Here is a 144,179-nt window from a genome sequence, read left to right on the forward strand (position 1 = left end):
GAAAATGCGACGATGCGACGGTCCGGTTCCTGGTAAAGGACTGCCGCTATGCCCCTTCCGCTTGCGTCTGTTTGTAGCACGAACGGCTTCCCAAGATCGGGCCGGTATAGTTGTAAGTCTTTGTTAAGGATGTTCTTGATGTCGTTGAAGGCCTTCTCGGCTGCATCATTCCACCGGAATGGCCGACGTCCACGTAGGAAATCAATTAAGGGAGACAGGACTTCTGCGCAACGAGGGATAAACGCCCTCATCCAATTGGCGAGCCCCAGGAAGGATTGTAGTTGCCTCTTTGTTCTCGGCGGCTGTGCTCGTAACATCCCATCGATATACGTTGGGAGCGGTTTAATCCCTTCCGGGGTTATTCTATGCCCCAAGTAATCTATGCTCGTGGCACCAAACAAGCATTTTTCTGGCGAAAGTCGCAAGTGATGTTGTTGCAGCCTTTCGAAGACCAAGCCGAGGTGCAGCAAGTGCTCTTCCCATTCCTTGCTGAAGATAATAACGTCGTCGAGATAGACCAGAGCGAATCTTCTCAGGTACCCGGGCAGGACTTCCTGGGTCATAAGCCATTGAAACGTTGCCGGGGCGTTCTTCAAGTCGAACGGCATGACCCGGAATTGGTAGGTGGCTCCATCGGGGGTGGAGAAGGCAGTTAGGTGTTTCGCTTCTTCGGACATGGGAATTTGCCAGTACCCGGAGCGCAAATCCAATGTTGAGAAAACCTTGGCGTGGCTGAGGTCCCTCAAGGTTTCGTGAATTATGGGTAAGGCAGAGGATTCGTCGCAGGTCTGACTGTTCAGGCGCCAATAGTCTACGCACAGGCGGATGCTCCCATTCTTTTTAGATACCAGCACAATCGGTGACGAGTACTCGGAGCGACTTGCTTCTATCACACCCACGCTGAGCATTTTCTCCACCTCCCTCGTTATTGTTTCAGTGGTTGAGTCTGCGACGCTGGAAAACAGGTTGCTGAACTTGCTCGCTAGCTGGTCGAAAGCTTCACGGTGCTTCTCCGGGAATCGTTGGTGGAGGCTTTTCGTGTCGTAGGCTGCTGGACAGGTTATGCCATGGCGCTTCCAGAAGATGGTGGCCCTTTTCTTCATACCGAAGTGGACACAGCCGAGCTGGTAATCCATAACGGCTCCGTGACGGGACAGCCACTTCTCACCAAGGATCATGGGGTGCGATAATCGTGGTACCACGAGGAATTCATCGACTAATGGGATCCCCTGAACGGTGAATCGGAGGCGAGTTTTGCCCAGGATAGGGAGCGTGATTTCAGGGTCTGCTTGGGTGGCGCAAGTGTCCCGCAGCGGTTGGTAAGACGAGATGTGATCCGCATGGACAAAATTACTTGTCGAGCCGGAATCGAGGAGGGCCAGGTAGCGTTTATCGGCAATTGTGACGGTGGGCCGGTTGAAACGGCCGGGTTCCTCCAGCGATGAAATTACTGCGGCCGTCCGGTCTGCGTTGTGTGAACGGTCGCCTTCTCGTTTCCCGGAATATCGCTTCTTTGTAGGGGACAGTCGCGATTCCAATGGTACCCGGGACGGTACCAACATCGGGGAACCTTCTTCCTGGGGTCCTCGGTGCCTGCTTCAGGCGTCTTCTTCCCCTTTGGAGGTGGTGTTGTTGTGGATTGTTTGAGGAAGCCAGACTTCTTCAGAAGTGCCTCCGTGTGAATTGCTTTATGTCGCAACTCGTGTATGTTAGCCGGCGTAGGGGATATGTGCAGCTGTAGCTGGGGTAACAGCAGGGCAACCATCATCCCTATGTCGTCGTCTGGTTTTCGATGGAGACGCCGGGCTTGCAGGTGCTTGCGTTTCAAAAACGCCTGCACTGATTTATCAGCCCGCTGCTGGCGGCTGAAATATTGGCCGTTGATTTGGGCCAATATTTGCGGACTGTTGAATCTTTCCAACAGCGCCTGGTGAAATTCCGCAAAAGACATCTCCAGATCGTCGAATGCATTCCACCGCCCGACAAAGTCTGCAGGGTCCTCCAAGGAATCGCCGGTGAAGCACGGGGGCTCCGTTTTTGCGATGCACACGTGTTCGGCCAATAACGTTGCCAGGGCACAAACCTGTGGATGAGCGGTCGCATTGTCTTTTTTTGGTTCTTCATCCGTCTTCTCCATCTTCTGCGTTTTCATCGGTTGAGTGGGCCCCTCTTCGTCCGAAAAGATTGCCAAGTCTTCCTTGCTGAGGTAGGGCCGTCCGGCCGTTGAACGGCTTCTCGTCGTAGCAGCCTTCGGCATTCCAGAGCCCCACGTTGTTGGGCGCCAATTGTTACCGTGGTATTTTTTTGTTAAAAGCAGACGGTTGGTTTGAATATGTTTATTTACAGTTATATACTAGGGATATTTACAAGTGTTATATATCGACGGAGAGCGTCGAAGGCAGGCGTCGTTTGAATATGAGACTTGTTGGACGTGTTGGATCTTCTTGACGTTCTACTGTTGTCGCTGTTCGGTTGGAACTGTCTTCTTTTTGCCCTCACCCTTCTTTTAACCCCAAGGGTGGCTAGGGTGAACAAAAGCGACCAATCGCTGAGCGGCACCGCTGTCCGAACTGCTGGACCAATGGCGTGGGCCGAACAGCACCCTAGTGGGGGTTGCGGGGGTAACATTTTCTTTATTTTGTTTTCCGTACGTGTACTGATGTAAAAACGTTTTTACGCCACACCCTTATCATATGTTACCTTCCAAGATTTAACTAAATTATTGAATATTTTGTTTTTGTAAAAAAATTTTTTGTATGTAAATTAAGTTGAAAGAAATTTAGATCCATTCCTAAACCCCACCTAACAAAATATTTTTCCATTATTTTGTATAATATTCTAAGTAAGTTCACCTTTTCAAATTCCGATTTCTTCTTACCGTTATTAATACGTTCCGGTTAGCTTTTGTTAATTTGTTTCTTGTTTCCTAAATTTAGATAGTGAAGATGAAATTTTAGTGTTTCTCAAAAAGTTTTTACTTTTACCTACAGTGGGTCACTTAAGTATTTGTACACCTAATATTTTCAATAGAAATTGCAAAGGAGGTAAACAAAGTCAAATTTTAAACTATATTTTATTTACACAAATGAAAACAATAACAGAACTCTTAATAACATTTTTTAAAAAAATAAACAGTTTATGAATTTTTAAAGATAATGAAATTTTTGACATCGCAAAAGTATTTGTACACATTACCAAATTAAATCAGATGCCTCTTAAACCAACTATCTAATACTTGGTATGCATTCCGTTAGCATTTATAACGGCTTGTAATCGTTTTGGCATGGACATTACCAATTAGGCTGTTATTTCTTGGGAAATTTTCTTCCATTCTGACTTCAGGTGTGTTTTTAAATCATTTCGATTGTGTATTTGATGTTTTCTAATATTAATGTTTAAAATATGCCACAAATTTTCAATTGGGTTAAGGTCTGGACTTTGGGGTGGGTGTGGAAGCGTTTTAAGCCCTGTATATAAAAACCTTTCCTTAAGGATCCTTGCTGTATGCTTAGGGTCGTTGTCTTGCTGGAACATAAAGCTGTCCTCTAGACCCATTTTACGTGCTCTACTCAATAAATTATCTTGCACAATCTTAAGGTAGGTTTTAGCATCCATAATGTTATCAATAAAGTGTAAATTTCCCACTCCATTGTACGACATGCAACCCCAAACGAGAACGTGCCCTCCCCCATGCTTTACCGTTGGAATTAAATTTTTCGTTTGAAGATCTGCGTTTGCTTTTCGCCAAATCGTTTGTCGGCCGTCAGATGAAATAGTTGATGAAAATAAGTTATATTTTGACTCGTCGCTAAAAATAATATTCTTCCAAAACTTTAGAGGTTTATTCACATATTCATTTGCAAACTGTAGTCGCTTAAGTCGATTTCGCTCACTTATGAACGGCTTTTTACGTGCTACTCTTCCATGGTAGCCGGCTTTACGGAGAACTCTTCTTACGGTTTCAGGATGAACAGTTGTTCCTTTCCTCTCTGCGATATGTACAGCCAAATTTTGAGCGCTAGTTTTGGGATTATCTTGGACTTCTTTCAGAATAGCCCGTTGTTCACGATCGCTTAGTATTGTCGGTCGTCCAGAGCGATGCATGTTTTCTACACTTTTGCTGGTGTTAAACTTGGTAATTATATAGCGAACAGTAGAGTGTGGCCGTTTAATAATTTTAGCAATTTCTCGCAAACTTTTCTTCTCTTTAAACAAGCCTATAATTTGTACTTTCTCCGAAATAGACAATTCTTTAGTTTTCGGCATTTTGACTCAAACACTGATACGATACGATAGGTTATTTATTAGCACGCGTCTGTAGGGATGTTATCTTAACAACAACTGATGTACAACTAACGCTTCGGTCTCTGTGCGTGTCTAGACTTGTCCGAAATACTAGTGTACAAATACTTTTGTGACATCGTATTTCAGATTTTACTCAATATTCCATTCGGAAAATACTTATTAATTATTTCAAATGTATAAAATGTAAAAAAAATAATGCTTCATATGCTGTTTAGCTTTTTTTTTAGTAAATTGGTCCTGTGCAAATACTTAAGTGACCCACTGTACATCATATTTTATTATATTAGAGAAATATGGAGAATTTCATCCTATTTATTGATCACTAGTAACACTGGTAGGTGGCGAAGAGTGATATTTTAATGCAATTTTTTGCAAGGTAGGGTACGGGCTGAAATCCCAATATGAGTATATATCGGCATTCCGCTGAAGTCTTGGTTCCAAAAGATAGCATTTAAGGGTTTTCTCCAGTATATCTTCTGGTGATTGCATTGTATTTTCACAATTTTCTGTTTCGATTTTTGCGTCGTGAATGTCGTGATCAGGTGTGTTGTCATGCGTTTCCCATAAACTGCCTTCCTTTCCTGGGTGACTAGTGCAGAGTTTAGGATATAAATCAAGCTCTTCATTCGGTGTTTTTTCCTTTATGTGGTTCAAAAAGTTTGGCAATATCTACATCTGCAGAAGTCAGGTATTTGGATTTAAATCTTGGGTCGAGTAACGTAGATGTTATAAGAAAAGAATTTCCTTTCGCATAATCAAATCGTTTATTTAAAAATTCATATAGTTTTCTTTTTACTTCAGTAATGTCTTCATTTTCGTTTTCGTCTTGAAGTTGTAGGTTATTGTTTAGTACAGCTAATAATGGTATAATAATCGAAATACAGGCACTGTCAGAGGATATGTTATTAAATTTTCAATATGTTTCCAGTCAGTGCAGGAAAGTGTAGGTATACCTCCATGCTCAACGGCATAGAGATTTATTGTTCTTTTTTGCTCTACAACTTTCTATGTCTTGCAGCAAACAATGAATCAGAAGAATTTTTCTACAGTTATGTACTAAAATTTTGTTCCGCTCATTTTCAAACAAACATCTTTTATGATTAATTGCAGAGTATGCGCCACACAGCCTAGGGATTGATATTGCGTTCTCATAGCACATACCATATTGGCTGCATTATCACGTATAATTAGGAACAGCTTCTTGCTAATATTCCAGTCATTCACCATTTCAGTTATTTTTTGTTCAATATAAGCGCCGGTATGGTCCTGATCTAGTACTGTTGCGCCCAATATCACTTTCAATCTTTGTGAACCTATAATAAAATGTGCTGTAAAGCTTAATAAAGAGCAGGTTTTACTTGGATTTGACCATATATCTGTAGTGGCACTTATCCATGCACATTTATCAACCAAATTCATGACCTTGGTCTTTACTTTGTCATACGTTTTTGGCATTACCGTTCTAAAATATTTTTCACTTTTTAAATTATATTTGTGAATAGCGCTAAAGGTTGCTAATAACTGTAAGGTAAGATTTACATTTATTTTATTGTACTTACTTGGTATAATTACTGTATAAGCCTACATCTATAGTTAATAAAATTACGATTGAAATATCTTCTATTTCCTGTCTTCTTATTTCCATAGACTGTAGTAAATAATTCGTTGAGAGAAGTAGTAGATTCAGAAATTAATTCCTGATTGTTAGGTAAAATATCGGGGGAATTTACATGAGTAGACAGAAATGATGTTTCGGAAGCAGATCGTGAATAATGGATAGGTTCTCAATCAGATGAATTTGAAAGTAGCTGTTGAGGTTTGGGCAGATATGTACTATTGGATAGATTATCAATTAATTGTAACACCTGTCTCTTAAATGTTCTAAAGCTATGCTCAAGCATTTCTTCTATTTCCGGTAGAAGACTATCTAAAAACTGTTTTCGTGGATTGTTTTTGTTATTAGTAGCATTAGTTTGTTTATTTTGAAAAAAATCTATGAAAGCCTTGTCAACAGATGACAATTTTTCTTTTCTTCTTTTTGGTTTTGTTGTATCGATCACAATACTTTCTGTGGTCGTAGGTTGCGTTTCTTGAGTTGTACAATTTTCCGGTTCATCAGTAACGTTTTCTACTGTTTCTACAGCTGGTGGCGGTGATAGGAAATTCCCTACCTCGATGATTTGGCCTTTTATAAAAGGAATAACAAAATCCATATACTGGTTTAAATAGTAGGGCTTTTTCCTTCCAGATCCACTCGCAGGTAATTTTCTCTTGCGCACGTACACTGCGCGAATATTCTTCCACTTTTCTTTTGCAGACGAAACTAAAAAAGCAGGTATTAATGTCATTGTTTATTTTTAGGTATTTGGCTACAGGTGCAACATTTAAATCGCTTTCATTTTATTTCGCTAGAGACGATAGTACGATTTCTAATATTGTTGATGAAACGACTCATCAAATATGGGATCTATTGCAGCCTGAATATATGCCTTTACCAAGTACGGAACAATGGAACAGAATATCCGAACGATTTTATGAAGTTTAGAATTTTCCAAATTGCTTAGGAGCTCTGGATGGTAAACATATAAGAATTCAAAAGCTTCCTAATACACAGGCTCGGCGAATTTCAATTATAAGGGGTACCATTCCATTGTATTGATGGCTTGTTCAGATGCGGGTGGACTATTTACAACAATTGAAACGGGATTTGCTGGTAGAAATAGTGATGGCGGAATTTTCCAAGCTTCAAGAATAGGTCGGTGGTTGGAAAGAGAGGGATTGAATTTGCCACAAGATAAGTGTCTACCACATGATGTGCCCAAACAAAAAATTCCCTATTATTTTGTCGGGGATGGAGCATTCCCTTTGAAACGTTATTTAATGCGACCATTTCCCCAAAGAACATTAAATAATAAAAAAAGAGTTTTCAATTATTATTATAGATTAAGCAGAGGGCGGAAATGCGTAGAATGTGCTTTTGGAATGATGACACAAAAATTTCAAGTGTTAAAAAATTCAATAGTTTGCACAAATATTCAAACTATAACAAATATTGTACAGTGTTGTTGCGTGCTCCATAATTTCATTCGTAAACGAGACGGTGTAATGTACGAAACGCCTAATATCAATACCGACAACATTCATTCTGAAAGACCAACCAGTATTAGTAGTAGTACCTTAAGGCAGCTTACACACTACTGCAACGCAACTCACACGACCGACTCAACCAACTAGTTGCAAGAGATCGATGTTTTCACATTGTTGTACAATCGATCCGACTATAATCTAGTCAAAATGGAGTCGTCAGAAGATGAGGATGTTATTATTTCTTGGTATTTTCGTAGGAGAAAGAAAAGACGATTCTGGGTGCACCCGTATTTTGTAGAAAATTTTGAACGAAGAATGTTTGTAGCTGCAAGGGAAGTCCATGACCCGGTTAAATTTAAATCTATGTATATGATGAGTCCAACAACCTTCTTAGAACTACTTGAGCTAATTACTCCTGTCATACAAAAAAAAGGGATACCAGTTTTAGGAGGTGCATTACAGCAGATGAAAAACTTCTAATAACGCAGAGGTAAGTTTATTAAAATATATTTTTTTCACATTTAAATCTAGAAGATATTACAATGTTTGATACAAAACAATTTACAAATTAGTTAAATTTTGATAATAATCTGCTAATGTGTCCCCTCGGTCAGATGGAGTAGAAGTGTACACATGAGTACCGTATGGTTGAGATGGGGTAGGAGGAGCATTGTGCTGGACATACGATGTGGGAGTGGGTGTATCATCTAATAATGAGTCCAAGACTTCCAAAACTTGTCTTCGAAATTGACGCATTTTTTGTTCGCTTAATTTTTGGACGTCAGGAAGCAAACTCAACAAAAACATTCTTCGAGGATTCTCTTCTTTGGGCTGCCTGCGTTTCTCTTCCAGGTATTTAACAAAAGCATCATCAACTCTGTTCGTTTGCTGCTTGGGTCTTTTGAAAGATGTTCCTGGAACTTCTAGATCTCCTTGTTCACTAGGATTATTTGAAGAGCCATCTTCATTGGTAAGTTGTTCAGACAACTCATATTCTGGTTCGGTACTTGATAGGCTTTCTGGGGGGGATGGAACATTTCCAGAAACTAATACTACTAGTACTAAAATAACTAGTACTAATACTAAATAGTATTTTTTCTGTCTCCCAGATCCACTCTTCGGATTTTTCAATTTTCTTGTAAACACAGTTCGAATGTTTCGCCACTTCTCCTTACAATTGGCAGCTGGAAAAAAATTATGTTAATTTTAAATTAAATTTATTGTTTTTAATAAATTTTAATCGGTCGATTATTATAATATTTTGTTTTAGGTATCTGGCAACAGGCAGTACATTTTCAGACTTATCACTATATTTTATGAGAGGGGTCAGCACAATCAGTGAAATAATTGGAACCACTACCAAGGCAATTTGGGACGTACTCCAACCAATTTATATGAAACTACCGAATGAGGATGAATGGTTAGCTATTTCTGATCGATTTTATCAATTATGGAATGTTGGAAATTGCTTAGGAGCCTTGGATGGAAAGCATATTAGAATTCAAAAACTTCCGAATACAGCTTCATCAAATTTTAATTATAAAGGTTATCATTCTGTCGTATTAATGGCTTGTTCGGATGGAGATGGTTGCTTTACAATGATTCAAGTTGGATTCCAAGGAAGAAATAGCGACGGCGGTATCTTTAAAATGTCGAAAATGGGACAATGGATAAAACAGGGTGATATGCAATTTCCCACTTCCAGACAACTTCCACAAGATATAAATGGAATTAAATTCCCATTCTACTTTATTGGTGATGAAGCTTTCCCACTGCAAGTTCGTTTAATGCGACCTTTCCGAAGAAGAACTCTAGACAATAAAAAACGTATTTACAACTACCGGATCAGCAGAGCCAGGAAGATTGTAGAGTGCACGTTTGGAATGATGTGCAAAAAATTTCGTGTTCTATCAAATCCAATAATTTGTGCAGATAAAAATAAAATCAACAATATCGTACGCAGTGTTTGTGCACTTCATAATTTTATTAGGAAAAAAGAAGGCGTACTATATGAATTTCGAGAATCAGAAAATGAAGAACCGGAGTTAAACATTGTCAATGACATAGATATGGATAAAGTTGGTAATGAGAATGTACCCGAGGCAAGGAATCCAACACCATCAAATTTGAGACATTATCTTTCAAATTATTTTGTCCGAATCAATCCTTTGCCATGGCAGTGGAAATATTGTGTAGATGGCGAAAATTCATAATTACTAGTGTAAGCTAATTGCATATAAGCTCACGTTGTACTAATTTTTTTAAAAATAAATAAAGTAAATAAAAAAACACTTTCTTACCTGTATCATTCATTCTCTTCCCCACATTCTCCCACGCCAAATCAACTACATCCCTCTTGCTATAATCATTAAGATTATAATTGTACAATACCGGATATTTCTCTATTTCTTGCACTAATTTAACGCTGAATGCTTCAGCATCCATTTTGCTTAAAATAAAGAAAATAATGACGATACATATAAAAACCAATGCAACTGATCGCGGTGCGACCGACATGTCCAGTCGCATACAACCAGTCGTATGGCTGCATCAGTCGGATTGCGCTAGTGTGAATGCTTCTACGAAATCCTTATGGATCAGACTGATGCAACTAGTTGGTTGAGTCGGTCGTGTGAGTTGCGTTGCAGTAGTGTGTAAGCTGCCTCACAGTTGCAACTTTCTAATGTGTCAAGAAGTCATCTTCATTTTGCTCTAAATGTTCTACGTTCGTATTTGAACTTTTTTCTATGAGCTCTTTGTACCAAGCCAGTTTTTCAACAATCTTCCAAGTTACCTTTTCATTGGTATTACTGTCTATTTTTCTGTAGGCTTTATCTAACAAGTTGTCAATATCCTTAATTTCCAATCGCCAAGCTCAAAAGTAATCCACCTATGGCCAGACATCGACACATTGTCGGAAACTGTCCAATTGTGGACTGAACTTGAGATAACCATGGAGGCTAGAGTGATATCGATAATCGATTGACCTCTGGCAGTTACAAAGGTTGGTTCTGTGCCTCGATTTAGTATATCTAAGTTGCTGCTATAAATAAAATCTAAAAGGGCCTTACCTCTAGAATTGTCGATCGCACAACCCCAAGCCGTTGAGTGCGCGTCTGAATCGCAGCCGACAACAAGATTCCATTTACCTACCCTGGCGGCTTCGACCAGTCGCATCAATCCATCTGATGGAGGCATGTCCTCGATGGGCAGGTAAGCGGATACCAGCAGAATATCTGTATCCTTCCGGTTTACAGTTGACCATATCCTGATGGTAGTGACGTCCTTGCCAGAAAGATGGGGCAGCAAATGGTACACCACATGTTTAGGAACGTAAATAGCAGTCCGAACCTTCTCTGCCCTAGGACGGCTGAAAATAGAACCGCTTAAACTACTGAGTCCACAAACCCTGGATTTAATAACCCAAGGGTTCTAAAGGGTTCTTGGATCAGTGCAATAACATTATTAAACATATCAAGGTGGCGACAGAGGGTGGTGGTTGCAGCCCTGCTATGATGCAGGTTGCACTGTACCACCCTCAGAATGTCATCCACCCCGGTTACATCACCTATCATTTGTTGCGTCATTTCGGCGTCGAGGTGTGGATATCAGCTTCTATCACTGTAGGTGGCGAATCCAGCATGGATTCGTCGAGCACCTCAGATAGTTCTGGAGAGGCAGGCGTTTTAGCAGTCGGGTTTACGGCCGTGATGTCGGCATCAACCTTCATGACGGATGGCACTTTTGCTACATCCATCTCCTTCTCCGCTTCATAAGTCCCAGTTGCGATTGGGTCATCAGCCATCGGATCCTTGAGTTTACTAACTCGGGCCGTTAGCATGTTAAAAAGGTAGCAAATTCTACCTTTGTTAGCCCTTAGCCAATCGGCGTCCTTTTGTCCGACTCCGAAGACGAGGAGGCGGGCTTCACGGTCGTCCATCACCTAGAATCGGAAAAGGTAAGAATTGAGAATGTCAAGGTGCTTATTTTGTCCTGCAAGGATATATAAATGACGTGTCTCCAGGGGCAATTCATCCAACATATTATCGAGCTTGTTTTGTAGAATGTGAAGATAACGATGCCCGTTTAATGTATCATAAAAAATGAATTGTTGAAGAAATGACACCGCACCAAACATTAAATCCAAACTTAACTTGAGGTCTCCTCTGTTGAACATGATGTGGATTTTCTTGCTGTTTGTAAATCGTGTTTCATCCGTCCACAAAACTTTAAATCTAAACTGTGGACCAGCTTCACACATATTAATAAACCACGTACAATATTCTACACGCTTATTGTAGTCATGTGGGTGTAGTGTTTGTGAAACTGCCATTTTGTATGGATGAAACCTATGTTTTTGAAACCGATGGATCTTGATAGCTTCGTGCTAATATGTTTACTTCTGTCTCTTCATTAACGCCTCTTGCATCTTTAGTTGGTTTACAGAAAGAACCATACTCGCCCAAATTATCATAGAGCCTCTTAAACGTAGGTAAAGACGGCTGGTGACGAACAAAATATTGTTCAAAATACTGTTCTGCAGGTTGTACTGCGTTTTTACGGCATGCAATGTAACACTCAATAATATCACGCTTTTCTTGATTAGAAAAATTCATATTAATTATAATTTACACAACCTCAATCAACGTTAATTAGCAACTAATCGAAGCCTTAAGCTGTCATAACCAAACGTATCAATTGCTTCCATTATTCCTGAACAGTTTGCAAATTAAAAGAATAAATGGCTATAGTTTATTTATTAATAAAAATATCCATGTCAAGTGGTATATCATTAGAATCGTTGAGAAAAGGCCTTTTTTATAAAGTCATTGCCAACTATGGTTTCCACTAGAAAAATTACAAGCTTATGTCATAACTCAAAAATTATTGCTTAAATAAAAAAATCAGTTACACTGCTTTATTAAACATGTAATATCCTACAAATTTTTCCTAAAATCAATAATAGCGGAGCCATAGGAATCGAACGATATAACAAAAAAACGGTTTTTTCGAGATATCTAGTTAGCCATGCATTTTATCCAAAAAACAAATAGCTTATTAAATTGAGTTCATGAAACTGCAATTCTTTCCCTATTTCATCGTCTCTCCATCTCCGCTAGTTTTCGGGATATCCATACTAAACATGGAAAAAAACTCACCCTGTATATATACAATATACAGTGCTAGCGTAAAGTAAGCGTAAAGTCGGAAGTTAAACGGGGGGGGGGACTGTTTATAGCAGCAGACGACATCATGCGCATTAACTACTTCTGTTAATATCTGACGACCACTTCTTTTGCGGTCTTCGACGTTTCCAGTTTCCAAAAACTTATTCACAAGTTCTCTTAACTATTTTCGACTAACTGGATGTTCAGGAAATCGTTCCTTAAATTGTCGCTCTGTTTCATGTAGATTTCTGTCAGCACGAGCGAATATTAAAATTGATTCGATTTTGTGCTCTAAATTCCTTCTAGCCATTTTGATCTCGTCTTTCTTTGGTTATACTTGGTCGGGTAGAATTGAAAAATAGAAATGAAGGAAAATATTTGCATGCTGCCTTAAATACAAAATTTCAAAGTACCTACAAACTTTAAAATTGTTGTTATTACAATTTTTTCTTAGAATCTCATTGTATCTCGACAGGTAGTTAACGTTGGTTTTTCCGGCAAAATTCCGCATTTTGTTTAATTTTTATGTAAAAAACTAATAAACCGATATTTGATTGTGAGGTATCGTTGAATTCGTATTGTTTTATTCTTTCGAAAGATACCATAATATACTGGGTGTTCCATTTAAAAAACAAAGCTAATCCATTTTCCGGAAAAAGTAAAAGTGATAGCAAAATTTCCCATAAGAAAATATTTGTGCTGATAAAATATAGAAACTGACGTTTTTTTGTTCATATTGATATCTCAATCTGGTCAGAAGTTAAACAAGGGGGGGGGTTACTGTTACAGTCTAATTTATTCCAATGTTTTGTATTTTTGTTACTTGTAAATTTTTTTATATTGTAATTTTTTTTAAGCGACAAAATCTGGAGATCCTTTTTTCCCTTCCTATTATTGCTTCATTTGTACGGAATTATCATTATAAATTTTCTTTTCTTTCTATTCTTTTCTTATATTTCGCCTTCTCTTTAATAGATGTCATTTTCTTAATTCTTTACTTATTTTAAATTTCATTTGGTCATAATTTGATTTAACGCATCCGAATTAATCGAGATCATCACATCGACAATTTATTTGAGAGCAAGTTTAAGTTCTTTCTTACGGTTAACCCGGCTATTTTGCGTTTTGAGTCGATTTACTTTTCACACGTGCGAGGCCTTTAACATCTGAGGTATGTGATGGTAATTTAATAGAAATTTAATCATTCAATCATTTATTCAGACACAATCAATACTTATAATATTTGATAATTCAAAAAAAAAAGAAATTAGTTTAACTTAATAATTTAAAAATTTTTTTTTCTTTCTCTCTTTCTCCTTCTTTTCAAATTTTTTGTATCGTCCTTTTACTAATTTTTAGGCCTCCTATTTTGGGATATTATTATTCCGGGAATAGTTTCTTTGGATTTTTACATTGGGATTTTTCCATTCCAAAAAAAAAAAAATCAAATAATATAATTGTATGGTGGAGTGCCTCCCCTCTGCCGACTCCGAATACTTTCCCTCACCAGAGGAATCGCTGCATGAAGAAGAATCTTACCCGTATCAAGGTCAGAACGTATATGTAAAGTTATTTTGTGTTCATTAATGTGTTGAATCGCTATAAAAAAAAAAACTTAATAATAATTATATTTGAGAATTTAGAATAAACATTTAAAAATTTTACTTAACTTGCAAATAAACTATTTCACATTGTAAGGGTAAAATCTAAATTTTGGGGTGATTTTTTTTTATTTATTTTTTTTCTCGTCGAAATTTTTTTTTGGTTTTACTACGTTTCAAAAGACAAGCTTGTACTTTAAACAAAACGTATCGGGATCAATTTGTTTCAGTTTCTTTTGTTGAATTTTTTTAGCAAATTACCCAGCACAAACCACCAGCGTATTTAGAAGCCTTTCCGAATTTAGTATTGAGAATTTAAATTAAAAATAAAATGAAAGCTGACTTAAGCAAAATAATTATACAAAACGCAATTTAATATACAGGGCGGTTTGTTACATCACCCCCTTCCTCAGAAAAGAATGTGTGCCCTGAGGTGCCATTCCTTTTGCGTTAATCCTTTACAACGTAGAAGAACGTACAACGCTTAAAATAAACCCTTTTAAAATCTTAAAATTAACACCATTAAATTCTTCAACGACACCCACTTCCAAAGTTCCTAAAGATCACTTTCATACTACAATCCCTTTCACTTTCCAGTAGGTAGGTACGTTGAGTCTACAAAATAAGATAAAAATATTACCAGTAACAGTTTATAATGAAAATTTAAAAGATAATAAAAATTAATTACTAAACATTTAACACCAATCCCTAAAACTTGTCCCATTTAATTTGTTTAATTCATAAAAGTCAATAGAAAAATGGTACTTAGCTTTTTTTTTTTGAATACAATGAGGAAGTCCTTCCGTAATTGTTTATACTGTTTCCCTGGATACTCCTCTTCTTACCACACGTCGTTTTATGTGTCGTGTGTAAGCTTTGAATACTTTTATTATGAAGCTGATAACCATCATGACAAACAGGATATAGAACATAACGGTGAGATCATTTGATACGGATAGATGGGACTCTTGGACCACAAAGTTCGCATTAACGGCTCCATTTTCGATGAGTTCCTGATTAGGGTGAACCTCTTTTGACTGCGTTTTTCCCATAGTTGTTTTCGGCTCGGTCGTTGCGATATTATTACCAAACTGATACTGCTTATAGACAGCGGTGTGTTTATATATTATTATTTGTTGTTTATTTATTATTATTATATGTGTTAATAAATTGTGCCAAGCTGACAATGCACAACATTTAGTTTGTTATTTCCAAATCACTTTATAACAGCCGTTTTATGATGTTGCGCTGACCTCTATTTATTGACGGGTTTCCCGATTTGGTTGGAGGATACAATAATTATAGATATATCTATATCTAAGAAATAATGTCTTTTGACGACCATACCTCATTGAACGTATCAGCTCTCGTGAGGATTGACCCATTATTGGAGCAGGGTATAAGTCACACACTCTTCTATCTCTAAACTCTAAACCTTTTTCATATTTTTCGGATTTAGAAGGAGGGTCCGACCCTCATCTATTCGCCGAGGTCAAACAGTATCAGGCGCCGTTATTATTTGGATGGAGCAGTTCCAATATTACAGAAGGAGCGGGTCCATTAATATAGTAAGAGTAATTCCAACATCATTCTTCCCTCCATTACTGCTGATGGGGTAGCCCCAAAGTGTCGATGTTATCTGGAAACAGTGTACGAGCATCAGAGTTCTTCGAGACATAATTATATCAAAATACATTTTAAAAAAAATAAGTAGATTGATAGACAGAACGTTTTCAAAGACAATTCAAAATACCTTTTATAACATTATTAAACCTTATTATCATTATTTATCAAAGTTCCCAAAAGGGATACAATATTTATTATGATTCTTTACTTACTTTAACAATAAAATGGAAAGAAAAAAAATTCACAAAACATAAAATAAATTTTTACGAGAACATTTAATGTTGGGAGAAGAGAAAGAAGAAAACAAACAAATCATATTAGTGGATAAATCTTCTCCCGTATTCATCCACTAATCCTCTCCACCCTGGTTTAAACCGCACTGGTGTTAAACCACTTAAAATACCAGCGGTTGGCCCTAGCTCTGTTCAAAGAGACGACAGCCTGACTAGAGCTGGTAAGTCGGCATCACCCATAGGCCACAATACGTAAAAAAAAATTTTGCTACGGGAGATTATCAAATAATTCCACCCCGTAGTTGAGTGATGCCCCACGTGTGTCAGAAAAGAATTTTCAAAAAGAACTACGCCATAATGGCACGGCCTCCTTTTCTTTAGCCTCCCGATACCCTAGGAGGGGGGGGGGGATGTTGAGATTATTTTTGTTAAATAGCCTCAAATCTGGTTGGGGGTTTTCTCATTCTATGAGATCTTCTCAGGAAGTCAGTATCATCGGTTTGGGTTAAATCGATGAAATCTGTAATTACTTCCTTAGGAGCAGTTGACGAATTACCATGTAGTAAAATATTAAAAGGGTTCTTTACTTCGTTATCCTCCTTATCGCCCTCAGACAATGTTACCCTACTTAAAGTTGGTTCAACCTGAGTATTAATAATTTCTTTTTCATTTTTGAGATATTGTTGTTCAATTTTGTCCTCTACTTTATCATTGTACGTTGGTTGTTCAAGATACTTTTTTAATTTATCTACATCTACTACTAGATCTGTTCTCTTACCCAATTTCCTAATTTTATAATTTGCTGGGCTCTTTTGTTCTAAAATTCTAAAAGGTCCTTCCCACGGTTTTGATAATTTTTTGCTGATACCTTGTTTCACTATTGGGTTATACAAGTATACCAGATCACCAATTTTAAAACTTTTTTCTTTAGAGTTTTTATTAAATTGTTTATGAACTTTATCTGTTTTCTTCTAAATGATTTCGAACTTGATTGAAAACAATACTTAATTTTGAAATTAATTCTGAAGCATAATTTTGGTCTGAATCATAAAATATCTTGTGTGGTTTGATGAAGTCATCTAAGGGTAAAATAGGATCTCTACCGTGCAATATAAAGTAAGGGCTGAACCCAGTAGCACTATGAGTATGCGTGCGATAAGGCATTAGAACTAATGGTATCCACTCATCCCAATCTCTTTGATACTTGTCAATGTAATGAGATAGAATATCTTTGAATACTCTATGACTTCGTTTAATTAAACCGTTTGACTGGGGTCGATAAGGAGTAGTATGAATTCTCTCTATATTCAAAATTTTACAAACATCTTTCATTATATTCGATAAAAAATTCGCACCTTTATCGGAAATCAAGATTTTCGGGGTTCCGTGTCTAGTTATCACGTGATCTATTAGTGCTCTAGCTATTGTTTCGGACTTTTGATCCGGTAAGGGGATAGCCTCGGGATATTTCGAAAAGTGGTCTTGGAAAGTAAGCAAATAACGATTACCTTTATAAGTTGAAACTAAGGGCCCTACTATATCCATTGAAGTTCTTTCGAATGGTTCAAAGACAGTTGGAAATTTTTGAAGAGGAGAAACTCCTAAATGCGGACTACTTTTCCTTTGATTACATGAATGACAACTTTTAACATAATTTTCTATTTCCGTATTCATTTTAGGCCAAAAAAATCTAGATGAAATTAATTGTATAGTTTTTTGAATTCCCATGTGACCAACAAACGGCAAGTCATGATAAGTCTTTAAAGTTTTGAAAATGAAGCTGTTTGGAATTACTAACTGATCGACTAACAATTTTATGTCTTTTCTGTATAAAATATTATCTTTATCCAAAAAATAGGTTTCACAAACTTCCGGTTTACTCTTGTTTGTTAACGTTTTCACAATCTCTTTACAAAATGGATCTCTCTGCTGAGCTGATCTGATTGAATCTCGATCCCAAACACGAGTAATTATCGGTTCTGAATCATTATTGATATTGAAAACAGAGTTATTTTCGGGTAAATCAAATACCGTAATTAAAATATTGTATTTCTCAAAAGTTTTTTCTAATAATAATCTTACAGCATTCCAATTTAATTTGTTAAGACCACATGCAATTTTTGGCATAGCTAGTTTTCTAATTTTTCTTTTAAAGCAAAATACAGCTAGTTTTTCTAGACATAATTGTAATGATTCTAAAGTAGGTTTTTCATAAAATTTCCTTTTAGTAATTAGATAAAATAAGTAATGTGGACCATTTCTTAAATAACAAAATTCACCAACTTTCCTATTTTGATTTACTAAATAAGTTACATTTCCGAATTTTTCTTTGAAGATTTTCGCTATCCCCTTTCCCATCCTTAAATCCTCAGAAACACAATGTGCTAAAGAACATAAATTTTCTACACTAAACAAATCGCCAATTTTCTCTTGAATTTTTGTATTTAACGGATTTTTATTTATTGCATTAACACTATCATCCCTAATAACCTTATTATCAATATTTTGATACATTCGACTCAGAGCATCAACATTACCATGTTTTTTCCCATCGCGGTGAATTACTTCAAAATCGTATTCTGACAATTGTAATGCCCAACGCATCAATCTCGAATTGTTATTATTTTTCAGAGTTAACAGCCATTTCAACGGCCGATGATCAGTTATTATTTGAAATTTTCTACCGTACAAAAAATATCTATATTGTTTGATACCCCAGACTACAGCTAAACATTCTAATTCCGTAGCAGAATAATTCCTTTCAGCTTTATTTAATTTCCTACTGGCAAAAGCAATCGGTTTTTCGAAATTATCACGCTTTTGACTTAAAACTGCACCTAGACCTATTCCACTGGCATCCGTGGCCAAAATGAACGGTTCGTTGAAATTTGGATAAATTAAAACACTATCTAAAGTTAATGAACTTTTTAAATTTTGAATTGAATTTTGAATTTCGGGGGTAATTTTAAAAGGTATATCTTTTTTCGTTAATTCAATAAGAGGGTTTGCCAACTCTGTATGGCGCGGTATAAATTTTCTGTACCAACCAACTAGACCCAAAAATCCTCTAACTTCCCTAATATTTTGTGGAATGGGGTAATCGATTATAGCTTGAATTTTTGTGGGGTCGGGCTTGATTCCTTGATCTGAAACTAAATGGCCAAGATATTTAACCTCTTTTAGCAAAAATTGTCATTTTGACGCTTTTAATTTGATATTAGTCTCTCGTAGTTTATCAAAGATGAATTTAATTTTTTCTAGATGATCTTTAACACCTGAGGAATTGTAAATTACTATATCGTCCAGGTAAACTAAACAAGAATTACCAATTAAACCAGAAAGAGTAAAATTCATGAATCTTTGAAATGTGGAAGGAGCATTACTTAAACCAAAGGGCATTTTGTTAAACTCGTAATGACCATCCGGAACAGAGAAAGCTGTTTTCTCTCTATCGCTCTCTTCAACGTCAATTTGATGATACGCCAAGTAAACAATAGTAATTAATTATGCTTACTTATTCTACGCCACGACGACGCTCTTCCACCAGGATTCGGACGCTTCAGGAACTGGCTTCAAGGCACAATTTCAATCTGAGGATTCGATTTCTCTAGCAAATTACCCAGCACAAACCACCAGCGTATTTAGAAGCCTTTCCGAATTTAGTATTGAGAATTTAAATTAAAAATAAAATGAAATGGAGCGAACTCAAGTGGAAGACTGTAGCTTCTATCTACCTTGGTAGTTGGTACTCGACTCCCCGAGTCGAACTCAGTGGCGCATCAACGCCACACGCGATAAAGCTGACTTAAGCAAAATAATTATACAAAACGCAATTTAATATACAGGGCGGTTTGTTACAAGAGCATTTTTGTCCTTTGCAGTAATTTTAAGTTGCGATTGAAGCAAACATATTTTTATAGAATAGATCGCTCTCGCCATCCATCGCGCTTGATGCAAAGCTCCGGGGGGCCTGAGTTTTAGTTTATTCTCTGTATCTCCTCCTAAGAACACAACGCATAGTTCAACCAATTCGCGGTAATCGTCTCTAATAAAAGGTTTTTCCAGTTCAGTCTTATAAAAAGTTAACAAATATGTGATCTTTGTCTCAGCAATATGTGATTTAACGAAATTCAGAGGTGGCTCAATGTTATCGGTGTTAATATTTTTCCAATTATCTCTTAACTTTTTGAAAATAGGAATATCTGGGCTACTTGTAATATGCTTTACCTTGGTTTCAAAAACAGCTTTAAGGACCAACTCATAAATATGATGACGACATGCAAAAAGCAGCAATTCCCTTTCTAAAGTCTGCTCCAAAATAGCACAAGCTCCTCTGAAACGGCCAGTATTTGAAGCTGTTGTATCGCAGCACATTATCTGTACTTTATCATGAAGGTTTCAGTCAAAGAGTGCAGTTGAAATGGCTTTAGCTTGATGTTTTCCAGAAGAACTCTCGTCAAATCGTCAAATGAAGCAATAATTGGCAAGCGTTCTTCTTTTGAACTTCGTACATCCAATCCAGGTAATAGTTTTCCATCCCAATGGACTGTGACTACGTCAGGCAAATTATTCTGGAAGTCAGTTTTTATTGCTTCTGCCCTGGATTTTCTCGCCTGAGTACGAATTCGCTGAATCGAGGATTTGTTAATAGGGAAATCATCGCTGTTCAGACCAAGCGCTTCTACAACCGCATGGAGAATGTAAACTGAGTCCCTTATGCTTAATTGGCATCGATCTAAAGTTGCTACCAGTTTAGGAGTTATGAAACTTTTCGTGCCTCTTTTATAACTTTTTTCAGAGCAAGGAATCTGAGTACTAAGTTCAGAGTTCGAAATCTGTTCCTCATTCGAATTCTCAAGACATTCCAAGCTATCTATCGAAGAAGTAGATGCAACAGCCAATAACTTTCTTTGTTTTACCTTTCTTTCCTCTTCTTTCAATTGTCTTTGCCTAACTTGTTCTTCTCTCTCCGCCAATTTTTTGTCAATTCCACCTAAGCATCCCGGCCGACCTGGCTCTCTCTGTTTCCTTAAAAATTCTTTGTCTTCCTTTATTTTCATTCTGTCGAAGGCATCAGCATGTGCAATATCAAATAAGTTATCAAGGTCTTTTACAAATAAATTAATGAATTTTTCCATTGTCTTCAGGTGAATTACAGTAATCGGTGAAAATAATACAGAATGTATTTCTGAAGATTAAATTTTATTTAAAAAATTTTTTTGTTCTCAACGACCGGTTTCGATTATTCTATAATCGTCTTCAGGTTGTTCGCTACGAATTAAAAACATGTATTGAAAATTTCACAAAAACACATTAAATCAATTAACAAGTATTTACCAACAAGTCTTTTACAAAATTATTTTCACGGTTTTTGAACGTTACCTGAGTTTTCTTACAGTTTTTTTGCAGCTCTCTTCAAACATGATATAAATCAACAAGTTTCTTCACGCAGTTAGGAAATGCCTTCGTAAGAATTCTGGCTTTTTCCCAAAATATAATGCACTCTCTTATAACAAGATTCGCACTTTCACTAACAGTCAGCTTGACTTCACGAGTATTGTAAAATAAAACGGTGAGAACTTGTCGATTAGATGGTAATTTTGCACCATTTATCTGGTGGCTTGGCAGTCCGATAAGGTAAATATTTTGTTTATCACTTCGTAATTCCACAGACATCTTCACACAATAAACAACAACGCACTAATAATGTTAGAAATTACGTATAAAATGACAATTGAAACTCGCAGTAACAGGTCGCAGCGCTGCACCTGCGCAACATGTATGGACAAGTTAAAAACTCAAGTCGGCACGGGTTATCGTTTATAAATCGGGCTAATATTTATTTCTAGACTATATTAGGTCAATACGAAAGTTTTTACACACAGCACGCTACAGAAGGTATGCGTAAAAATATATAGAAATTGAAATTTAAGGGACACCCTAATATATATACACCAAAAAAAATACATATATACACAAATATATATATACACACAAAAAATATTAAACTTAAAACTAATCAATACAAATATACATAACAACTTATATACAATTATATACACAATTCAATATACAATTATTACAATATTTGTCACATTTTTTTTTCTTGATGCTTGTTTCTTTTGGCATTAGAAGGCAGCTATTTTTTTAATGTCATCATTGATTAACGCCGGCCTTGACTCTTTGCCATTTAAAATACTATTCACATTTTTCAACCACATCACAAGGTAATATCTTACAAAGATACGCACAAATAATTTATGTTTTTCACACATAAATTGTGTAATAATATTCAACTTGCTCAGTTGGAATACTAAAAACTGTTGAATACCAGATTTGGTGCAATTTGCAACTAAAATCTGATGGATGATACCTATGGAAGCTCCAAATACTTTAATAAAAGCTGTATTAGGTCGCAATAAGACATCCCGACAATACGCCCTCGCTTCACCACCCTAACACCACCTCCGACAATAGGTCTTTTTTGCATACCTTGCAATCCATGGTTTTCAACATTTTTTTACCATGATACTGGCAATATATGTGTGTTGAAGGGCAGCCAATGGGGTTGGTAAAGTTCTTCGTGGGTAAACGCCAGTATCTACAATGATTGGCCCACTCTTCTTTCAATGTTATCTGACGACAACAACCGCTCTAAACGCTCCAACACAGGATCACAATCATCCAATTCACAATTGGCTTCTGGCGATTGTGCGGAGGAATAATTGTTGATGACTAATGTTTTGTAACTGTGGCGAAAGGATGCAGGTGTTGGATTTGTGTTTTGGAAACCATGCATCCTAACATTCCCAAAGAAATTCTCGAGTGAGCCTTGGTTAAAATTTCTTGGTACAAGATGTTGCATCCCACTGACTTTAACCTTTTTTCCACAGCGTTTCAAACCCTTCAATAGTTACTAACCAATTTCTAACGGTTGGAGGATCAAAAACTCTATTGTCGGCTTTCTTAAAGAGAATACTTTTCAAGATAACCTTCGCCTCCATCCAAAACTCGTCGTGTGGTGAAGTTTCGGACAGAACGGATCTCAATTGTTTCTCGTTTTGAACCGAAACTGTTGATCCATTAACCGAATCGAACAGTTTATCCGCAAACAAAATAAATTTAGACGTCCCCTACGCTTCGGGTGGCATCTTGTCAGGTGCTGAAAGAAAATAAATATTAAATTAATTATTATTGAAATAGGAACAAAAATGGTAAATTAAAAATAGAGTAAGAAATAATTACCATTTCTGGCTATCCATCCCATAATGGAACCAACACGGCGTGATAAAACTTGTGCCGCAAGTTTCACAGACATTTTTTTTCTGTTATGGGGAAAAATGTGTTCTGTTGTTAAATTATTTAACATTCTGGTATCATGGTCCCCATCATCTACTTCATATAACTTGATAATATGTTTATATGATGCCGTGTACTTCACACCACCGCTTTCAAACATGAACTTCATTAAATTATTTCTCAGTCCCTTTAAGAGATGAGGGGGATCGTACAAGATGACTATGTCCTGTTCATTAACCACAAAACCAGAACCTTTATATTCCTCCTCTAGCCGTAAAAATGTGGCACGCGTTTCTTCGGTCAACATTTTTAATGCCACGCTGTTGGTGGAGAGTTGGTCACAAACAGTTGCTATGATCTTTAAGCCTATACTATTGCATATAACAACGATTTCCCTTATATTGTTTCGTAGGTCTATGGCTGACATGCCATGTTCAGTAAAGTAGAATGCAATGGGTTGTTTCCATTTCCCCGTTAATGCCTTTTACCATGAATACCATGGCATGGTCTGCAAATTGAGGAGATCGTCCTCGTCCGCAATCCAACCAACCCTCAATCATGTCTAATGTTGAGTCACACATCAACCCAGATTGTAAAGATATCTCATCAAAGAGAAGACAACAATATCTATCTTTAGGTTTCATGTTGTTCACTTCCTCACGTAGAGCTTCCATTAAATGTAGGTGTTTAGGTTTTTAATAAATTTCTTATTAAAAATTTGATGGGCCGTTGGTTCCAAAACACCATTTTTGGTAATATTTTTCTTTATTAATAATTTGTAATATTATAAAGAATTAGTTGTTAAAACAAAAACGACCTTTCCATTAAATGAAAAACTTTCGGTCGAGAGAGCGAATTTGTGCGCGTGCCGTCCTTATATAATGTCCCAAAAATACAAACAAAAACTTGATTTGTATAAAATTTGAAATACAATAAATTTAAATATATGCCAGTATGCAACCAAAATTACACAAAAAAACTAAATGAAACAATAAAACAAAGTTTTCTTAAGTAGGTTTATTCCTACTCCAATTGGCGCCTGACTCAACAAATTCATAAGAGTCCTCTTAGTTGGCAAAGCAAACATCGTTCGCAGTAGGTGGTATGCTCTTGAACTACTTTTGAAAATTGTTAAGCCAAATATTTTGTTTTGCAACGTAAAGCGTCGCCCTTGGGTCTTTTTTGGTTGTTCTCGTAACTGTCTAATAATAAAATTGAATGTTGCAGCATTCACTGTATTTTTTAATACATTTTCGACGATTTCTATTCTTTTTGTTTTCGTCAATTTCGATTTATTCAATTGTTTTTTATATCTGCCTGCTGTTCGCTTGTACTTCACTGCCAGCTTGTACACTCTCCTTGTATCCATACCTAAATGGGCTGTTCTTATGTTGACCGGTTTCAAAAGGCAATCTAAACAGAAATAAAAGATTCACCATTAGTTTTTAATTATTTTAATTGTATACATATACTATATAGTAAAATTACATCATCTCTGTTACAAGTGTTGTAATGTAGACAGATCCACGATGATCCTTAAACTCAAGGTTCGTTGAGTAAACATACTGTATAAGGTTATCCAACTTCCTATGAACGTATCCCCTCCGCAATGGCCCACAGACAAAGGCCTTGTTGTGACGTCATTGGAAGAATTATCATTTCTGTTTTCATTTATATACGTAAACCAACAGAAACTCTTTATTTCTTGAGTTTAATAACACTTGTTTAATTTTTAAATAATTATTAACATAAATATTATATTATATTAAATTTATATTATATCATATTATATTATATTTTTCCTCCAATGACGTCACGTTTCCCATCTCACCCCGCCAACGTCAAGTTGTTCGAGTTGGATAACCTTATAACCAATACTCAACGGACCTTGCCTTAAACTGAAATAAACAAATAAAGTGGTGAACCCAGTCACAGTATAAAGTAAAGCAGTAGTCTCACTTCGTGTCGGCACCTTTGACGTCGTGTCCGTAAATTTTTTACTGCGCATCCGCTGCGCGCACCATTTAAAAATAATTGTCACAACAAACTTTTATGTCGATGATAAAGATCACTCATACGGTAGCAAACGTGGCATGAATGCGCGCAGCGTATGCGCTGTAGCAAAACTCAGGACGCCATATAAGGCAAGTGAGACTAAGGTAAGTGATTTACTTTATACTGTGACCCAGTCGACCACGCCACAGAATACAGAAGTGAAGCTCCACCCCTTTCTTTTGTTTACGAGTTTGTGAATTAGAATGACCTCGGTTTAAGTTCCGCCACCTTGAAAACGGGTTCATTCCTAACCGCTAAATTTGAATTAAATTCGATATAGATTGTAGGCTGAGTAACCACTTCTATACAATTTTTCTATATTGTAACGTTATAAATTCTACTTTGGAGCCCAAATAAAATGATATGTACGGTTTTTTGATGAAAAAGAATAAATTAGTGATTATTTTGATATCAGGATTATTAAATAAAAAAACTGTTTTTTTTTTAATACAACTGTTTAATATAAAAATTATTTAATACAATAATTTAAAATAGTACAATTTATTTATTTCTACATAAACATATAAGTAGATGCAAAAATGGGACAAACCCTTAGCGGTGCATCACTGAAGTACTAAATAGAAAACAAAAATTGTACCGAATTACATATAAACCGGAAAAACAAAAAAAAAATGTACTTCTCTTTTTCGACATTACATTACAATAGTAATTTATTACTTATTATACATATACCAACATAATATAATTTTATTTTTTGTGAATTTAACTTGTATTGTTATATTTTTGTTGTACGCCAGTGAAGATAAGTTAATTTTATTTGATATAAGATTTATTTGATATTGTATTTCTGTAAATTTTGGAGGAAAACGAGGTTTTATCAGCGCACAATATTGGAATTAATAATTACTTAACATCTTGTTTAAAAACTTAGTGTGCAATACGTGGATGCAGAAGATTAATGCTAAAATATATTTTTTTTAATTCGAATAAAAGGTTTGGTTTTGTAGATATAACTTCAAAATTATTTTTAAATGTTTCTTCTAATTTAGAAATGTATGAAACAAAATGTGGTTGTGGCACAACCACATTGCCAATATTATCGGGTGTTGCCGAGTCGGTACCTCTCATATAAGAAAATAGATTACCATCGTTCAAGTCCTTAGTTGTAAAATGTTCTATGCAATTATTGCAATTGTGGATATTTAACGTTTTCTTCAATAAATACCCGCTAACATAAGTAAGGGTATTTTCCATAATCTCCATGGATTGATATTCAATTCCCTTAATACTTATTTTATCTGTTGTTTGCAACAACAATTGATGTTGATTCACTTGCTTAGGCAAGTCGGAGACTGCCAAAAAAACCTGGTCTCCATCTGCCTCACAATTTTCGGTGCCAGAATGCATAATGTCGATGCAGAGTAATTTTCTGAAAGACCTTTTAAATTGGGTTGGTGTTGGATTTATGCAATTGCCATGTTGCCTCATGGCACCGAAAAAGTTTTCTAGGCAGTCCTGATTGAACCTCCTAGTATATAGCTGCGGGATTTTCAGTTCCTCCCACATTAATAAGAGCGCGGATATCGTAATCTGAAAGCAAATATTATAATTTTATTGTATAATTTATATGATTATTAAGATTATAATAAATGAATAAATTATATTATTCTGCGTGGCCAATCTAAGATACTTCCTATATGAATTAATGAGTAATATTATCCGAACTTTTTTTAAATTTTAGTTAATAATAATTCACAAATTTTTACACAACATAAATCATTAAATTCATATACAAAGTATCTCGTATACCTTAATGGGCACCCTCTGTATATTATATGTAAGTAATATGTTATATTTACCCTCCAGCCTTTAAAACATTTTATTAGATTTGTGCAGTCTCTTCCGTCTTTATTAATCGCTTTTAATTCACTAAATAATGTGAGAGAGTCCTTTAAGTGATTGATTTGGTAGTCTGTGCCAATAAATGGTCGTCTATATTTTTTATCATTATCATAATTTGAATTAAATAAATCAATTAATTTGTCAATTTTTTCTATGAATTCGGTTGTGCCATGCGCAGAGGTAGGGAGTTGTCCAAATCGAATATACACATTCATACCGATTGCCACTGCTTCACTAAGAAGCTGTGTAGCCAATTTCACCTTCATTTTAGTGAACGCAATTGGTTCCATATGTAAGTCAGATAGCTTTGGAGCTGCCCTAGTTTGGTATTTTTTATCAGAATCATAAAATTTTTGTATGTCGTCCCCTGACGCTGTTTTGTCGCGAAATTGAAAATTATACTTTAATAAATTATTCCTCACAGATTTTATTAGGTGAGGAGCATAAAACATAAAGAATATTTTTCTTTGTTAACCAAAAAAAATTGAGTTTCTTCAGACACACCCAGCTGTTGTGACATTACCATGTTGTTGCTTCCCATGTCAGAAATTAAAGCAGTCACTGTAATTGTTATTTCATCAAGTTTTTTTTTGCAGTTAATAAGAATGTCCTTTAATTTGTCGCCGGGATAATTGCTTTTACTCCAGAAATACATTAGCGGCTCCTTCCAATTGTCAGTTATCCCTCTTGCCATGATTACAGTGGCATTTAAAGCTAGTGCAAATGATTTTTTTGTCACCATCATCTTCAAAACCAATAATTTCATCCACGCCAATATCATAATACAGATGACCTTTGATTGTTAATGATTTATATAATGAATTATTATTAATGAATTATATTACCTTTAATTGCCATTTCATCAACACATAGAATACAACGCCTTTGATCCTCCTTTAAATTTTGTATTTTATATTGTAAGCAATCAAAAACTGCGGGATTTATGCCAGGTTTTATATTTATATGTTCTATTTGTTTCTGTAGTATGTTTGTAGGTGTTCGTATCAATTTTTTTAATGAAATTATGTAGTATACATGTTGTAAGTATTACGTAATCAACATTTTCTGCTTTAGCCTGAATTCGTCTGTTATAAATTCGGAATTTTTGTATCAAAATGCCAAATGCGTTTTCAACAATCCTTCTGGCACGACATAAACGATAATTGAAAATGCGTTTAAGACCATCTAAATCGTTTCCGGGATATGGTCGCATTAAATAAGTTTTCAGGGGAAAGGCCTCGTCCCCTACTGGCCAAGCAGCATTTTGTGGAATTGACAAACTGTTTTGTTGAAGTGCTTTTCCTAGACTGGAATTTGCAAAAATCCCCCCGTTGCTATTTTTTCCGTATGAAATTGTAGTTTGCATCAACAAGTGTCAACAAAACAACAGAGAACGTCTTCTTATAATTGAAGCGTATAAATGCAAAACCAGACATTTGACATTCGAATAGTTTTGAGTAAAGCGCGAAAAACCTCTCATCGTCGTTTAAGTAGCTCAATCGACTTGGTATTTTAACCAAAAGTAGATAATACATTGACACGTCTGTATGTGCTTTAAAGCGCAAGTCAGGCTTATAGTAAAAAAGTTATTTTGATAAAAAGAATGAGAATGTCTTGTTTTGCATCTAAGGCTTGGAAATCTCTGCTTCGTGAACTGCAAAGTTCTGGATTTGGCGTTTCTGTAAAAAGACTAGCAGTATCTGCACTAATAAAATTTGGAATTGCGATAAAAGAGATTTTAAAGAAGCTGATTTTATTGAAAAAAAGTACAAAATTAGTTTCTTAGGTACAAATTTAAATTCGTAAGTCAATATCTTCTTCATTATCAGAAAACACTAGTGTGTCATTCAGATCCAGCTGAGTTTCCGAAGTGTTGGCTGGATTGTCTTGAGATTCGTTTTTGAAGAACTCCAGACGTTCATCGTTTTCCCATTCTGCACCATAGTGTTTGGCTAGCAAAGAGGAAATGCTTCTTATCTTGTCCGGTTTAAGGCTTCTGCCGGTATTCAGTGGTTGTAACTTGAAGTGGTTAACTGTTTGAAATTTCTTACAGATGCTCTTAGCTATAGAAATATCGTTTTTGTAAAATGGTTCACCCCTGACAAGAACGGAACCATCGGTGGCCTTTGTAAAAATTATGCGTTTAGACGGTTGAAAGCGGAAATGCCAAGATCCAGGGCTCTTCTGAACTTTTTTCACGTCACTTTTCTAGTCGAAGATTGGGTATCTTCGCCCATTCTAAGTACTGTAGCATACTCTTTAATTATCTTCAGGTACATCTCTGGGTTAATTATGGTGGCACATTTTTTAATCTTCCTCTCGATTTGGCCAAAGACTCGATCTGGGGGGAGGAAAGAATGACCGACTACTGGATAAACGAGTTCTATGAGTTGTATCTGAGGTGGAGAACAGCGCTTCAGCCAGTATTGGACCATACCGATCATCGAACTATTTTTATTTCGTCCTGCACACCCATCGCACACCAAACGCACTTGCTGTACCTCTTCATCAAAATTAAAGTTCTGCAATGAGTAAAAAACTGCAGAAACTATTTCATTTGAGCTTCTTTGGCGGTCCTTTTCTGTCCAAATAAATGATTTTACGTTTTCAGGAGTGAGTTTCGACTTTTCCCACTTACTACCGTCAAATTATATAAATTGACCTGCATACTAAAATAACAGGCTTGATCTGGAATTTTTGGCAGTGGTAAGTTTTTCTGACAGTCAAAGGAAAAAATTGCAGTTTTGGGATCATTTTCTCTTAGCAAGTCATAAAATGCATTACTGCATAGTTTGTGTACACGCTGTTCTGTCATTGCCGTTATTTTTTCTTGAGGGTCGGTAATTTTTCTTAGTTTTTCTGAAAACTGCAGGCATTTTGAACATGCATCAACCTTCGGAGATTCAAAGCCAATATTTTTTCCATCGTTTCATCCATTCGGTCATTGTTATCTTCCATAATTTGACAATATTCAGCTCACATGGTAAGTATCGCCTAATAATTGTTTTATTACGTGCGTAATGGGTGTCGCAGCAATTTAATCCCTCGATGAAATTCTTTATAGCTTGTCTTTTAGCAGCCGTTTTGTGTGATATTTGATCACCTCCTCTGTTTTCTGCTGGTAAACCTCCGGTCTGGTGATATCTGCTAAGTATTCTTTCAAGTCGGTTTTTTCCAATACCTAGTATAGCCACTAATATTTTTTTTGCACACAGGAATTGTCCCTTTGGAAGTTTTAATGTTGTACTTGACACTGATCGCTTTTGGTTTATTATGAACATTTTCTTTAATTTTGGTACCCGGCCTTTTCGGCTTACTTGTGACGCAATGCTTCAATACAAACATATCTTGAAACAATTTGTTTTTCTTCTGGTAAAAACCCTCATTGAATTTCCTTATTTCAGTCATAGTTAATAAACAACATTGCATTGTTTTTGTTCTATGCCTACAAGTGGGGAATTCAGGTAGATGTTGCCGAGAATACCTACAAAAGTAAAAGAACTACTTTTCGAGGTTGCTAATCCCGAATTTGCAAAACAAACATACCTCTTTGTCTTGGCTTTTTCACGCTTCCACTCTTGCTTATTTGCTATTCTCTTTCGCCCTTTGCCACGAGGACTTGGCTCAATGGTAATGTTGTTATCCATTTATTTTGTCACAGATAGTCAAAACTCTGTCCACTGACCAAAAAATATTAACACGGAACGTATGTATTATATTCACGGACGTGTGTAGATATGCGTCACTGAGAAGCCACGGATGTTACTGATACTGAAGTGATACGGAACTGACACGTTACTGAAATGTGTAAATGAACCTTAAGGGAAGACATTGTTGCAGAGCCAAGGTGCTACTTGCTTTGGTTCTCTCGTTCATTTGCCTTTTGTTTTGTATTGTGTTGTTATTTGTTATTGTGTTTTTCGTAATTTTGTTTTTCCTTTCTTTATATATGCAATCGTTTATCTTTCTTTTTCGTTTTTTTCTCTTTTGCACTCCCATGTCTTGTGATTTCCGTCACAGAATTGTACAAACATCATTTTTATAGTTCGGTTTGTACGTTCTACTGGATTCGCTAACATATTTTGAAAGGTTTGTCCAGTAAATTGGGTTTCGTTGTCGGTGATCTGAACTTTTGGACATCCAAATTTTGTAATTACGTCCTCATATAATGCCTGAGATACGGTTTTCGCGGTGGCGTTTCGGAGAGGACTGCAAACAATCCATTTGGTAAAACGATCGAGGAAAATTGCCAAATAACAATGTCCTTTCTTAGATTTCGGTAATGGTCCCACCAAATCGGTGCTCACAATTTCCCAGGGTCTATTATTCGGATATGGTTGCATCTTCCCCGGAGTCTGTTGTTGAAATGTCTTATATTTCTGACAGGATTCACAACTTCTTACGTAACTAGCAATGTCGCGGAATATTCCCGGCCAATAATAGTGTCGGGCAATCTTCATCAAGATCAAGATTTTCGGCTATACTAGCATTACCGCTTACATCCAGTATTAATCGTTTGAGGCGCATATTAATCCCGGCAGGGGGTCTCATCTAGCAAACCCTGCTGTCTAAAAGTCAAATTCGGCGTAAGTAAGCTGATTATCGGCATATGGGGTTCAAAATACTGGTCCTCGTTTACCTCTTCATTCTGTACATTCGAATCTGAGCATTTACGCTCCTTAAGAGTTGCTTCTTCGAGCTATGTCTTTTAAGAACACTAACTTTCCCAGATGAAATTCTCTATGCTTACTTTTTTTGTTATAATACCGAGCTTGTCTTAAGGTGGGCTTAGACTACGCACAACATACTCGCGCAACAGTTTCGCGAGAAACCGATGGTGGCGTATTTAAACATACAACACTTTACCAGAAATTAGAGAACCGAAGTTTGAATATTCCCAACTCAAAAGCCTTGCAAATACCATATTGCGTGGAAGTGCCTTATATGATATTAGGAGACAAGGCATTTATTTTGAATAACTACACAATGAAACCATTTGATGGAGATCCAGGTATTGGAACACCTGAACGAATATTTAATTACCGTCATTCTAGAGCTCGCCGAGTAGTAGAGAATGCTTTCGGTATATTGAGTGCCGTATTTCGTGTATTAAGAAAACCAATGCTACTACAACCGGAGACAGCATCAAAAGTAACATTAACTACTGTATACCTCCACAATTTTTTATGCAAACGTTCTTCACGTGAAATTTATCCGCCACCCGGTATGATCGACACTGACAGGACTGGAGAAATAATTGATGGAACATGGAGATCTGATCAACCAACGACATCATTCTTGCCTGTTCGCAATATTCCACGAAGAACATCTGAACAAGCCAAAAATATTCGTCGCCATTTAGCAAATTACTTTATTTTAAATTGCCCCTTCCCATGGCAGAACAGATGTTAATTAAATAATTACTAACTTAGAGTAACATTGGACACTCTAACGGTGTCCAATGTTGCAACTGGATTATCTTTGTCCTTTAAAAATTGTAAATATTTGTATGCAAACCATTTTGATTCATACACATCTTCACTACCTACAAACAAGATTTGATATTCGTAATAAAAACCTTATAAATAATACACGTTGTGTGAAATAAAAAAATACCTGATCCAGTAATTCTACTTTTGTTTTCCCTTGACTTTTCACTTCTGTAAGATCCCATCAAAGACTTTATTTTTGATTTGAGGGCTGTAACGGGCTTCTGAAGGCTGTGACTCATTTCCTTCCATGCGTCCTTCCTCTTTGCTCGATTATGGTGTGCCTTGTTCTTTGGGTCCCATAAAAATGGATAATTTTTATACATTTCTATTAACCGGATGCTTTCCTCTTGCTCTTCGTTCATTGCTCTTGGTTCACGTTCAATTGGAATTTAAAAGCGTTATAAAAAACACGTGATTTCCTAAAATTTACAAGACAAATTTAAAGTACACACGATATTTATAGAAAACACCATCATAACCTTTCATCCGATTTCGACAAAAGCCAAAACGGAATTGGTTTATTCTGTTAAATTAAACTCACCTTAGCACAAGAGTGTTTACACGTCGTGAAACAAGTACTGCGAAACACTTTGATCCGCGCCCAAAAACCGACTACCATCTGGCTCACTGCGAGACTGCCGCGCGCGAAACGTTGCGGGCTGAAGAGTACGTGTACACTATGCGAGTCTTGCCTCGCGAAACAGTTGCGCGAGTATGTTTCGCTTAGTCTAAACCCACCTTTAGAGCGGCAAGATGCAACCTTTCGAAAACAATTTCATATACATGGTTCATCCGCGCTACCAATTCCGTCACATAGTTCTCGTTATAATCGTATTTACATTTGGATGGTCGAAGGAAAACATCCATAGGAAATTCCATTTCCCTGCCGTACAACAAGAAGTGAGGGGTATAACCCGTACTGCTATGCACTGTTGATCTATACGCTAAAAGGATGTAGGGCAACCATTTATCCCAAGTTCTTTGGTTCTTTTCGATATAATGAGGTAGTATATCCTTAATTACCCGATTATTTCTTTCGATAAGACCTTTGCAGTCGGGATGGTAGGGCGTGGTTTGTATTTTATCAACGTTCAATAGCTTACACGTTTCTTTCATGAGTGACGACACGAAATTTGTTCCTTGATTGTGAGTAAGTAAAGAGGTGTACCGTGACGACTTACTATCAGCGTCACAAAAGCTCGAGCCACGGTATCAGCTATCAGGTAAGGCTACTGCCTCCAAATACTTGGTGAAATAATCCTGAAATGTAAGGATGTTCTTGTTTCCTTTATAACTTGTTATTAACGGACCAACTATGTCTATTGAACTTCTTTCAAATGGTTTCTGAACAGTTTCAAATTTTTGCAAAGGTGCCCTAGACATATGGGAAGAAGTTTTGCATCTATTGCACAACTCACAATTCAAACGGTAATTTTTAATATCACGTATCATAGACGGCCAAAATACTCTATCCTTAAGTACGGTTAATGTTTTTTCCTGACCGCCATGACCTACAAATGGTAAATCGTGGTAATCATGAAGGGCCTTCTGAACAAATGATTTTTGTAAAAGTAGTAATTCTTTTACTAATCCATTAATTTTAAATAAGAGGTTATCATCATCCACAAAGTAACTATCCCTGAATTCCTTGTCTGTTGAAAGTGAATCCCGTATTTGTAAACAAAACTCGTCTTTATCCTGTTCCTTTAAAATACCAGTTTTATCCCAAATCGGCGTTGTTACATTTTCTTGTATTTCACATAGGGTTTTATGTTTAACAAAAGGTAATTTAAACACCATTATGGTGATATTCGTTCCCTCAAACCGTTCTTTCAATTCTTCTTTAACTAGATTCCATTTTAGCTTATCGAGCCCATACCGTATTCTAGGTATTGTCAAATATCTCTAAAAGAATTCTAAAAAACTTAAATCACTGGATAAATTTAAGCACATTTCTATCTCTTCTGATAGGACACCGATGCAGAATGCCCTTTATCGAACAGTAAGGTCCGATCTGAATAGGAGGATAGCTGACGGTGAATCTAATTTGTTTATAAAATACGTCAAAGGAATTCCAACTATTGTCAACCGTAATAACGCTGCTGATTCGTCTGCTTTAAACTAAAATTGCCCAACAGCGTCCGAACTAAATTATCTTTACAGTTATATTATCAAAACGTTAGAGGACTACGTACCAAAACTCTGAAGGTTCTTTTGACTTACTATTTTTTACTGAAACATGGTTGAACGCTTCTATTTCTGATGGCGAATTATTTGATCACCGCTACCAGGTTTTCCGTTGTGATAGAAATATTGCGCAGGCCTCCCTAGGTGGGGGTACTTTACTTGCTATTTCTAAAGAGTACACCGCTGTTAGCGTAGACACAACGTTCATCGAGAGACTTTGTCCGTTTATTCAGACATCTATAGCCAAGTTATATCTTGGTGATTTTTGCTTATTAATTGGAGTTGTCTATGTACCGCCTGCCATTTCACATGATGAACTTGATAGATATTTTGATGCTTTGACTACACTGATGATTAATCATAACATACTTTTGATGAGGGATTTCAATGTTTTTGAATATGCTGACAATTATAACTGCCCAAGAGCACTGAGTGTGCGAAACTTTATTGATTTTTTAAATTTGAATCAAATCAACACAATCCGAAATGCCTATGGTAGAATTCTTGATTTAATTTTCACTAACTTGGATAGTCAAATTTGTATTGAGAAGGAGCTCTATCCTTTCGTTCCTGAGGATAAGCATCATCCGGCGTTGTCGACTGCTCTATCAATTGAAATTACAAAATTTCCGACTGTTTTTCCAAACGCTGTTGTCTCTCGATTTAACTTTCGAAGAGCGAATTTTCCGACTTTATATGATGACATTGATCTCATGGATTGGTCATTTTTAGAAGATGTAAACGACGTGGACGAAATGTTGGATTTGTTTTATACTTCTCTTTATAATTTAATAGAGAAATCGGTGCCTTGCACTCAACAGAAGCAAAACAATTATCCTCAGTGGTTCTCTAAGGAAATAATTAAAAACCTTAAAACTAAAGAGTACTATAGACACAAGTACAGAACTCCCAAACAAACGTTCTATCTCGATCACTTCATTAGAATGAGATCACTAGTAAAAGAACAAATCGACGATGCTTACAATTCCTTTTGGCAACATGCCTCTGATAATTTAAAGCACGATCCTAGTGATTTCTGGAATTTCGTTCGACTAAAGCAAGGTACTAGCAGAATACCGTCGATCGTTAGAGATGATGTAGATGAATATACTATTCCGATTGATATAGTCAATGCTTTCGATTCCTATTTTTCATCTGTTTATTCTGACAATTCCAGGGATTTTACTGACGCAGTTCCCACGTTGCCAATGTTTAATATCCATCAGGTAACCGAGGAGGAGATAATTGCTGTAATGAGGGGTTTTAGCTCCAAACTCACAGCGGGTGAAGACCAAATACCTAGTTTTCTGGTACGTGATGTACGATTTGCGTTGGCTAAACCGTTGATGTACATTATTAATCGCTCTATAACTGCTTCGATTTTCCCTCAGAGATGGAAGTCAGCTAGAATCACGCCCGTATTTAAGAAAGGTGACAAGTCCTTGGTAAACCAACTATAGACCAATTGCTATTCTATCTAATTTTGCAAAGGTATATGAGCAGATAATTTTTAATACAATTTATCGTCACACACAATCATATGTATCGCCTCACCAACATGGTTTTGTGCCTAAACGCTCGACAATAACTAATTTATGTTGTCTTACCCAGTACGTCGCAGAGGTAATGGATGTTGGTGGACAAGTCGACGTAGTTTATACCGATTTTGAGAAGGCCTTTGATCGCATTGATCACAGTATGTTGCTACAGAAATTGAGCTATTTTGGTATGTCTTCTAATTCATTAAATTTGATGAAATCGTACCTTGCTGATAGAGTATGTCGTGTTTTTTACAATGGATTTTATTCCGACGGCTACTCGCCTACATCTGGAGTTCCTCAAGGATCCAATCTGGGACCGCTGCTATTTGTTCTATATATAAACGATTTATTAGACTCGCTTACCTGTCCAGTGCTCGCTTATGCTGATGATTTGAAAATTTTTGTGGAGGTCAGATCATTGGATGACTCTAGGATGCTACAGAACAACCTGGACATTATTCAGAAGTGGTGCAATTTCAATGCCCTTTCTTTAAGTGTCAGTAAATGTACTTATATATCATTTACAAAGAAGTTAAATAAAATCGACACAGTTTATATTGCGGCTTCCAACCTCTAACAAGGGTCTCTACGGTGAAGGATCTGGGAGTGCTGTTTGACTCAGAACTTTCTTTCTTGCCCTATATTGAGGAGATGTGCTCTCAGGCTTGGAGAACTTTGGGTTTCATACTGAGGATCATGGGTCGATTTGCTGATTTTGGTACCCAGAAAACGCTATTTATGGCTCTGGTGATCTCTCGCCTCCAGTATGCCTCTGTAATATGGTACCCTATTTACACGTCACAACAGCTAATGGTTGAGAAAGTCCAGCGTCGATTTCTCAAATTTTTGTCATATCGTATGGATGGTCAATATCCGCCTAAAGGAGTGAACTACTTAGATCTACTGCATCGCCACAAGCTTCCTTCTCTGCAGGATAGAAGAATGGTCCAAAGTGCCTCGTTCTTGCAAAAGTTGATGTGTGGTGAGATCGACTGTGCGTGGTTGTTGTCGCGAGTGAATATAGTGGTGCCGCGCATAAATTCTCGGTCCCATTTGTATTTTTATCCACCTTTATGCAGAACAAATGTCAAAAAAAGGGCGCCGATAACACATATGATCACGAACATGAACGATAGTTGTAAGCTAGAATAAACATTGCATTTTATGTCTCTTTTCTTGCCTCTTTTATTTGATTGTATTATTATTTAGGTATGTATTATATGCATTTTGATTTCACTTGTAATTATATTGATGTACAATTTGTAATAATTTGTATATTTTTTGTATTTTGCCCTTAATATGGTGCGCTGTTGGGCAATAAAGTTTATTATTATTATTATTATTAAAATTATCAAAATTAGTAAAATGTGAATTGGGTTGCATAAACGGGCGGTGATAAAGAGATAAGATATCTTTTTCGAAATTTCTACAAATCGGGTGGAAACTGTAACGTATCGAGGTAGTGTGGGAAGTATACTCGGATATATTTAATTTTCGGTAATTTTTCGGAATATTCGGTTTTTGAAAAATAAAAATAATGTAACTTCTTTACAGGTTTGCTGCACAAAGCGCGTGAAGCCCTCTTTTGCAAATAGTGCAAATTAGATGTGATCTCCTTACTCTTCCATCCTGTTTTTTGCTACACTCTACACATCGCCTTAAATTTTCCCCTCGTAGCTTTTCAAAAGCAAATTTGTTGCTTGGACTAGATTCTATAAGTGCTCTTGCATTATTTCTGTACCTTAACCATTCCTTTTCAATGTCATCAATAATGCTCGACATGAACTGAAACCTAGTCAGCTTTCGAGCCATACAATTTTCGGAATATAAAATATATGAATTCAAAATCATTCTTCCAATGATACTAAATGGTACTTTTTTCCAATATTTCAATGTTTTCCGTTCATCCAGGTATGCATACAACATTTTATCAGACTCGTCTACTCCAGCCATGAATCTATTGTAATTATGCATTATAGAGGGTTTCACTTTTTCCAGTTCCAAAATTCCTTTTTTCTTTTTGACAACTACGTTGTCTGTTGTGCAGTTTGTTGAAAGCAATACTACAGGTTTTCTTTGGGATTTTTTTTCTCTATATGAGCACATCAGAATATAGTTATTTTTAAAATATTTAGCTTGGCCAACATTTGCAAATGTAGCATGCTTTGAAACATATTTCCTATTCTTTCTAATAGTACGAGTTATATAAGTGTGATTTTTTATTAGAACATTTGCCAGTGGTACGCTTGTAAAATAATTATCAGTGTACACATGATATAATTTGTCCACAACAACATAGCGCAGTCCATTCGTTTCTATTTCTTTTTTACTTTCGGTTGACTTTGCGCCTTTGTAACAAAAAAATCCTAGACAATATTTTGACACAGAATCACAAAGCATCCAGAATTTGATGCCCCATTTGTGATGTTTCTTATTTGGCAGATACTGTTTTATGATAGATTATTAATGAGTGCCAACTAAGGACTAATCTATGCTCAATTGTCGATGGGGTGTATATTGCTCGCGAAATATTTTATTAGCATGATTTACCAAGAATTCAAACTTACTACAGGGATCGTAATCTGGGTGCCCTGTTGGTGCTAAAGTACTATTGTCAATCAGATGAAAAAACTTTAGAATTAAAAAAAACCTATCCCTAGGAAACATTTTTCGAAACCAAAGTATGTTTCTTGATCCCCTTGTCCAATAAGATTCCATTGATGGACGTTTAGTTATACCCATTTCTAATATAACGGCGATAAAAGCCTTCATTTCGATAATGGTTACAGGTTCCCACTCTTTTGCACGAGAATTCCGTTTTCTTTGAATTCAAAAACTCATTTCAATTACCATTGTAGTAGAAAGAGAAGGTGGAAAAAAATAGGGAAAAATATTCAATGGATTTTACATAATGATCAGGAGGGTTTTTCGGACCAGGAAATTCTGTAAACTAGTTACTTTCATCACAAAATCTTGAATTCAAAATCTGAAATGCATCAATAGAGTTCTGTTCGGAGTCATTTTTATATTATTCATCATTACTGCTCTCACTAATAACTAGCCGTAGTAATTTTTTGCTTGAAATAACAATATCACTACCGTTATAACTGTCATAGGCACTGTTATGCACCCTCTCATCACTACTCAAATCTGAGTCAGCTTCAGACAACATGTTTTTAGAAAATATTCTAACTGAAGAATAAATGGGGATTGTAAAATAAAGGAACAAATCTCTAAAAAAAACTCTAACCAGTTTAGACACTTTTACGGCGCGTTTTCCTCCACGGTCGCTAGTCGCCGGCGACTACGACCGAGTAGTTACGACTCATGATGCTATGAATCATGATGCTTTGTTTTCCTAGCGACGACTCGGTCGTAACTACCAAAACTCATTCGCAAGCGAATTGACAACCAGTAGCATGACTGCTTCGAGAGCAGACAAGTGACCCTTTCGCAGCGAATTAAAAAAAATTACTGTAGTGTTTTTTTGAAAAATTACAACATGGACGGAGTTCGGTTTGTGCCTTCGGAGAGTGAACACGTGTTCGTTGGTGCTCTGCTCTTAGGTGCTATACTTGTGCGTTTCTTTTCGTTTGTTTATTATCAGGGGTATCCTGAGTAACTTTGGGGTTGTTTTTCACTTTTTCTTTGGTATGATTTTTGTTTTGGATTGAATTTTGATTTCTCTTTATTAATTTATTGTATTATTTTCGTATTGGTGTCCTTGAAATCCTGACCGGTCTGACTTCGATCAGACCGGGGGTGGGGTTATCGCCCCCGCTCTTAAGAGCGTGCTTACTTTCTCGTGCGGTAGTGCGGCTCATTGAAGAGTAACGCTATCGACCTTGCGGAAACAATTTCTCCGAATACTTTCGTTGTAGAAGGTACTTCGGCTTCTGCTAGAAACGATTTAGATAAGTCAATCTCTACTGTTAATGATACTACTAGTAATAATAAGATGTCCTTCGCCAATGTAGTTAAAGATAAAGGGTATATCTTTCCATCTAGAGATCAAGCCGTATTGTTCGATGCTATTGATGATATCACTAAGAATGATTATATTATTGGTTTAGGTGAACTCATTGGACCAAAAAAAATCTCTTTCGCCTCTAGAGTATCTAACAATCGCATTTGCATCTATTTATCATCTAAAGAGGACGTTGAATGTTTTATGACATCACATGGAGGAATCACCATCAACAGTAAATTTCTCTCTGCCAGACGTTTAGTCTCTCCTGCAAAACGGGTTATAATATCAAATGTTTCTCCCTCATTGCCTCATGATATTATTCAAGAGAAATTAAAATCTATTGGTCTCCAACTTGTGTCGCCAATCAGTTTTATTGGTGCTGGTATTAACAGACCTGAGTATCGGCATATTCAGAGTTTTCGCCGACAAGTTTACATTGGTTTAGAAAATGATACTCCTCTACCTAGTTCAGTTTTAATAGAACATCAAGAAAATACCTTTAGACTTTTCTTAGCAACTGATGAAATCAGATGTTTTGTTTGTAAAAAAGTGGGACATATTGCCAATAAGTGTCCTAATAAAATGGATGAGCAACATTCTATTATTACTACAGCTGATGTTCATAATGCAATGGAACAGCTTGAAAATACACTAGTTGAACCCATAAAAAACATATCCTCTAATATTCCACAGTCGTATAGTACTACTGAAGATAATGTTGTAGTACATAAAATGGATATAGTAACCTCAGCAGAGGACAGGAAAAGAAAAGTATCTTCGTCTACTAGTTCGGTTTTATCTATGGGTGAAGTATCTAGAGTTTCTCCGGAGAAAAAAATAGAATTTCTAAAACCGCTTCCGAAAAAACATAAGACAATCATAAATGACAAGCTAACTGATGACAATGAGATGTTTTTGGAATTCAAAGATTTATTTAGGGATGATATGTTTATTTCCTATGATAATTTTTGTCAATTCATAAGGAACTGTACCCTTACAGTTCCTTATGAAGACAGGATATTTCTAATATTGTCAATCATTACTGTCAAGATCCGGCATCTCTACATGATTTGTTAATTATGGTTATCCGATCTGTGAAAACTAATGTATTGAAAGGTCGCTTGAAACGTTTGATCAAAAAGGTTAGAGCATGTGGTTTAACACCTAACGTTGACCTCTCAGACTGTTCCCAAGAGGGTTCTTCTTCGGAAGCTTCAACTTACTAACTAATCGTTTTCTATTATCCTGTATTATCTAATTTTTTATTTTCTTATCAATGGCAAACATAATTCAATGGAACTGTAATGGCCTTATCCATCATTACTGTGATTTGAAGTTGTTGTTAAATCGATATTCCCCTGTATGCATTTGCTTGCAAGAAACCCATCTTCATCCTGGGCAGCCCTATTCCATCAAAGGATACTCTAGTTATAGGAAAGATTTTCCAAAAATTCTAAGAGCTAGTGGTGGTGTTGCTATCCTAGTTAATGAATCCATGAAGGCTGTTTCCATCAATTTATCAAGTAATATACAAGCGGTTGCAGTTCGTTTAGTAGTACCTTTTAACATTACTATATGTAATGTATACTTGCCTGAATTTGATTGGCAATTGCATGACTTACGTAACCTTATACAACAACTGCCACCTCCATTCTGTATTGTGGGTGATTTTAATGCTCATAGTCCCCTATGGGGATCTAATCGTACAGACGCCCGTGGTGCTATTATAGAAAGACTACTTGAGGATGACAATTTGGTTATTTTGAACACTGGTTCAATGACGCACCTCTCCGCGCGGTCTAGTTCCTTCTCAGCTATAGATTTGTCAATTGTCTCTCCCCAGATTGCTACACTTTTTACGTGGGAGGTAATAAATGATTTGCATAACAGTGATCACTTTCCAATAAGACTATTCACTACTGACTTTCCATATACTGATGCATGTTTTCAGCGTAAATGGTGTACTAAAAAAGCTAATTGGAAGTTATATCAGATGTCCATTAGAACGTCATCTGCTTCGGAAGCAATCGATAATGATATTGAATCCTTTTGTGCAATGATACTAGAGGCAGCCGAAAGATCAATTCCACGCTCATCAGGTATTCCTTTAAAGAAAGCTGTTCCCTGGTGGAATAAGGATGTAGCAATAGCAATTCGTAATAAAAAATCCGCCTTTAATTTGTTCCGTAGACATCCCACAGAAGAAAATCTTATCCACTTTAAAAAGCTAAGAGCGGTTGCTAGACGACAGATACTTGAAAGTAAAAGAAATTCATGGAATAACTATGTATCTTCCATAACTTCCAATACTCCAAGCTCACAGATATGGAAAATGGTAAAAAGTATTAATAATAGTGCATCCTTTTTTTCTATTAAATATCTCATGGAAGACAATGTTCTTGTATCATCTGTTGACAACATAACAGAATTACTCGCTAACACTTTTGCTGCTACTAGTTCTACTAATAATTATGATCCTAAATTCCTAACAACCAAAAGACAGAAAGAGACTCCTCTTGATTTCTGTACCAATGAACATTTCGATTATAATTCGCCATTCAATATGTGTGAGCTAAACCGTGTCCTGAATAAACCGAAACGATCATCTGCCGGACCTGATAATATTCCATATGAATTCCTTACCAATTTAACATGCGATGCAAAAACGTTCTTGTTAAATCTATATAATCGTATTAATAATAATAGTAATAAATCGTATTTAGAGTAGTGGTACTTATCCTAATAACTGGAAAAAGGCCATAGTAGTTCCGTTGCTTAAAGAAAATAAAGACCCCACATTATCTAACAGTTACCGTCCTATAAGCTTAACGTGTTGCATTGGTAAAATACTAGAGAAAATGGTGAGCTATAGGTTGATGCATATAGTAGAACAGGAAAACCTACTTTCTAACTTCCAATTTGGATACAGACAAGGTCGCTCCACAATTGATAGTATTGTTTTGCTTGAGAATGCTATTCAGGAAGCCTTTCTACAAAAACAGGTTTTGGTAGCGGTGTTTTTTGACTTAGAAAAAGCATATGACATGACATGGCGCCATGGAATAATGATTCAATTGCACAGCTGGGGTTTACGTGGCATTTTGCCTATGTTTATTCAATCATTTCTTTCGGACCGTTCCTTTTGTGTCAGAGTGGGGAATGGGATCTCATCGGAGCATTTGTTGGAAAATGGCGTTCCTCAGGGTTCTACTTTAAGCGTGGCCCTTTTTCTCATTGCTATGAATGGTGTAATATCCAATCTTAACCCAGAAATAGGAAGATCTCTATACGTGGATGACCTTTGTATATATTTGAAAGGATCCACAGTACAACAACTTAATAATTCACTTCAGCCTGCCATCAACACTATATTAGAGAACACTATATCGATTGGTTATAAGGTATCTGTGCAAAAAACAAAGTGTGTTCTATTCTCTAGACGATATCGTCATCAAGAAAATCCTTCTTTGCATTTACAAAGTATCCGTATTGGTGTTGTTCCTGAAATTAAATTCTTAGGGATGATATTCGATGCCAAGTTACGATGGCAGAGCCATATTCAGTACATTATTTCGCGTTGTCGGAAATCATTAAATCTACTGCGCGTTTTATCTGGTACAAGGTGGGGGGCTGATACTACAGTGCTGAAGATGTTGTATAAAAGTGTGATATTGCCTGTTATTGATTATGGTAGTGTGGTGTATTCCTCTGCAAGAATAACCGTACTCAAAAAACTTAATATAATACACAATCTTGCAATACGGTACATACTTGGGGCTTTTCCCACTAGTCCGGTTCATAGTTTGTATTGTGAGTCTGGTATTGCTCCTCTTCACCATCGGCGTAATTGGCAAATTCTTAATTATTTTGTAAAAAAACGCATACAACCTGAGCACCCAATCTCTATATTGTTTTCCCAACAGCCACCTGTCTACAGATTAACAGCCACAAGACCGGCAATAGTAAGAGCCAAAGAACTGCTGGGAACTTTAGATTTTACGATGCCCCCCTTACTTTCTTTATGCAGTATCGAATTTACTCCTTGGCAGTTAAATAAACCCGTTTTCAATTTAAATCTTACATGTTATGCTAAAGAGAGTACACCACGGGAATTACTTAGAGCTAAATTTAGAAATATAATCAATGCCTATGATGATGCTGTTTTTATTTATACTGATGGTTCCAAAAAGGAGAGTGGGGTTGGTTGCGCGTTTGTGGTTGGGGATAGTGATTATTCATGGAGCTTACAGAGTTTTGCGTCTATCTTCTTTGCGGAGTTGTATGCCATCTTCCAAGCTCTGTTATTCATCCGTATGAGTCATAATGGAAATAACTTTGTCATAGTTACAGACTCGTTGAGTGCTCTTAAATCATTACAAGCAATGTGTCCAAATGAACCGATGGTACGGATGGTTGGAGAATTGTTACATGTTATCTTGCTTTCTGGAAAACAGATCGTATTTATATGGGTGCCCGGTCATATCGGCATTGAGGGTAATGAAAGGGCAGATAAAGCAGCAGGACACGGGGTTGACGGTAATAGTGTTGACGTCAGTGTATGTCGTCATAAGGATGTCATAAGGCATCTTAAATCGCTGGTATATAACAAGTGGCAGAATGACTGGCAACACAATGAAAGTTTTCTACGCCGTATCAAACCCTTAATAAAACCTTGGAATCAGCCCATTATCTTCAATAGATTAGAACAGGTGAAACTAGCGAGATTACATATAGGACATACACAACTAACTTCCGGTTATTTGTTAAAACGAGAACCAAGACCTGTATGTTTGGGCTGCGAAGTTCATCTCACGGTAATGCATATCCTGCTAGACTGTGAATTATATGCCAACGAGAGACAATTACATAATATCTCATGTCTGGATGATGCATACGCGAATCCTGTTAATTTGATTGAATTTTTTAAGTGCATTGATTTGTTCCATCAATTATAAATACGGTGAGCGCTAAAGATCTTCGCTATCGAAGCGCTTCTAATATCAATAATAATAATACAACATGGACGATTTTTCAAGTGTTGAAGACGAACAATTTGTTCATTTAGTATCTCAGCATGCTGAGATATTTGATGCGAAGAATAAAAATTATATTAATACGACTAAAAAAGAATTTATTTGGCAGGAAATTGCGAAACAATTAAATAAAAGTGGTAGGTATTTTAAAAGTAATATATTTTTTGCTATTGAAATGTCGAGTATTACAAATTATAAAAATTATCTGTCCTGCCAGCTTACAGCACCTTCTCCTGTAAAGTAATCTGTAAATCTACTTCGTACTTGAAACCCCTCTGCACAAGCAAATCCCCCTGTTCCTTTCAGAGGAATCATATTTTCGGTCGGAAGAGAAAAAAGGTTTTCTTCTAAATTTGTTTTTTTCGGATTATTTAGTAGAGATGGACCGAAGCGGGTTTTGGCCGAATAACCGAATACCGAATATTCGGCTTGTAATTTGGCCGGAGCACCGAATATTCGGCCGAAGCATCAATCAAAATTTCAAATTCGAAAAAATGCATTATTAAAACGTAAAACGTTATTCTTATAAGTAGGTGTTGCAATTATTTTAAACTCACAAAAGTCCAGTGTTTTTCATGAAGTTGTTATTAAGTAAATGCATGAATGTTGTTAAATGTTTAAAATTAAATAAAATATGTAGATACTTATTAGTACTGAAGTAATTTAAATTATAAATAATAATTAAATAAAACATAAAACATATATTGAAAAAATGAAATATAACATATAAGTATAATATACATATATGTATGTAAGTAATAAGTAAAAATGTATAAGAAAGCATATTATGTAGGGGGCTGAGGCTTCCGTCATAACTCACGTTCCTCTACACCTGAAACGAATTATTTTTTTTTTAATTTTAAGTTAAAATTTTTAACACAATGAATGAATTGCAAGAAACAAGGTTTTTTGGTTTAGGAATAATGCTTTACGAGCTAACTAAGTGATGTTAAACTGACAGATGATGAAATTAGGTATTTACTAGCTTCATACTAAATTAATAATTAATAACAATTACATACCTGCAAAGTTATAGGCACTAATATTCAAAATTAACTTTGTGCAGATTGTGGTGGATAAACAATAATTTTTCTGCATTTCTTGGCAGTAATCTGCTTCTAGTTTGGTCATAAATATTACCGGCTTCAGAAAAAACTCTTTCACTGTATACGCTAGCAGCAGGGGCCGATAAAAATTTTCTTGCAATTTCTGTTAATATAGGAAAAGTGGTTTTCCATGCTTTCCACCAAACAAGAGGATCGTCCGTTCTAATTAGCTTATCCATATTTAAATATAAGTTTAATTCTTCGTCAATGCTCTTTACTTTTATATTTTCAGATGGCTTTGGTAAAGAATCTCTTGAAGAGACAATCTCATCAAAACACTGCCATAGTTTACTTTTATTTGTTTCATTACTAATAGTGTCATCGAGTCTTCTAATTTTTGTCTCAGGAGTATAATTTTCGTTAATTATTGGTTCAGACTCAGATTGAGAATATTCACTGGTCAATATATATTTAAAATAATCTATTTTGTTCGATTCAAAAAACGTCATTTTAAATCGTGGGTCCAATATTGTAGCAATAATATAAAATTTATTATTTAACAAACTATCAAATCTTCTGTTTATTTCATCATAAATACAATTTTTCATTGTTCCAACTCCGTGAAACAGATTTTCGTCTTCTTTAGATAAATAAACTTTCAACGTTGTTATTGTTGGAATAACTTCCGAAATAAAAGCTACATTTGAACTCATAACCTTTGTAATCTCCTCAAATGGTTCCAATAAATCTAACAACGGTTGAATTAAGGACCATTGATTTGTATTTAACGTCACAATATCATTATCTGCTGCATAGATATTCAATACCCTCTTTTGCTCTAGTATTCGTTGCAGCATGTAGAAACTAGAATTCCACCTAGTAGTAACATCTTGCACTAATTTTTTATGATCAACATTTAATTCGGTTTGAATATCTTTCAATTTGGAGCATGCGGCTGGGGAATGATTAAAATGTCCAACAATTTTTCGACACACTGCTATTAAATCCACTATAGATCGTTGTGTTTTAATAGCATGTATTATCACTAATTGTAGAGTATGTATGAAACAAGGCACTCCAACGAGTTTGGCGTCATTACAGGCTTTAACAATGTTGGCGCCATTGTCTCGAACAATGACATGGACCTGTGAAATGTCTAAATTCCACATTTGCAACATATCGAGAAACATTTGTTTAATATTTTCAGCAGTATGACTCTCAGGAAAATGTTTACAGTTTAAAAGTACATGATTAAAACCAAAATTTGTATTAAGCCAATGAGCCGTAAAACTAATAAAAGATTCATTTGTATGAGAGCAAGTCCAGATATCAGATGTCACGGACAGATATTGAACACCATCAATCTTTTTTTTAATAGCTTCTACTAATCTGTCATAAATATCTGGGATGATGGTTTCTGAAAAATATTTTCTTCTGGGCACCTTGTACTGCGGGCAAATTTTATTCATTAATCTAGTAAATCCTGTATTTTCTACACATAAATAAGGCATATTATCTAATGCAATCATTTCACCTATAGCATAATGCATTTTTTTTGACCGTTTGTCATTTATGTCCCACTGTTTAGATTTGTTAATAAATTCTGTTAATGTTTCTTGTTTCTTTTGAACAATATTTAAATCATTCTCTGGATTAGTTTTGTTTTGTTCTGATTCTGATAATAGACGCTTTCTTTTTTCAAATTCTTCAGCGTGCTTTCGTTTTACATGATTAATCATTGATGTTGTACTAGCATATTTTCCAGTGCCACCCCGTGATATTTCTTGTTGACACAATTTACACTTTGCAAATTTCAAGTCTTCACATTTATCAAAAAATGTCCAAACGTCACTTTTTTTGTTTATGTCACTCATGATTCACGTCACGAGGTCGTTTACCCGAAACAAACGGTTTATGAACAATTTTGGGCGTTTGGACGCCGCCTTGGCGTGTTTAGCGTTTAAATCTGAACGGACCCTGGAAACGCACCTTTAAAGTTTATTCTTCTATAACCAAATTCGAAATGAGAGGTCAAAGTAAAATACCATAATCGGTTTAAAATATAAAACGAAAAGAACGCAATACAACAATCAACACGTCAGTTACCGACACGTTACCGCACACTTTAAACTTCTAACCGTTCTAACGCTTATAACCGCCCATGCTCTTACTGGTCTTAACACGTTTTCATTGGCATGCGCGAGCTGGAAAAGCGCGCCTATGCTACCTTTATACCGCTTCGGCCGGCCGAATACCGAATACAATGGCTGCTTCGGCCGAAGGCCGAATATTTTATAAAGAGGCCGAATCGGCCGAATACCGAAGCAAGACCGAAGCTTCGGAACATCCCTATTATTTAGTATGTATTCGGTACGCAACATGTTATGTAGAAAACAACAGGTAAGAACAATCAGATCAACAGTAGTGGGTTTCCCATTTATAGGAGAAAAGAATATTCTAAATACATGACAAAGTATACCAAAAGCATTTTCTGTGACCCTTCTAGCCCGAGACAGTCGGTAATTAAAAACTGTTTTCTTTGGATCCTCGAAAATTTGCTTTTTTGGGTAAGGTTTCATTACATGTTTATCTAACTTAAATGCATCATATCCAAGAATCACATACGGTAGAATAGTGTTTTTGGAACGGGGAAGTAACGCAGGTAGGGGGAAATTGAATTTATCGCCCTAAATTTGTTTCCCAATCTTAGATTTGGCAAAAATTCCTGCGTCACCTTCTTTTCCGTATGATCCAATGTCTACGTATAGGAACTTGTAATTAGCATCAACAAGAGCCAACAGCACTATGGAAAAATAGTTTTTATAATAAAAAAAAAGTGAGTCGCTGTTATCTGGAGCCATAACTCGCACGTGTTTTCCGTCAGTGCCAGCTATAACGTTGGGAAAGTTCCAACGATTCCAAAACTCTTCTGCCTTTTGTTTCAAATCCATTTCTGAAGGTGGTGGAAGTAAAATTGGCATTAGTTTCTTACATATAGTTTGTAACACGATTGGTATAAACACGCTAATGTAGCTGTGGGATATTCGATATGCAAATGATAAGGATCTGTAAGATTCCCCTGTTGCAAGAAACCTGTAAAAAACAAAATTGTTAAATTGTAATAAAATATTAATTTCGTTTAAGTTGCGTATTGTAAGAAGAGATGGAAGAATCTTCGAGATAATTATTTCAAACACAAAAAAAAATACAAAAATGCCAACAGGAAGTGCTGCTTCTAAAAGCAATAAACGAAAGCCAATTTTGGAACAACTATCATTTTTAGATAGTGTCAAACGCCAAAGAAGGTAACCATATGTCGTACTGAACAAATATTCAAAAAGATCAATACTAAACTCTCACATACTGTGCATCACGTACACTTACATTACACACTTTTATATTGTATAGCTTTTACTTTTGACTGATATAGATTATGAAAACAAAATAATTAATCTTTACTGTTGTAGGGCGTTAACAAATAACAGTATGCAAACATCAAATAACGACATGCAAAGTGGTGGCACCGAAGAAACTGTTATGGTATTAAATACAACAGAAAATGATAAGGATAAAGATGAAGTAGATATAGAAAATTTGTGTGACGAAAGGCCTACGCCAGCTTTAAACGAAACAATATCGTCAGGATGCAGTGAGTCTAAGCAACAAAAAAGAAAGCCAACTTTTGCAGGCGAGGTTTTATCAGCATTAAAAAAAACCGGTTGGAAAGAGCCGCAATAATATCGCAGATGAATATGGCTCAAGCTACACCTGACGATGAAACTGACACCTTCTTTAAAAGCTTGGTCTTGACTGTAAAACAATTTCCGCCTCTGTTAAGAGCACAAATAAAAAGAAAACTATATCAAATAGTATCGGACGCAGAAGTGAATTTACTGCGCTCAGTACCACCACAGCTGAGCTATGATAGCCCATATGTGTACTCTAGCACCAGTACAACACCGTTGCCGTCTCCTTCAAATTGGGAGCAGCAAAATGTACATAATGTAGACCAGTGTCAGGATACACAGCCCAATGCTGACATAGCAAATTTGTTTAATTCTTTTTCACATAGTTAATAAAATATTTTGTTCTGTAATAAAGAAAATTTATTTTACCTTAGTGTTAATGCTAATTTTTCCCCTGGTGTTATGGGATGCTTGACGCGGTTCTAAGGTTTAATTGTAATATCGTCTTGGATGAGCTCCAATATATAACTAAATTGATTACGAGTTATACGAAAAAATTCTTTAAACTTTATTTCGTTGTCTATTAAATGATTTTTCACTAATATTAATTGATATCCTTCTAATCTTCGGTTTTAAACATGGGTAATATCTTTTTCCTTTTCTTTCCACTTTCCAAAACTAAAGAAAGGAGTAAATTTTCCTCTTCTTCTTGATAATTTAACAACATTTTTATTACATTTCTTTGACATACGTTCATTTTTATACGTCTTGTCGTGAGTCTAGGAAAACACACAATAAACACAAATTCGTCAGCGAATAAGTCGTAGCTACTCAATCGTCGCCGGCGACTAGCGACCGAGTCGTCGCTAGGAAAACAAACATATTGATAAGCATTGTATGAGTAATAGCGAATGAGTTGTAGCTACTCAGTCGTAGTCGAGCGACTAGCGACCGTGGAGGAAAACGCGCCTTTACCTGTAATCCAAGAAATCGTATGTCTCGCTAGTGCAACCAACTTTACACCAAACTGAGAAAACTAATAGGAGCGCAGTTACTCTCTCGTAAAACAAGACGAGTGCTATCACGCTTCCCGCTGTTTTGGCATATAACCTCCGCACTCAAACGGTTAATATTGGTGCTGAATATTTTACTTATGTTCTTTCTATAAACCCTTTCGGCAATTTGACAAATTGTAATAACATCTTTTGAGGGATAAATTAGTTTTCCCTCATTTTTTAAATTAATTAATAAACAATTTTTTTCACTGGATACTAAATAATTTTTACAGAAAGTGCACATATTTAACGATAAAATTTTTTTAACAACAAATGCGCTGATGTATTCTATAACATTTTCTACGTAGTAATTAAATTTCCACATTGTATTTATACAGGCTGTCCTGCAACGATTGTACAATACTGCATCAGCATATTCTCTGATCGAAAACAGACAAGAAAAGTCTAATAAACATAGGTCCGAAAATGGACCAATTTCGAGATATTCAAAGTTTTAGTTTCATAAGCTGACCTATTGTAAACATCATTAATTCTAACGATTTAGATGCAGTAATTATATGATTACCATGGTTACGATGGTTAAGATAAAGTTTAATAAATAATAAGATAATATTAAGATAACTAATACTAATATATAAAAATGTATGTAGGCATCGGCTGTCAATCTCTTTGGAAGAAAAAATGGACCTAATAACTGATCACCTATAACTCCAGCCCATACATTAACACTGAATCGCCACTGATGATGAGTTTCTAGTATTGCATGGGGATTTTCATCGCTCCAAACGTGCGCATTATGAATATTAAAATTTTCGCTTTGAGTAAATGTTGCTTCATCCGTAAATACAATGTTTATGGGAAAGTCGACGTTTACTAGCTCTTCCTGTATGGCCCACCTATAAAAAATCTCTCTTTTTTCGCCATCATTTTCTGTTAGAGCTTGAACGGTGTTGTAATGATAAGAATAAAGCAACTGCTCCCTTAAAATGCGGTGAACGGTTGTTTTGTTAATGTTTTCTTGTGCAGAAATTCTTCTAATGCTAGTTGAAGCATTTTCATCGACTCTTCTCAAAACTGCTTCTTCTAATTCCACTGGCCTTGTGTAATGTCTCTCCGTGGAATAGCTGTGGGTTACGCTTCCCGTTTCTTTTAATCTGAGAAATAGTCTGCTAAAGGTGTGACTATTAGGCAATCGTCTGTTCGCGAAACTTTGCGCGTAATGACGAGCTGCTAACGACGCATTTCCATCAGATAGTCCGTAACAATACACCATATCCGCCATCTCTTCCTTGGAGTAATTAATAGGAGCCATACTTAATAGTTTTATTATGTAACAAACCGCCCTGTATATTAAATTGCATTTTGTATAATTATTTTGCTTAAGTCAGCGTTGTCGGGTGAGGCGTTGATGCGCCACCGAGTTCGACTCGGGGAGTCGAGTACCAACTACCAAGGTAGATAGAAGCTACAGTCTTCCCCTTGAGTTCGCTCCATTTCATTTTATTTTTAATTTAAATTCTCAATACTAAATTCGGAAAGGCTTCTAAATACGCTGGTGGTTTGTGCTGGGTAATTTGCTAGAGAAATCGAATCCTCAGATCAAAATTGTGCCTTGAAGCCAGTTCCTGAAGCGTTCGAATCCTGGTGGAAGAGCGTCGTCGTGGCGTAGAATAAGTAAGCATAATTAATTACTATTGTTCTTGAAACTCATAATCATCGCTAGTGTTTGTATCCATAGTTAACGTTCCGTTATCTAAAATTTGTTCAATTAGTTTTCGTTTTTCTTCTTTAATATTTTAACTTAATTTTTGTTGGTTAATTTATTTTTCTATTTTTTTTTATATGTTTTAATTTCCTTAATTTAATATATTAATATTTTTTTTATATAAATTCTTGTTCGTATTATTTCAATTTCAACACAAGGGCTACGATCCTCCCTCCTTTTACTCATTAACTTCTTAAACCGTTCGGCCAAGTACGTAACTTGCCTGGTGGCAGCATCTTAAAAATCTTCTATAATTTTTTTCTCTTTTTCTGCAAGTACACGCTACCGTACTTCTATCTTTTCCCGTCCGCATAACGTTGGTGGCGGGTACCCCTTTCTTCCTCTAATATTACGTTGGTGGCGGTGGTGTTCATCCCCATCAAGATTACAATTAAATTAAATAGTAAAATAATAATTTCGTGAAGTATTCTTATTTTTTTTGATTAGACAACTTATCGTAATCATAGTAACGACTTAATTATTATAAAAACAAATTTAAATTCATGATGTTAACAATATCAACTTATGAAACTAAATCTTTGAATATCTCGAAAATGGTCCATTTTCGGACCTATGTTTATTAGGCTTTTTTTGTTCATTTTTGATCATAGAATACGCTGATGCAGTTTTGTACAATCGTTGCGGGACACCCTGTATAATCGTGATCGAACACATCAGCGGATATGTTTTCACAACTTTCTTGTGATGGACATATATATATGTTATATATTCTTGTAACACAACACTGGATATTTAATAAATATTTTATTAAGTGTAAATCAACGTACATTCTTAGCTTAAACTTATTCTAAGATTTTAGTTACCGCCATTTACAGACATGACCTGACAAGTTCTTTTTTGGTTAATGTTCGGTAAGAGCGTAGCGCCCTCTTTTAGTTGTTATTACAAACATTATGTCTACTATACTACATTCTCTCCCTACCTAACTAAGATTACAAATTTAGTCTTATATCGGAGGTTTCGATATACGACCTGAACGAGTAGATACTGCTTTATTTGAATCAGGTGTACGTCGTGTATTTAAACTTGTAGTTTGCGTTTCAAGTTCTCTACTATTACCTTCAGTCGATTGCACATTTGTTGGTTGAACAATATCTTCGGACGGATTGTCAACAATTGCACTACTTTTACTACAATCATTACTAGGTGGTACAGATTCTGGTGTTACAACAGAATTCCTAATCAAATCACTATTACTAGAGTTACTTATGCTATCGTTAACAATATCCTTAGATTCCTTATTAGTCTTATCCTGTTTAATATCATTAGCATGAACAAACTTAATACTATCATTAATCTGAACTAAATAAGTTGCGTAACTAATTATTTTTACAATTTTACCTTTTTGCCAAATTTTTAATTCTTTGTTTTTTATATAAACAGGTTCGTTCACTGAATATAGTCTAACATTTCTAGTGTATTCAAAATCTGGTTTTACTCTAACAGAGTGCTGATCATTAGGTTTTAATAAGTCAAAACGAGTTCGAGGTTTTAATTTAAATACATGCTCTGCTGGACTTACTCCTGTTACTGATGAAGGTGTATTTCTATATGTAAACAAATAGTTTAACAATTTAGACAAAATCATTATTTTTGTTATTTCCCTTTCTCTTTCAAAATGTAACGCTCTCTCTAAACCTTTTTTTATAGTTTGTACAGCTCGTTCCGCTATTCCATTACTCTGTGGATGGTACGGTGGGGATTTAACAGGTTTGATTCCATTTATTTGACAAAACTTTGTAAACTCTTCTGAGTTAAAAGGTGGACCATTATCAGAAACTAATTCTACCGGAATACCAAAAATTGAAAAAAACTCCTTTAATTTTATAATAAGTTGCCTGGTACTAGTTCCTCCGTCCATAAGTTTGACTTCTATCCATTTTGATTTATTATCAACTATTATCAAAAAAGTGTATGAATATTTATGAAAAAAATCTATATTGACTCTTTGAAAGTTGTTCGTGGTTTTTGGCCATGGTATCAAGCATCCCGTACAAAAATTTTGCGTTTCTTCACAAACAGTACAAGTACTTATATGATTTTCTACGTCATTGTTCATATTAGGCCACCAACAATACCCTCGTATTAACATTTCTGATCTCACAATTCCCAAATGCTGTTCATGAAATAGGTTTAGAATATCTCTCTGTAAATTTTTTGGTATGATCGTTTTGTTTCCTACCAATAAACAATTTTTCTCAACGGACATCTCATGTTTTCTTTTAAAATATGGTTTTAAATTTTCATCGGTTATAGAGTTTGGCCATCCTGATAAAGTATAATCTATTGCTTTAAGAAGTATTGGATCTCTTTTTGTAGCTTTCGCAATATCTGCCGCTTCTATTGGTATATTATCTACTAAACTAAAAGAATATATAGACTCTGGAATTTCCGTTATACTTGTTATTGGATTACGTGACAAACCATCAGCATTTGATATAGATGATCCTTTTTTGTATTGAATATTATAATTATAAGCTGACAATGTTACTGCCCAACGTGTTATTCTGGCTGATGCTGTTGCTGGAATACCCTTATTTTTGCCAAATATAAATTCTAAAGGTTTGTGATCCGTTATTAGTGTAAAACTTCTTCCATAAATGTACTTATGAAATTTCTTCAAGGCAAAAATGATTGCTAAAGCCTCTCGTTCTAAATTACTGTAGCGTTGTTCTGCTGGAGATAATGTACATGATTGAAATAGAATTGGTTTATCCTCCCCTTTTACTTTGTGACTGAGAACCGCTCCAAGTCCGTATCCACTAGCATCACACGTTACATAAATTGGTAAGTTTGGGTTAAAATACGTCAAAACATTATTTGATAGTAATAATTTTTTACTTTTTCGAAATGCACTTTCGTGTTTTTCTGTCCATTTAAATTGAACTTCAATTTTACAAAGGTCATACAACATTTTTAACTCTGTTGATAACATTGAAATAAACTTTCCATAGTAATTTAATAATCCCAAAAAAGATTTCAATTGTGTCAAATTTGTTGGCGAAGGTGCGTCCTCAATTGCCTTTGTTTTTTCCTTTGTTAGATGGACACCTTCTCGATCAATCAAATGACCCAAAAACTCAACCTGGTTTTCATAAAATTTACATTTAGATGGATTCACTTTCACGTGATATTCACTCAAACGACTTATAACTGTTAGTACATTTCGGTGACACTCCTCCAAGTCAGCTCCATAAACTAGTATATCATCTAAGTAACATTTAGTTTTATTAATATTTATCAAAATTGCCTCCATAATAGTTTGAAAAATACCTGGTGCTGAGCTAACGCCGTAGGTTAATCTGTTAAATCTAAATAATCCCTTATGGGTGTTTATTGTAAATAACTCTTTTGATCTTTCACCAATTTCTAACTGCTAGTAAGCTCCTTTTAAATCAATTACCGTAAAAACCTTGTTTCCACTCAGGCTAGAAAATATATCTTCAGGTTTAGGCAAAACACAATGATCACATTCAATATACTTATTGATTGTTTTTTTTAAATCTACACAAATACGCGGATTTATAGAATTTTTCTTTGGAACTGCTATTATAGGACTTGCGCATGAACTTGTATTTACTTTCGTTAGTATGCCCTGTTGAACCATTTCCTCTAGTTCGTTTTCTACTCTTTCTTTTAGTGCATAAGGCATATCATAAGCTCTGTGAAAAATAGGATTGAAATTCTCTTTAAGAGCAATTTCTGCTTTAAAGTCTTTAATTGCACTTTTTGAGTTTTCATCAAATACTTCTGGAAATTTATTTTTTATTTCAAGAATATACTGACTGCGCAATGAATCAGATTCACACTCATTTCGTTTAATGTGATTTAGAATATTTTTCCAAGTAGGGTTAAACACATTTAACCAATTTCGACCTAGCAATGGTGTAAATTTATTTTTACTTTCTAATACTATGAGGTCTAAGTTAAAATTTTTGTTATTAAAGCTGATATTGACATTTAATTTACCACTGATAGACATACTATCACCTGTTACGACACGTAATTTGAAAAAGACTGGTTTTAATGAAATCTTACTAAATAGTTCCTTATAATCTAATGTGGCACTTCTTTTTAAACAAGCAAAAGGGCAAACAAAACACCAGACGATGTCAAGGTTACGTAAAGGTTTACTTACCTCAGCCAGCCTTTGTGGAGACGGCGTGGATTTAAAGTAATATTCAAAGATGTTAATGGGCGCCACGGACTTATATAAAACCTTTACGAACGTACTTGACCACACCCTAATCAAGTCCGAACTTAGAGTTACAGAAAGGAATGAGAACAAATAACCAACAACCACATTTGGAACTGAAGAAAGAGTATCTATATTATATGTAATCGTAAAAGAACATTCATGTATACACATGTAAATATACGTGGGTATATGAAAAATATGTAATGACAATTGGAACAAAGTTCTCAAATTATAAGAATAAAGTTTATACAACTTAACCAAAATGTTGCTGTAATCGCATACAAAAAAAGAAAATATAGCACCCCCCTGTATCGTAAGTTACACAATTACGATCCTAACTTTATTTAGAATAAATGAACAAAAAAACATTATCGCGAAAACTTTTCAGATTGGCCAATTTGAACAGTAAGGGGATATCAAAAATAATCGATAAAAAAAAGAATTATAACCCCAAATGCAATTACCCTTACAAAAATGTAAATAATAAAAAAAATACTTTGAATTGTCAAGACAACAAAAAAGTTAACAATTAATATATATCAGATTTTAGAAGTTGAGTAACTCTAACTTCTCTGATCAAAATTCAGATTTTATACAAAAAAATAATAAAGTTGATGTTCACATAAAACGAAAAAATACAACTTAGCCTTAATCTTCTACGGGCCCAAACAGCATCCCACGGTTCCAATTCCAATCCAATTCAGAATAATCTTCTCCAAACAGATAACAAAGGTACCAAAATATTGAGGTTATGGATGACCCAAATCTGTCATCAACAGATTTCAAATGACTTTCAAACGACTTTCGATGGCGCAGTTTCAAGATGACGTTCTAAAAATTCTTCCACTAAAATTCTTTACCAAGGGGAAGATGATCTCGTCGATTGGTGGGTTGATAATCGTTCAACACGATTAAGACATTCCACGGAGGACCAAAACTACCGTAAACGCCTCCAATAAAATAACCTTCGTTGAAACGATGATGGCGTCGCTGTTAACGCACGTGATCCAGTTTTATATCCGCAAATGCGACGTCGAAATTTATCGACTAATAATAGATACGGAAGTCCACAAATCCCATCAAATGGTCGAAGAACAATCCCAGTAACAACCAAACTCAATGATTGATTCTTCAAAAGGACTAAACCATTCTGAAACTTAACTGAACCACTAACGACAGTGAGACAAGATCTTCTCGAGACCACGACTCTTTCTCGTCTCTCCCAAATCGCGACCGGAAATTTAATGTTCCGCATTCATCCGACCAATCAAAAAGAAGCACGCAACAACTCCACTAAAAAAGGCGCGAACTATTAGAATATGAATACGGAAAATAACGATTTAAAGAACGAAATCTAAGAAATTGAATAACCCCAAACGGAACCGTTACACTAATACATGTATAACTGAATAACATGCACCCGAATCTACTTCCATTTTTACATATTTATTTTCTATCTTTACTAATACTCTAAGACTTTCATTACTTTTATTTTGTAAATTATTTATCTCACCCACTATGTCTATTTTTTCTAACTTCCCTATCTCTACATTATCATCTTGAGAATCTGCTTCTACTTCTTGCTCTTCATTTTCTTTGATGTTATAGACTTTATTTTTGCACATTGGAGACCTTGCAGTGTGTCCCATTTGTTGGCATGAATAATATTTCCATCCTATTGCTGGACACTTGCGGTTATCTTGGTGGACACGCAGACATCGTTTACACTGCGGTTTCTTCTCCGGTTGTTTATGCTCATTTTTTTTTATTAACAAACTTTGAATCCTTCCATACTTTTTTTGGCCGTATTTTATTTATTGTTTCAGCTCCCATGACTCTCATTTGTACTTGTGCTGACTCCATGCTGACAGCAAACTGAAAAGCTTTATCGAATGTCAAATTCTCTTCCGTTAGTAACTTCCGTTTAATATTTTCAGACCGCAGACGAAACGATCTCTCAATGCTTCTTTCAAAAATCCTCCGAAAGAGCAATGTTTTGCAAAATTTTTCAATTTAACACAAAATGACCTTACATCTTCTTCACAAGATTGCGATGCGGAATAAAATTTATATCTTTCGGCTATAACTAACCTTTTTGGACTATAGTGTGTAATTAAAACTTCTTTTAAGTCTTCGTACATGTTGTATGTTTAATCAAACTATTGCGTAGGTTCAAACGCCTTTATTCGATCGTGTTCTTACAACGACTCCCACTTGCATGTGGCTCTCATACATGTTACAACTAAACTGTCACTAGAGGTCGCCACTAACATTAAGATTTATAATATACATCTCCCTTTTTTTTCTATCTGGAGAAATCTGCAACGAAATACCACCTATTGGAAATCTGTAATTATCGGCCGTTGAGTCGATAAAGCAGTGAACACGATTGGATGACAGCAAGAAAAGAAGAAGTCCAGAAGAAGTCGTTGAGAACAGTAGTGAAAAAAGATTGTTTTATTTTAAAGTATAATAGAAAGAATGTGATGATGTTTTAAAATGAATAAAGGTTAATAAAGAAATATAAACATAAATGGTCCTTCGAGAAGCCGGATATATCGGTAAACTGATCGAAAAAACTGAAAATTAAGAAAAAATCCACGTTGGGCGTGACACGGCTGAATCCACCATTTTGACGACAAGAATTTTTAAAAACGAGTAAGTGAGTGCTGAATCCTCTTTGTTTTTATCTGATCCCTGTTCCTAACCTTTTGATTACGATTTACGATGGCTGATTTGAACGGTTTAATTAGAACTCGCTCGGTCACAAAATCTGCATTGACTAGATTTGAGAACTATGTAGCAAAATTCATAGAAAATAATGGTTCTATGGGTGAATTAAAAGCAAGACAAGCAAGAGCTCAACTATTGCTGAATGAGTTTGAGGAAGTACAGTTGAAGATTGAATTGATTGATGGTGACTCGAATTACGAACAAGATCGTGTAGCATTCGAAGAAAGGTTTTATCGAATAATGTCCGAATGTGAAAGGCTCTTGGAAAGGGAGAATATTACTACTGAATTGGATACCAGGATTTCGGAGTCTGCAACAAATGCCATTACTGATGATTTTATACGACTACCAACCTTGAATTTGCAAACGTATGATGGTTCATATGAAAACTGGCAAAGTTTTAAGGACACATTTGAGGCCACGGTAGGGCAAAATCCAAAATTGAGCAAGGTTCAAAGGTTTAGATATTTACAAGGGTGTTTAATTGGTAAGGCTGCTAAAACTATCCAGTCAATCCAAGTGTCGAATGATGGGTTTGATGTTGCTTGGCAGATTCTGTGTGATCGCTTTGATAATAAAAAACTTTCTATTCTCGCACATGTAAAATCAATTGTCGATATACCAACACTGCATAAAGAAGATAGTATTCTGTTGAGGAGGTTGTATGACACATATCTGAAACATTTCCGAGCTCTTAAAGCACTTGGTGAACCTGTGGATTCCTGGGGAACATTGTTGATATACTTAATTATATCTAAATTTGATAACGTAACACGAAAATGTTGGGAAACTGAGACAAATTCTAGAAGTGTACCTATCTTATCTGAATTGGATAACTTTTTGAAACAAAGATGTTTGTTGCTAGAGACCATAACGAGCAAATCAGATCAACAGAATAAAAATATTAACAATAAAAATTATAAAACTGCTACTACGCATCTATCGAATGCGAGAAAGTTGTGCTGTTACTACTGTGAAAGGGATCATACTATTTTCAAATGTAAAGATTTTCTGGCATTTAACATATATAAAAGAAGAGATGAGGCAAGGAGGTTAAATTTGTGTTGAAAAAGATAGACATTTTATTGGGTGCACAGATATTTTATGAGTTAATTCTGGACGGGCAGATTAAATTAGATACGATTACATTGAGAGAATCTCACTTCGGATGGTTAGTCACCGGAACACTGCCCACGGTGAACCATGTAACATGTCACCAAACGTTTCACAATGTCAACAACATAGAGATTTCTGTCGAGAAATGGTGGGAGATGGATGATGCAGGGGAAGAAACGGATTTTAGTTTGGAGGAGTTGGAGTGCGAAAAGAGTTTTAAAGATTCAACACGAAGAAACAAGGATGGTAGATTTATTGTTAAATACCCAACTGATCATGATTTTGTTTTGGGAGACAGTCTTAGCATGGCAATAAAAAGATTTCGTAATTTGGAACGAAGGTTAGAGGAAAATCCTACTCTGAAGACTGAATATTGTCAATTTTTGCAAGAATATGAAGACGCTGATCACATGTCAAGAGTTGATGAACTGCGTGAGGAAACACTGATGCCAATTAAAGATGATTTGAAAGGAGAGGCTTACTATATACCACATCATGCAGTACATAAGATGGACAGTTCTACCACCAAGATAAGGGTAGTATTTGATGCTAGTGCTAAGAGCAGTAACGGATTGTCACTAAATGACATCTTAATGAATGGTCCAGTGATTCAAAGCGAATTATTTGCTTTACTATTAAGATTTAGAGAATATAATATTGTGTTGTCTGCGGATGTGAAGCAGATGTTTCGACAAGTATTAGTAAGTGAAGAGCAACGAGAGTGGCAAAGGATTCTGTGGAGAAAAAATATGAATGACAAAATAGGAATATTTAAATTGAATACTGTTACTTATGGCTTGAAGCCTGCCACTTATCTGACTACTAGATGCATTAATGCTATCGCTTCTGAATTCAAAGAAGTCAATCCAATGGCTTCTGATCTAATACTGAAAAATATGTATGTCGATGATATCACCTTTGGAGCTAACAACATGCCTGAAGCTTTAAAACTCAAAACTGAAATCAGTGATATTCTAGAGAATCGTTGTTTCGAGCTGAGAAAGTGGCGAAGTAATTGTTCCCAGCTATTGAATGATTCTGGACACAGCAAATTGAACGATAAACATTTCATTAAAGATAGTTCTGAAATAAAGACTTTGGGTTTGGTTTGGGATTCGCAAGAAGACGTATTGAAGTTCTCAATCAACTTACATCTGAACTCGAATAATAAACTAACTAAAAGAATGGCACTATCATTGATTTCTAGAATCTTTGACCCCTTGGGCATAGTTGGTCCGATAACTGTTAAGGCTAAACTTTTTATGCAGGGTTTGTGGTCGTTGAGCTTGGCTTGGGATGATCCTTTACCGGGAACAATGCAAAACGCATTTGCTGAACTCACTGAAGATTTAAAACAAATCAGCAGCATTGCTATTCCTCGCAACACGATTGCTCAAAATTGTACTCTTTTGGAGATTCATGGATTTTGTGATGCTAGTTTAAAGGCGTATGGTGCTGCGATTTATTTACGTTCTAAGGATCACTCAGATAACGTCAAAATGGAGTTACTCTGTTCAAAATCAAGAGTTGCACCTTTAAAAAAATGTACGCTTCCCAGACTTGAGTTGTGTGGGGCTGTGTTACTTGCTACTTTGGTCAAGGTCGTTTCTGAAGAATTGTCTTCTCGAGTTGCTAGAATATGCTTGTGGACTGATTCCTCAATTGTTGTCTATTGGATAAGATCTGATTATAAGAAATTCAAACCTTTTGTTGCAAATAGAATTCAAAGAATTCAATCACTTACAAAGTGTGAAATGTGGAATCATATTGCAGGTACTGATAACCCTGCTGATATTCTTTCTCGAGGTGCCTCAGCATCAAATTTAAAGCTTTCTACCTGGTTTACTGGTCCTCACTGGTTTAAAATGAATGAGCTAAATTGGCCAAATACTGCAGTGAAGATATCTGATGACAATGAGTTGTGTGAAGTGAAAAGGATATCGATGATATCGCTTTTATGTTCCGACAGTAGGTTTGATGTTTTGGAAAAATTTTCGAATTTAAGAACGTTGATACGAGTGATTGCATGGTGCAGGAGATTTGTGAATAAGTGCAATAAATCAATAAAGGTAAACGCACCTTCTTTAACTGCTGATGAGGTTACTGATGCATTTGATGTTGTTTTGAAGTTGATCCAGTGGGGCGATTTTCGCCAGGAGATAGAGTGTTTAACGAAATACGGTACGATTAATAAAGGAAGTAAGATTTTGGGACTGGATCCATTTTTGGACAGGCATGGACTTTTAAGAGTTGGGGGACGCTTAAGAAACTCAAGGTACACTTTTGACAAAAGACATCCAATCATTTTGCCGAAGAGTCATTTTGTGACAAGGCTGATAATAAAGGCTGAACATCTTTATATTTTTGAGGTTTTCGTACCATTCTTTTCGGTCTTTCACTTATATTATTTTCCAATATATTCGAACTTTGTTTAACGTCATTATCATGGTTACCATTGTCATTACTAGGTTTAACTTTATGATTGTCATTATGTATTCCATAATCAGTCAAATAAAAATCCAGGACATCGTTAAACTGTTTGTCAAATTTATCTACATCATACTTACGAAGGAATCTTCGATTCCTAAGATAACATTTATCATTTTCATTTAATTTTACTATGTATGACTTTGGATGCTGTTCTGCAATCTTCACGATAACTCCTGGCTTCCATTTCTCTCCTTTTTCCAACTGCACTATTACTTTGTCATTAATATTTAATTCTTTTAAGTCGTTTGTCTTATTATTATATGCTTCCTTGGATCTTTCTTTTTCCATTCTCATTGTGTTTCTATATTCTTTTGTATTATAATGTGGTGTTAATTTTGATTGTGACGTGGGAATGTATCCTTTTATAACTCTACCAAATAATAGATGTGAAGGCGAAGGTAAATTATGGTTCAAAGGTGAATTTCTGTATTCTAGCAAAGCTAAGTAAAAATCTTTATTATCAAAATGTGCTTTTTTCATTAAATTTTTGCAACAATTTGCCATGGTCTGTTGGGAATCTCACGATCAGTCATTTTTTCTTTACTGTTAGCATTTTGAAATGTCAAACACGTTGGACAATTTTTAATAACGTCCATAATTTCTTTATTTATGTGTGGCCAGTAGACCAATTCAACTGCTTTTAGTTGAGTTTTAATTATGCCAGGATGATTATAATGTAATCTTTTTAGTATTTCGGCTCTTAGTTCTTTTGGTACAATGATTCTTTGATTTCGAAATAAAACATTTTTAATTTCAACTATTTCATGTCGATGTTTAAAATACGGTTTAACTATTTCGTTCACTTCTTTCTTTGAATTTGGCCACCCATCCTTGACTAATTTTCTTAACTCTTTTAATTCCTGGTCTATTTTAGTGATTTCTTGAATTTTTTTAAATAAACTATTTGAAATGCTCATATATTCCACTAAATTAACTTGTGCCTCTCTTTCTGTTTCATTTATTTCGAAGTTGTCTTCTTGACTAGCCCTTGATAGTGTATCAGCTATGTATAGCTGAGAACCTGGTTTATAGACTACTTTAAAGTCGTACATTTTTAAATTTAACAGTAATCTTTGTACTCTTAACGGACTTTCGTTTAACCCTTTTTTGAACGGTTTGTGGTCTGTTTCCACGGTAAATTGTCTTCCATATAGGTACTGATGGAATCTTTGACACCCATACACTATTGCTAGCAGCTCTTTTTCTATCTGAGCGTAATTTATTTGAGTCTTCGTTAGGGTTATGCATACACAATTGGTTTATTGTTCTGTAACAATATTGCTCCTAGTCCGTTTTTTGAACTGTCTACTGATAATGTTATGGGCAATTCTGGATCATAGTAACTCAAAACAGGGGGTTTATATAACATTTTCTTTAATTTATTAAATTGTTCCTGATGAGTTTTTGTAAAAAGCCATTCTGTGTTTTTCTTTGTTAATTGTCTTAACTCATAGGTTAATTTGGCTAAGTTGGGAATAAATTTACCAACATAATTGACCATACCAAGAAATCTAGATAATTCTTTCGCATTTTCTAGGTCTTTAATATTTTGGATAGCTAGTGTTTTATCTTGATCTGGTAACATACCATCCTCAGACAATATATGCCCTAAATATTTGATTTTTGTTTGTTTAAATTTAGATTTATTTCTATTGAACCTTACACCATACTTTTCAGCTGTTTCTAGTACTTCTTTGAGAATTTCATTGTGTTCTTCTTCAGTTTTTGCATATATTATTAAATCGTCTATATAAATTTTAACATTTTGAATATTTTTAAATATATTCTTGAATGTTTTATAAAATATTTCCGGTGCGCATGATAACCCAAAAGGTAATCTTAAAAATTTGTACCTGCCAAATGGAGTTGCAAACGTGGTATACTCTGATGCCTTTTTACTAAGTTCTATCTGCCAAAAACCTTTGTTTGCATCTAGAACTGTGAAAAATTTCATGCCTTTAAGGTCTTTTATAATTTCTTCAAATGTGGGTATTTGTTCGTACTCTCTCACTATGGCTTTATTTAATATGAATGGATCTAAACATAGACGAATTTTCCCGTCTGGTTTATTCCCAATTACTATGGGGTTTACAAATTCCGTGGGTTCAATAACCTCGGTTATAATTTCATCTTTAACCATTCGCTCTAATTTAGTTTTAAATATATTTGTTTGCTGATATGGAACCCTTCTACAAGGTATTATAGCAGATTCATAGTTATCTTTTAGTTTAAATTCACAAGGTTTTGTTTTGATTTTACCTATTCCTTCAAACAATGTTTGATGAACGTTTAATAATTTCTCTAAATTATTACTTTTAATTTCTAAAATACCGTTTACATTACATTCAATTAGATTCAGCGATTTAATTGTATTAATACCTAACAACGGCTCTGTTTTATTATTGGTCTCTATAACTATAAATTTAATCTTATACCTTTTACTATTTAATTCAACATTTAAAATGCATGAACCTTTTACTTTTAATGTTGCCCCACCATAATTTTTAACAATAAATTTACAATCCTCTAAATATTGATCAATTTTAAACATCTTAAACATGTATTCGGGTATTACATTGATGTGAGCTCCGGTATCTAATTTAAACTTTATAGTTTTATTTATATTGATTAAATATAATTCCTGATACCAATCATTACCAGTTAAACTATTACCCGTTAGTGAATATAAAACGACTTCGTTACCATCATCCTTTTCTTTGTTGTCTTCATCCACTTTCTGTTCAATCCCATGGATGGATTTATCGTTGGAACGGCAACATCTGGCAAAATGGTTTGGTTTTTCGCATTTTTTACATATTTGCCCATACACTGGACATTTTTTCTCATGTTTGTAACCACACCTTTTACATGTCTTCTCTTCTTTGTTTTGCTTCCAATCACCAGTTGACCTTGATCCTTGTTTTCGATTGTCATTTTTATTGTTGTTTTTGCCCCTCGTATTCGTATCTGACGAGCTGTTTCTTGACGATTGATGAATTTTCTTAATTTCTCCCACTTGAGTACTATTTTCTTCTAAATTCTTGATATGTACTTCCGTCAATTCCGCTGCTTTGCATATTTCTATTGCTGTTTTTAAGGTTAGATCAGTTTCCCTTAACAATCTGTCTTTTACCCTTTTATAAACTATTACACAAACTATTCTGTCTGCAATTAGGTCGTCTTTTAAGTTTCCATAATCGCAATTAACAACTAATTTTCTTAGATCCGCCAAAAATGAATCAAATGACTCACCCATTATTTGAATTCTACTGTTGAATTTGTGTCTTTCAACCGTTTTATTCCTTTGTGGTATGAAATATGCATCTAGTTTCTTTATTATTTTCTCCTTATCTTTCTTATCTTCAGTAGAAACTTCTAGTGTTTTCAAGACATCTCTTGCTTCTTGTCCCATACAGTGTAGAAACGCCGCTGCGCACACCGCTTTTTCTTTGTTCGCACACCCAGTTGCTAGTGCATACGTCTCAAAATTATCTTTAAAGCTGTTCCAATTTACAGCTATAGCGCCATCCATTTTCATAGGATGCGGCTGACTCAAAAACTCCATGGTTTTTCTTTAGTTTTCTTATTATTTTCTAACTTCTTTTTAAGCGTCCCTTGACTGCGCCATGTTGTATGTTTAATCAAACTATTGCGTTGGTTCAAACGTCTTTATTCGATCGTGTTCTTACAACGACTCCCGCTTGCATGTGGCTCTCATACATGTTACAACTAAACTGTCACTAGAGGTCGCCACTAACATTAAGATTTATAATATACAACAGTACACCTTTGTGTTTGGTAAATCTGGTGCGAGAAGGTCTTTTAAGACACCATATGCCTCCCCTCCAATTTAAGTTAAAAAAAGTGGAACTTTCTTGTCAACAATGTTATTACACTCAAACAATTGTTCTATACGTTCGATATACGAGGTAATATCAGACAATTTTGGGTTAAAATGCTCCCTCTTTTAGTTGTTATTACAAACATTATGTCTACTATACTACAATATATACCCAGTAAACAAATTTGCGTTTCAGAAACATTTCTGATACATATTATTGAAACATGAAACGTTTCTTCGACATATTTTTGAAACATAGATGAAACGTATCTGAAACTGCTTATGTCCGACCCTTTTTATGTTTTATTGAAACGTTTGTATTGCAACGTTTCTGCAACATACAGCTGACAATTACGGTACACTACTAAAATGTTTCATTAATGGTTTTGAATTATTTCTGTAATGTTTTGTTTACGTTTACATTACATTAATAGTATATATCATAAACATTTAAAAACAATTTCTGAAAGGTTTCGTATGTAAAGATATAATTTCGTTGACGTGTAGCGTCTGCATCCTGGACAAGATGCTCATACATACTTCCTCAAAAGATATGCATATGCTGAGAAAGCATTTCTGAGCATACCACCCACGGCGCAGACGGTGGACGCTGCAACAAAAATCATACCTTAAGGTAGGAAAAATAATAATAGAAGTACAATACTTGTTACTTACCGCCTACTGTACCAAATTTCAAAATTATCAATCAATAATTTCTACTATTCTGCTTTCTCATTGATTAGGACATATAAAGTAAGTATAAGAGTAGGTATCTATTAAATATATTTAGTAAATATATATAAAAAATAACAATATTCTTTATTATCATCGTATCTAATCTGCGGTTTCCTTATTTTGCCTATTGTACCGTAAATTCGCTTGTCGTAACCAATTGCTTACTACCACTTCGTATTCTTTGTCAGTTAAATGGAAGCGCTTCCTAACTGCCGCTAAAATGTATGTTTAAATTAGAATTCGGTCATGGAAAAAGTTTTAAACTCTTCCTTATCCAACGCGATTTATTCGCTGTAACGGCGATTGTTTCGCATGACGTTGTCGCCAGGTCAATATGGAGCGGCGGCAAATGAACATACCCAGACCGACGCGAAAGTATCGCTACTCTCACAGTTGTTGCCGTTGTCACCTGACAGTTGAAAAAGTTGGTTTGGGCAATGTCAATCGCCGTCGCAGCGAATACATCGCGTTGGTTAAGGAGTAACTTTATGTCAATATAATATTCTTCCGTTCAATAGGGCCGTTAAGTATTTTTTTTTATTGGCTCATTCGAAATATATTATATATATATATATTTGATTCTGATTCTTCTCCATATTTTTAATTTTTGATTCTGAGGCTTAGTTTTTCCAAAAAAAAATAATAAAGTTAGAAATTACAGGCCGCGAATTCAGTAGCGCGTCACTCAGATTTGAGCGTACGATTGGTGCGTATAAAAATCAATAAAATTCCTGGAGAGAGACAATGCTACGAATCTTATGCGCTAGAAGAAAACAGAAGAAAACGGGAGAGAAATCACGTCTGTGATTTCTTTCTTCTTACTTAAAACGTCACAATGAATCAGGGGTGGGGAATTTTAAAGTTTTACATTAATTATTGCAAAAATTAAACAATTTTCGAACGTGAAAACGTTACTAATCCGTCTAATTTAATTTACATTATCGATTTTTTGAAAGACGGTCTTTCTAATCGATTGACCTTAACGGCCCTATTCAATCACAAGATTTAAGTCACCATTTTAAACAAGAATGTTTTTAGATAAATTTAAAAATAACTTGTAACAATATTATGCTAGTCGTGTTACTTTTAAATTAAACTGTTATTTCAGTCTTAAGTATCTTCATCCAAGAGAAATACAAACAGCTTAAAAGAAAAATATCTTTCTAACACAATAGAAACTCTACTAACGCAAACTATGATTGTTCTATTAAATGCTTAAAATGAAATTCTTACGTGAAAATTTTATATTTCAGTAATAATGAAATCATAACTTTAAAATTTCTTACTGTATAGTTTCCGATATTTCTGGTGGTTTTTATGACCCTCAGAAACAGTAGTGGCAGTAATTATCACCCCGAAAAGTACCTGGACGTGATTTATGATAGGCCCTCATAGCGAACCTGTACCTGTTTACAACACCGTGTTTGTTCAATTTCCTCTGCAATTAAGTCATAAAAAACACCAGAAATATCGGAAACGTACCTGTAGATGTTTTAGTATCGAGTTGGTACACTTTTAATTTTCAATGTGACTGATAGCCATAACGGCTCAAGACCGACAAGCAATTGTCACATTAAAATAAAATTTTTGAGATACTCGATAAAGTTAGATTGTTGAGCATACCTTTTAACAATGCAATACAGCGCATCTTGCCAATTTCATAATTGCCTTTTCGGCCTAACAAGGAACATTTCCGAGCCAGTTTATCCGAAATCAATCGCTTCAATCCTCTCACTATAGCTTCTTTTGACGTAGTCCCACCTGACATACTAAAAACTGTTGCCTGTAATTAAAATGAACATTTACAATTGTATGTGTAATACAGTAGGTAGAAATAACAATGTTGCAAGTGCCCGAAATGTAAAGCAAAATAGGAATACAAAACTTACCAACTGATTCTGCATTGTTTGATTTTCTGAAATCATTTTGTCGTATTGTAACAGAGACTTAAATTTCACAAATTGGTCTGCAGGTACTGTTTCAAAGGTATTTGTTGTTTCCAACACACTATTACGATTCAATCTTTCATTTGTAAAATGATTGATTATTCTTTCTAAGATTATTCTGTTTTCAACATTTTGTTTTATTATAATATCAAGTTTTGCTAAAATTTAATAAGTTTTTACATTTTTAAATAACAAAAATATTAGACATAAGAAAATAAAATTTTGACTTAAGTAAAAATATATTACTAAGTAATGATCTTACCTTCTATATCCCCATTTTCACTACTCTGTTCTTGCATGGAACCTAAATCAAATATATTAATGATATAATATTTACTAATAGCAAAATGTAATTTTTACCAAATTTGTTCTCACTATTTTCTTCGTTTACGTTATCTAAAATTATAATCTCCTTATTGATATTGTTCAGCGAAGATTTTATTTCACCTGAAAATTTGCTCGGAATGAGATATTATTTTTAAATCGCTCGGTTAAAATTATATGATTACCAGATGCATTTATTTCATCCATTTTTTCTCCTTTACTTGAGGTTTGTTCTGGAGTAATAAGAGGCGATGCCATTCGTATAGTGGAAGATGATGAGACTGCAAAAGAAACAGCAATAGTTCCATTTTGTAGATATATATTAATGGCAAACTAACTAGTGTCGACATCTGAAATATCCGTATTTTGTTGAATGTGTTGAGTATTAAGAGTAATTTTTGGCACTTTTGGGAAGCATTGAAGATTTAGATTCGCGTAAAAATTGTTTTCTCCTGAACTGCCGTATGCATACCCCGGATCAAGCTTCTGTTTTTTTTTTCGATGTGGCCGTTTCGATGATTTTCCGGTATCTAATAAAACTGCTGCATTATCAGACGTTTCACCGTCGGTCTGCCCTTTCTTTTTTTCGTATCTTAATGCTTCTACATATGTCACTGAAATAGATCAAAATGTTAAGTTTAGTGGTTACAACTTTTAAAAATTGAATGTAAAAGTCCTATGGACAATGATCCGTTTTATTTGTATTGTTACAAAGGAATACGCTGGAAACTAAAGATGAAAGATGTATGGCTTGATTTTCAGAACAAGGAATATCTTTCACCTTTATTTTCCACGAGTAAATACAGGTGATTCAAAAGTAGATGGCTAATATAAAATTTTTTTTTTCCTGTCGGCTTTTGTTTTTGAGATAATCGACTTCAAAATGTAGTTGTTACCCCCACACTGAAAATGAAATTTGAAGTCGATTATCTTGAAAACGAAAGCCGATCGGAAACAAATCTTTTATTTCGACTTTAAGTTGGCGATTCTATACGGGGTTTCATTTTAGCCATCTACTTTTGAATCAACCTGTATATACTGTATAAGATCATAAAATGAATACCTGGTTTTTCTAAAAGTTTATGGACACGATATTGGTCCCAATTACACTCTGGACTTGTAGCTTTCATTATATGTTTTCTGATACCCATCTTGGGCCAGAAGCAAAAAGTGATCCCATCCAAATATTTTAACCAGTTTTCAGGTACAACTGACACCATCCCATCGTCTTCATCATCAATAAATTCAACGACATTCCACTGCTACGATAATATTGTAATATAGTAGCATATTCATACATTTAGAATGTTTAGGATTACTTTATTGAGATACTGAAGCAGTTAAATCAACTGCAGACATAAACTTTAGTTTTCAACGTCACCCCTTATTATTACTTTTTTATCGTCTTTAGAAATTCCTTATCAACATGCGATACAAGGTCTCAGACAGAGATGATGTTTTTAAGATGAATATAACAATAATAATGGGGAAGAATCGCTTTCAGAATAGTTAATTTGTACTTGTAAAATGCTATTATAATACCCAACGAGTTATGGATAATAACAGATCGCATATATAAATGGAGTCTTTTCACAAGTTCGAAAAACCAGCATTGATTACGCTCAAAATATTGCATTTAATAAACTGTCTGTTTGATTGTTATACAATATCTTTACTGAGGGCACCATGTTGAATGATAGCAGTTTTCGTGATGCGCCATACCTCAAAGTTATGAAAATTATGAATAAAAAACAGTTGAAACTAATATGGAACAGTTCAGACGGGCCAAAGTAAATTATGAGGCAGTAAAGTAGTTAAAATAGTATGTGAAAGAATTACAAATAATCATTATAATACCTACACATCCTAAATAATTAATATTCTAATTTTTCATTATGAATTAACGGTATAACTATAAACTGTCTTTCTAGTGGGATTTGTATGCACTTATTTTTAATGTCACTTAGTAATATGGATACACTATTATTGGGTAATTTATTTACAATAGCAATGTTAAAAAAAATCAAAGAATTGCACGGTTCGTTATACAATGGATACACAGCTGAATACTTTGTTCCATATAAATTAATATCGTTATTTTCTTTATAAATAGCATCAATTATGAAAATAGAGTTATCTTTATGTATTACACAATTATTAGGTTCATGGATACTCAACATAAAATCTTTTAAAAAAAGTTTTTTGTAACAAGTTACATTTTTTAGTAAATCTGTATAATTCGTACAATTCTGAGCCAAAATTGGAAAGTGGATATTTTCCTTTTCAGTTGAAATCAACTTCTGTTCATTAATTCGGTTCACAGCTTGCTGAAGCGGGTACCTGGAAAACTTAACTGTTTTCTTTAATTTATATAAATGGTTTTCAAATTTAAATGAACTGAAGTGATCAAGTGTACCATGTAATTTACAGTCTGCCGGTAAGTGTAATAAATTATGTACATTATGTGATATATATTCCGGCCCATATAAATTTGAATAATTTTTAACAAAATAGGTCAGTAATGTTTGGGCTGCATTTAAATTTTTCTCATACAAATTTTCTGAACACAATATTCTAATAGCGACATGCAATGACAAAAAATGTTCATATTGATAATCAGACAAAACAACTTTTAGAATAATTGGCCCTGTATACAGTAAAAGTTGACGGAGTTCGGTAGCCTTAAAGCGATCTATTTCAGAAAGAGGTCTTGGATCTCTAGCAAATTCATCAACCATATGTTTTTTACATTTTTGTATATTTTTTTCTAGTTTTAATAGTTTCTCCTTGTCTATAATTCGCACTCCCTTATTTCCTTTTATCCAAAATGTAACAAGACGTTTCATGACTCCAAGGCAAACAAGATGCATATAATCTAGAGGAACTTGGCTAACCAAACCAAGTTCAAGCTCTTCAAATGGACTCACAGAATGATGAAACTCATCGTCTGTTTTTTGTTTAAAGCTTTCATCTGTACGTAAGGGTGAAATTAAATCAGGAAAGGTGACTCGGCCATTTATAAAATCACCTTGCTGTGTACATTTCGTACATCCAAAATATCCGGTATGTCCTTTTACTCCTAGCACAAAAGATTTTGCTGGTGCATCACAAATTATTTTGTTTATAACCGGGTAATATACCTTATTTTTGTTTATCATTAACCCGTTTGATTTTAAGTCTTTCATTTCTTCGATTATAGGTGTTAAATATTCTTTAACATTTATTGGTTTCTTCATACCGTGAAAAAGACCGGCTACAAATGGTTCACTAACAAAACTATTATTTGATTCAACTGACATAAGAATAGGTCAAAACTGGCTAGTAGAAGATTTTGTAAGTGGAATACCATCCACGTTAACAGCGAGTTTTAGTTGTGTGTCAATTAATAAATCTGAATAGTTTAGTAAAATATTTTCTAATCCACTTTTGACCCCTAAATGGCAATAGCTACCACCAGCAATTTTTTGGATTTGACTTGTTTTAGGTGTTTTTATAAAAGTCCTAACGTCTTTCGGTAAATCATATCCTTCCCGATTCAATAGTACCAATAGTTCGTTTATAGCAACTTGAGATAACATTGTTTGGTATTTTATGATCCATTTACGGATGTTAATAATAAAATCTGTATCGTTGTGCATGTGTTCATCAGTTGTTATGTTTACATCAGCAAAAGTTGGAATATTGTTATTAGGTGAAAACGGATTTATCGTGGTTTGTTTTGTAATTTCAGCAACATCACATACATTGGTAATAAATTGGTCGCATTTCGAACTTTCTATCACATTTAAAGGTAAAATATTAACTGGCTTGCTTTGTGATATAATTGAGTCAGGTTTAGTTTCCTTGTTTCGCAACAAACCTTCAATGTTTACGTTTACCAATCTACGAAAATGTCATCTAGAGATATTCAGCTTTAATTTTTTTCTTTCCATCTTATCACACATTACACGAACGTAAAACTATATAACTATACAATTTTGTATGATTGCAGGAAAAAAACAGCCAAATTTAGCGGGAATCGCGATCAACTTATAGGTTATAATTTGACCTACGGAAAACGTAAAATTCTTTACATACGGTCCATTCTTTAAATAATGTTCACCAGCCGTATTTTCATTAACTAAAGCTGGTGGTGATATATAAAAAAACTTATACGAAACTTACCTGCGCCATTCCAAAGATTTTAAACCAATATTCGAGCCACAGAACAGATATATCGATAACGATTCGAACGAACTGAGAACAGAACTGAACCACTGAACAGAACAAAACACATAATAGAACAAGTCGTGACAAGTCGCTGATGAGTCACCGCGGCCTGGCACATGCGCAAACGTTCATAGGCGCTGATGAAGATATTCAGACACATTTGTAGAGAAATGTTTCAAATGAAATGTTTCTGCTACATATTTTAATGATATTTCATAAATATTCCTACTGAAATGTATTTGATACATATCTTTAGATACTTTTCGTAACAATCGTATCTGTCACGTATATGAAACGTACTTGTAAAATGTTTCATTTAATTCATTGTACGTTAAAATTGAAATGTTTCACAGATGTTTCTTGTTTACTGGGTATATATCGGTTTTGTTTTGATGATACGTGTAAAATATCTAATTTGTCTGCCAAGCAATTTGAATTATCAAAATTTTTTATTTTTCTTCTAATTAATAAGCATCTGAAGGCACTTTCAAATTGCTTGGCATTCGGATTATTGTTGAAGCCACCACGATTTCTAACCGCGCTGAAATAGGTTTCGATAAAATCTTGGCTCAATTTAAATGTTAGAATCTATAATACATACTTATACATCTTGAAAATAATTAAATATATTAGTAAGGTAAAAAGTAGTAAGCCTAAGAATCCATATGTTTGACCCAGTGGGAATCTTTAAGACCTAAAATATATTTTATTAAAATATTTGCTTGTTCTCTAAAATTTTCAATTGTCTCATTTGATAATGGACGATTAAATTCACTGCTTGTTGAAAATTTATTTCGACAATTTAACATATCAAAAATATTACTTACTTACTTAGATTACTTCGCTTTGACTTTCTATTTATGACACCTACTCCTAGAACCAATGCCTGTCAAAACTCTCCTTTATTGAGAATGGCAAGATCAGTAAATCGTGTTAACATAGATCTGTTTCAGTATTCTTTCTATGCAACTAAAAAACTGCTCTTTGCTGCAGTTGGTGTGTTGCCTCGAGCATTCATTTGATATATGATATATTTATATCACCTAGTCTTAGTTTTAGTTTTTTCCTTTTGATTCACTTTTGTACCATTAATATTAATTCATTATTATTATTGTGAACTGTAATTTTATTTGTATACAATTGGTTGTTTATGGTACAGTGTTATTGGGTACGACCTGTTTCTGTACCCACATGAGATAAATAAATAAATAATTATTACACATCAGGTAAAAATGAGCAGTGCCTTTACACTCATCAAATGTGACGGGATTATACTTTGTCCGTTTTAAAAATAATAATGCATTTTACTTTGCTGTAATGCACTTTTGCTCAGTGTTTGACTGGCTAATTTCACATTCATACGATAGTCGTAATATTGTATGTGTTTCGTTCTAATTTTGGTAGCTAAGTGTAAGCCTTCTTTTAATTGAATTTTATTTAAGTCTATAATTAGGCCTTTATCACCCAGTGTGTTCCTCATAAGCTTTATCATGTGACAAGCATAAAAAAATATATAAATGTTCTTGTTTGTGATAGGGTGCTGGATCCAGGGTTTAAAATTATTGGAAGAAAAATTAAAATTGGCCCCCATATTGTTACACATAGATAAATTAACTGATGCCCCGTCGAAGGTAATTGATCTAACATGCGCACCAGTCTCACCAGAAATTGGCTCTTTCTGAGCCGGCAAAGCCTTTAATTAGAAAATACGCCACTGGAACCTTCCATCCGGCGTTCACACAGACCGCCATAAAAACCAAGGCATTTTTTTGCTAATTGAATATTGTCACTGTCCTGATTTGAAATCGATCCTGATTGAATTTGATCCAACTTTGTTACGCGCTGAAAATCTTTGGCGTGACAAAATTAGAAGCTAAGTCTCGATAGTTTAGTCTTATAGATTGGGTCGTGAGAGAGCGATCCAAACAGAGTGAGAAAACAAAATATGTATACATAGTAAAAGGGCGCCACCAAGCTGTACCTTTTTCACTTCCAAAATAGTAAATTTAACACGTTGAACTTGGAAACGTATAAAATATTTAAACGGGTAATATGAGCCACGAACAAATTAAATGGGGAGAACTACTGCAATAATACAACAAAAATGTAATAAATCAATACAATAATTCAGAAAAAAAGAAATATATAACATTCAAAAATTATAATAAATTTATGTGTATACTGTTGCGACACAATATCTCATAGAGAGAGAAAAAAAAAAATCAAACGTAGATTAAAAATTAATTTCAAGTCATATACAGGGTATGAACATGGTTAAAGAATGTCTTACTTCTATTCTCCCAAAAATATCAAAATGATATTAATAAAGTTTCAAAGTTTAAAAGAATTATATATATGACAGTGAACGTAAGACATAGATAGCTATCTTTGACTTCAATTGGTACACAAAACAAATTAAAAAAAATCTTGCGAGTCAAGATCACAACTAAGATGAAATAACCTCAAAAATTAACAGACTTAATTACGATTATCTCTCTCTGATATTTAATTTGAATATTTAAAACACAAATTCATTTACATTAGTTATCTCAATAATTGAGATGATTTCTGTTTATAATGATATTAATAACTGATATTTATATAAAAAAAATTATCAAAATAGAAAAATTTAAAAAGAAAACTTATCTCACGATGATACCAAAAATCCGTAGCTAGAATTAGTCAATTATCCAGAACCAATTTCATTCCAATTCGCTGTTAGAGGTATGTAGTTCGTTGTGGAAAACCAAATAAAAGGTTAGGTTAGGTTAGCGACATCAGCTGACTGTACCAGATTGTTCTTCGAAATACGACACAAGGCGACCTGAAAGAAGTTTACCTAGTAAACTTAAAACTGAAAACCAAAACGTATCCAACCCAACAGTCGAAAAGACAACTCTAATTAGCCATCAAGTCTTCGGCAAATCGGCCGGAGGAAAAAAAAAGAATAAGCAATAGATAATAGTCACGAACACGCACCATCAACGTGCGAGTAGTGATCATCTAAACCTAAAATCTTTACTATCGATATTCTCGTGAAGCGAGGATACTCCAAAACAAAAAAAATGACTAGCAGGATAACAAAACAAGGTATACAAAGATAGGTAAGTTAGTGCTGAACCCACGACAAAACGATACCCTAAAGACAAATTCAGCTCAACGTATGGCTGGCGTCTATCGCTCCTATAATTCGAATATAAAAACCAACCTACAAACAAAAAAAGAATAATATCAATTCGAACGCAAAACAAAAACCCCTACGGTATATCACTATTACTATCATAAAACAGAACAACAATGGCTAAACGGCCACGGTAATTTTTTGTGGTACTAGTTCAGAAAAATAGGGGAGGGCAATGAAGTTAAACTAAGGGATGTACCACACCAGCAGGGAAATAGTCAGACCAATACTATCCATAACATCTATGGAATAGCACGAAAGAAAAGAAAAGCAACTTAAAGCACTTTTGCAAACTTGTTGACTGTTATAACATGTGGTTATAAAGACATTAAACATGGACAGCTGATATTGATCAAGAAACCACAAGTCTATTCAAACAACAAAAACGAACAATGTATACATGCACATATGTCCAGTTGGTGATTGAAATTAAACTGTTGTAACAAGCAATCACAACCAGAGATCTTCCCTCACGAGATTCCAAAAGAGGAAAGAAACACCAAAAAATATAAGATGGTAAGTTATTACACCGAAAAATTAAGAAAAAAAAATTAACAACAAATTTTGATAAAGTGATCCACTGTGGCATTTACCTTACAATCTAATTTATAAAGTTTTTTATAAGTTTTCATCTTTTATGAAATGACAGAGGACTAAATACATTAAATGTTTAACAATCTTTTGGAAAATTTCTGAGTGTATAGGACAAACATCTTGAGGAAAATCTGTGTAGGATATGTGGGAAAGGATATTGGGAAGATGGATAATATTGGGAATGTTAAGGAAAAATGATCGACAGAATATTAAGGAGGGCGGCAGTGGAGTTACTGAAAACTTGCGCTGCAAGCTTTACTTTCATCTTCTGACGATTAGTGGGGTTTACGTGGGAATATGTAAGCTTGGTTGCTCTGAATATCCCACTTTTCCCATCCAATTCATACAGCCGATGAATGTCACTCCACTTCACCATTTTCCCTTCAAATACAATATCTTTGGTCAACAAATTATTCCTCATGCTTTTCAGCATATGAGGGACATTAAAAAGATGAATAATTTGGTGGCCATCAATATTGTATACGAATTGATCACCTTCCTTACCAGATTCTGCCGAAAGCCTACGCAAGGCAGTTACATTCCACGAGCCACCATCGCATACAGATGCTACGATGCGAAAATCTGTTTGTTCATGAACAGCTCGTACAACTTCCTTGATCAATAATCTTAGTGCATACTGATTCGCAGCATTACGGGTAAAATAGAAAGCAACAGGTTGCTTCCATTTTTTCGCTATACCACGAATCATAAACACCAAAACATGATCAGCAAGCTTTTGACTCCTTTCTGTTCCTGCCTCTACAAACCCTTCAACATGCCAACTATTCCCAGTTACTGCCAGACTTAAATTTTTTCCAATGTCTATTTCGTGAAACATAAGCGTGCAGTATCGATCATGGAGAGGCATTTTATTTGAAATACTCTTGAGGTAAGACAATAAATTTTTGTTGATGCCGCTGGTGATATTGAAGTTTGCCAGTGAACGTCTCAATGTCCTTGTTGGCGGCAGACAGAGAATATTTTGTAAGTAGCGGTAGGAACGGGGACCATGTTTAAAGATTGACAGGAATAGAGCTTTCTCTTCAAGGGTATAACGTCGGGTTTTTTTGGACTTATGAAAATTTCGAAGGAGGGAAAGGACAAAAACGCGGAGAGCTCTTGGTAGAGAATGTATGTGTTAGCTATTGGTGAGGGTAGATGGGGAAAGAAGATTTACATTGCTGTTTTTGTAGGATTGTTTGCTACGATACCGCAAAATACTCTCTGCCTTGCTCAACCTCGCGAACAGCTTCTGTTCTTTAAAGATAAATTTCTTCTCCTACTGGCGCCCACTTCTACGACCTGAAAATTATATCTCGTTAATTCACAATTTGTTCTTACATACTCTTACATACTCTCATTTGATTCGACTAACAACAGGCTGTAGTTAATCATAATGTATTAAATATTTACCTTCATACTCACTCGGGCGAAAAATTGAAGTCTTGGATTCAGAAAACATATTGGGACTAGAATTGGAAGGAGTATTGGGGGTAGAATTGGAAGCAGTATTAGGGGTAGAATTGGAAGGAGTATTGGAAGTAGAACTGGAAGAACTATTTAAGTGAATATTAGAAGGAGTGTTACAAGTATTGGAAGGAGTATTGGGATGAATATTGTCTTCTGAATCCGCAACACGATGTGGAAATTGGTTTCGGCACAATTTCTCCCTCGATGCTGTTTGAAATTGGTTCGTATAAAAATAGCGTTCACAAACACGCATTTTTTTCGTCAATAATTGTTGATATGACATATCTAAAAGGTCGTATCGCCCCAATACCTCCAACCATTACCGTCGCAGACTGTTCTTGGCAAATAGAACACTCGTCGTTGTCCGGACGGCAATGCATTCGTTGGACACGTTGTCTCCACACATTTCTGCAAATGAGGATTTATGAAAGAATTATTACTTTTTTGTAGTGGAATTACGAGGCTTGTCCGGAAAATAAGTACCTTTTTCCACTGTACTTCATGAGATTGTCACAAAACGATTAAATTATCGGAAATTGAGTTCCCGTTGGGTGATGAATTATGATGAATGTTATGATTTCTAGATATTTGGCCACCGGTGATAGTATGGTGTCATTGACCTACTTATTTCGAATAGGTATGTGTAAAATTTCTTCTTGAATGTGTGAAATTTCTTGAACTCATAGATTAGTTTTCTTAGCGCTATGCGATGCTAACTATAATTTTACAGTTGTGGACATTGGAGCTTCAGGTCGTCATTTGGTAGTACATTGGCGGCAAATAAGTTGCCAATTCCCCCAAAGGAAGTTCTGTCGGGTTGTACAACACCGATGCCATACGTAATCGTAGCTGATGAAGCATTCCCACTAACTTAAAATTTTAATTTCCGATTGTGACGCGCACGAAGAGTGATTGAAAATTGCTTTGGCATTATGTCAGCTCGGTTTTGAATATATCGGAAACCAATGTTATGTAATCGAGCAGGAGTTATCAGTATTATTCAAGCAACGGTGTGTCTCCACAATTATTTAAACAAATATTGTTCACGAAGTATTTCGGGTAGCAATAATCGTGTGAATGCTTATAACGAAATTACACGAACTGGAAGTAACACATATTCCCGTTCAGCTGAAAACATAAGAAATGAGTTTGCGGAGTATTTTTTAAAATACCCGATAGGATTTTCTTTCCTTAACTTTTTTATATTATTTAAAAAGTATAATATTGTATTATAATACAGTATAAGTATATTATAAGCGATATAGTTTATTAATAATTAATCGGGAAATATCCCATATTTACTTTTATAAAATATTTTATACATCTCAAACATAAAATTATCCTGACCTTGCTCCGGTAGTTGCATAACTTTTTTCGCCATACTCGCGAAAACAGTTCAATGTTGCTCATTTCAGGTGCAGCAGATGTTGTGGGCGGCATGTCATGTAACATGTCTTGATAATTCCGCTCTCAACAGCTCTTCTATGGTATCTTTTGATTCTTAAATAGAAAGAAAGCTATCTAAGTGCATTTGTAAAATACATAAATCAATCTCATATAAAACTGAGAATTACTTTTTCGTGCAGAAGTTTTTGTACTCTAAGTTGGCAACGGTAGAAGGGGCGTTGGAGCTTCCACCACAATTTCATCGAAATTATTTCGGATAGGACCACTAGGCAATGGATTTTCAGCAGTGCTTCCTTCTTGTGATAGGTAGTCCATAGTCGAAGGACTTTCATTATCATTCGCGTTCGTTGCATCAAAGTGCACACTTCTTTTCGTACTATAAATAGAAATATTACAATTAGAAATACAAAAAAATATTACTCATGAATGCCTCTTACATACTGTCTCCAACATAATTATCTAAATATTGTAGATATTTAAAAAAAGGCCACTTCTTTGTGAAAGGTTTACCGCTTCCACTAGGCAGTTTTGTTTTCTTTTGTTCTGCAAAATATTTGTATCGCAGCGTTTTCCACTTTTGCATGCATTTCTCGGCTGTAAATAAAAATTAATTATAATGTTATTCTAAATAAATTTTAGATTAGTTATCAAAATATACTTACTAGTACATCCCATGATTTTGGCAATCTCTGCCCACGATTTCTTGCGTAAGAAAACGTTTTTGTAATGTACTGATCTTACGTCGAACAACAGCGGTCTTGCTTGTACTAAATTTACAAGTTTTTCAACGTTTTCCATCGTAAAATAAAAATTACACTCAAATTCATTTAAACTCCGCTCCACTGCGCTCGATTCAGCTCGGCTACAAAAGTTGGATTGAACCAACTTTTGACGCCGAGCCGAGCTTAGCCACGCCGCCCGCACGGACACAGAGAATAGCACGCTGAGATTGGTCTATTTGTTAAAAAGCCGAGCTGAATTTAGCCGAGCTGAGCCACGGTACGGACCGCTAAGACCCACCTTAACACGCTGAGCCATCACGCCCCCTGAGTACGGCTAGGCGCTGACATGCAATTTTTAATCGACCGACTGTTTGGTTGCATGAGTGAGACTACAGAATCTTTATGAGAATGCGCTCACATGCAACGATTTAGTCGGCCGACTATTTAGTTTGTGTTTTATCTCAAACTGAATGCAACGTAACGGTCGCGCAACTATCTTGTGAACTACTTGTTTAAACGAGTCCGCGCTCACATGTCCACGATAGTCGGGTTGGATTGGGTGTGGTCGGGGTTGTTTTGATGATTTTTCTTTTGTTTCATTATGTTAAGATGTCTTTACAAGGAGGTAAGTAAGACAAAAATTTATAATATTCAATAAATTTATTTTTATTTGTAAATTATTTTTTATTAAATCATTTTACCTATCAATAACTTATGTTTTGTTGTTTCCTACAGTATATTTGTGCTGAGTTGGAAGAATAAAGTTTAGTTATTAAATAATATGCATGTTTATCATTTCTTAGGAATTGAGATTGGCGATGATTGGACAGAAAGGTTTATTTACGCTATTGAAAGTAAACCGGCTATATATGACAAAAGTTTGAAAGAGCATTCGGATCGAAACATAATTAACAGATTATGGGAAGAAGTTTGCGAAAAAATGATTGAGTCGTGGAAACAAATGACACCACTAGATAAGAATATAAAAGGAAAGAAAAGTATTTTTATATTTTTTCATACTGCCACGGAACAGAACCTTGAGGAGACGTAAAATATTTAGTAAAATATTTTCGGGTTGTTATTCCATTGTAAGAACATTCATTCAACATCATTTGGTAGTAGCTGTTTCTGCGGTATGGATAGTTGTCCCTTCTCAAGTTTTCGTCCAAAGTTCGAGCGTTTAAATACATGTGAATCACTAGCATCTCCATATGAACCGACATCAATTGAAATAAAACAATAATCTGCATCAAAAATAGCCATAAGAACAACTGAACAATAATTTTTATAATTATAAAATAAAGAACCACTATGACTCGGCTTCTGTATTCTAACATGTTTTCCGTCTATGGCTCCCAAACAGTTCGGAAAATTGGTTCTAATAGCAAACTTATCAGCTATTTCGTGCCATGTATTTTCATTTTTTCTTGGCAAATATGTCGGCTTCAAACATATCCATATCTTATCACAAGTATCTCTAACTATTGTTCGTATAGTTGTAGTTCCAATCAGATATTCATAATATCGACGCTGTCAAGCCAAAACGGCATAAACGACATTTACCTAATTTTTCAGAAAACACAAAAAATGATTAACTTCGTTTGTATTCATTATATTTTGTTATCTAATAGCTAAACAGACGTATTGATTTATGTTACAAATATTAATATTAATTCGTCGTTTCTTTGCCTTCAATATTTTCTGAAATAAATCAAAAACGAAAAAAATGGCATTTATGTCTAATCGATACATAACCATGGTGAATATGCCAGATTTATCTCTGGTGTTTATGACAATTAAATGTAATAAATGGTGGCCAATGTGGCGCTTAAAACGTACATATGCCATTTTGGAATAAAGTAAATGTTTAAAAATCAATGTCGCTTATGCCAACGAAAACTAAAACTATCCTTTTTAGAGTAATGTATTAAAAATTGTTAAAAATCAAAGTTATGTAAAATTAATATTTTAATTCTAAATGCAATGTATATGTTACAGACCATATACAGTGCTAGCGTAAAGTAACCCCCCCCCCCCTGTTTAACTTCTGAACAGATTGAGATATCAATATGAACAAAAAAACGTCAGTTTCTATATTTTATCAGCACAAATATTTTCTTATGGAAAATTTTGGTATTACTTTTAGTTTTTCCGGAAAATGGAACAGCTTTGTTTTTTTAAATGGAACACCCAGTATATTATGGTATCTTTCGAAAGAATAAAACAAAACGAATTCAACGATACCTCACAATCAAATATCGCTTTATTAGTTTTTCGCATAAAAATTAAACAAAATGCGGAATTTCGCCGGAAAAACCAACGTATCTTCGTTGACTACCTGTCGAGATACAATGGGCCAGATAAATGGTGGACGGTCAGTTAAAGGTCGGTCTACGCTCGGGTTAAGCAGGGTTAAATCAGCAATTCTTTTAGAATGTTTTTATGAAACAATCAATACAAGAAAAGGATAAAAAGAAAGTTCTTTTTAAAACTTCTAAGAAAAAATTGTCATAACAACAATTTTAAAGATTGTAGGTACTTTGAAATTTTGTATTTAAAGCAACATGCAAATATTTTCCTTCATTTCTATCTTTGAATTCTACCCGACCAAGTATAACCAAAGAAAGGCGAGATCAAAATGGCTAGAAGGAGTTTAGAGCACAATATCGAAGCAATTTTAATATTCGCTCGTGCTGACAGAAATCTACATGAAACAGAGCGACAATTTAAGGAACGATTTCCTGAACATCCAATTAGTCGAAAATATTTAAGAGAACTTGTGAATAAGTTTTTGGAAACTGGAAGCGTCGAAGACCGCAAAAGAACTGGTCGTCAGATATTAACAGAAGTATTTAATGCGCCCATGATGTCGTCTGCTGCTATCGCATCAACGTGTGATGTGTTAAATATTTCCGCGTCGTTGTTGGACGACGTGGAAATACTTAAAGAAGAATAAATACCATCCATTTTAAATAAAAATGCTTCATGAATTAACAGAAGATGACCCTGATATAGAAGAACAGAATCTTGTGAGCTAATGACAAATATGGTTGAACGAAATCGGTTATACTTGAAACATATTTGTTTCAGTGATGAATGTACTTTCTTTTTGGGTGGAAAATTGCATCGGCGTGATGTTAATCCACATGAATATCGTGAAGTTATCACTCAATTTCATTAGAAAGTAAATGTTTTTTTTTCAAGACTTTTACAAATTGTACAACAGAATCCTGACGATTTTGAAATGGAACTAGTGTTTCATCAAGACGGAGCACCTCCACATTATGCGCCAATGGTACGAAATTATCTTGATAAAAATTTTAATGGACAGCAAGATCACCAGATCTGACACCTTTAGATTTCTTTCTATGGGGTTATTTAAAATCCAAGATATATGAAATTCCGTTGGGTAGTATTGAGGATTTAAAACAAAAAATTATTGACGTCTGCCAAAATATTGATCATCACATGTTAAGCCGTGTGAGAGAGGAAACACTACAAAGATGGTACCACTGCCTAGAAGTTCAAGGTAATCATATCGAACAATTTACTTAATAGTTGATTCTTAATAAATAAAAAATTCTTTTATTATTCAATAACAACACTAAGCAAATTTTTCAACCGTTACCTATACTAGCAACATCTTTAATAAGAAAATTTCATTTCTTATATTGACTTTTTTTCTTTATAAATATTTTTTGATAAAATATGATTAATTCATAAATTTAATATACTTCCACCCAACTTTTATTTCATTTCTAAAAAAAATAAGTAATTGAACTTGCAATTTTAAATCCGTCTTAGCTCGAGCGTATACCGACCGTTAACCTACCGTCCACCATTTACCTGGCCGATTGCATTTCGACAGGTAGTCGACGAAGATACGCTGGTTTTTCCGGCAAAATTCCGCATTTTGTTTAATTTTTATGCGAAAAACTAATAAACCGATATTTGATTATGAGGTACCGTTGGATTCGTATTGTTTTCATCTTTCGGAAGATACCATAATATACTGGGTGTTCCATTTAAAAAAACAAAGTTAATCTATTTGCCGGAAAAACTAAAAGTGATGCAAAATTTTCCATAAGAAAATATTTATGCTGATAAAATATAGAAATTGACGTTTTTTTGTTCATATTGATATCTCAATTTGTTCGGAAGTTAAACAGGGGGGGGGGTTACTTTACGCTAGCACTGTATGTAAACAAGACCGTATACAAAAGGACTAGTCCATATGTAAATGGACTGAAATTATTAGTCTATATGTGTAAGAAGCTTGTTCTTTAATAAACGGACTAGTCGGTTTGAAAAAGGACTAGTCTATTTATAAACGGTCCATCTGCAAATAGACGATATACATACCGTAATATTTTAAACAAAGAAAAAATGCATTTTTTATTTATTTGTACAAGTTAGACTATTGTGACATTTTGAGTTACATAATACATTATTTTTTCGACAAGCACATTTGTTTGACTGACATTTAGTCTTACAGTAACATTTTTTGAAACCTTGCCCATGCCCAGTAGATTGACTTGTAGCCACCGATCTAAGAGAAACTTCCTTATCTTTGGTGATTTCTTCAATTTTCAAAATGTTAGCAGGACATATATTAAATTCTGAACGACTGTAGTATTTTGAAATGACTCTTAGTTTTGTACCCAAGCGCTAAAAACCATCTTCTGTAGCTTCTAACACTACCGCTAAAACTGACCGAGCATCTCCCCTGCCACGATCGACATCTGGAACAGGAATCCTCACAGTTGATCCAATCTGTGGTATTGGATGGGTGCTATCTGATATTAATTTCATTCGTTTTGCCTGGGCTTGTAATCCATCATAAGCATAAATTGGGATTGTCCGGTTTGTGTGTTGTCAGTAACAACCAACGTAACCACTTCTTCTAAATCTTTTTCTGTTGAAACACCTTCCAGCGCTGGTTGCTCTGTTTCCAGTTGAACGGTTTCTGTGTTTTCAATCAGAATAGAATTAATCACATTTTCCAGATCTTCTTCGGTTGTTACGCTATCCATTGCTTCTAATGGAATATTAGAAGTTTTTAATCCAATTTTCGGTTTGTCCCCGAACATGGCCTCATATGGAGCCCTTTTTATTCCAGAGTGCAAAGATGTGTTCTTCATAAATTGTATGAATCGTAGACCTTGACTCCAATGCTCTGTTTCGTTTTCCAACATCCAAGTTGTTAACATGTTCTCCACGTCTTGATTAGCGCATTCGACGCTACCCTGACTTTGACTGTGACGCGGTTTTCCATGGACCAGTTTTAGTTCAGGCCACAAACTTTTTAATTCTTCAATAATTCTATTGCAAAATTCGCGTCCATTGTCAGATTGCAAAACTACAGGAGCCCCAAAAGTGGTAAAGATGTCTACAAGGTGGTAAGCGACTTCTTCTGCGCGTTTACTTTCAAGTGGTCGCAGAATAACAAATTTTGTTAAGTGATCCTGGTACACCAGGACAAATCTGTATTTACCATCAGCATGCGACTGATAATCGATTAAGTCTACTTGACATCTCGAATTCAGATCATTGAAGATCATCGGTTTTGATATAATTTCCTTCTTTTCCCTTTTTTGTTTCATTTGACATGGAGCGCACAAGTTAATAAACAATAAAATTTCAGTACGCACTATATTCTTGTATTTTTCCTTTGTTTTTTTCATCATGCGATCTCTATCACCATGACCTGCAAGTAAAAAGTGATTTTATTAATTACCTACTCCATATATGACTCCAATTACAGAACATACCTGTGGATGTGTGTAGTTCTTGAAGAATGTTAAACAACTCGTCGTCATGGACGTAATATATTACATCAACAAAATCATTGTTAAGAGGCACTATCAGTTTTTCTACCCCCTGAACAGATAACACATCATAATGCTTTAAGAGCCAGTGCATTCTTGGACTTTTTTTTAGCAGCCTTAGCAATTTTTACTTCTTCAATGAGACTATATTTTACTATATTTTTCTCTCGTTAAGCCGCGGTTGTTATCGGCAACGTCTTTTCTTCGTTCATACAGTTGTTCATAAAACCTATTTTATTTTTTTAATTTTAGGTTATATTACTATGTAACAAGTAACTATAATATTAACGTACCTTTGTTTGTGTAATTCCATTGTGGAAATCTATTGCATTAAACAGTAAAAACGTTTAAATTTTAACGAATGTCACTGTGCTTATTTTGCTGCAAAATATTTTGTAAATTGGAGCAAAACGAGACAAAAACTAAACGGCAACTAGACACTTGCGATTGAACATACAGTCTAAATTACGTTAGTCCGTATGTATATGGTCTAGTCCGCATATAAAATACCTCGTCATTTCCATACGGTCTGTGCCATCTAAACCGTATAGATACCACCTAGACCGTATACGTACGGTCTGATTTCATGTACGGCCTGTAACATATATAACTAAATAAAACAATGTTTTTTATGTAATCCATCACCAGTAGTGTAATGTTAAAAAATAAAACCAGTGAAAGTATAGTAAATAATTTAATTTTAAATAAAACAAGTTGTTGACCTTTATATTGTCAACCAATTAAAACACTCAGATTTCTTAGACTTTCGAAATTTAATTATTGAAAAATGCAGCAAAATTAAAATAAGTTCTATTAAACGTACTACTTTATTAAAAAACGATGCAAATTTAAAAATTCAAAATTCTTTTTTGGATCCATAACAAGAAATTGTCAACACATTGTCAACCAATTAAAACACTCAGATTTAGGCTCAGGGTTTGTCCTGGCATTCCTTAATATGGTTGGCCATTCAGAGGGAGATTGAACAATCTTGTTTTTTAAACTTTTTTCAATTACAGCGTGCATCGAATCAACTGGCATGTACGTATGCCCAACAATAAGGTAAGTAATACTAATCTCACTAATATTCTTTGAACCATCTAAAAAATATCGAAGCATGCTAAGGAGGTTTTTATTTTTGTTTTGTCCCGTACAATTATCACAGAATAACGAAATTTTTTTGTACTTTTCGGTTTCGTCAACACTTGTCAAATAAAGTAACAAATTCGAGCAAATTTCATTACTTCCGCGTTTGCCATCTTTCTCACCCCATAGGTACAATAACCTTTTCTTGAAAAGGTTTCATAAATAGTAAAATTGTACACAGCGTACTTCCTAGAAAAACCAATTGTCATGCTGTCTCCATGGGGCGTCGACAGGACTTTTTGAAGATCAAAACTACAAACCAAAGTGGACTCGTTCTGTTCACTGGCCAGCTGTTGTTCCTCTAAGAATATATTTTTTACTGCTTCTTTTTCTGCTATATGCTGACTGTACTTTTCTTTTTCTTCGTTAGTTTTAAAATCATCAGGCAAATTTTTGTATCTTTCGCATATTTGGCATTTATCTTTTTTGGGTACATGGATCCCAATGTTGAAATATTCTTTTAATAATTGCATAAATTTGGTTTTCTTAAGAATAACTGACTTCTTGTCTTCACTTTCAAGAGCCTTCCCATACATTCTATAAACGTTATTAAAACTTTTGACGTCGGCAGGTAAATATTTTTTTGAAGTCGAACTTCTGCAGTAATTTGACGGCACAAGTGGTAAAGAATTTATAAATTCCTTAAATTTTTCTATTTGCTCATCTGCAAGTTTATTATAGGACCTCTTTGATCTGTAGTCGAAAATTTACTTTCTTCCTTATTGGCCAAAACAGTTCTTAACAGCATAGCGGTTATTGCCATGGTATTAATTAAAAATTGTTTACACACTTTCTTTCTAATGCCGTTGTTCTTTAAAAAGTATTCATTTGTAAAAATGCGGTGCTTTAGATTTTTTGATTGACGCCTACGTTTTACCTCGCCGACAGTGACACATTCACTTAAGTAAGATTTTTGCTTGTTACCATCCTTTAAACCCCAAAAAAAATCAAATATTCGTTGGCGATCTTCATCTGAAAATGAATTGCAGTTATTGAGACATTTCTTCTGAAGACATGGATTAGGCTTAATTTTCTTTGCAGCAATAACTTCTCCGCGATAATTAATGTATTCTTTCCCAGAGTTTTTCAATAATCTTCGTCTTTTCCTCCTACTGCCATTATCACCTCTTCCTTCTTCTTTATCATCATCTTCTCGTACACCGTTTTCTTTTTCGCTTTCATTTTCATTGCACAAGATTCTTTTTCGTTTGTTATCGGAAGTCATCTCTTGCTCATCAGAATTATCACTTTCTGAATCAGTGGATTCTAATTCATAATCTCTGTCAACAGTATTATCGGTTGACAGTGCCTCAGGAACATTTTCATTATAATATTCATTGAATTCATTCATCAGTACTTTATCCTCATTATTTCGATTTGTAAATAGATTATTAGCTGACGTTAAGGCACATAATCTAGGATCATCAGAAAATGGTATTTCTTCTACTATAACGTTGTGACTTACTTCTGAGATCTCGGAGGTATCACAGTCGTTAATAGGAAACTCTATGTCATTGTGTGTAGTTGTATTAGAACTAGAGCAAATTACAGCCTCTGTATTATTATTCGCCTTACTAAGATTACAGTGATATTATTTCTATCAATAATATTACGATCCGTGTTATTATTTTTAGAGATACACTGAACACTAGTTTGGGTTTTATTTTTCAATAACAGCATTATTTTGTCTGTTCTAATAGTCATCTGCAACAACAAAAATGGCATAAACGCCAAATTTCGATCGCCATTTTTAAGCTTTCTAAAAACACAATTTGTAACCATTTAAAATACAATAATACTTTGAGAGCACTAGCGCAAAGTGACAACATAAAAATTCAAGATACGCTGTTGATTAACAGGTTTTTTTGGCAAAAAAGTTCTCATAAGAATACCATAGAGCGATGGCGCTTGTGTCAACTACATTCCAAATAGTTCGTTTTTGACACAAACGCTTTGTAAGTTTTTCTAAAGAAAATTTACTGTGTTAATGGTGAAAATCACCACAAATTTAAAATTTTGCATTGGTAAAGTGGTGTCATGCAGCTTATCAATAGAAATTTAAAAAAAGTACTTACCTTAATTATGAAAACTGGGCCGAATGCTAAGCCGCATAACCACGTGTAACTGTTATGGCTGCTTGGCGGTTATGATGGTCACCGACTGACATTCAATTCTAATGAAACTTAAACGGCGTTTACGCAAACTTTTAACCAATTTTATAGCGAATGAAGTTTGTTTGCGGATATGCCGCTTTAACTGTTGCATACAGTTTTAAAAATGCTACTCAACGGTGCAGCTAACTAAAAAATGGCCGGTTTGGCGTTTATGTCGTTTTGGCTTGACAGCGTCGATATAGTGAATAGAAACTGTTTCCTGTTGCTAAGTATCTGTAAATAAAGTGATTAAATTTTAAAATTGTATTAGAATAATCACAATAATTACAATAAATGCAATAATTACAATAATTTGGGATCTTTATTTATAGGTAAACAAATTGAACGTTGGCGAAACTTAAGAACATCTTTTAGAAGGGAATTGAATAAACAACGAAAAGGCAAGTCGGGTCAAGCCGCTTACAAACGTTGAAAATATGTCTACTTCGATCAGCTGTTGTTTTTGCTGCCGACTATACAGGACCGGAAGACAACCAGCGAAACAAGAAAAATTAAAAAAAAAATTTTTTTTTTTAAATTTGTTAAAATATAAATAAAATACTTGTTTTCTTACCTCAACGTAACTGATAACCTTTCTTCTGGATGAATGGAAGTTCTCCACGTGGTATCTTGGTATGTTATTGATGGTCCTACCAAGTGCAAAAGCTCGTCAAAGCTAGCTATACTCATCCGATAATAATTAAAGAATTTTTGGGGATGGCACCGTACTTCTTCATATAGTTTGTGAAATTACCCTTTTAGTAAACGTTGGGAAGTAAGGGGATGCACCCAATACTTTTTTCTTCGTTTCATTTTCCTTCTTCGAATCTCTAGGGCACATGCACATGCTATCTCTTCAAAATCCATCATCGACTAGTTAGAGCGACAGTTTAGTTGCGTTTTGCGTTATATGCGCACGTCGTAGTTGGCCGACTATACGGTTGCAGTAGTGAGCGCGAAATGGCGCTCGACCGATTAAATAATCGGCCGACTAAAAATTGCATGTCAGCGCTTAGCCTACGAGTTATAGACTTTCATTTTATTTAGAATGGTTTTCCGAAGGAGTTCATAAGAATCTGGTGACTATTGGGTACTATTAGATCGGTCAGGATTGATAAAAGAATCCTCCTCTGAGTCGGTAGGGTTTTTAAATAGGTCACCATATAACACATATTCTCTTCCACAGAAGGCAAAGAAAGGAGAACATTTTCTTTAACATAAGATGAAATCATTGTTTTTAATACCCTATTTATTCTTTCTGCAGGATTTACTCTAGGGTGATACCTAGCCGTATAAACAATAGTAGTTCTATACTGGTTACATAGTTTGGTAAAGACTTTACTTTGAAATTGTACACCATTGTCCGTGATAAGATACTGAGGAGCACACAGGAGCACCGAACAGTAAGAAAATATTATTCTCCATAATTTCAACCACCTTATCTGCAGTGACACTACGTAAAGGAAAGAAACAAGCAAACTTAGTGAAGTAATCGGCAACCACCAGGATAAAACTATTCCCCTTAGAAGATCTAACCTAGGGTCCTCCATGGGTAAGAAGAAGTAGCACGAGGAGCATAGAAACCAGGTTGAGACTTTTGTTCAACTTTATGAGCAGCACAGACTGTACACCGTCTAACATATTTGGAAACATCGGCACGAAGTGGTGGCCAATAAAAGTATTGATTAATTCGAGCAACGGTTTTACTTACGCCGCAATGACCACTAGTTGAAAGATCATGGTTTTCGGAAATAATACGTTTCCTCTGAGACTTGGGTACGAGCATTCGCCAGTCTCCCAGAAGAGAGTTCGAAAGATCGGTATGTCTCACTCGTTTATAAACCAACTCACCCTGAACAAACCAAGACCGCAAATCAAGATACCAAGCTGATAACCTGTTCACCACCTTCAGTCTCCTGACCCAAGATCGCACCAACACCAAAATCAGAATCATCAGTTTGGACAGAAAAGGGAAGAGAAAAATCAGGACACGCGAGAATCAGAGCTGAAATCAGTTGTTGTTTCAGTCAGGAAAATGATTTCTCACATTCGTCAGACCACAAGAAAGGAGTATTTTTCTTAGTTAAGTTAGTTAGAGGAGTCAACATTGTCGAAAAGTTCGGTAGGAAGCGTCTATACCAACCAGTCATTCCAACGAATCTACGTACTTCGCGTACATTTTTAGGAGCTTGCATATTAACAATCGCTGAAACCTTATCCGGGTCAACCAACAATTCACTATCATTCACAACATAACCTAGATATTTTGATTCAGGTCGACAGAAATGACATTTCTTCTTCTTGAGAGTCAAGTTAGCACGCAGTTACCATATCGTCTAGGTAAGCAAAACAATAAAGTTCCAAATCTGCACCCAACACTCGATCGACTAACCTTTGAAAAGTAGCAGGAGAATTATGTAGACCAAACGGCATATGTGTAAAGTGGTAAAGACCGTGACCAGAAATAGTAAACGCTGTAATAGGCTTCGATTCAGAAGACAAAGGTATCTGCCAATAAGCAGTCCGAACATCCAAACTGGTTAAATAGTTAGCATCCCGTAATCTATCCAAGACGTTTATCCTCTTCCCTACATAAATTGTAGGGAAGAGGATAAACGTCTTTTTCTGTTACGGCATTCACCTTGCGGTAATCTACACAGAACCGATAACTACCTCCTTCTTTTTCACCAAAACAATAGGACTAGCCCAAGGACTATTTGATCGTTCAACCACTCCCAAACGAATCATATTATCCAATTCATCGTTAGCAACCTGCCTTAACACAGGAGAAAGAGGATTTTGAATCTTCGCAATCCTCTTGCATTATTGTAGGATCTAATAATAATGCAATTACTTCTTTTTCTGTACTTCGAACTTTGTACGCTTTTGCTATATTATTTGATTTACAAAACGTTGAAATATATGGATCTGAAGAATACATTAACGTATGAAAAAGATCAGTTATGTTTTGCAGGCGTGAAAATTTTCTCGTGTGGTGTTCTCTATATTTTCGCAAATCTTTATTACGAGCCTCCAAAGCTTCTTCAGAAAACATCCCTATGGGTAAAATTGTTGACTGGATTATCTCCGCTCCGTGTAATAAGATTTTATGTAAGCTGGAAGGCATGTAAAACCAAGGATATAACTGAATGTACGGATTTGCAGTATCTAAAGCGTATTCTTTAAATGCATCGACATTTATTGCATAACCGCAGGATATTGTTGTAAAACAAATTTAAGCCTCTTGACTAAATTTTCATCCAATCCAGTGATTTTTGCAGTTAATGCATAATTTTCAAAAAAACGACTGGCAGTATTGCCTTCATTAGTTGTTCCGTACCCAGGTTTAGTAATATCAATCAATATACCTAATTTTGCCTTCAAATCGTGTTGAATTTTCTTCTTAGTGTTTTCCATTGTTTTCTTGTCAGCTTCATCACGAATTTGACACTTTTTAATATCAATGCGATATGCAATGTGAAGTAAGCATTCCAAACTCCTGATCCAGGCATGTAGGGAGGAAATCCCATATTCATACGCGTTTTCGTTATTTGGAAATTTGTATTTGAGGAGCAGATTTTCTATATGCATTTTGTCCATTATTTACATTTTTCCAAAATAAACAAAACTTGTTGCATCCTTGCTGAATCATTTAGTAATAAATGAATATTCTTAGAAAACATAAAAAATCGTGTAAATACGATACCTATATGCAAAAAATCTAGTTTCAATTATTTCCCAAAAAAGTTGAAAAAAGCTTGGACTAACTGCATTTAGGTTGTCACTCAGAAACAAAATCCATTCTGACTTATTGTGGTCCAGTTTTATAAAGCTCAAATTATATTAGCGTGCGATTATTTACCATGGACGCATATTTCAACCATTGGGTTCACCGGAAATATGTTTAATCATGGAAATTAATCGAATGTTAATTAAATTTTATTAAGCTTTATAAAACCGGACTGTAGAGGTGTAATAACACAAAAAAGCTTAAAACTTAATAATGGTAGAAGAAGATAATAATTCATTTGGAATAAAAATATTTTATTTATTTTTATAAAAACTAGCAAGAAAGTAAACGAATCGCATACTATACGCCGTAAGGTTCTTCTTCCTCATTATTGCAATCGCATAACATATCACCCTCTTCAATACCATTATCTTCTTCAGCATCTAGTTGGTTATCATCAACGTTATCTGTCTCACCGCCATGGTAGGAGAAAACTGACTGTAACCATGTAAGTTCAGGATCATTGATCCAGTTTGCCCCTGAGAGTTCCACTAATAGATTTGAAAGGCTCTTAAGCTTTTTTGGTTTAATAGTATTTTGGAGTGCAACATTCGGTAATTGTATAGTACTCAACTTCTTTCCACGTTTTAATAGCGTCTGAAACGGTTTAGAAGGATCATCATTTCTATAAAACAACTCGGTTTTAAGTAAAATAATATTATCATTTTTAGATCGCTTGATAATTATTCGTTTTGCAGCACTAATCCCTTCAATTTTCTTTAAAGAATTTAATGCGACCTTGGCATCGGAAACAATCCAGTCTGTACCGAGCTTTCGAACTTCTCCTTTTTTTGAATAAATTTCATAGTATTTTAAAGGAGACTTTATTGTGGTGTACGATCGTATAACTTTTTCAACTTGCCCGAAAACACGGTCTGCTGGCAAATACGAATGTCCCCGTATTGGAAATATCACTACCACTGATTCAACAGATCTCGGAGCATCCCTGTGTAACCATAGCATAAGCATGTGCATCATATGCGCGTTTTTATTTTGTCCGGCACATCCATCTGCGAATAGCCTTATTTGCTTAATATCTGGCCCAAATTCTTCCTTATTAAGGAAATCGTGTAAAGCCGAACTTGTTTCTGCAGATCCCCTTTTCGCCTGGTGTTCCATCCACGTGTAGAATATTGGTTTTTTAATATCTACGTCAGTAACACAAAAACAATAAAAAGATAATTGCTGAGCATAAAATGCTGCTTGGATAGGAACTTTGGGTAAAACTTGTACTTGTTGGAGGTCAAAACAATATGAAGCACTGTGAGTAGGTTTTTCCTTCATTAGTTTAAAAAATTCTTTAGCTCGCACTTTATGTACACGTAGGGCAATTTTCAAGTTCTCTATCTCATTTTTAACTTTGCAATTGGTAATAGAAGTTTGAGTTCTAACACAAAAACCACACACGTCTGTGGCAGGGCTTCCGAATGCAATGTTAAACTTATTACTGAATATTCTGCTAAAGTACTTGTAATTTACTTTTAAATTTTCTACCGTATTTGCGTTGTACAGTTTCCATAACACAGTGATATTCAGTTCTGATGGTAAGTAAATTCGGGGAGATTTAGCGCGCCCGTAATGACTCTCATGTCCTTTTAATCCGGCTATAAATTTTTTCACATTTTCAAGTCTATCAACATTCTTGAAAGAGCGTTTGTCTCCCCCACGTTTTTCAACAATACCACAACCAGACTGAATTTTCTCAGCAATAGTATTAACACGTCTCTGAGGTACACTGAATACTTTTAGGAACAGTTTTTGGCAAATGTTAATTTTTTCCTGATCCTTCCAAACATACAAAAAGTATTAATAGTATTTTTTACATCTTGCAGGCAGAAAAAGAATACGAAGTATAACTTACAAAGTATTTTATAGTGAAATTATGGGATATCTTTTTTTCAGGTTTTCGATTTCTAACTCTCCTTGGTTTATCAATAGCTATAAAATTTCCTAGTTTATCATCTTGAAGAATTTTATTTTTTGTTTTAAAAAAATTATTTCTAATTTCTTTTATAATATCGTCTTTGCTTATTTCATGACATCGAAAATCTTTACGTTTATGGGTACAGGAAAAGTCAATGTGTTCCAAATTAGGGAAATGGTCTGAATGCCTTAACAAATGATAAAAATAAAAAAAACAATATATTTAATAAAAACATAACCAACAAAATTATTAAAACTTACCTAATTTCACTTTTACGCTGTTTTGCAGTAATATTTCTTTGTCGCTTTCTGGTTCCTCGGTCAACATCACCGACTACATGCTGTGCTTCACCGGTTCATTCATTATGTGAACGATCAACTTAGCTAATTAAGGGTTAATAAACGAAAACAGAATACTAACGAGTGACATTTAACGGATAGCGACAATCAAATAGCAGTTAGTCCACAGAAAATAAATCGGTCTGCAAAATCTTGTAGACGAAGGTTTTGGATTCTGCCATACGACTGCTTTATTTTTTGTTGAGTTTACTTGTAAGGGTACTAGGCACACCGACAACAAAAACGCATCTGTTTGTGAAGTTGATACGTTTTCAAATTTTTGCTTGTATAAAGAGTGGCCGGAACTTCCATCATATCCCCATTTATAAAGAAGCGTTAGTTCGTTGCCAATATTTTCAAGATTTTGCAAAATTACTGTATCTATTGACTTTATTAATCTACTGCTTGCGTGATCAGCTAAACATTGTAGTGTAACTTTGGCAGACGTTTCGTTAATTGCAATGTATTCTTCTTTCGGGTAACATTCTTTCTTGGCTTTTAATAATTTGTCGTAACTAGGGTATATGTTTGCTTGACGTACCTTTGCTCCAGATTGCATTAATTTGTAGGAATGCTTTGTGAACCCACTATCTATGTACAATGCAAGCGCTTCTTCGGTTGTGTATTTTATTGGTTGGTTCGGTGAAGACTGCATTGTTTTTTTTTATAATAGTTGCTCTGGTAGGTGAGTGATCTGCAACTTCCTTTACTATTTTAGCACCGTCTCTGCGTCCAGATTTAACTAAGCTTGTTTGTACTGCAAACGATAATTCTTCTTGAGAATGGTGTTCCACTAAGGGTTTCACTTTTCTTCTTTTTAACATTGGCGTTAAATGGGAACACAATTTGTAAGGACCTTGAGGCTTGCTGGTAGATGGTCATGGCTGTGACTGTGCATGTAAAATAGTAAATTCTTCAGATCCATTTAACCAATCTGAAAAACTCGACTCGAAAATTGCCAGAGTGCGATTTGATTGCTTCCAGTAAGGCGATAATTTGGAGTTGATATTCTTGATTTGCTTATTCCTAGTAGCCATATTTTCGATCTCCGAAGGTTCATGTTGCCTCAATTTATCCATGATATAAAGAAAAACCGCAGAATTCTTTTCTTTTAATAATTTTCCGGCCCGCCAAACATCAAATATAGATTTCCTAAGAATGGATATCTTCTCTAAAAAATCATAAAGTTGTGTTAGGCAAATTATGGCAAATAATTTTCATTGGGCTGACAAACTAAGATGTTTTGCAACATAAAAAAAAATAATTCGTTTGAGTTCTCGGTGAATCTGATATACTTTATCAACTTTAACCCCTTCACGCCCCTGACGCCAACGGTGGCGTTCTAGTAATGTGACTGCTATTCACCAAGAACGCCAACGGTGGCGTCATAACGAAAATTCACTTTTAACAATTTTAATTTTTCACCTCAAGTTGGTGTTGCAGAGATTATTTTCAATTTAATTCTGAGCGTGAAGGGGTTAAAATTGGCTGGGTTGCGGTATTGAAGTCAGTGATAATGACCGATTTCAATAATTATTTTACAGAAATGAGTCAATCTAATTATCAAACTATAAACTAGATAAGTTGAGTACATACCTATAGGACAATTAAATGGTCGCACAAATTAATATCACTTAAAATATTTTGAAATCACAGCGCTAAATACACGAAAGTCGGTAAATAATGTAACCAAATGCAGTCGGCCGAGGGTGCACTTAGGTCACTAATTACCAGTCGACCTAAGGGGCTGGGGATTTTATGATACTACCTGGCCATCAATTGAACATTCTATCAATAGTATTTACAAGAATTATCGTTATTCTTAGAAGTACAGTTTGACCGAAATCGTTCGCGTAGATTTGAATAAACGACCACTGTGCGCCGGCGTGATAGCCCGAGAGCTTACCACGAGGCAATTCGCCCTCCTGAATTCGCCCTAGTGTCATCATGTTTTATGATCGTTAAATCCAGAAAGTTTATTCTGTTGTTGTTTTCTAATTCTACTGTGAATTGTAAATTGTTGTGTAAAGTGTTTATGTAGTTGTGTAGGTCTTGTATTATAGTGTCGTCGTTAACGAAAACTAAGATATCATCTACATACCTTGTCCAAAAATTATGTTGTTTATGTATGGATTTCTGTTGTTTATTATTTGTTCTTTTACAATTTTATTAAGGAAGATATCAGCGAGTACACCACTCAGTGGTGATCCCATAGGCAAGCCGTCTTTGTACTTATAGAAGGTATTATTGAATTGGCAGATTCGCCATCTGTTGATTTCTTTTTAAAACTTTTAACAGCTCCAAACGCCTCGCCCGTCTTTCCGCTTTGAGCACCATCTGCATTTATATCCAATAACTTCACTTTTATTGTTTCCGTTTTTATCGATATTCCGGAAAGTTCGATCGCCATTAACATTGGAGAAAACTTCTCAGGTAAACCCGCCAATAATAATGATCGGACCCATTCATCATCGATATTGAACCCTGTTCTTCGGAGTCTCTGCGAGGTTTCAATAACTTGATTCACATAATGTTCCATTGATTCACTATTTTCCAATCTTAACGAAATAAGCTTCTTTAGTAAACCAATTCTTGTAAATCCCGTTTCTGCGTATAGTTTTTGCAACGTTATCCACATGTGCCGTTTTTGTTTCTCATACAGGAACATATAAACTAGGATCGAGCGTTAAAACTAATATCGCCTTGGCTTTTGATACCTGCTCTTCCGACTTTTCTGTTCCCTCGATACAGTCAGACAGTCCCTCGAGAATAAAGAAATTTTCAACCGCGAACGCCCACTCATCGTAATTTTCCCTACCGTTTAATCTCGGTACGCTTGATAAGTAATTCGCCGTCAACCTGACTCAGCGAGTCTCGATCGGCCGGTCGCTTCCTTCCGATGGTGTTGGATGGAGATGTCGCTTGCTTGTTTCCCGCGACTACGGCACCTCTGGTTGGAGTCGGCTCAGTGTTAATGGCTTCTAGTGCCATTCTCGGCCTAACCGGAGTAGGGGGGGCTCCAGGGGTGAAGAAGGTGGTCTCTTCTTCCCTCGCATACTTAGGGTCCCCGTCTTGTCAACGCTGGTTTCGGTACGCGGGTGACTGTAGGTCGTGTCTTTCGCCTTCTTTGCAGAGGCATCTCGAGGTTTTGTGGGGTCTGCTTTTTAGAGCTCACTGTATCGGTCGAGAGGGAGCTAGATGATGTTGCTCCTGTTGCTGATTTGGGCTGGCCGAATGTGGAAGGCTTCGGGGACGTCTTTATGTGGAAGGTTTTAAAGACACATTCCTTTACCTTCTCCCTGGCCCGCTTTAGAAAGCCAGCATATTCCGGCTTTTCGCGGAGATGGCGGATTTGATGTTCTGTCAATCCGGTTGCAGACTTTACCTCTTTGATCGATATTACACCGCCCTTGCTTTTGGCTTCGATCATAGCGATCTTTTCCATTAGCTGTGGTTCAGGTACTGCGGTTTTTGCTTCTAGCGCTCGTTGGTACTCGACCGGGTGAGCGCGCCTCTCATGCTGCCTAACGGCAGAGAACCGGTCGAATGCGATATAACAATAAAGACACTTCGTGCAGTCTCGAGCCATACCTTGAACTATCTGGGTCTGGGCCCATAACCTATTGAAGGTTTAACAAGGAGACATCGCAGTTGACTCTTCACCAATTTTGATGAATTTTTTTATGGTGAATCTATATTGAATATAAGTAAGTTCCCCCAGAGCTTTTGATCGAATGGCCCTTCTAAAGGGAGTTATTAATTTTTTAAAGTTACGATTTTTGAGAGTTGTTGTTATAAGCTATAAAGCGAAGCCGTCTTGCGTATCTGTCCGTAGTGCAGTGAATGAATACCGCGCTCCTGTGCAGGAAGCCCAGGATCGGGAATCGGAATACTCCTAATCTATTGTTTTATTTATATCAATATATAAGTAATTATATTTATATATAATTGTAATTTTTTAATAATTCCTTTTAATAAAACCTCATAACACGTGTTTTCTGTTTCAAAGGATATAATAAAGGATAATCGCTTTTATCATATACACATACTACATTATACAAATTATGTATATACCTGAATATTTACGTTGAACAATAAGTTGGATGATAAATCGAATAGAAACACGAAAAACATAGGTGTTTTTTGCACACTGCACATCTTATAAACGCACATGATTTGCAATCACATTTCGATGTGCGAACGGTAGAAAAACAAATTTCATTTACATTTGAAAATATTGTTCTGTTCGGGATTAATTTTGATGCATACCACGCGTATTGAATCATCGGCTGGAAAACAGAAGCGGATAGCTGGTTATGAATTAAAGAATGAATTTTTATGGCATCATCTCTTGTAGACAACTGGAAGTTGTTTTCCAATACTTCAACACAATTTTGAATTTTTTTGATGAAATTTTTAACTTGGCGGAAAAAGTACACGTCACACGGTTGACAATAAGGGGTGCAGTGGGGTGGAATAATTTCAAGTGTTGAACTGCAATTTCCATCGTCATCCGTAAATATACTGTTAAAGTGTGCAGTATCTGTTTGACCACCCCACGAGTCTAGAATTATTAAAAATCTGTTCTGCTTACAGTATTGTGTAACTACATTTTTAACAAAACTGGTGAAATGTTCTTTTGTTAATTTTCCAGATTTGGACGCGGTAACAAATATATTTCCGTAGTTGTTACACAATTCTTCAACGTTAGCAGAAACACGTGGACCAAACACCCCTTTTGGCTCTTGCATGCACAGAAAAACTTTTGGCAGAAGTTTTCCGGATGCAGTTAATGCGTACTGTGCCGTATAACTGTGTGTGACTTTATTAAAGTCACCCAGAAAAACATCCACCATCTTTTGCCCTTTTGTCGCCAAGGTTCCGTGTTGATAACAAAATCAGGGGAGAAACTTTTAATTATATTTGCTACACGCTTCTGAAATTTTTCAGCTTCTTTCCATATTGTCGGCAAATCCAATGCTTTTGTAGACTTTAGGTAACGTGTTACTTTTCGTTGACGAATAGAATGGGTCGTCTTAAACTTCGTCACCCAAGTAGGCGTTGCTGTAAATTTAAAGTGCGGCCCTTGAAACTGTGTAGCAGCTTGAGTTGCCCATTGCTGTAGTATTCTTGTGGATACTGGACGCATTAAATCCCTCGCTTCTACAAAGCGGTCGTAGGTCCACTTATTAATCATAAAATATTTTTCTTTTTTACCACCACCTTGATCGATTTGCTGTTGCCACTTTTTTAGATCGGTTTTATTCTTAAGCGCAGTCCCTCCTTTTTGTTGAATTGTACGTAAAGACCGATTTGGATGGTCTCGTACCATTTTTAATATTTTAATTTTTGTGTTAATTGGAATAAAATGTTTTGTCCTAGAGGTTTCCATTGGGGTGTATTCTTCTTCACTACTTTGCGAAGTGGCTGTATCCAAAAATATGGAAGAGGAGGTGCTATCTTGCAATTCTACTACAGCATTTGTTAATGGAACGTCTTCGTCCGGCAAAAATAACTCATCTTCTGTAAAACAGTTTTCTCCCAAAGTTTTTACAATACATTGGGCAAACTTCTCCCCTAAAATAGATGCCTTCGGCGACATTGATTCACTTGCCGCGTCATTTAAAGTTTTCATTTTTTTTAATATTTGGAAACAAACGTGCATACCGTCTGTAATATCCTATTTGTCGTTTAATTGCATGAAACTTACAATTAACGTTTCTTCTTCCAGAACCCCTTCATGTTCAACAATTGTTGACGGTTGCTTTTCAATTGATACTGTATCCATATTATCCAAGAAAATAATCCAAACATCAATATCTATTAATCGTTATCCAAAATCGCTGCTCAATAATCAGTATCCAATAAATCGTTGTCCAAAAATCACTATTCAATAATCGTTATCTAATAATCACTAACCGATAAGGCGTAAAGAATTAAACTATTGAAAATACGTCAATAACATGATCATATTCGCATTTCCTAAAAAAAAAAAAAAAACCAGGACAATTTCCTTTTTCCTTTGAAACAGAAAAAAAATTCCAAATAGTGATAATAATAAAGTAAGACGGCTTCGCTTTATAGCTTATAACAACAACTCTCAAAAATCGTAACTTTAAAAAATTAATAACTCCCTTTAGAAGGGCCATTCGATCAAAAGCTCTGGGGGACTTACTTATATTCAATATAGATTCACCATAAAAAAATTCTTCAAAATTGGTGAAGAGTCAACTGCGATGTCTCCTTGTGAGACTTGAGTACGAGCATTCGCAAGTCTCCCAGAAGAGAGTTCGAAAGATCGGTATATCTCACTCGTTTATAAACCAACTCACCCTGAACAAACCAAGACCGCAAATCAAGATACCACGGATCCGAAATAGGAAGAGTTATAGTACTATTCGATGACATAACATTAACCGAATCCAAAGTAGGTACCGAACGAGAAAGTAGATCCGGCACAACATGATCTTTCCCCTTTCTGTGAGTGATAGTAAAATTATATTGCTGAAGCTTGATGGCCCACCGAGCTAAACGACCAGAGGGATTCTGATGTTTATTCAACCACACCAGTGAATAGTGGTCCGTAACAACAGTAAAATGAGAACCCTCGATATAAGGACGAAATTTTTCAATGGCCCATAATACAGCTAAACACTCCTTTTCAGTAGTAGAATAATTTCGCTCGGCTTTATTCAACGAACGGCTAATATAGCTGATAACCTGTTCACCACCTTCAGTCTCCTGACTCAAGACCGCACCAACACCAAAATCAGAGGCATCAGTTTGGACAGAAAAAGGAAAAGAAAAATCAGGACACGCGAGAATCGGAGCTGAAATCAGTTGTTGTTTCAGTAAGGAAAATGTAAGAACATTCGTCAGACCACAAGAAAGGAGTATTTTTCTTAGTTCAGTTAGTTAGAGGAGTCAACATTGTCGAAAAGTTCGGTATGAAGCGTGTATACCAACCAGTCATTCCAACGAATCTACGTACTTCGCGTACATTTTTAGGAGCTTGCACATTAACAATCGCTGAAACCTTATCCGGGTCAACCAACAATTCACTATCATTCACCACATAACCTAGATATTTTGATTCAGGTCGACAGAAATTACATTTCTTCTTCTTGAGAGTCAAGTTAGCACGCAGTTAGCATATCGTCTAGGTAAGCAAAACAATAAAGTTCCAAATCTGCACCCAACACTCGATCGACTAACCTTTCAAAAGTAGCAGGAGAATTATGTAGACCAAACGGCATACGTGTAAAATGGTAAAGAGCGTGACCAGAAAGCGCTGTTGTGTGAGCGCCACCTTTTGGGCGCCGGTAGAAATTGAACCGTCGAACGTTAAAACGATAAAATTGGATCGATCTTTTTGGATCGATCTCTTATCGTCGCCACCCTCAATGCGATAACACGCGAGTTGTTAGATTTTGTAATTTGTGAAAGTAAAACCTTTGTGTGATTTAGGGAAGGGAAAGAGAATTGGGTAAATATAGCAAGAATTTCTTTAATTCAGTTTATTTTTTATTATTTCTATTAATTTTGCTTTGAATCAGCACCCCTCTTTTTTTTTATTTTGTCCCGGCATTTATTGCTGCGTGAACATTGGTCCTTCGAGCCGGATCGCATTCCGGATTTATTTTCGTTATCATTTTCATTTATTTTTCTTATTATTTTCATTATTTTTGGGGACTGGAGGGGCGTACTCATTTTCTCTCGAACCTTTGCTCTAGCCTTGTCGTCTCTTCAACCCTGAAGTGCCGGGCGCCCGACGCGCCCTGGATTCGAACAAAAATACACAATTTCGTTTTTACAATTCAAATAACTGGACCAATGTTATGACGTAGTCGATTTTAAAAATTCATAAAATAGTCAAATATATTCATTAAAATAAAATAATTGAACTTTAATAAGTGAAAAAAATTGTTTCTTAATTTTAGATACGTTTCTGTACTGTATATCTTCGTAAAGTTAAAGAATTTAGTTAAAATTCGATGTAAAAATCGTCTCTTAATTTCCATTAGTAATATTTTTTTTCTAATCTCATTTAAAATGGCATTTTAACCGTTTAATATTATAGAAAGTCTCAATAATTTCAAGCCATTTACGACCATTAATGCGTTTACGCACCGTTTCTTCACATTTTTGTTGCGTATTTTTGACATAAGGCTTTTGCGAATTGTTTTTTCTTGAGTTGATATATTTTTTTGTAATAAGTCTTAAAATTTTACAATAATTTCTCACCTTCATCGTAAATGGGTAAACAATAAACCTTTTTTTTTGTACACTTTAGTAATGTTAAAAAATTTATTACCTTATTCACATAAGATTATTATTTAAATTTATAAGATTGTTATTTATGAGCATGATAATATTCCATATTATAATGAAAAACCATTTGATTTTGAGTATATAATTCATTTATTTACAAAGAAAATTTTATTAATAATAAAACATTTTATTATATATATATATATTTTTTTTTTGCGCAGAGGAGGGGAAAATGCCTTACGCACCCCGGCCTACTGATGGCCTATAGTTCGTGGGTCGGAAAAATCGTATTTCGGCCGGGAGTGTGGGACTCTTCTCCCGGACCACCCGGATTTCTGCGGAAGTCGTTATATCCAGGATTCAATTGCAAGAAAAAAAATATTGATGGTTAATATTAATTTTATTAAGGTTGTCTCAACTTACCGGCTTTGGAAGGGACTCTTCATCCCGCGGGATGAAGAGTTTATCTTTTTCGTCTTGAGGACCACAGCCAGGTATGCGCTTATTGTTTTTCACTTGGTTTTGTCGGTCAGCATTGAAAAAATTAAAAAGATTTCATCAAATATTAAGAACAGTTTAATAATAAAAATTATACCTACTTAATAATGAATAAAATTTGTTATGTCAAAATTTAATAATGGGTGTTTTAAATTTTTCTATTTTTTTGTTTTAAATTTAATAATTATTTTGACATTCTTCTAATCGGGATGTCATTGAGCCGATCAATCGCTGACATAAATCCCCGCCACGAAGACTATCCCATTTCCGCATAACGTATTCTTCTAAAATAGCTCGGTCCCGAAATCGTTCGTCAAATTCTCATCCGCGTACCATATAACCCCACACCTCTTCAATGGGATTTAAATAGGGCGAGCGTGGAGGCCATTTTAATCGTTCTACGTTGTTATTTTCTTGAAATCACTCCTCGACTAACCGAGCGGTATGGATGGGGCTGTTGTCTTGTACAAATGTCAGAACCTCCACCTCATCCTCAGGATATACTGCCCTCACACTTGGAATAAAAATTTCTTCCAAAACCCCAACATAATGCCGAGCAGTAAATGCTGGGGGCAAAACTTTAACCAACGCTCCAGGCCCGGCATCGCTGATAAACACCATACACCTGATAAACAGTTATTGTGGTAATTGTAGTAATTCGTCAGATATCATCATCATAGAGTAGTTAAAAGGTTCTAGAGCAGTGGTTCTCAAACTATGGTACGCGTACCACTGATGGTACGCGAGAAGTTCTCAAGTGGTACGCAAAACAGTTTATATTTGCATTATCATTATTGTTTTTTTTTGTTCAGTGGTACTACCTGATTTTTAAAATAGCCTTAGTGGTACGCAAGGATATAAGTTTGAGAACCGCTGTTCTAGAGCTTACCAAGTGAGACTCGTCCACTGGTTGCCATCGCAACGACATTTTCGGCGTCATATCTCGTCCCACTACGACGCCAAACTCGCTGTTTCGGATTTTGGGATGACAAAAACGTCTTTTCATCCAAAAATATGACACCTCGCCAATCCCGGTTTATATTTTCTTCACAAAATCTCAATCTGTCCTGGGCATTCTGGGGTGACAGCTGAATTTTTTCTGCCGGTATTCTAGCCCGCAAACCTATAAAATTATTAAAATTGTTTAGTGATTATGCTATTTTCTATGTATTACTTTAAAATACCATTCTCGTTTAAACGGTTTCGAATGGTTTGAAGGGAGCAGTCGACTATTAATTCCTGCCGGATAGCTTTTGATGGGCACGTTGGGTGCATACGAGCATAATTGACAATTCGCTCATCTTCATCGGCAGTTGTTTTTCTTAGTACTACTCGTGTGCTCTTTAAACCCCTCTCGTCATTCAAAGCGCCTTGCCTTATCCATCTGTTTACTGTCCATCTCTACCAACAAAGCGAAAAATAGAACCACAAAGAATTTCATGTTTTCAAAAATAATTCAAGTAACCCTTTTGATTAATGTATTCCATTATTCTTGGCAAATCAAAATGATTATTATAGAGCCCCTTAAAATACACCCAAGTTTCATTAAAAATCGGGCAAATTTTACTTCAAATTCACACAGATTTTATTGCCTTCTAAAAACAAAATTGATGGGCAGATCAAAAGCACAAAATTATTTTATTAAAAGTTAAACTATTGTGTATTTACATTGTCAAAATAATTATAATTGGTAGATGATAAAATCGGAATTGATGATGATTTATCGGAATATAATCATAATATTCAAAATTATTCAATCTTACCGACAAATTCACTTGGTTGCAAATTTGATGAATGGGTATTCCGGCCTCGGCCAGAGCACATATTCGCAGTCTTTGAGCAAAATTACTTTCTGGTTGACCTAACACCTTCATCGTGAATACTTAACACTAAATTATCACTACCTTAATACTTAAATTTAACACTATCAAAAGCAAAAAAAAACAAGAAACCGCTACGAAAAATAACAATAAATTAATACTATCTTAATATAAAAATAACGCAGTCGTAAGACTATCAAAATTAAATATAAAGAAGAAAACGCTCAGCAAAAAATAGCAAAACATTATCAACAACCGCTCACAATCGCCAAAAGCAAAGTGATGTCCAAACGAAACTTAAAAGAATAAATACCATCAAAAAATTAAAATTCTAGGTAATTGCGTTATCTCATTTTTTATGACCATCGCAAATCCTTTGTAAAATCTTACCGCGCGACATTTAAAGAGACGGGGATGTTTCCCAGAATTGGATGGTGACAGCTGACAAACTCTAAACGAAAATTAAAGTAAATATTTTGTTGTATTTTATTATGAATGATTTAATTAAGGAATTTCGTAAAATTTTGACAGATAATAATTTTCAATCAAAAGTAAACGTTACAATAATAATTACAATAAACTATTTTTAATACTTTTTCTTTAAATATTTATTTATTATTATTGTAACGTTTTATATATATAATTGCATGTATGCCTTACGCACCCCATACGCGCAGGGGTGCGTAAGGCATTTTCCCCTCCTCTGCGCAAAAAAAAAAAATATATATAATATATAATAAAATGTTTTATTATTAATAAAATTTTCTTTGTAAATAAATGAATTATATACTTAAAATCAAATGGTTTTTCATTATAATATGGAATATTATCATGCTCATAAATAACAATCTATAAAATTCAGTTTACAGGTAGTTTCAACAGAAATTTTATATTACCTTATGTGAATAAGGTAATAAATTTTTTAACATTACTAAAGTGTACAAAAAAAAAGGTTTATTGTTTACCCATTTACGATGAAGGTGAGAAATTATTGTAAAATTTTAAGACTTATTACAAAAAAATATATCAACTCAAGAAAAAACAATTCGCAAAAGCCTTATGTCAAAAATACGCAAAAAAATGTGAAGAAACGGTGCGTAAACGCATTAATGGTCGTAAATGGCTTGAAATTATTGAGACTTTCTATAATTTTAAACGGTTAAAATGCCATTAGAAAAAAAATATTACTAATGGAAATTAAGAGACGATTTTTACATCGAATTTTAACTAAATTCTTTAACTTTACGAAGATATACAGTACAGAAACGTATCTAAAATTAAGAAACAATTTTTTTCACTTATTAAAGTTCAATTATTTTATTTTAATGAATATATTTGACTATTTTATGAATTTTTAAAATCGACTACGTCATAACATTGGTCCAGTTATTTGAATTGTAAAAACGAAATTGTGTATTTTTGTTCGAATCCAGGGCGCGTCGGGCGCCCGGCACTTCAGGGTTGAAGAGACGACAAGGCTAGAGCAAAGGTTCGAGAGAAAATGAGTAGGCCCCTCCAGTCTCCGATTCTTCGGCCGTACTCGGCAAAGCAACCGTGCGCGGGATTTGTTTTCTGTCCCTTACGCCATGTAGTAAATAAGGTTTGGGCGATAGTACAGCTGATGTCCTTCCTTGAAAAAAGAGCAAAGGCAATAGAGTCAGTTTTATTAACGTCGGGAGATAAAACTTCCCTTGGGCGTTCAAAACCCACCATTCGATCAGTGAATTTAAAAATTGAAAATCATTCGAAGATTTCATCGCTGAAATGTGTCTTATGCTCAGAGTCTCATCCTATATATCGCTGTCACGTTTTTAATGGCAAGTCAGCTCTGGAAAGATTATCACTTGCAAGAGAACACAATTTGTGTCGTAATTGTCTCAGTCAAAAACATGCAACCCACAATTGCACCTCTACTCGTACCTGCCGTCTATGCAACCAACGTCACCGCTCATCCTTACATCTGAAGGGTCAAGGTTCTTCATCTGTTCACGTCGGGACATCCTTCCATGAAATGTCTTCTAATATAAAAGAAACAACTCACAAGGTTATTCTACCCATTATTCAAGTCAACACTCCGGATCAATTTAGAAAACTACATACCGTAAATGCTTTAATTGACTCCGGAAGTATGTCAAACTTTATTTCTGAAAGACTCTCAAAGAAATTACATCTTCCTCGAGAATATACATCATGTGTAGAGATTCAAGGACTAAACTCGATGACATCTCTATGTAAAAAAGGATCAATTCATTGTTCCGTTCAACCCATCCATTCTCACCAACCATCCATTTCATCCATTACCTCCATGTACTCACACTTAAAACACTTAAACATAAATCCAGATAAAAACCTTACCACGATATCCGTCGATCTCTTATTGGGAGCTGAGCTGGTGCCTCAAATATTTACTGATGGTCGCATTCAGGGCGGACCTAATGAGCCTATTGCGGTTAATTCCGTTTTCGGATGGATCATAATGGGAAAATCTTCTATTTCCAATCCAAATCATCACTCAACTTGTCTTTCAACCACCAATACCTCGCTTGAAAAATCGATTCAAAGATTTTGGGAATTGGAATCCATACCAAAAGAAACATCATTATCATCATCAGAAGAAATGTGTGAATCTCATTTTAAAAAGAACTGTCAACTTACCTCCTCTGGTCGGTTTATGGTTTCGTTGCCATTCAAACAAAGGAACCCGTTCTTGGAAATTCTTATACTATGGCGTTAAAACGTTTCTTGTCATTGGAAAATCGACTCCTGAAGAATCCTGCATTAAAAGATGATTATGTTAAATTTATGAAGGATTATCTTGAATCTAATCACATGACACGTCTGTCATTATTAAAATCTCCTTCTGAAAAATCCTATTATATACCACATCATTGTATTGTTCGACCAGAGTCTTTCTACAAAACTTAGAGTGGTTTTTGACGCCTCTGCCATAACGTCTAATGGCATATCATTAAATGATAATTTATTAATTGGGCCCAAGCTTCAGCAGGATATCGTAAAAATCTTAATGTCATTTAGATGTTTCAACTATGCATTCATCTGCGATATTAAGCAGATGTATCGGCAAATTTTGATATCCCCTTCTGATCGCCCGTTTCAGAAGATCTTATGGCGGTTCTCTCCTGCAGAACCGATAGAGGAATATTGTTTAAACACAGTAACGTATGGCGTAGCGTCGGCACCTTTTCTGGCTTTACGGACCTTATTGGAATTGGCCTACAAATATGAGAATTAATATCCTAGAGCAGCTACGGTTTTACGCAACCATGTGTATGTGGATGACATCGTTGCAGGAGCCCAATCGATAAATGAAGCTTTGAAAGTACAGCAAGAATTGATTGATCTATTGAGAAAAGGAAGCTTTGAGCTAAGAAAATGGGCGAGCAATTGTAAAGAAATATTACGTTTTGTGTCCAATACTGACCTTTCAATGCCAATATCCTTGAATTATGATGACACCCATTGCGTAAAAGTGCTTGGATTACTATGGAATCCTACCTCCGATCAATTCCAGTACTCTTTCTCCTCTCGTCAGGCTCCTTGTACCAAAAGATCTATATTATCAGATATCGCTCGAATATACGATCCCCTAGGGTTTCTTACTCCATGTACCCTCAAAGCAAAAATTTACATGCAGCAGTTATGGCAACTAAAAATATTTTGGGATGAAACTCCTCCGCTCCATGTAACTGAAAATTGGAAAACATTTAAAAACAATCTTCCAGTGTTATCCGAATGGAGTTTACCTCGATTAATGATTCCAATTAAAACTCAATCGGTGCAACTTCATTTATTCTGCGACGCTTCTCAACAGGGGTATTGCACAGTTGCCTATTTACGCTCTAAAACTGACACCTCCATAACCACATCTTTCATATGTGCTAAAGCTCGTGTCGCACCTCTGAAGACGATTTCAATTCCACGTTTGGAATTGTGTGGCGCAGTTCTTCTTGCAGACATGTTGCAAAATATTAAGGAAACATTGTCTCCACTTATAGATTTTAAATCAATTACCGCCTGGTCGGATTCGCAAGTCACCTTGGCGTGGATTGCTTCCACCCCAAGTCGTTGGAAGGTCTTCGTCGCCAATCGTGTGTCTCATATAAACAACATTCTGCCGTCAACTTCTTGGAGATACATTCCCTCGTCCTCTAATCCCGCTGACTGCGGATCTACTACTATGTACTCAATTACCCTCAATCGCTTGGACCGTTGGAAGCTATTACAAAGAATGGTCCAGGATTTTTGGAAACGATGGCACTTTGAATACTTACATTCGCTTCAACAAAGAAGAAAATGGAACACTCCTGATTCGAGTCCGTCTGTCGGGGATCTCGTCACCATTAAAAATGAATTGCGCCCTCCGTTGCAGTGGGAAATGGGTAGAATCGAGGCGCTTCATCCTGGAGTTGACGGCGTGATTCGTGTGGCGACCGTTAAAACAACACATGGTCACGTGATTCGACCGTTGGTGAAGATTTGTCCGTTGCCCACTTAAATTGAAATATGTAATTTACATTTAATGTCGATTAATTTCTGGTTCCAATTATCATTACTTACCTGTTTATTTCCATGTTCATTTAACTAAAAAACTTACACGCTATTATAAAAAAAAAATATCTATATTCCTGTAATCTGTTTAAATTTTTGTTGGTGGGCGGAATGTGTGAGCGCCACCTTTTGGGCGCCGGTAGAAATTGAACCGTCGAACGTTAAAACGATAAAATTGGATCGATCTTTTTGGATCGATCTCTTATCGTCGCCACCCTCAATGCGATAACACGCGAGTTGTTAGATTTTGTAATTTGTGAAAGTAAAACCTTTGTGTGATTTGGGGAAGGGAAAGAGAATTGGGTAAATATAGCAAGAATTTCTTAAATTCAGTTTATTTTTTATTATTTCTATTTATTTTGCTTTGAATCAGCACCCCCCTTTTTTTTAATTTTGTCCCGGCATTTATTGCTGCGCGAACAGCTGTAATAGGCTTCGATTCAGAAGACAAAGGTATCTGCCAATAAGCAGTCCGAACATCCAAACTGGTTAAATAGTTAGCATCCCGTAATCTATCCAAGATGGAATTTATGTAGGGAAGAGGATAAACGTCTTTTTCTGTTACGGCATTCACCTTGGGGTAATCTACACAGAACCGATAACTACCGTCCTTCTTTTTCACCAAAACAATAGGACTATCCTCTTGCATTATTGTAGGATCTAATAATAATGCAATTACTTCTTTTTCTATACTTCGAACTTTGTACGCTTTTGCTATATTATTTGATTTAGAAAATGTTGAAATATATGGATCTGAAGAATACATTAACGTATGAAAAAGGTCAGTTATGTTTTGCAGGCGCGAAAATTTTCTCGTGTGGTATTCTCTATATTTTCGCAAATCTTTATTACAAGCCTCCAAAGCTTCTTCAGAAAACATCGCTATGGATAAAATTGTTGACTGGATTATCTCCGCTCCGTGTAATAAGATTTTATGTAAGCTGGAAGGCATGTAAAACCAAGGATATAACTGAATGTACAGATTTGGAGTATCTAAAGCGTATTCTTTAAATGCATCGACATTTATTGCATAACCGCAGGATATTGTTTGTAAAACAAATTTAAGCCTCTTGACTAAATTTTCATCCAATCCAGTGATTTTTGCAGTTAATGCATAATTTTCAAAAAAACGACTGGCAGTATTGCCGTCATTAGTTGTTCCGTACCCAGGTTTAGTAATATCAATCAATATACCTAATTTTGCCTTCAAATCGTGTTGAATTTTCTTCTTAGTGTTTTCCATTGTTTTTTTGTCAGCTTCATCACGGATTTGCCACTTTTTAATATCAATGCGATATGCAATGTGAAGTAAGCATTCCAAATTCCTGATCCAGGCATGTAGGGAGGAAAGCGTTAATTCGTTGCAAATATTTTCAAGATTTTGCAAAATTACTGTATCTATTGACTTTATTAATCTACTGCTTGTGTGATCAGCTAAACATTGTAGTGTAACTTTGGCAGACGTTTCGTTAATTGCAATATATTCTTCTTTCGGGTAACATTCTTTCTTGGCTTTTAATAATTTGTCGTAACTAGGGTATACAGCGTGTCCCGTATCTTCCGCATCAGAGCATTATACGGTTGTAGGATACATTATTCTGAAGCGATCTTTCTAATAAAATTTTTTCGAAATGTTTATAATAACCGCACGGGAACTGTTTAAAAGAACTGTTTTTCGTCCAATCGGCAGATCGCAAATCAGACTCAGGTAATCGGTGCCACCCTCGGCCGGTTCGCTACGCCGATGATAACTCGTTTCCCACGTGTACTCACCAATAGATTCGTCATGGAAAGAGAAATAAACTTTTTCGATGAATCAAAGTCGTCCGTTATTGGTCGTCGTTAAACAGTTCCCGTGCGGTTATTATAAACATTTCGAAAAAATTTTATTAGAAAGATCGCTTCAGAATAATGTATTCTACAACCGTATAATGCTCTGATGCGGAAGATACGGGACACGCTGTATATTTGCTTGACGTACCTTTGCTCCAGATTGCATTAATTTGTAGGAATGCTTTGTTGTACTATCTATGTACAATGCAAGCGCTTCTTCGGTTGTGTATTTTATTGGTTGGTTTGGTGAAGACTGCATTGTTTTTTTTATAATAGTTGCTCTGGTAGGTGAATGATCTGCAACTTTCTTTACTATTTTAGCACCGTTTCTGTGTCCAGATTTAACTAAGCTTGTTTGTACTGCAAACGATAATTCTTCTTGAGAATGGTGTTCCACTAAGGGTTTCACTTTTCTTCTTTTTGACATTGACGGTAAATCGGAAAACAATTTGTAAGGACCTCGAGGCTTGCTGGTAGATGGTCCTGGCTGTGACTGTGCATGTAAAATAGTAAATTCTTCAGATCCATTTAACCAATCTGAAAAACGCGACACTAAAATTGCCAGAGTGCGATTTGATTGCTTCCAGTGACGCGATAATTTGGAGTTGATATTCTTGATTTGCTTATCCCAAGTAGCCATATTTTCGATCTCTGAAGGTTCATGTTGCTTCAATTTATCCATGATATAAAGAAAAACCGCAGAATTCTTTTCTTTTAACAATTTTCCGGCCCGCCAAACATCAAATATAGATTTCTTAACCCAGATATGCCTGAAATTTTTTTCAAAATTTTTTCAATCTTTTTTTGCATAAACGAGTTATTTCGATTATATTTATTATGTTTTGAGAAGTTTTTGAAATTCTGACCATGGGAAGTATGAAAAAAATAATGTTCTTTTAAAAGGACGGTAGGCATATATACGTACAAAAAATGTATTTAAACAGGATTATTATACAGAGTTTTAAAGAACTTTTAAACAACTTATGTAATAATTCATGTAGTAACAAAAAAATACATTATGTTTGTGGGGTATGATATGGCTTAAAACATACAATATGTAAAGCTGTATCACATTTTTCACATTTAGTAGAAACTTTTTTGTGGCAAAGCCTACATCTAGTTTGTTTTTCTTGGGGTATGATCAAATGGTCCATTCGATCATACCTAGAATCAGCGTTTTCTAATAATGATCGTCTTGATCTTTTTGCAAATTTCCTTTGGTGACCTTCCAAAAGTGCCAGTGCGATCCTTCTGCGAAAGGTCAGATGGTCCAGCTTACCATTTTGTTGTCTGTGGAGTTGCCAGGCATTATGTACAGACAAATCAAGCATGTGGAATATTATAGGAATGTACCATTTCTTTCCTCTGAAACCTACCCTATAAAGACTTATATTTTGGTCACCTCTATCAACACCACCCATGTGACGGTTATATTCATATATATTTTTGGGTTGACCAACTTTTATTTTTTTGTGCTCTTTTACAGAAAATCGATTTACCGAATATAAAGGATAAACAGGTACTCCATTGGATGCCAACGAAACACAACTATTGTCATGCCACTTTACAACTACTGTCCCATTTTCATTGGATTTATAGTCTAGGTTACCTCGCTCGTTTTTCTTCATCTCGGCTGTACTAACCATATTACAATTTGATGTCCGGTTTTCTCTTATGGTCCCCGTTAGTCTTATATTCATTTTTTTTAGTTCATCAGTAAGAGGAATTGTTGTAAAAAAATTGTCACAGAAAATATGATAGGGATAACTTCTAATTGATAAAAGGGTCTCTGCATATTGAAGAACTACTGATGGTCCTAACCCAAGTTCCCTATACTGAACTTTTATTTCGCTCTTGGCGCCCTGATATGGTTCAATCCATACCACGTATCCTGAATCAATAGCACCGGTCCAAAATTTATAGCCATAACAAATGGGTTTTAATAAATTGCTTTGCTCCGTGACGGCCAAAATAAGGTATCATAGCTTCATCGACGCTGTGATTTTTTTGTAACGGAGCAAACCTTTGGAACGAGTCATTCATTTTCTTTATCAACGGTCTTACCTTCGTAAATTTATCAGTTTTATCCAAAGAAGCGTTATCACAGCAATGTATATTTCTAAAAATGTATTCAAATCGATCCCTGGAAATGGCATTAGAAACCAAATTATTATGGGCATCTGCTGTATTTTCCCAAAACATCCTGCGACGTGGAACATGAACATATCCACTGACTAATAGAACAGCAAAGAAATTTAGTATTTCTTCTTTGGTGATATTGGCAGGTTTGTTGTGTTGGCTTGCGTAAAGATTAGAATATCCTAAGAACATGTTTATTATTTCTTCATCCCAAAAAAAATCAAAAAGCTCAAGTGGCGAATTGTTATTTACAACATTATGAACAAGTGGTATTTCTATATTAGGTGGCTCAATGTCTCTCTTTTTCCATTTATAATGCCTTTTTATTGGTCCGCTCTTGGCGCTTTTCGTTTTCTTCATTCGCGATCTTATTTCAGCCAAAGTCAAATCGTCTTCAGAGGTATATTCATCATCATTGACCTTTACTGGTTCGGGGTTTCTAACTGGCGTAGGTGAAGATCTCGGTGAAAATATTATTTGCAAAGTATCAAAATTATGGAATATTTCTGCTTCTGCAAGCAGTTGGGAACCGGGCAAATTATTTATGTTCACAAAATCTTCGTCACCGGAATCTTCATCCGTGACTGGATCACACGCATTTATGGGTGGTAAAACAGCAATTTCTGTACCCTCAGGAAAATCGGTACCCGTATCCTCCAACGAATGAAGTAATTCATCCAACGTAAGGCCTCTACAAAAAGTATTTGTATTTGCCTACTGTCCTTTTAAAAGGACACCCAAATCAAATATCAAAATGGGCATCCATAACCAAATAAATTCATAACCAGTAGGTTAACCCAAACATGGGTTACAGTTATATAAAATTCAACAGCAGTTAAACGTTTTCCATGTATTTTACACACTATTACTCACCCAACCAACTTTAAATCTATCGGCCTATCCATTTTTTCAAAATTTTCACTGTATACACTCGTACTATCACGTTTTAATATCAACTAAATACCAAAACAAGTAAACAATGTCTTCATAATGCCAAATAAACCTGCACCATCTATCTGTAAAAAGTCTAAATGCTAAATAAATATATTTAAAGATTTCTACACTGGATGTCCTTTTAAAAGGACAGTAGGCATATTTGGGTTAAGAATGGATATCTTCTCTAAAAAAATCATAAAGTTGTGTTAGGCAAATTAATGCAAATAATTTTCATTGGGCTGACAAACTAAGATGTTTTACAACATAAAACATAATTCGTTTGAGTTCTCGGTAAATCTGATATACTTTATCAACTTTAACCCCTTCACGCCCAGTGGCGCCAACGGTGGCGTTCTAGTAATGTGACTGCTATTCACCAAGAACGCCAACGGTGGCGTCATAACGTAAATTCACTTTTAAAAATTTTAATTTTTCACCTCAAGTTGGTGTTGCAGAGATTATTTTCAATTTAATTCTGGGCGTGAAGGGGTTAAAATTGGCTGGGTTGCGGTATTGAAGTCAGTGATAATGACCGATTTCAATAATTATTTTACAGAAATGAGTCAATCTAATTATCAAACTATAAACTAGATAAGTTGAGTACATACCTATAGGACAATTAAATGGTCGCACAAATTAATATCACTTAAAATATTTTGAAATAACAGCGCTAAATACACGAAAGTCGGTAAATAATGTAACGAAATGTAGTCGGCCGAGGGTGCACTTAGGTCACTAATTACCAGTCGACCTAAGGGGCTGGGGATTTTATGATACTACCTGGCCATCAATTGAACATTCTATAAATAGTATTTACAAGAATTATCGTTATTGTTAGAAGTACAGTTTGGCCGAAATGTTCGCGTAGATTTGAATAAATGACCACTGTGCGCCGGCGTGATAGCCCGAGAGCTTACCACGGGGCAATTCGCCCCCCTGAATTCGCCCTAGTGTCATCATGTTTTATGATCGTTAAATCCAGAAAGTTTATTCTGTTGTTGTTTTCTAATTCTACTGTGAATTGTAAATTGCTGTGTAAAGTGTTTATGTAGTTGTGTAGGTCTTGTATTATAGTGTCGTTGTTGACGAAAACTAAGATATCATCTACATACCTTGTCCAAACATTATGTTGTTTATGTATGGATTTCTGTCGTTTATTATTTGTTCTTTTTCAATTTTATTAAGGAAGATATCGTGGCGAGTACACCACTCAGTGGTGATCCCATAGGCAAGCCGTCTTTGTACTTATAGAAGGTATTATTGAATTGGTAGATTCGCCATCTGTTGATTTCTTTTTACAACTTTTGACAGCTCCAAACGCCTCGCCCGCCTTTCCGCTTTGAGCACCATCTGCATTTATATCCAATAACTTCGCTTTTATTGTTTCCGTTTTTATCGATATTCCGGAAAGTTCGATCGCCATTAACATTGGAGAAAACTTCTCAGGTAAACCCGCCAATAATAATGATCCGACCCATTCATCATCGATATTGAACCCTGTTCTTCGGAGTCCCTGCGAGGTTTCAATAACTTGATTCACATAATGTTCCATTGATTCACTATTTTCCAATCTTAACGAAATAAGCTTCTTTAGTAAACCAATTCTTGTAAATTCCGTTTGCGGAATTAGTATAGTTTTGCAACGTTATCCACATGTCATGTGCTGTTTTTGTTTGTCATACATGAACATATAAACTAGGATCGAGCGTTAAAACTAATATCGCCTTGGCTTTTGATACCTGCTCTTCCGACTTTTCTGTTCCCTCGATACAGTCAGACAGTCCCTCGAGAATAAAGAAATTTTCAACCGCGAACGCCCACTCATCGTAATTTTCCCTACCGTTTAATCTCGGTACGCTTGATAAGTAATTCGCCGTCAACCTGGCTCAGAGAGTCTCGATCGGCCGGTCGCTTCCTTCCGATGGTGTTAGAAGGAGATGTCGCTTGCTTGTTTCCCGCGACTACGGCAACTTTGGTTGGAGTCGGCTCAGTGTTAATGGCTTCTAGTGCCATTCTCGGCCTAACCGGAGTAGGGGGGGGGGGCTCCAGGGGTGAAGAAGGTGGTCTCTTCTTCCCTCGCATACTTAGGGTCCCAGTCTTGTCAACGCTGGTTTCGGTACGCGGGTGACTGTAGGTCGTGTCTTTCGCCTTCTTTGCAGAGGCATCTCGAGGTTTTGTGGGGGTCTGCTTTTTAGAGCTCACTGTATCGATCGAGAGGGAGCTAGATGATGTTGCTCCTGTTGCTGATTTGGGCTGGCCGAATGTGGAAGGCTTCGGGGACGTCTTTATGTGCAAGGTTTTAAAGACACATTCCTTTACCTTCTCCCTGGCCCGCATTAGAAAGCCAGCATATTCCGGCTTTTCGCGGCGATGGCGGATTTGATGTTCTGTCAATCCGGTTGCAGACTTTACCTCTTTAATCGATATTACACCACCCTTGCTTTTGGCTTGCTTTTTTTTCAGGTACTGCGGTTTTTGCTTCTAGCGCTCGTTGGTACTCGACCGGGTGAGCGCGCCTCTCATGCTGCCTAACGGCAGGGAACCTGTCGAATGCGATATAACAATAAAGACACTTCGTGCAGTACTCTAGCCATACCTTGAACTATCTGTGTCTGGGCCCATAACCTATTGAAGGTGTTGTGTATGTACTCGTAATCGTAAGTAAACTCTCGTAATTGAACTCGTTAATACATTTTATTCATTCCTTGTAACGTATCTAATCACAATATAAAAGTGACAATGACAATTCATGTTCTTATTCTACTAAATGCATGAATAATTTCTACCCAATGAATGTATACTTTCTACTAAATGAATTCCCCTGCTTTCTTTACCAATTCCTAGATGGCGTATCTGACACTTTTCCCCTCTTTATAAATCCAATTTCTGTGGTGGTTTTCTTATTCGTGTCGAACGTCGTAAACCTTCTGTTGCGGTTGATTCCTCACCTGTTTTTTTGGTTGCTTTCTTTGGTATAGTTTTTTGGTGCCCTGACTCTTCTTTGATCTCTTCTGGTTCCTTTTCTCTTTCTTCTGTTCTTATGGTTTCAGGTGTAGTGGTTTTATCGCTATCCTCTGCTTCTTTGTCCCCTTCAGGTATTTCTATTATTTCAGGAATCTTTTCATTTGGTCCTCTGAATTTAGTACTCATCAATTGATCAACATGTCTTCTGTGTATAGCTCCCTCTACTTCTACTTCGTAATGCAAATTTCCCTCTTTATTTATGATTCTTCCCGTCTTCCACTTTGTTTCTGGGTTGTTATAAAATCTCGCAAGGACTTGGTTTCCCTGTTGAAAGTCTCTTATTTTTAAGTTTTCTTGTTTTTTGTTTTCTGTTCCTATTTCTCTTCTCACCAGATCGATACGTGTTCTGAAATTCCCTTTTAACAGCAACTCCGCCGGACTCTGGTTCGTGGCTGCACTTGGTGTTTTCCTAAACTGCATTAAGAGTTTGCATAATTTGAGATGGATATTTCCTGGCTCCGATGCCATTGCTTTTAGTTTTTTCTTGACCGTTTGGACGTATCTCTCCTCTTGGCCGTTTGTTGAAGGGTGGTACGGCGCGGAGAATCGATGTATAATTCCATTTGTTTGTGTAAATTCCTTGAAATCTTGGCTTTTAAAATTGGTAGCATTATCACTTACCAAAGTGATTGGTAGTCCAAATCTACTGAATGTTTCTCTTAGTTTTTTTATTGTTATCTCCGTTGTCATTGATTTTGTAGGGAAAACTTCAAGATATTTTGTATAAGCATCGACTATTATCAGGAAGTAATGTTCCTGGAATGGTCCAGCGTAATCAATATGTACTCTCTGCTACGGTGATTTTGGGTATTCCCAGGTATGGTATTTGGTGATTGCTTTTGGGTTGTTCTTAGTAAGACAGCATTGCCGGCATTCCTTTGTTAAAGTTTCAATATCTTCATCTATTTTTTTCCACCATACATAACTTCGAGCAAGTGCCTTCATTTTGACAATTCCAGTATGTGCTGTGTGCAATTCTTCCAGTATTCTTTTTTGTAATGTTTTTGGTATGACCACTCTCATTCCGTTAAACAGGCATCCATCTTCCAATGTAAATTTCGTCAAATTTTGGTCTTCGTCTCCATTTTCAAGTGATATAATCAATTTAGTAATTTCTGGATCTTTTCTAGTTTCTCGTCTAATTTCCTCTCTGGTTACGGGTAACATTTGAAGTTGGTTTATATAAAATACGCTTTCTTCTGACAGTTTCGTTATCTCAGTTTCATCCGTTGTAGAAAATCGTGATAAAAAATCTGCATTTCCGTGGTCTTTGGTGTTTCGATAGATGATGTCATATTTAAATCCTGTCATGTAACTTGCATAATGTAGTAATCTAATTGCCGATGTAGCTGGTAGTATTTTTTCGGGATGGAGGATCCTTGTTAGCGGTTTATGCTCCGTCACAAGTGTTATTTTCCTTCCATAGCAATATTGAAAAAAATTTTTTAATCCCCAGACGATAGCTGTCGCTTCTTTGTCAATCTGGCTGTAGTTTCTTTCAGCTTTTGAAAGCGATCGTGACGCAAAAGCTACTGGTTTGTCTTCGCCTGTTGGTAAGATATGTGAAATTACTGCTCCCAATCCCGTAGGAGATGCATCCGTAGCTAATACCAATTTAAGTTTCGGTTTATATGGTATAAGTACTTTTGGGCTAGTTATTTCTTCCTTTAGCGTTCTGAAACTTTCCTCACACTTTTTTGACCATATGAATTCTGATTGTTTCCTTAAAAGATTATTTATCGGATTTAATTTTGAAGCTAAATTTGGAATGAATTTTTGGTAGTAGTTTATGAGGCCTAAAAATACTCTCACCTCGTCTACATTATTTGGTCTTGGACAATTTACTATTGCCTTTATCTTGTCTTCCAATGGGTGTAGTCCGTTCTCGTCTATTTTGTGTCCTAGATACGTAATTGATTTTAGTAAAAACTGGCATTTGTTTCTTTTGAGATGTAAATCATTCTTTTCCAATCTTGAGAAAACATTTTCTAGTCGCTGTAATAATTCTGAATAAGTCGCTCCCTGGACCACAATGTCGTCGAAGAAGCAAGATACTCCTTCCAACTCAATTAACACCTGGTTCATAAAACGTTGCCAAACATTTGGTGCAATTTTAGTTCCAAACATTAATCTTTTTACTAGATAATTTCCTTTATGTGTTGTGATCGTTTGAATTTTTGAACTTTCTTCTGTAACCTCCATATGTAAATATGCTTGATTTATGTCCAATGTAGAAAAATATTTTCCACCACCTAATTTCGAGAATAAGTCATCGATTCTTGGTATTGGATAATTGTCATCTTCTAAATTTTTATTAATCGTAGCTTTGTAATCGGCACATAATCTAATTTCACCGCTAGGTTTTACTACGGGTACTATGGGACTTCCCCATTCTGAGTAAGTTGTTTTTTCAATGATTTCCAGTTTCTCGAGACGATCAATTTCGGCTTCTATTCTCTCTTTTAAGGCGTATGGCACTGGTCTTGGGCGTATGAATATTGGTTTTGTCTCCTTTTTCAAGTTCAGATTGCATTTTGTATTGGGTATCTTCCCCAAAGCCGGTTCGAATAATTTATTATACTTCTTCAATAATTTTTCTAATTTTTCTTTGTATGTCGTATCTTGATCCAAATTGATTTTGTATATTTCATTCCAATTTATTTTTATTTTATTTATCCAATCTCGACCCATTATTGTATCGACATCTTCTTGTAAAACGTATAAGGTCCCAATTGTATTTTGGTCCTTGTATGTAATTTTTACATCACATTTTCCGATTGGTTTTATTTTTTCCCCTGTATAGGTTTTTAATTGAATTTTTGTATTTTCCAGTTTCTTTCCTGGACAAGTATTTTTGAATTGTTTCTGCGACATAATTGATAATGCTGCTCCTGTATCAAGTTCCATGTAACAACTCTTGCTCTCGATTTGTAATTGAACCATGTATTTATTGCAATGAGTGGTATCCAGTTTCTTAATGCTATTTATTGTATATTCTTCCAGTTCATTTTTCTCTTCATTTTCTTCCTCCTCTTCTTCTTCATCCTCCTCTTTCAATTGTTTTATCTTCTTCGCTTGTTGGAAGCATACGATGGCTACATGTCCCTTTCTTCCACAATGCTTGCATTTTAGGTTTTCGGCTTTGCAATCCTTTGCGATATGATTTTCTTTTCCACATCTAAAACATTTCTTTTCTTTTAAATTTCCTGTATTCTTTTGATTTCCTGATTTATTTGTAAACTTTTTCTTTTCTTTGTTGATGTAATTTACTGCCATTATTGGTTTTTGAATTTCTCGGCTTTCTTGTTTTGAAGCTTCGATGGATATGGCAACTCTCAACGCTTCTTCGAATGTTAACTTATTTTGTTGAAGTAGTCTTTCACGGATTTCCGAATCTCTTACCCCTCGTATAAATTGTGAACGTAAATGCGTATTCACCGTAGGTTGTTTACAGTTTTCGCAAACAAAATTACAATTTGTGGTAAGTTTCTTTAATTCAGAATGGAAATGAGCAATTGACTCACCCTCGTGTTGTACTCGCATCGTGAATTTGTGCTGTTCCGCTATCTCGCTTGGTTTTGGAGAAATGTGGCTTCGTAACAGGTTTACAAGATCCTCGTATTTCTTTGTCTTCGGTAAGTCTGGTGCTGTAACGTTTGATAATATTTGGTAGTGTTTCGGCCCCAAACAGCTGATCAAAATTTGAACCTTCCGTTTATCATTTTCCGATGTATTTTCTGTCAAGTTTCGTAATTCTAAGTAATTTTCTAATCTTTGTACGTACGATTCAAAGGTTTCGTTTCCCTCATCGAACTTCTGTAGTTGAATTCCTCTTAGATCCATTGTATTTGTATTTCCTTGGTTTTGGTGTAAGTTTTGTAGCACTTGTGTAATTTGTTTTAGTACTTCCTCCATTTTTATTTTGTATATAGTGTAACGTAGACGTAGGTAAACGTAAATACTTCTTTTTGTTTTCCTCGTTTCTTTACTTTTTTCCTTCCTCTACCTTTATCCTCGCTCTACTTTTATCCTCGACGCCACTTGTTGTGTATGTACTCGTAATCGTAAGTAAACTCTCGTAATTGAACTCGTTAATACATTTTATTCATTCCTTGTAACGTATCTAATCACAATATAAAAGTGACAATGACAATTCATTTTCTTATTCTACTAAATGCATGAATAATTTCTACCCAATGAATGTATACTTTCTACTAAATGAATTCCCCTGCTTTCTTTACCAATTCCTAGATGGCGTATCTGACAGAAGGTTTAAGTGTAAACTTATCGGCTGCTTTGTAACGACTTGCTTTATTTTTCTACAACGGTTATATACGCGTTATTTTTATTTTCAATTTCTAAACATAGATGGCGCAAAGCTACCGTTAAATTGAGGATACAACAACAACATGCAATCTTCAAAATGTGCACTACATATTCTTCTTTTTGCAACCGTTTCCCGGTTTAAGATTCCTAATTCTTTTCTTCCCATCTGTTGAAAATTCGTATTCATTTCATTTATTTAGTCGTGAGTATTGGGTTGCCTACCGAGCAGGGGCGCGTTGACGTGCGCAATGTGTATGCGAGCAACAGAAATTTTTCACGCAAATCTGGTCAAGGTAAAAGAAAATTCATATTTTAATCTTTACTATAAAACTTATTAAATAATAAAAGAAAAACTACACAAGAAAAAATGAAACAAAATTTATCAATCAAGAATAATAAAAAAAAATCTACAAATAAAATCTAATACACAAAATTTACCAAACCAAAATTATTGAACAAAATCTATCAAGCAAATACTATTAAACATAATTTATTATACAAATATACGAAAGACATACCAATCAACAGAACCAAAAGCAGTTAGTAGTATTGATTTACAAAATATTACTTACACAGGTTTAAAAGCTGATTGTGATACGGACCAATAATCTTAATCTCGATTCTCAACTGAAAGTCCTAGAACTGGAACTCTAACTCGTGCCCAACCCGAACTTTTTGAAACCGGACCAGCTTCTCTCTAGCTAGCCTAGACTTAATTCCGACTAAATTCCCGACTGGACTAGGACTCTCCTCGGACTAGCTGTTATTCGACTCCCGACGGGGACTCTCGTTCTTTTTCCCGTCTCAGATTTTTAAACCCTTCCTTTCCGAACGCTCTTAATCTAAACAATCGTTTCCATTGGCTGACGATTCGGACAGTATTCTTGAAAATTGTTATTTTAATTCGCAAAATGAATTACTCCATATTTTTACAATCTTTTTGTAATTTTTCCAACGGGTAGGTATAGTTGGAAAAATTAGAGTAAACAAAAAAAAATTATATGGAGTAACACATTCTGCGAATTACACTGAAAAAATTGACAATCGAAATAGAAAACTCAGTATTTCATACAAAATAATTTTTATTTTCTAGATCTATTGCTATATACAGGGTGTTCCATCTCAGACGAGCCACCCCGTATATTTCTTATCCCATAGTGATTAGAAAAGTTTCCCGAAACCCGTCGAATGATTTTGTTTGGGACATCTTTTGACGTCATTTGAGGCTTGAACGAGCAACCCCCTAAGAGGAGGTGCTTCAACCCCTCAAAATTGAATAGGGGAGAGGGGTTGAGTGATACTTCATTTGAAAGGTCTTGGAAGCCTTTTTACAACGGTGTATGAAAATAAATTTGATGAACCGTTTTCGCCAAAAATCAATTTTTTAGCTCAAATGAGCAAAGTTGAATATTTTGGTTATAAATAAAAAAATTGAATTGTTTTATCATGTTGTTTTATTTATCACAATCAAAAAATCAAATCTGCGTTTTTAAATCAAATGTTCAAATTGTCCTCCATTGACTTCCATACAATAATACAATCTTGACTGAAAACCGTCTCTAACATGGTTCAGCATAATTGGAGTTATGTGACGACACTCATTTACAATTCGTTGGCGTAGTTCGTCCAAATTTGCAGGCTGAGTCACAAAAATTTTGGACTTAAGATGTCGCCACAAGAAGAAGTCCAGAGATTTCAGGTCAGGAGAACGGGCAGGCCACTCTATAGGACCTCTTCTTCCAATCCAACGACCGGGGTATTGCAAATTGAGGTATTGGCGAACTGGTGCGGCGTAGTGAGGAAGAGCTCCGTCTTGTTGGAAATGCAATTGTTGTTCAAGTAGTAGAGGATCGTTTTCTAATTTTTCTGTTATTAACGGATCAATCACATTTTCCAGCATTTCAAGATAAATTTCGCCATTTAAATTACCAGGAATAAACAGAGGTCCAATTATGTGGTCTCCCAAAATTCCTACCCAAACGTTCAGCTTTTCCGGATGTTGAGTGTGAGCTTCTCGAAATACATGAGGATTTGTATCGCTCCAAATTCCTAACCTCTCCATTAAGTGAAAAAATGCATTCGTCAGAAAAGCAAACGTTGTACAAGAAATTTGGGTTATTGTTGATACGCTCGGCCATAATTTCGTAAAACTCTTGCCTTCGATCCAAATCATCATCATTTAATTCGTGAATTAATTTAATTTTGTACGGATGGAACTTGTGTTTATGTAAAATTCTGAAAACGTTAGATTGGCTAATACCGGAAGCTGCAGGAAGTTGTCGTACAGATTGCGTGTTTGGCATAAGTTGGACATGTCCCAAGACCGCCACCGCTGCTCCTTCATCATTCACAATTCCAATGGGTGCCCTTTTTTATCCATTACTGAACCCGTCTCAACAAATTTTGAAATCAATTCCATTACGTATTTATGGCGAACACTACGTTCAGGATGGTTTTGGTTAAATATCCTTGCAGTCGCTCGGGCACAGTTTTGATTTTGGTAATAGAGGCTAACCAGCTCAACACGTTCTTGCAATGTGTACACCATAATTATTTTTAAAATTTTAAACAAATCAGCAAAGTAGTAACTCAACAGATTGATTTAAACGTATTATAACCAGAAGTAAACACCTTTTAAGAACAAACAATGAAGGCAACATATGGAAATGTTTTGATTTTTTTTTATTTTTTAGTTTGAGAGAATTTATTATTGTATGGAAGTCAATGGAGGACAATTTGAACATTTGATTTAAAAACGCAGATTTGATTTTTTGATTGTGATAAAGAAAACAACATGATAAAACAATTCAATTTTTTTATTTATAACCAAAATATTCAAGGATGCTTCGAAGACCTTTCAAATGAAGTATCACTCAACCCCTCTCCCCTATTCAATTTTGAGGGGTTGAAGCACCCCCTCTTAGGGGGTTGCTCGTTCAAGCCTCAAATGACGTCAACAGATGTCCCCCAAACAAAATCATTCGACGGATTTCGGGAAACTTTTCTAATCACTATGGGATAAGAAATATACGGGGTGGCTCGTCTGAGATGGAACACTCTGTATAAGCCGCGCCTGTCTATACAAGTCTATAGAAAAATTGCCTTGTATCGTTTCCACACATAATGCGATTTAATCCGGTACACAGGCATTGTATGGTAATAGTTACAATGTTATCTAATATATTATGTAATTAAAAATTTCACACTTATGCTCACACATAAATGTAAATGTAACATGTTTTTTTAAATATAAAACAATAGTACGCTGAATATTATTATTAAATTTATATTTTAAGAATAACATTTTTGAAATGTTATAACATTTTACCAACGCTTCAATAAAAGTATCTTGACAATATAGTAAACATCTATAAGCATGATATTCTTTTTCTTTTATAAAGTCGTAATATTTAGATTTTGTTTCATGTTTATTAATAATATGCAATCTGCAACAGTTGCATTCAAATATGTTTAAAAGTTTTTTTGCAATGAAACCGGCAATATAGCCAATTGCTGTATTATCAATTGGTCTACCAATAACAATTTCTCTTCTATATATACATTGGTTTACAGCCTCACTCTCTACAATTTCTACACTCATGCTCGGTTCCTTGCTGGTCATAACAAATTGCCGTAATTGTAACAACGAGGAATCAAAGTCCTCTTCACAGTTTGCCCCCACCGAATGTGTACTCACTATCTTCCTCACTAACAACGTTTTAAATGTTTCCCCAAATTGTTTTGCAGTTGGGTTATTGTTTCGGACTCTGTGTTGACGCACCTGTCCGAAATAATTTTCGAGTGGATCTTGGTTTAATGTACGGGGAAAATAATAGGTTAAACCCCGTGTCAAGAGTTCGTGCGTTAAATCAATAAAACCGCTGACATTCAATATAAAATTTTTTAAACTGGGAGGTACCGCTTTTTCCGTGGACCCCTCTTTTTGAAAATACATTTATTGAAGCATATCTATAAAATCTATAATTGAATTAAAATATATTCGATAATTATTATCAAAGAGAAATCTTATTCATAATGCTGTTTACTGTTTTGCGTAACACACTAATGTGCAATAATTACCTCTTGACTCATTCCAAAATGTAATATGGTTCGATTTTTGGGAAACCGCACCACGGAGGGGTTTACCAAGAGGTGGTCTACGGCATCCTCCATTAAGGCTGTCAAACAGCCCATCAAAATATTTTAATATGCTTGCTGTGTCATGTGCGCGTGTTTCCATTATTATTTCCCCGTAACATCAGTGGCGTCTAAAAAATACATACTTATTAAAAAAGAGGGTTAAAAAATGATTTATTTTAATTTATAATGTAAATTATTACATACTTGTTTTGGACATATACGCTATAGCGGCAGCTATTGTGTGGCTGAAAACCTGGGGAGCACAGGACACTTTCATTTTATTTAGTCGAATATGAAAATCCGTAATTTTAGGTAATAACCTAAATTCGTCGCTACCAGAGTCTATATCATCGGCTTTTTCGACATCACTTTCGGCGATTAATAGTTGCCCATCTTTCTCCCAGACCAGGTTTTTCTTCAGTAAATTATTTCGTATACCTTTTAAAAGGTGGGGTGTGTCATATAACAGAATGATTTCATTACTTCTGTGACGTCCTTTCCTGGTAACGGGTTTAGGAAAAGGGGTCTTGGTGCCCTTTTATATGTTCGGGACGTTAACGGTCTCGGGCGCCACCTTATGTTTAGACAGTTAAGGAACTCTTTCGCCTGCAAGTAGCTTTTGGGGGTTACAGTCGATGATTCAGGGATTCGGTAAGGGAAAGAAGAAAACAACAAAATTAGGAAAACAAATAACTATAAACTTTATTAACAATAAAATAATAAAATTGGAGAGCAGTTTATTAATTTTTAACCACGGTTGGAGAATGGGGACGGTGGGAATAAATTGACAAGACTTTGACTTTATAATAAATGAGTTTAAATTAAACAAACAAAAAAAATGAGGCGGAGGTATAGGATACCTGGAAACCTTCCTAAGGTGTAAAGGAACGGAATACTCGAAGAACCTTCCAAGTGTATTAAGGTTGGGACAAAATGCACAAAAATTAATGAAAGTTAACAAAAATAAAATCAAAGTCTTTCAAAATAAATCGGACTTACGGTAAAATTGAAATACGGGTATTTCTAAGAAAATTAGCGGATGTCTTCGGAACTAATCAAGGCTGTTGCGGACTGTTGAAAACTGTCGTAGCACTGATGAAGAACTGTTAAAAATCAGAATTTTGGCCGGCTATTTATACCATTTTGGGACGAAAACTGGATTTTTCCGCGTGGGGGATCGTATCAGTACAAGTTATCAAAGACTAATTTACAATGCGCGGCGCTAATTAACAAAAATAGCAAAATTCTGACGGCGCTATCGGATGCGGGACACAAAATTACATAATTACAGTCTTTGAACGGATAAAATCGGCTAAGGAACGGTGGAGTAATTAACAATTAATCAACAATAATTAACGGAAAAATTTATAACACAAATCAAGCAAATTGCGGCTCGCCTTTTGGTCGTTGTACCCTTTTCGGCATCTAGAGTACGGTAAATATTCGGTTTTAGATCTTTGACATGGACTCGGTAGGATCGGTTTCCACGGACATTTTGGACTTCATATACAACGGGTGATAGGATGGGAGACACCACATAGGGACCGGAATATTTCGGAGCTAGTTTCGCCGCAAAACCTTTCTGTTGCGACGAGAGATGATGTTCTCTCTTCATTAATAGTTCTTTTAATTTCGGTCGCCAGTCTCGTCTTCGGAGGTTATAATGCTGGCGTTGTTCATTAAACCCTCGGGCTATCCTCATTTGGACAAAATCGGTAATGTCCTTCATTTTCTGAAGTTTTGAGGCATGTAAAGTTCGGTCATGTCTCATGTCTTCATTTTGTAATTCCTTTGACTCTGGGTCATTTATCCGGTAAAGACCTTTCGGGACTTCTAATTCTCTTCCAAAGTTTAAAAATGCTGGGGAATATCCGGTAGTGTCATGTTTTGCGGTATTGATTGCGAAGACCAAATCGGGTAAAAATTCATCCCATAATTTGTGATTCTCTTCACAAAATTGTGAGAATCATAGTTTTAATCGTTCGGTTGGTTCGTTCAACGGGATTTGCTTGCGGAGTATACGGTGGAGTCGGACGGTGATGAATTCCAAGATCATCCAATAACTCTTGAAATGGCTGTTCGGTGAATTGTGTTCCATTATCGGCTATAACGGTGTTGTATTTGTTGAATTAAAACTACAATTATACGTGATAACTTTATAACGTCTTTATTCACCAAGCTCAATCACGCGTCTCCTCCCATATAACGGTCGTGTCCATGTGGTTGTCTATCTACATACTACATCCCGGTTGTCGAGATTAATACCAATACATTATCTTAACTACCTAAGTCATTAAATAATCATTAAACCTAACAGGAGTTTTAGTAATTCGTCTTGTTTTTATTTCATTACTCGTTTCATTTCTTACAATACGATTTTCGTTACTAATGTTGTCATCAACGGTTTTCGGTATATGAACAAACTTAGAATGTGAATGTGGAAGAGGTTGATCATCTTTATGCCAATACTTTTTTAAATACAGTTTATTTCTAATTAAACTTCTTCCATCTTCACTTACAATTTCGTAACTTCTTACACCTACTGTTAGATTTTATATTATATTGGTTAATTTATATTAGATTTGATAGATTTATATTATATTAGTTCGTTCATATTAGATTTATTTGTATCGCCTCATTTGTTTAGTCTGGATTTGAAGTGTTTCCAGTCGCAAGATTAGGGTTTTTTATCGTATTATTTATTGGGTTGAGTTGAGTGTGGGAATGCGTTGGGGTGTATATTTCGGTGTTTAGGTAAGGGTTTTTAGTTATGACCTAAAATAAAGAAGGAGCCTGCGAGCTCAACTCGTATCAGTTATTCAAAAAGTCTTCGATTTAACACCCACCGAAACAGTACCCCTTCAATTCACGCGGAGCAAGGCTCCCTATATAACCAATCGCAATTTATATATATAGTTTAAGTGTAATTAATAATAAAGTTTATGGAAACGTAAAACCAAGATTTTGTTGTTAACCAGCGCCCACCAGATAAAAATAAATAATCACCTACTTTCCTTACTATTTTCCCTTTTTTCCAATTTGTTTTAGGTTTTAATTGATACCAAACATTTTTACCTAGTTCTAAGTCTACTCTATCTTTACTTTTTTAGAAATTGACCAACAATCCGTTTTGATCAACTATTTTAAGGGTAATATTATTAATTGTTTGTGTATTCAAAGGCATATATATTAAATTGTGTGGAGTTTCTGATATTTTATAACTTTTAGGTACTGTAGGAAAAAATGAGTAGCTAGTGTGCGCAGGTATGTCGTTGTGATAAGCTCCACGTGTTATGTTACATTGCACTTGTATAGAATTTACTTTAAATATATCTACAATATTTCGAGCTCTGTGCGGGGATTTTATTGGATTCAGTACATCTGATTTATTGAATCCTAATATTGTTGAGATGGAGTTGTTTACATTAAAATCAATAGTTTTGTTACATGTGATCACTGCTTGTAGCGTATCCTCATCTGCTTGTAGGCTAAAGTTCACACCATTAATATTCTTTTCTTGAAGTTGTTTATTAATAGCATTCGAAATGTGTATTAATTCATAAGATAATGTTGGTAGTGCTATCAATACATTACCAATTTTTAAGCAATTGTTTGTTTCATCAATATTTGGAATTGAGTTGTAACCATCAAAGCTTACAAGTGCCAGTTCATATTGATAATTAGAATTCAATTCTATTGTAGGGTGGTAATTTGCTGTTAGAACAGATGTTTATCCTACTAAATCAAACGTCCACATCCTTCGATTGTTGAAGCTATACTGCGTCTGATGATAAAAAATTTAAACATAAATGACCACAATTACACGTTTTATAGGTTTGATATTGATGGTGATTATATTTAATTATTACATTATTCCCAGCACTCTTGAAATAATTTACAATTTCTTTACTAGGTTTTAAGTTACCAAAACTATCGAAATAAGTAATTATATTTCCCTTTTTAATATAGGCTGTCCAATGAGTGCCAGGTCCTTTTATACTATCCAAATTAATAATACCTCTTTCGTTATTATTAATACGCACAGGTAATTTATCTTGCATGAATATCCCTCTAAACTCAGGTATCCCCAATATTTTTACATAACGCAGCAAGTCAACGTTTGTTAGCGCTTTCTGCTGTCGTATGGTTTTTCTTGGCGTGCCTTTAAAAAAACACCTAATCCTTTTTTATATGGTTTTAAATAGAGACCTTTACCTAAAGTTATTGATTCCATCGTTTGATTATGTCTTTGACTTTCCTTGAGCGCCGCTTGTGCTTGTTTCGCTTTATTGACAGCACTTATAACGGAAGCAATGCCACCTGCTAGAGCTCCTAATGCACTTAAACCAGCGAAAATTGGAATGAGCGGAAGTATACCACCGCTTTTCGGAATTGTAATAATTCTAGAACGAGGTTTCTTTTTAGCAATGCCTTTTACGACACGTAAAGCTAACTTCGCAGCAGATTTCAAATCATTAGTACTTGACACTTTTAATTTAATTTTTGCATTTTTAACGGCTCTATTAAAAGAAATCGCTTTTTCACTTGCTCCTTTCTTCATGATCATCCAATCACTTCAATGACTTATATAGGACTCTGTTATACCATAAACATGAAAGTGATAAAACAACCTTACGCATTAAATGTTGATGATCATTCAATTACTTCAATGGTTCACAGACAAATGAACACTATATATTCGAATTCAGACTTATATAAGAGTTAGTTATACTGTAAACATGAAAGTGATAAAACAGCCTTACACATTAAATGTTGATGATGTAACAATACAATTTAATAACAATCAATCAACTCAAAACAGAAAGCATAGTTATTTATTTCCAAATAATCTACGTTGCATAATATGCGGACCTTCTAACTCTGGTAAAACAAATCTGATAATTAGTCTACTACAGGATCCTAATGGACTATCATTTAAAAATGTGTATGTGTATTCAAAGTCATTGTATCAAAACAAATATGAATATTTGAGAAAATTGCTGCAGCCTATAAAAGGTTTAGGATATTATGAGTATAGCAGTAGTGATGGCATAATGCATCCCTCTAAAGCGGATGAAGATTCAGTTTTTATATTTGATGATGTAGCATGCGATAAACAGTCAGTTATTCGTGATTATTTTTGTATGGGACGACATAAGGCAATAGATAGTTTTTATTTATGTCAGAGTTACACGCATATTCCAAAGCATTTAATACGTGATAATGCAAACTTTTTAATACTTTTCAAACAAGATGATCTAAATTTAAAACATATTTATAATGATCACGTAACAACCGATATGAAATTCAATGACTTTAAGAAAATGTGTGCAATGTGTTGGAAAGACAGATTCGGATTTTTTGTAATCAATAAGGAGGACGATATGAGCAATGGTAGATATCGTAATGGGTTTCATTACTATATAAAACTGTAATTATGTATGTTTTTATACATACACAATCAGGCTATCAGTTCTGTGGACCTAGGACAAATCTCATGAAACGCTTAGCAAGTGGAGATCCTGATCCGGAAAAGTATCGGTGTTCCAACCGATAAATGCGGTTGATCGGATAAAACAGATCGGTTAAAACCGGTCGGATAAAACAGGTCGGTTAAAATCGGTCGGATAAAAACAGATCGGTTAAAACCGGTCTGATAAAACAGATCGCTTATGAACCGACCTGTTAAAAGAGTTCCAATAAAACTCTACAGTAAGCACATGCATTAGTCAGTAAGCATTCATTCATTGTACCGAAAACATGGACTCAAAACAATTAACACGAAAGCTTATTAAAACAAGAGCAAATGTGGAAAAGAAATTGGAAAAATTAAAAGAGAGGAAACATAAATCTGAACATTTGCTTCAAGAGCAATATAAAGCAGTAACAACCCCTTTACAAAAAATTATTTCCACAATGAAACATCCTATTAAAGTTATGAAGGAGGAGGAGGAGGAAGAGATTAAATCTGAAGAAGTTAAAGAAGAACTTAAAACAGTAATACCTGCAAAGAAAAGAAGAGTATCAAAAGCAGTACAAGCATCACGTCTACCAGAACTTCATCATCATCAACAACAACAAGCGCCTCAATCACCAACAATATCAATATTAAGCGATGATGATGTTTTTGCAACATCTTCATCACCACCACCACAACCAGCGCAACCATCGCCAACTGTAGCAGCAGATGTATCTCCATTACCAGAAACTATGAATATTCCTGAAGAATCATTTTTATTATACTTGGAACAATTTGCTCCTCTAACAAGATCTTACATTGAGGGCTATGTAAGAGATGATAACAATGAATTCGATTCTAGCAACAAGGGAGTTCGTGTTAATATTTTTACTGATAAATATTACATTGGGGATAGTGAAATATCCTTTAGTAGTAAAACTAATGATATAACCATTGCAAATAAAACTTATAATGGTACGAAAGGTCTGTATGAGCTAATTTTCAAAAGGGAGCCAGAACAATTTACTAGTGATGATCAAAAGAATTACGTTGAAATACTTAAAACAACAGCAGCATTAAACAAAAATCAGGATAAAAGCAAACAAATTATGGGTGACAAGTCGGACAAGTACCGTCAAATAATTGCACCTGTTTTAAATGTAACGGAAGGAGTTGTACGACGGAGTAGAGTAAAAAGCGTTCCTGTTCGTATGAGAACTGGAGAAGGTCTCATGCAGCAGCAGTACAATAATCAACGGTCAAATTTTATTTATTGGGATGATCCTAATCAATTAGTAGCTAGATTAAACCTTTTAATAGCCTCTCAGCTTGCCGGTAATACGTCACATGGTAATGAAATTAATAGTATTATAGAAGAGTTACGTGAAGCTCATATAATTGTATAAACCTACAATAGATTATACCATTTTAGTTATGACTATTCACAAGTTCGGACATCATATATCTTCTTCTTCTTCCTCCTCAATAGAACAAAACTATTGTTCTTATTTTAACATTACTTTGACAGGTGCGAAAGCTGGACATAGTTATGCGCTGAATAATTTAAAAAAATATTATATTTTTCCTATTGAATCAGGAGTAATTTACTCTATCACTATTGCTCCATCGGACACAGCTCTTATAGTAAACAATAGGATTTATGATAGCTCAAACGGGAAGGGAATCAAATTGAAGAAAGGTGACAAATTAAAATTCATTCCATCTCCTACTGCGACGATTAATACTCTGTTTGTTGAAATCGTATTAACATGTCCTCTGATATTAAAAGAAAATTAGCTGAAGAACTTCATAAACCTGCTCGAATACATTTTAAAAGGAGACATGTGCTTACTAAAGGGATAAATGATTTATACCAGGCTGATCTAGTAGAGATGATACCTTATGCAGGACAAAATAATGGTTATCGTTATATACTCGTTGTAATTGATGTGTTTAGCAAATATGCATGGGCTGTTCCGGTAAAAACTAAATCGGGTAAAGATGTTACTAAAGCGATGAAAAGTATATTAAAGGGTGCAAACGTACCAAAAAACCTTCAAACCGATCAAGGAAAAGAGTTTTATAACAAAGATTTTATCTCACTTATGAGTAAATTAAAAATTAATCATTACTCTACGTTTAGCTCATTGAAAGCATCTATCGTTGAACGTTTAAATAGAACTTTAAAAGGTTTAATGTGGAAAGAATTTAGTGTTCAGGGATCTTTTAAGTGGTTAAATTTATTACCGCAAATTTTATTAATATATAATACCCGCAAGCATTCCACTATAGGCATGAAACCAATAGAGGCGTATGAGGAAAAGCTATTGCGTACTGTTTATAATAGGAAAATACATTATCAAAATCAAACATTACCCATAAAATTTCATTTGAATGACTTTGTAAGAATATCTAAACATCGTGGAGTGTTCACCAAAGGGTATACTCCTAACTGGAGCAATGAAGTTTTTAAAATTGTTAAGATTCAATACAGTAACCCAATGACGTATTTATTACAAGATTTGAAAGGTGATGACATTAAAGGAGCTTTCTATACTGAAGAATTACAACGGACTCATTATCCTGACATACAGTTGATTGAAAGGATTCTAAAACGGAAAGGAAATAGAATGTACGTCAAATGGTTTGAAATAGATGAAAGAAGTTGGATTAAGAAATCAGATATTGTGTAGTAATTAGATTTTTTTTAAATAAAACAACTTTTGTAATATAGGTTTTGTACAACTATATATTAAAACTAAAGTAATGAATGTAATATATTTTATTGTGTTTTATTTATTCATTCATTTTTAACAATTTTTCATGTAATATTTTATAAAGAATTCGTTCAGTTTCTTTAATACGTCTTTGAAATCGTTGTCTATCAATTACCGCCTCTAACCATCCCCGTCCGCTTCTTGCTCTTTTATGTACATCATCACATTCTACTTCATAAATCTCAATCTCTTCCTTAAATCTAACCGATTTCATATTTATGCCAGTTAAAACGTGTCAATTCTTGTTTACACTCTTATCATCCGGTTGGCTGCTGTTGGTCTAGTCGATCACGCTTTTTCCTTCAAACGACGCCTCCCGGATGCAACTTTTTGTTTTTATTTATGATTTAAACAAGTTTAAACACGTTTAAACAAGTTGAAACAAGTGTTGATGAGGTGCAATGAACTTTACTTAATCTCGGTGATTTAATAATAAAAACTGCTTACTTCGCATTTTATGTAGCAATAACACCTGAGAGCAATCTGATATGTAATCTGATACCTTATTGTTCATACTTATGTATATTAATTGTTTTATAAAATTTATGTTTTACTTATGAAACGTAAAAAATTTCCGACCGATGACCTTGATGTTCATCTGTATGGATATATATTTTTTAAAATGTAATTGTATAATAAAAGTTATGTATACTTAAAAATTAAATAATAATAATAAATGTATTTCTTAAACACATCATTCTGTTGTTTGTATTTCACCTTCAATTCATCAATCCGCTTAAATTCAATCTAATTTTTAATTTGTATTATTTACATTATAGTCAACTTAAATGTTAATAAATCCTATTATTTTAAATTTAAACTGTTAGTATTTGTTAATTTTACCGATTGTTAAATTTTGTATGTATTTAATTGTGTGTAAACTTTCAAGATTTTATTTTAAAATGTTTCAATATATTTAAATTGGGTTAATTGGGAAAATTAAATTGTATTATTTAAACCTTTTCCTTCTTTTATTTAAATGTATTTTTTTCACGTACATCATTTTTGTGAATGAAAATGCATTAAAACAATTTTATAATTTGTATTATTTTTTTACTTCCTTAATATTAATTATACAATAGCATTTCATTTACGTCAATTATTCCATTGGTCAGCATTATTGCAACCGCTATGTCACTTGACACTTCCGCCGGCGAGGTGTATCGCACTTTACTTGGCGATGCGCCGCGCCGATTGTCGTAAGTTGACACTTCCCCCCCGGCGAGGAAAGCATTGTATCGCGTAACTCATAATCAGTTTTACTTTAGAAATCGAACGTGTCAAACGTAAACCGCGCGCAATGTCTGTGTTTTTTTTCGGTCTCTGTGAGTTTAAACTAAAGAAAAAATTTATTCGAAGTTGAGTTGGATTTACCGTATTTATTGTTCATGGAAAATGTCTTACGAGCTGCGCATGGCCTTCCGTTGTGGTGGAGTTAGAAGCGGGCTTGCTTCTCAACGTTTTTTTTACCTACCCGGCTCGCTAAGGGTATTACCGATCAAGATGGTTACAAGATCAATGTATCGTGTATAATAATAATAATAATAAAGGATGTTGGTAAACCGAAGCCCGCTCATATTAATTGAATTTGTAAAAAAAGTATCATAACATTAAGGTTTTTATTATTTTTTTTTTACTATTTATTATGTAATGTTTATTATTATTATAAAAATGTTTATTAATACTTTTATTGGGTTGATTGGGGGGAAATTAAATTGTGTTAAATTGTGTTATTATTATTTTCCGGAATATTCCCAAGTTCCTGCGCACGCGCATTCAAGATTTGAGAGGCACGCCTTTATGCGTTCAACGCGCCATCTTTCAGAAACGCCGGTTCTAGACAGGAAGTTGTTGCTCCTCCGTGACGTCATCCGCCCGATGTAAAAGGATAGGGGGGGAGGGGTGTCAACCAAAGGCTTGGGGGAAAAAATAGGTTGGTAGCTAGATATGGTGACTTTTAAAAAAAAAAGTAGCAGTCTACCTTGTCGGTACGTCGACTCGATTACTTACATATTTGCTGAGGTGTATATTTTACCTGAGTTCAATACACCTCAGCTTTTGCCTACAATGCAATCTACCTTCACAGATGAAATTAAAAAAGGGTTCCCTATACATTTATTAACATAAAGAAAAGTTTTGAATATCACTATTTATTGAAAATTTCATATACTAAGTTTGTTGCCATTTGGTCATACACAAAATAAATACATTTGAGGTACGGTACTTCAAATCAGCGTATTATATTGAATAGTAATAAATACATATATTCGGGATATCAAACAGCACCTCAAAAGCTTAATTAAAGTCGTGTAAAGGCGACAACACTCTCACCGGGAGAGGAAGGGAAGATATGTTAATGAAATCGGATTGTTAGTAAGAAACCTAAACTGAATGAAAGTATCACTGCCAGGTATTATACCAGATGCCGAGATCTAATTTTGGTCTAAGGGGTAACTATGTATTATTGTGTATTACGGCATACATCACAAATATAACTTTGTTGCATTGTGTTGGTGCAAATAAAACATGAATAGTTGTGGCATTTTTGGCAATATAAATATATATATAATATATATTTCTCCGCAATATAAGCATGAATTTATTGTCAATTCTGAATGTTCAATAATCAAATTTTTTAAAGTACATCGATACAAATTCGGATCTAGGATATTACTCCACTTTACATTTTTTAAAAGTACATTACAATAGAGAACAAATACACCACAATTCCAACTATCCGTTTGCTTTGGATACTTGCAATTTGATAATATTGATATGCTATTGGGGAGACCGCACTTTCTTAAATAGGGATTTAACTTTTCTAAAAATTTGTTACCTTTCGAAAAATCAACTAAAAAATTATCAACCCACATATCGTACATATTTTCGTGGATATTTAATGTTGAAAAACTTGACATATATAACTTTTCCCGACCAAATTTGGATACTACATAATCTCTGCTTAAATGGGGTAATTCTACGATATTGGTATTGTATGTTACTTACCTTATTTTTCTCGCTCAGATATTTTTTAATGGATAATTGTTTAAAATAGGTATGTTTGCGTTTTTGCCTCTTATTCCAAGATTCTTCTACGTTTATGGAAAATGCTGTCTTTTTGGTAGCACACCTCGTCTTTCTAACATTATACTTTAATTCACGGTATTGACTTAAAATATAATAACGCGTTTTCAACATTTATTATTCAAATGGGATTCAAGTATATTATTTTTAACAATATTGAACCAAACTTCAACGGGCGCGTTACTTTCCCTACGTGAAAATATACTGCACCACATTGGATCAAAAGGAATGTAGTGTTTAATAAAATGATGAGCAAAATCTAAACTGTAATAAAGATTGAGGTTTTGTTTCCGCGAAGTAGACGACTTTTCTGCAAGTTTTAAATTAACGAATATTGCATTGTAATGAATATAAAACTTATTTAATTCATAAAATGTATGTACATCTGCATTTAATGTGACATCAATATTTTCGTCAATTTCAAAATTACATTGTTTTGAAGCAAACAAATTTAAGCGACTATTTAACACAACATCCGTCTCTACTTTACATGTTAGAATTATTAAAAAATCTTTCATTTTTCCTTCAAGTGATTCAAAGCTATTAATATCGTAAAATGATCCAACAATTTCTTTCATGTATTTATTTACGTCCCCTTTAAAATATTTATTAATATCCCGCATCATTAATTTCATTAAATGAGCACAACAAAGCTTTAATATTACTATATCACTGCCAGGTTGTTTACCAGATGCAGCAATATCAAAAATATTATTCAAATAATCGTTTAATTGTAAAAAATTCCAACTTTCGTAAACAGCGTTAATTAATGCTAAACTAAAATCGGTTACACACGATGCAAAGGCGGGCCACCTATAATTTTTCTTATAATAATACTTAACTTGGGATAACCAAGCCGCCAAACTTGATATATCGTGCTTGGAAGAAACTAATTCAAAAGCCGGTACTATCCTATCGTTTTTTGTTTGAATAACACCCGCGTAATAAAGTATCCGTGTACTATGTCAAGGTTTTTTTACCACACTGCCTGTGGCGTCTAAAAATAAAATTGGTAAATCTTCTGTTTTAGAGTAATATTGCACTATTTTAACCTGTGCGTATTTTACGATATACGCAGTCAGATTTAATTTTATTTAAATAACGCGTCTTTGTCATATTTTTAACAGAATCTCGTACGTCTTCAATGCGAACTTTTAATGCAGTTGATTGTTTTAATCTCCTACCTAATAGTTCACGTTCTATGCCCCTTACCTGTCCTGTAAGATCATGCTCATGACTAACAATAGTATGACTACAATATCCATATATAACTACATTTTGTTTTCTTTAAGTTTTTGCCGTAATAGAAATGTGTAAATATTGCGGTTTAATTTTAATTTAGATATTGATGGTTTCATGCTATTATACTCTTCAGTGGTTAACTTTACCGATCCTTCAAAGTGAACGTAAGGATTTAAAACCCTTAAATTTTCTGGAAACACGTTTTGGGAAAATGGGGACAATTCGCAATTACTTATAAACCACACACCCTTTATTATGTAAATTTATAATAATAATAATAATAAACTTTATTTCCATTTCCAAAACAAGTATATATATATACAAACAAACAGTAAAAAACCAAAACGATATACATAGAAATGAAAATTGGCGATGTTTCGTCTGACGCAAAACGGCGACAAGACGCTTTTCAAACATAACGGATGATATCGGATAGTCGCGAAAACGTGCGAGGTGTACGGTCGCATAATCGCGTCTCTTGAGTTTCTAAGTAGTGTTGTGCGATTGTTATATTTGAGGCTTCTTTTTTGTTTTTTACATTCACCCGCGGGTGCTGGTCAGCGTGGTGTTTGATTTTGTTCGGTTTTGCATTCAACATTTTTCGAAGGATTAATATATCTATTTTTACATATTCTTTCTTCCGCCGCGTTGTCGTATTCGCTCGTGTTGACCTTTGTCCTGTCGTTGGAACCGGAATCCCCGTATCGATGTCGGGGTGCAAGATATGCTCGTCTCGCCTGTCATCCAAGAGTCCTGGCCTTCAGTGCGGCGGCTGCCACGGGAACTTCCACGCCAAATGCGTAAAAATTTCGTCCGATGCGCTTGAACAAATTAAGGCGGGGGGTGTCTTTTGGAAATGTTCCAAATGTCGAGGAAATTTGGATAAATCCGTCATAATTGACGATGAAATCTCTGATTCCCAGTCTTCTAGTGGCCCTAGCAATGCTCAACTGTACCGTCTCTTATCATCTATTCAGAATGATGTAAAGAATTTATCAAACAAATACGACGAGATTGTTAAGTCAATTTCCTTCTACGGCGACAAAATCACTGATTTCGAGCGAGCCCTTAACAATTTCGGTGATAAGATTAAGCAAGTCGATGCGCTGGTCGCTGTAAATTCTAAACTTAAGGCTGATCTAGCTGCTGCGGAGTAGTAGTATAGAAACGCCGATTCTAGATAGGAAGTTGCTCCACAGCTCCACATCCGCTCCACATGACGTCATCAACCCAATGTAAAAGGATAGGGAAGGGTACCAACCTATGGCTGTGGAGAAAACAAAAATAGGTTGGTATTGGAAAAGTAACTAGATCTGGTGACTTTTAAAAAAAGTAACGCGCCACCTAGTGGCTGGTAGTGGAACTGAACCACTACCAACCAGGTAGACTGCTACTTTTTTAAAAAGTCACCAGATCTTGTTACCAACCTATTTTTTCCCTCAAGCGTTTGGTTGGCACCCCTCCCTATCCTTTTACATCGGGCGGATGACGTCACGGAGGAGCGGAGGAGCAACAACTTCCTGTCTAGAATCGGCGTTTCTGAAAGATGGCGCGTTGAACGCATAAAGGCGCGCCTCACAACTCTTGAATGCGCGTGCGCAGGAACTTGGGAATATTCCGGAAAATAATAATAACACAATTTAACACAATTTAATTCCCCCCCCCCCCAATCAACCCAATAAAAGTATTAATAAACATTTTTATAATAATAAACATTACATAATAAATAGTTACAAAAAAATAATAAAAACCTTAATGTTATGGTACTTTTTTTACAAATTCAATTATATGAGCGGGCTTCGGTTTACCACCATCCTTTATTATTATACACGATACATTGATCTTGTAACTCCAAAAAATTTCTTGATCGGTAGGTAAAAAAGAAACGTTGAGAAGCAAGCCCGCTTCTAACTCCACCACAACGGAAGGTGACGACCATGCGCAGCTCGTAAGACGTTTTCCATTAACAATAAATATGGTAAAAGGGGTAAATCCAACTCAACTTCGAATAAATTTTTTCTTTGGTTTAAACTCACAGAGACCGAAAAAAAAAGAAAAACACAGAGACGACTACGAGACATTGCGCGCGGTTTACGTTTGACACGTTCGGTTTCTAAAGTAAAACTGATTATGAGTTACGCGATACAATGCTTTCCTCGCCGGGGCGGAAGTGTCAACTTACGACAATCGGCGCGGCGCATCACCAAGTAAAGTGCAATGCACCTCGCCGGCGGGAGTGTCAAGTTACAATCAATGCTGAGCAATGGAATAATTGACCTAAATGAAATGCTATACATATATATAATTAATATTAAGAAAGTAAAAAAAAATAATACAAATTATAAAATTTTTTAATGCGTTTTCATTAACAAAAATGATGTAAGTGAAAAAAAAATACATTTAAATAAAAGAAGGAAATGGTTTAAATAATACAATTTAATTTTCCCAATTAACCCAATTTAAATATATTGAAACATTTTAAAATACAATCTTGAAAGTTTATACACAATTAAATATATACAAAATTTAACAATCGGTAAAATTAACAAATATAGTATTTGCATTACGATACACATGCCAATAGTTATAATTGTAATAACAATCGTTAATATATTCAAAATCATTAACATTAATATGGTCGTCAATAATTAATTTAGCTGATTCATTATCAGGAAAGTATCCGTTAACTTTTAGGAAATCTTTAAATTTTCGATGATCTTCAAAGTCTTCATCACTACCAACATACAGAATATCACCCTTGCGATAAACCCTCCATATGTTATTTTCAAATTCACAAAATTGTACAAATTGCGAATCATTTATTTTATCACCATCGATGTCTCGTATGTCTACAAGTACCAAATCGAGCTGGGTAATTTCTTCTGGGAAATCGGTATTTAAACACTGCTTCAGTTTAAGCCGA

At 35.1% G+C, this 144,179-nt stretch overlaps 6 protein-coding genes and 1 long non-coding RNA gene across 10 annotated transcripts; 1 reads left to right on the plus strand and 6 right to left on the minus strand.

The window, feature by feature from the left end:
* Window positions 1-46,198: 46,198 nt before the first annotated feature.
* On the minus strand, window positions 46,199-48,543 carry LOC139431102 (zinc finger BED domain-containing protein 4-like). The gene is made up of 2 exons (XM_071198688.1): window positions 46,483-48,543; window positions 46,199-46,292 (listed from the first exon to the last, which is right to left on the minus strand). Exon 1 carries the CDS (start codon window positions 48,378-48,380, stop codon window positions 46,500-46,502), a length of 1,881 nt encoding a protein of 626 aa, XP_071054789.1. The 5' UTR covers window positions 48,381-48,543; the 3' UTR covers window positions 46,199-46,292; window positions 46,483-46,499.
* An 11,376-nt stretch (window positions 48,544-59,919) lies between these two features.
* Window positions 59,920-63,306, plus strand: LOC139431378 (uncharacterized). Its single transcript, XM_071199036.1, has 3 exons — window positions 59,920-60,348; window positions 61,023-63,240; window positions 63,290-63,306. The coding sequence occupies exons 1-3, from the start codon at window positions 59,920-59,922 to the stop codon at window positions 63,304-63,306; spliced, it is 2,664 nt and encodes an 887-aa protein (XP_071055137.1).
* A 4,832-nt stretch (window positions 63,307-68,138) lies between these two features.
* LOC111415994 (uncharacterized) lies at window positions 68,139-70,355 on the minus strand. The gene is made up of 4 exons (XM_071198814.1): window positions 70,316-70,355; window positions 69,997-70,211; window positions 69,731-69,890; window positions 68,139-68,322 (listed from the first exon to the last, which is right to left on the minus strand). Exons 1-4 carry the CDS (start codon window positions 70,350-70,352, stop codon window positions 68,207-68,209), a joined length of 528 nt encoding a protein of 175 aa, XP_071054915.1. The 5' UTR covers window positions 70,353-70,355; the 3' UTR covers window positions 68,139-68,206.
* Window positions 70,356-70,357: 2 nt separating this feature from the next.
* On the minus strand, window positions 70,358-71,855 carry LOC139431379 (uncharacterized). Its single transcript, XM_071199037.1, has 4 exons — window positions 71,441-71,855; window positions 70,716-70,991; window positions 70,563-70,658; window positions 70,358-70,500 (listed from the first exon to the last, which is right to left on the minus strand). Exons 1-4 carry the CDS (start codon window positions 71,595-71,597, stop codon window positions 70,358-70,360), a joined length of 672 nt encoding a protein of 223 aa, XP_071055138.1. The 5' UTR covers window positions 71,598-71,855.
* Window positions 71,856-81,430: 9,575 nt separating this feature from the next.
* Window positions 81,431-82,036, minus strand: LOC139431380 (transcription factor Adf-1-like). The gene is made up of 3 exons (XM_071199038.1): window positions 81,901-82,036; window positions 81,676-81,832; window positions 81,431-81,614 (listed from the first exon to the last, which is right to left on the minus strand). The coding sequence occupies exons 1-3, from the start codon at window positions 82,034-82,036 to the stop codon at window positions 81,431-81,433; spliced, it is 477 nt and encodes a 158-aa protein (XP_071055139.1).
* A 4,732-nt stretch (window positions 82,037-86,768) lies between these two features.
* LOC111422656 (KRAB-A domain-containing protein 2-like) lies at window positions 86,769-87,882 on the minus strand. The gene is made up of 2 exons (XM_071199039.1): window positions 87,732-87,882; window positions 86,769-87,667 (listed from the first exon to the last, which is right to left on the minus strand). Exons 1-2 carry the CDS (start codon window positions 87,880-87,882, stop codon window positions 86,769-86,771), a joined length of 1,050 nt encoding a protein of 349 aa, XP_071055140.1.
* A 21,457-nt stretch (window positions 87,883-109,339) lies between these two features.
* LOC139430989 (uncharacterized) lies at window positions 109,340-112,187 on the minus strand. 4 transcript variants are annotated; one of them, XR_011641338.1, is made up of 9 exons: window positions 112,021-112,187; window positions 111,761-111,965; window positions 111,493-111,692; window positions 111,171-111,435; window positions 110,948-111,089; window positions 110,084-110,868; window positions 109,829-109,955; window positions 109,649-109,746; window positions 109,340-109,556 (listed from the first exon to the last, which is right to left on the minus strand). It is a non-coding gene; the product is annotated as an uncharacterized lncRNA (long non-coding RNA). The 4 variants fall into 4 exon arrangements; XR_011641337.1 differs by having other exon boundaries at window positions 110,084-110,270; window positions 110,384-111,089; window positions 112,021-112,186; XR_011641336.1 differs by having other exon boundaries at window positions 110,084-111,089.
* Window positions 112,188-144,179: the final 31,992 nt, after the last annotated feature.

The sequence above is a fragment of the Onthophagus taurus genome, chromosome 8 (assembly GCF_036711975.1).
Source record: "Onthophagus taurus isolate NC chromosome 8, IU_Otau_3.0, whole genome shotgun sequence".
Taxonomy (NCBI): Eukaryota; Metazoa; Arthropoda; class Insecta; order Coleoptera; family Scarabaeidae; genus Onthophagus; species Onthophagus taurus.

Excerpts from the sequence above, each read along its gene's own strand:
- LOC139431102 (XM_071198688.1), bottom strand. The coding sequence starts at position 48,380 with ATGAGTGACATAAACAAAAAAAGTGACGTTTGGACATTTTTTGATAAA.
- LOC139431378 (XM_071199036.1), top strand. The coding sequence starts at position 59,920 with ATGGCTGATTTGAACGGTTTAATTAGAACTCGCTCGGTCACAAAATCT. Across the intron at positions 60,349-61,022 it reads AGGACACATTTGAGGCCACG|ATATTTTATGAGTTAATTCT; the intron begins GTAGGGCAAAAT and ends TTGGGTGCACAG.
- LOC111415994 (XM_071198814.1), bottom strand. The coding sequence starts at position 70,352 with ATGCAAGAACAGAGTAGTGAAAATGGGGATATAGAAG. Across the intron at positions 70,212-70,315 it reads TGAAAATGGGGATATAGAAG|CAAAACTTGATATTATAATA; the intron begins GTAAGATCATTA and ends ATTAAATTTTAG. Across the intron at positions 68,323-69,730 it reads CTGTATTGCATTGTTAAAAG|CGGCAGTTAGGAAGCGCTTC; the intron begins GTATGCTCAACA and ends CATACATTTTAG.
- LOC139431379 (XM_071199037.1), bottom strand. The coding sequence starts at position 71,597 with ATGGTGTCAGTTGTACCTGAAAACTGGTTAAAATATTTGGATGGGATC. Across the intron at positions 70,659-70,715 it reads TATTTCAGATGTCGACACTA|TCTCATCATCTTCCACTATA; the intron begins GTTAGTTTGCCA and ends TTTCTTTTGCAG. Across the intron at positions 70,501-70,562 it reads GGATGAAATAAATGCATCTG|GTGAAATAAAATCTTCGCTG; the intron begins GTAATCATATAA and ends GCAAATTTTCAG.
- LOC139431380 (XM_071199038.1), bottom strand. The coding sequence starts at position 82,036 with ATGGAAAACGTTGAAAAACTTGTAAATTTAGTACAAGCAAGACCGCTG. Across the intron at positions 81,833-81,900 it reads CAAAATCATGGGATGTACTA|CCGAGAAATGCATGCAAAAG; the intron begins GTAAGTATATTT and ends TTTTATTTACAG. Across the intron at positions 81,615-81,675 it reads AATTATGTTGGAGACAGTAT|TACGAAAAGAAGTGTGCACT; the intron begins GTAAGAGGCATT and ends TTCTATTTATAG.
- LOC111422656 (XM_071199039.1), bottom strand. The coding sequence starts at position 87,882 with ATGCACTGGCTCTTAAAGCATTATGATGTGTTATCTGTTCAGGGGGTA. Across the intron at positions 87,668-87,731 it reads AGAACTACACACATCCACAG|GTCATGGTGATAGAGATCGC; the intron begins GTATGTTCTGTA and ends TTTTACTTGCAG.